At 36.9% G+C, this 144,179-nt stretch overlaps 3 protein-coding genes, 1 non-coding gene and 1 pseudogene across 4 annotated transcripts; 2 read left to right on the plus strand and 3 right to left on the minus strand.

Annotated features, from left to right (window-relative positions):
- Positions 1 to 1,264, plus strand: part of LOC140839174 (uncharacterized) — a 7,602-nt pseudogene extending 6,338 nt beyond the window's left edge.
- Positions 1,265 to 13,147: 11,883 nt separating this feature from the next.
- Positions 13,148 to 13,253, plus strand: LOC140840310 (small nucleolar RNA R71). Its single transcript, XR_012119896.1, has one exon. It is a non-coding gene; the product is annotated as a small nucleolar RNA R71 (small nucleolar RNA).
- Positions 13,254 to 42,326: 29,073 nt separating this feature from the next.
- On the minus strand, positions 42,327 to 44,830 carry LOC140839175 (cytokinin riboside 5'-monophosphate phosphoribohydrolase LOG3-like). The gene is made up of 2 exons (XM_073205807.1): positions 44,679 to 44,830; positions 42,327 to 42,762 (listed from the first exon to the last, which is right to left on the minus strand). The coding sequence occupies exons 1-2, from the start codon at positions 44,828 to 44,830 to the stop codon at positions 42,327 to 42,329; spliced, it is 588 nt and encodes a 195-aa protein (XP_073061908.1).
- Positions 44,831 to 54,298: 9,468 nt separating this feature from the next.
- Positions 54,299 to 54,658, minus strand: LOC140839176 (uncharacterized). Its single transcript, XM_073205808.1, has one exon. The coding sequence runs from the start codon at positions 54,656 to 54,658 to the stop codon at positions 54,299 to 54,301; it is 360 nt and encodes a 119-aa protein (XP_073061909.1).
- Positions 54,659 to 88,889: 34,231 nt separating this feature from the next.
- On the minus strand, positions 88,890 to 92,933 carry LOC140839177 (uncharacterized). Its single transcript, XM_073205809.1, has 3 exons — positions 92,685 to 92,933; positions 90,097 to 90,974; positions 88,890 to 89,379 (listed from the first exon to the last, which is right to left on the minus strand). The coding sequence occupies exons 1-3, from the start codon at positions 92,931 to 92,933 to the stop codon at positions 88,890 to 88,892; spliced, it is 1,617 nt and encodes a 538-aa protein (XP_073061910.1).
- Positions 92,934 to 144,179: the final 51,246 nt, after the last annotated feature.

Consider the following 144,179-nt stretch of genomic DNA (forward strand, 5'->3'; position numbering starts at 1 on the left):
GAGACTAGTAACAGGATCATCTTGTGAAATGACACCAATTAACGATATTTTTACTGATGAACATCTATTTTCAGTTACTACTACACCTTGGTTTGCTAACATAGTAAATTTTCTTGTGACAGGAAAAATGCCACCGCAATGGAGTTCCCAAGATAAAAGAAAATTTTTGAATGAGGTAAAAAACTTTTATTGAGATGATCCGTATATGTTCAAATATTGTCCAGATCAAATTTTTAGGCGTTGCATACCCGACAATGAGGTAAGTAGTGTCATTAAATTTTGTCATTCAGAAGCATGCGGAGGACATTGTTCTTCAAAGAAAACAGCTGCAAAAATCTTGCAGTGTGGATTTTATTGACCCACTTTGTTTAAAGACACCCACGAAATCTGCAAGATCTGTGAAAATTGTCAAAAATTGGGTGCAATTTCAAAAAGAAACATGAAGCCTTTGAATCCTATCATTGAAATTGAAATCTTTGACTGTTGGGGAATTGATTTTATGGGACCTTTTCCACCGTCGTTTGGATACTTGTATATTTTAGTTGCAGTTGATTATGTTTCCAAATGAATAGAGGCAATTCCATGTCGAAGAAATGATCATAAAATCGTCATCAAATTTTTGAAAAAAAATATTTTTAGTAGATTCGGAATTCCTCGAGCTATGATAAGTGATGGGGGAACTCACTTTGTTAATAAACCATTTGCTTCATTAAAGAAAAAATATGGTATTACTCACAAAGTAACTACTCTTTATCATCCTCAAACAAATGAACAAGTTGAATTAGCTAATAGGGAGATAAAACAAATTTTGGAAAAAACTGTTAACTCAAATAGAAAAGATTGGTCTCTGCGACTTAATGATGCACTTTGGGCATATCGAACAGCTTTTAAAACATCATTGAATATGTCTCCCTATAGGTTGGTTTACGGAAAACATTGTCATTTGCCTGTGGAATTGGAACATAAAGCTTATTGGGCGATCAAAACTTTAAATTCAAGCATGGATGATGCCAAAAAATTGCGCAAATTGCAACTTAATGAACTTGATGAACTCAGAAATGACGCGTATGAGAATTCAAGGATTTATAAAGCAAAAATCAAATCATTTCATGATAAAACAATTCTTAGAAAATCTTTTGAGATTGGTAAAAAAGTTTTGCTTTATAATTCTCGACTTCACATATTCCCAGGAAAATTACGATCAAGATGGACAGGCCCATATATTGTAAAGCATGTGTATCCTTATGGAGATGTGGATATTTAAAATCCTAAAAATGGTGATATTTTTAAAGTGAATGGGCCAAGGCTTAAACCATTTTTGGAAAATGAAATCTTTCAAGAAGAGTTTATTTCCCTTTCTGATCCTTAAATTTTTATGTTGCATTTAATTTTGTTTGTTTTTATTTCAGGTTTCTTTAATCTTTTTATTTCCCGGTTAAATGGGGGATAACGGTACTCCGTGACTCTCATAGTCGGTTAAATCAGTTTGCCACAATTGCTGATACAAAAATAAAAAAAATCATTTCTTTTCTTTTGAAAATGGATGAAATTCTCTCAAAAATTTGTAAATAAAGGTCTGAAAGATTGAGATTGCTAATGCAAAAAGAAATTCCAGAAGATATTCGTCTTCTAATAGAAGCTAAGGTCCGTTTAGGAGAAGAAGTTCCACAATCATTGCTCATTCGATATTTGCCTGGATTAGGAAAAAGCACTTATGCGAAAAAACGAAGGGCCAAAAGTTTAGGGGTTTGTCATAAGTGTGCGAGATGGACTTATGACAAACGATGCAGGTATTTGGGATGTGTTTCCAATAACAGAGAAGATAAAATTGGTTTCATTAAGAATGGCTGAGTAAGGAGTCTTTAGATAACATCTTATTGACTCTTGAGACGCATTCTAGTGGACATGTGCATATTGAACTTCTCCGTTTATGGAAACAATTCCAAGATGAGCGTCATAGTCTTGGGAATCCGACTAAAAAAGACCTGTTTGCCAATTAATAAAAAAATTGGATGGGAAGCATATCCTCGACTCATAGAAGGCGTTGAAGCCGTTTCTGGACGTAAAACCAGAGGAAAATTACCAAAAAAAAAATTAAAAACATGGCTGGATCCTCTACACAAACATTGAAAAATATTTGTGTATTTTGTGGGTCGAGTCCTGGAAAAAAATGAAGTGTTTGTAGAAGCAGCGAATAATCTTGGAAAGATATTGGCTGAGGGAAAAATTCACTTGGTATATGGGGGAGGTAATATTGGGTTAATGGGATCTGTTTCAACATCTGCTCATCTTGGAGGTAGTCAGGTTTTGGGTATTATTGCTACAGCTTTAGCTGAAGGAAATATTACAGGGGTTACGATTGGGGAGGAATTAAAAGTTTCTTCTATGTATGAAAGAATCACTCAAATGATTGAAAATTCTGATGCTTTTATCGCACTACCAGGTGGTTTTGGTACATTAGAAGAAATTTTTCACACTGTTTCTTGGGCACAACTTAATATCCATAATAAACCTGTGGGTTTGTTGAATATCAATAATTATTATGACAGTTTGTTGACATTTCTTGATAAAGCTGTGGAACAAAATTTCATTTCAGAAAATTCACGACGGATGCTCACCTATGCTTCGACTGCCGACCAATTAATTGATAATTAGGAAGCTTTTGTTCATAAGCATGATCCGATGATAACAAAGATCAATTGGTCGCAATCAAGCAGTAAGAAAAGAAAGTTGGATCATTGATTCAAAAGTCGTGGATTGGTTTGCGTTTGTTTCAGTTCGTTATCTTCAATAATATTCCAGGTGATATCTCTTTCATTATGTACTCTTTATTAATAGTTATTTTGACATTAGGGACAATGTCATATTCTGATTGGGGGGAGAACTAACTTATAAAAAAAAATTTAAAAAAAAATTAAAAAAAATAATAAATATATATATATATATATATATATATATTATAATAAAATCATGTTTATTGCTTGTATCTTTGTAATTTTTGCAAAAATATCATACATTACATATTTGAAAGGTTCAATTTAGAAAATGTATTAATCTATTTAAGGATGTTTAATTTTCATTTGAAAAAAAAAAGTCAATTTTAATATTCTGATCAATATAAAAATATGATTTATGAAATATTTTTGAGTGATTAACCATTGTGAAAAAATCAGGTATTAAAGTATATGGCCCAAGATATACCTTATAAGAGTGCCTAAAATTTTAAACTCACACATATTTTGTGAGTGAGTGGAGAGGACTGAGAAAACAGCTTTCGAGCCTTTATTGATCATGAGAGAGACTATCTATTGTTTAGATCTTGAGTTCTTATTTTGAAAAAAAAAATGATATTTCCTGAAAAAAAAAGAGGAGAAAAATACAAAAAGAAAGATATTGAAGATCTATGTAATTTTTAAGTTATATGCTACGACCCATATATCTCTCATAAAAAAAATTAAAAAAAAAGAAAGAGAGAAATTTATTGTATAAATTAAATAAATATGTGGTCAAGAAGCATAAACTTAGTCTGATTCCATGATGTTATGAAAAAAAAGAAAAAAATATATCAGGAAAAAAATATATAATAAGAACAACTAGATTTTGAATCAATGGATTTTCTATCTTTTGATTAGTTTGGCTCTTCTGTCTGTCTGCATTCTGTAAACCATTTTTCTGAGAATTTATCTGTATTCCAACTCCATGAGAGAAATCGTTGCCATAAATTGAAACATTTATTAACCTGTGAGGATATGGAGTTGAGACTCTTACTAGGAATTTCTGAAGGCCATGTACATTTAACTACCTGAAATAAGCTTTGAATTGATCATCTCAAATTATTTCATAAATTATTATTATGATGATCTTGATATAACTTTGACAGTTTTCAAATTTAATTTAAACACTTAGATAGTTCTGATTGCATTTCTGATCGAGCAAAACTTGCACAGTAAAATCCCCAATAAAAATATGATTTTGTATGCTCAAAATAAATCGCAAGTGCACGATGTCAAGTAATAGTATAGTGTATATGAATACGAGTATCGTTCCACTGGAGACTGTATTTAACAATTATTATTTTAGTTATTAAAACTTTAGCGACGAAATTTGATTGTTTGTTTATAACTACTAAAATGCAAGAAAATTAAATAAACAATTTCAACGATTAAATGATAAAATATGAATGCTAAACCAATGGATTAAATTTCAAATGATAAAAGAATTTGTTGGGACTTCTGGTTCACCTACCCCTTATTAATTAATTAATTCGTTCGATTGTGTTCTACGCTTCCGACAGGATTTCCTATTCAATTGAACACGCTCTCTCGAGCTATGCCAAACTAATTCACTCAATGAAGTAATTAAATGTCTTTAATCATTTATCAAGAATGAACCGCATTTCGATTGATGAAATCCCCTAGTTTTCGACCCTAAGGACTATGACTATCGGCACGTATCCAATTTCATATGTCTATGCAAATTGTAGATCCGCAGATTATACTACTCGATCCTATCACTAGTTATTCTCTCGAACTCACTCGTGATATAAAATTGTCGTAAGAGTTAGCTACGCTCAAACGACACAATAAAAATCGTAATACAATCAAGAGCAACGCACAACTCAAAATATAAATAAATCAACTAAAAGTTTGGGGTAGGATCCCCTTCAATCCCAACAAATATGAAAGTTAGCTACTAGAATTCATAATTAAAATAAGCAAAACAATGTTTAAACAAAGAAAAATAAACTAGAAATACTAGGCGTGACGAAATCTGCGAAGAACGATGCCCAGAAACCGTCGAATCTTCAATCCAAGTGCAAAAGCTCTCCCCAAAAATCCTTTTTGGCTCTCCAAATCTGTCTGAATCATCTTCAAAAGTCGACCAATCCTTTTTTCCATAGCAACCCCCATCCAAAATAAGGTAAGAAATCGCGTCCAAAATTTTCCAAAAATAGGCGGCGCTCGGGCGGTAGAAAAGTACCGCTCGAGCGCCACACTCTCTGTAAGTTGCTGGACTTGTGCGGCATTCGCGCTCGGGCGGTAGAAATATACCGCTCGAGCGCCACACTCTCTGTCTTGGCCCTTTGTCTTCTCGCGCCCGGGCGGTATAAAAGTACTGCTCGGGCGCCAACTTTCTGTAACGATGGCTTCCGAAGACACCTTCTCGCGCTCGGGCGGTAGAAAATCACCGCCCGAGCGCCAACGTTCTGTCTTGTTTCCTCGACTGGTCTTCTGTGGCGCCCGGGCGGTATATCTACCGCTCGGGCGCCAAGTATTCTGTCCAACTTCTTGGATTCCACATTTTTCTCCGCTTTCCGACCATTTTTCCTGCAGATTCACCACACACGAGTGAGACATGATAAAATGCCAATGATTACTCTAAAATGAACAAAATGTAGATGAAATGCATGCATGCACAATGCAAACACAACTAAAACTAATGCAATAAACACGTAAAAACACCACCTATCAACCCCCTCATACTAACCTTTTGCTTGCCCTCAAGCAAAACAGGTTAAAGCACGAGACCCTAAACAAACACAACAAAAATAAAAGACTCAAACAAGAACTAACCAACATAAGTCAATGTTAATGGTGAGTTAACAACTTTTATGCTCATGCCTCAGTGAAATTTCCACATACACATCATAATCAAGTCAAATCACAAACGAATACTCATTCTCATCTACACATAAATCTTGACACTAATTTGAACGTGTGTGTGTGTCATGATGGGTCTAGTCATTCGTACTTCAAATAGATCAATCATCAAATCATGCGAATCACTCAATTAACACTTCAATACAAGTCTCACTAGCATGCACCCCCGTGTCCATTCATCACTAACCATCATTTGAACTTTATTAAATTCTTAAGTGCAGACAAGGGTGTCGAAAAGAAGGAAAGTAAGCTCAAGTGGCTAAAAGTTGGGAGTACACCGATCATTTTCATTGTGCACTTGTCAAGACTTTTCGTCTGACTTTCCTCGTCTCCTTACATCTCCAACTTTTAGCCTAGGAATAGATTTTCATTCCTTTTATTTCGGATCCCCCCTCACATTACATCTCTTTTTTTTTTTTTTTTTTTTTTTTTTTGCTCAAAGTTCGTTTTGCAAGAAACTTTGTTATTTCAACATGTTGATGCACAATTTTCACACATGTACTCCCTAGGCTAAGAATATATGACTTTGGATTATAGCTGGTTAGGAGTAAGATATTTGAATTTAGTGCATTGAAAAGGAGGTATATGTAAAGTTCAAGGCAAATCAAATTCTCTATTCAAGGTCTCAATCAGTGACTTATTTCCACGGGTTTACATGCCAAATCAACTCATAAATGATGTCTTTCAAGTTAACACACAAGACCATCAATTGTCACCATTCTTCCTACAAAATTCTAGTCCCCACACATATGTGCTCAAAAAGTTCAAAATTTGTACCAAAATTCATGTTTCAACAATCAAGAGTATCATTCATGAAGTGACCCACGCAATATTTTTGTATATTATCAGTTCAACATCATCATTGGCGCATAAATTATGTCTTCTCACCATAAACGACACTAGACAACATAAATGCAACGAATAACTAAGCAACCATAACAATCTACCCCCCCTCATACTAGAGTTGTGCAATGCCCTCATTGCACAAAACGAAACAGACATTAAAAATAAAACAACTCATGAATGGAAATGCAAACATAGAAATGCAAACACAAATATGCAAACACAAATGCAGACTAAATAAACATGAAAGGTAATAAACATGCAAGACGGAAACAATGATAAGAAAGAAAAACAGAAAAGCGGTAACGGGAAAAAAATTGCAAAGTAGGGGAAACAGTAAACTCCCCTGATCAAGGCTCATCCTCGTCATGTTCCGGCGGTTGCACTCCGGCGGCACCCCCGTGCTGGTGATAATCATACTGGAACTGGAATGGGGGAGGAGGTAGCGGAGACGGCGGCACGGTCGATGGGTCAACGCCCCCTTGCACAAGCAGCGATCGCATCATGGAGTCAATGTGAGACAGATGGTCGGTGACATACGAGTTGAACTGCCCTTGATGCGTTTGGAAGGCGAGATTCTCGGCCATCATATCGGTGTGAGTTCGCCGGCGGGGTGGTGGTGGACGGCGGCGTGGAGCGGTGGCGCTAGAGCCACCTAAATTTTCCTCCTCAGTGGGGAAGTCAATCTGTCGCTTCGCATACTTTCGCTTATCGTCTTCGATGGTAATCGGCTTCATGGGTTGAATCCACTCCTCGTCGTCCCGGAATAGAACTCCCGCCCGGGCACACAACTCGGAGATAATTGTCGGGAAGAATAGACCGACGTGACTGTTGCGAGCACACAACATGATTTGAGAGTAGATAAGTGTGCCCACATTCACGTCGTAGCCGTGAGTTAACGCAAAAAGGAGAACCGCTCGTTCCTTTTGGACCTCGCTCTTATGCGAGACCGGCATCATCCGTCGGGCTACAAATAAGTACCACATGGCAGCGTCAACGGTCAAGAATTTCTCGTCGAAACAGCTCGGCGGTCCGCCCACTGGTTTCCACATCGCACCCGCACCCGGATGGCATAGTGCGGTGATAATCAAGTCATAGTTCGGGTCAGCAGCTAAAGCCTCAAAACGAGAGTTGTCGACCTCCGCCGTTTCCAACAGTGCATTGATAGTTGCCGAGTCACACGGGACGTGTACACCTCGAACAAACACCGTCCCATTTCTCCCCTCCACAGCATTCGCGTAAAATTCACGCACCACCGAAACTACCGCCGCCTTAGGATGATTGGAAAAAGTTTCCCATCCGCGCCGTTCCAATTCTATCCGAGGTCCTAGGTGCCTATCGGCAGTTTCTTTTCTAAATCCCCTCTCTACTATCGGATTTCTATTCATCTTGGCATGCTCATACCTGGCCCGAGCTTCTTCACTAACAAAGCGATGCCTATCAAAAGTCGAAGAAGAGGAAGAAGCGGAAGTACCTCTTTGTTTCTTCTTTGGAGCCATAGTAGTGGATGAGAGAGATTTTGGGGAAATCGGAGAAGATGACGCTTGAATTCCGAAGGATGAGCTTGCCCACGATGCTTGAGTCTTGATGGTAGGAGAGATTGCCTGCAAGAAGATGAGAGGAGAGTGAAAGGGGGTTAGGGATTGAGAGGAGTAATTTGGGAAATTTCGTGCAGAATGGGAAGGGGAAAGGGGAATTCGCGCTTATTAAAGCGGTCGCGCTCAAGCGGTAAAAGGTTACCGCTCGAGCGCCAACCGTCTGGAATCCAAAGTGAGTTGCGCGCTCGAGCGGTACAAAAATACCGCCCGAGCGCCAACTTTCTGTCCCGAATCACACATTTTTTTTTTTTTTTGAATAAAAACATGAAATAACACTAAAATCAAATTGAATGCAAGATGAAGGGAAAGAAAAAATAGTTCTCAATTTATAGTCGAGAGCTTGACTGTCGGTCCGTCTCAGTTCGGATGATCTTGGAACCGTGTGATTCCAAGTTGTGGCTCAACTGTGCCACCCATGTAGTGCTTGAGGCGCTGGGCATTGACCGTGAATGTCCCGTCCTTCCCATCTTTCAATTCGACAGCTCCCGATGGATGAACTTTCGAGATCACGAATGGACCGGATCATCGCGACTTCAATTTACCGGGAAACAAGCGCAACCGGGAGTTGTAGAGCAGAACACTTTCACCCTCCTTAAACTCTCTCTCGATGATTCTCTTGTCATGCGCCTTTTTGGTTTTTTCCTTGTAAGACAGTGCAAGATCGTAAGCCAAATTCCGGAACTCCTCCAATTGGTCCAACTGAAGCAAATGCTGTTCACCTGCATCAGTAAAATTAAAGTTTAGCGCTTTTGTGGCCCAGTATGCTCGATGCTCTAACTCAACAGGTAGATGACATGCTTTACCAAACAAAAGCCTATACGGTGTAGTGCCTATAGGTGTTTTGAAAGCAGTCCTATACGCCCAAAGAGCATCATCCAACCTCACCGACCAATCTTTCCTACTGACACCTACTACTTTCTCCAAAATTCGCTTAATCTCACGATTTGACACTTCCACTTGACCACTCGTCTGTGGGTGATAAGGGGTAGAGATTTTATGTGTGACACCATATTTGCTCAAAAGTTTTTCAAAGAGTTTGTTGCAAAAATGAGTGCCACCATCACTAATGATTGCTCATGGTGTTCCAAAGCGGTTAAAAATGTTTTTCTTCAAAAATTTTAGAACCACTTGAGCATCATTAGTGGCGTATGCTTCCGCCTCTACCCACTTAGACACATAATCCACCGCCACCAAAATGTATTTTTTCGTGAAAGAACTGGGAAACGGTCCCATGAAATCTATCCCCCATACATCAAAAACCTCACACTCAATGATATTATTTAAATGCATTTCGTGACGGTTAGAGATGTTACCTGACCGTTGGCATTTATCACAATGTAGCACATAAGAACGAGCATATTTAAAGAGGGTTGGCCAATAAAAGCCACATTCGAGTACCTTAGACGCCGTCCTCGTTGGTCCAAAGTGACCACCTACCTCACGATCATGGCAATGGTTGAGAATCTTATAAAACTCTTCCTCCGCAACACACCGTCTTATCATGGAATCTGCACAAATCTTAAACAAGAACGGTTCCTCCCAAAAATAGTATTTCACTTCAGAAAAGAATTTCTTTCGTTGGTGAAAAGATAGGTTTGGTGGAGGTGTGCCTGTGACAAGATAGTTAGCGAAATTTGCATACCATGGACAATTTCTCACCTCAAATAGTTGCTCATCCGGGAGCCAATCATTGATAGCATGCTCAACAGAATCATTACAAATACATTCTAATCTAGACAAATGATCTGCTACCACATTCTCAACACCCTTCTTGTCCTTGATCTCTAAATCAAACTCTTGCAACAATAATATCCACCGAAGTAAGCGTGGCTTTGCATCTTTTTTAGCAAGTAAATATTTGAGGGCCGAATGATCAGTGAAAACAATTATTTTGGACAAAACAAGGTAAGAATGAAATTTGTCAAGTGCAAACACTACGGCTAGTAATTCCTTCTCAGTTGTTGCGTAATTTAATTGAGCCTCATCTAAGGTCTTACTTGCATAGTAGATTGTATGAAATACCTTGTTTTGTCGCTGGCCAAGCACGGCCCCCACTGCAGTGTCGCTGACGTCGCACATTATCTCGAAAGGTAGATCCCAATCCGGTGCCACCAAGACAGGAGCCGTCACCAAGCGCTCCTTCAGATTCTCATATGCCTGTAAACAGTCAGAAGTGAAATCAAATGGCACATCTTTCATAAGTAAAGAAGAGAGAGGTTTTGCAATTTTTGAAAAATCTTTTATGAAACGCCGATAAAAACCGGCGTGGCCTAGAAAACTTCTAACTCCCTTTATGGACGCCGGAGGTGGTAACTTCTTGATGACTTCCACTTTCGCCTTGTCCACCTCTATCCCGTGCTCTGAAATCTTGTGCCCTAGGACATTGCCCTCTTGTACCATGAAATGACACTTTTCCCAATTGAGCACCAAGTTGGTTTCCTCGCATCTCATCAACACCACCTGCAAGTTCTGCAAATAGTCATCAAAAGACGGTCCGAAAATAGAGAAGTCATCCATAAATATTTCAAGAAAAGTTTCTATCATATCATGGAATATAGCGGTCATGCAACGTTGAAAGGTGGCGGGTGCATTACACAAACCAAAGGGCATTCTTCTAAAAGCAAAAGTGCCATAAGGACAAGTGAAAGTGGTTTTCTCTTGGTCCTCGGGCGCAATCATGATTTGGTTATACCCAGAATACCCATCTAGAAAACAATAAAACTCATGACCCGCTAACCTCTCAAGCATTTGATCAATAAAAGGGAGGGGAAAGTGGTCTTTTCGGGTGGCATCATTCAATTTCCTATAGTCAATGCATACACGCCATCCCGTGACAGTCCTGGTGGGTATTAGTTCATTCTTATCATTTGTAATCACAGTAATACCACCCTTCTTTGGCACACATTGAACAGGACTTACCCATGCACTATCAGATATAGGATAGATAATACCTGCATCGAGAAGCTTAATCGTCTCAGCTTTCACTACCTCTTGCATCTTAGGATTCAATCTTCGCTGAGGTTGCACAAGAGGTGAGTACTTGTCTTCCATCAATATCTTGTGCATGCAGACTGAGGGATTGATCCCTTTGATATCCGCCACCTTCCATGCAAATGCGCCCTTGTGCGCTTTTAGAACCTCCACTAGTTTGGCTTCCATCACATCTGTCAAAGCGGCAGAAATAATGACAGGTAATGTGGTATTCTCACCTAAGTAAACGTACTTGAGGTGTGGAGGCAACGGCTTTAGCTCAAGTGTGGGTGGCTCCTCGATGCTTGACCTTTGAGGGGTCAAATCTCTTCGTTCTCCTAGATCCTCCAGTCGCATCCTCATCGGCTTTCTCCATGGATGGTTGGCATTCAAGTGTGCCACGATTTCAGCTTTCTCTTCATCCAATTCCTCTTTTCCCATTTCAGTGGTGATAGTGGCCTCCACCGGGTCCCTAAAAGTATCCTGCACATAATGAGACACAAGAGAGTCCAAAGCATCAATTCTAAAACAACTATCAGAATGCAGTGTGTGCTTAAGTGCATGAAAAACATCGAAAGTAATCTCATCCTCGCCCACTCTCAGTTTCAACTTCCCATCTTGCACATCAATCAGTGCCTTGCCAGTTGCAAGGAACGGTCTACCCAAAATCAGAGGCATCTCCGCATCCTCCTCCATATCAAGCACCACGAAGTCCGCAGGGAAAATGAATTTGTCCACTTTCACTAGCACATCCTCAATCACTCCGCGGGGGTACTTGACAGACCTGTCAGCCAGTTGTAAAGACATCCTCGTCGGCTTAGGCTCTCCTAATCCGAGTTTCCTGAAAACAGATAAGGGCATCAGATTAATACTTGCACCAAGATCACACAACGCTTTACGAAAAACAACATCACCAATCATGCAAGGGATAGAAAACTCCCTGGGTCTTTTAGTTTCGGTGGGATTTTGTTTTGCACCAAAGCAGAGCAACTCTCAGTCAAGTTCACTATCATGTGATCCTCCAATTTTCGCTTGTTAGCTAAGATATCCTTTAAGAATTTGGCATAACTAGGCATTTGCATTAAAGCATCGGCAAAGGGAATATTGATATGCAATTTTTTAAACACCTCAAGAAATTTACCGAATTGTGCATCTAGTTTTGCCTTTTTCAATGCTGCGGGGAAAGGCGGGGGGATAACAATCTTAGGATGTGCCGTGGGTGCTGGTGTAGAGTTAGATGACTTACCTTTTGACGCCTCAGCATGCTCATCCGATACTTGGCTTTTCTCTTTCTCTCTAGGCTCCAAAATCTTTCCACTCTTCAACTCAATGGCCTTCACTTGCTCTTTTGGATTAGTTTCGGTGTTGCTTGGCAAGGTGCCCGGCTCTCGATTTGCTATCATCTTGGCCAATTGCCCAATCTGAGTTTCGAGCCCCTTAATCGACGCATCTTGATTTTGAAGTCTAGTTTCAGTGGATGAAATAAACTTAGACATCATTTGCTCCAAGTTGGACTTTTCTTCTCTAGGAGGATCGGATCTGTACATTGGTTGTTTGCCATATTGTTGTCCTCCTTGCGGTCTAGTTTGACTGTTTTGACCACCCCATGAGAAGTTAGGATGTTGCCTCCACCCAGGATTGTATGTGTTCGAATAAGGGTCATGCCTTGGGCGGTTTTGGACTCCTACTTGATGCACCGGTGCTCCTTCGGGCACATAGAATGGATTGTCATCTTGACAGTCTTTCACATAGTGCTCACCCCCACATTTCTCACAGAATACCTCTTGCAAACGCATAGCCGTGCCACCCATGTTCAAGCCATCCAGTTTCCTGTTTAACACATCAAGTTGTGCAGTAATAGCAGATAAATCAGTTACCTGGTGAATCCCTGCACTTTTCCGCTGATTGTTCCTGTCAGATTGAGGGTGATAACTGCTAGCAGCCATCTCCTCCAGTAGCTCATACCCTTCCTCAGCAGTTTTTCTCAATAGATTTCCACAAGCAGCAGCATCTATCATAGTACGATTAGGAGTGAGCAAGCCATAATAGAAGGTTTGAACGACTAACCCAAGTGGCAACTCGTGATGTGGGCATCTTCGTAATAGGTCTTTGAAACGCTCCCATGCCTCATATAGTGACTCTTGATCGAACTGAGCAAATGTTGTGATGTCTGCCCGCAGCTTCATGATCTTCGAAGGAGGAAAGTATTTGATGAGAAACGCCTTCGCCATGTCCTCCCATGTAGCTATCGAACCTACAGGTAAACAATTCAACCAAGCTTTAGCTTTATCACGCAAAGAGAAAGGAAATAAACGCAGTCTAACAGCATCATCAGAAACTCCATTAAATTTAAAAGTATCGCAAATCTCAAGAAAATCCACGATGTGTGTGTTTGGATCGTCCACAGCAGTTCCTCCAAATTGGACGGTGTTCTGAATCATCTGGATAATGGCTGGTTTTATTTCGAATTGGTTTGCCCGCACAATCGGCCTCACAATGCTGGGGCGTGCACCATCCAAAGAAGGCTGGGCATACTCTAACATGGGTATGCGGCGTGGCATCTCAATTCGTCTCTCGTTTTGGCGCTCCGCCTCCTGCTCTGGCTCGTGCCTCTCCATCAGTTCCTTAAGTCTTTGCTGTTGTCTTCGCCTGCGGAAAGTCCTTTCAATTTCAGGGTCACACTCAGGCTCCAAGTCAAGTGACTTTGGCATGCACCGGAAGAGATATCTGAATTAAAATATGGAGTGTTAGTTCGGTAAAAATAAAATACACTAAAGAAAATAACTAAAAATATAATTGTAGATTAACAGTCCCCGGCAACGGCGCCAAAAACTTGATCGAGCAAAACTTGCACAGTAAAATCCCCAATAAAAATATGATTTTGTATGCTCAAAATAAATCGCAAGTGCACGATGTCAAGTAATAGTATAGTGTATATGAATACGAGTATCGTTCCACTGGAGACTGTATTTAACAATTATTATTTTAGTTATTAAAACTTTAGCGGCGAAATTTGATTGTTTGTTTATAACTACTAAAATGCAAGAAAATTAAATAAACAAGTTCAACGATTAAATGATAAAATATGAATGCTAAACCAATGGATTAAATTTCAAATGATAAAAGAATTTGTTGGGACTTCTGGTTCACCTACCCCTTATTAATTAATTAATTCGTTCGATTGTGTTCTACGCTTCCGACAGGATTTCCTATTCAATTGAACACGCTCTCTCGAGCTATGCCAAACTAATTCACTCAATGAAGTAATTAAATGTCTTTAATCATTTATCAAGAATGAACCGCATTTCGATTGATGAAATCCCCTAGTTTTCGACCCTAAGGACTATGACTATCGGCACGTATCCAATTTCATATGTCTATGCAAATTGTAGATCCGCAGATTATACTACTCGATCCTATCACTAGTTATTCTCTCGAACTCACTCGTGATATAAAATTGTCGTAAGAGTTAGCTACGCTCAAACGACACAATAAAAATCGTAATACAATCAAGAGCAACGCACAACTCAAAATATAAATTAATCAACTAAAAGTTTGGGGTAGGATCCCCTTCAATCCCAACAAATATGAAAGTTAGCTACTAGAATTCATAATTAAAATAAGCAAAACAATGTTTAAACAAAGAAAAATAAACTAGAAATACTAGGCGTGACGAAATCTGCGAAGAACGATGCCCGGAAACCGTCGAATCTTCAATCCAAGTGCAAAAGCTCTCCCCAAAAATCCTTTTTGGCTCTCCAAATCTGTCTGAATCATCTTCAAAAGTCGACCAATCCTTTTTTCCATAGCAACCCCCATCCAAAATAAGGTAAGAAATCGCGTCCAAAATTTTCTAAAAATAGGCGGCGCTCGGGCGGTAGAAAAGTACCGCTCGAGCGCCACACTCTCTGTAAGTTGCTGGACTTGTGCGGCATTCGCACTCGGACGGTAGAAATATACCGCTCGAGCGCCACACTCTCTGTCTTGGCCCTTTGTCTTCTCGCGCCCGGGCGGTATAAAAGTACCGCTCGGGCGCCAACTTTCTGTAACGATGGCTTCCGAAGACACCTTCTCGCGCTCGGGCGGTAGAAAATCACCGCCCGAGCGCCAACGTTCTGTCTTGTTTCCTCGGCTGGTCTTCTGTGGCGCCCGGGCGGTAAATATCTACCGCTCGGGCGCCAAGTATTCTGTCCAACTTCTTGGATTCCACATTTTTCTCCGCTTTCCGACCATTTTTCCTGCAGATTCACCACACACGAGTGAGACATGATAAAATGCCAATGATTACTCTAAAATGAACAAAATGTAGATGAAATGCATGCATGCACAATGCAAACACAACTAAAACTAATGCAATAAACACGTAAAAACACCACCTATCAATTTCTATTTAAATTAATCAATATGTTTTGTATTGCTATTAACGCTTAAATTGCTAGGGACTAGCAATAAGCTGGTTGGGAGGTGCGATAAACATAAAAATTGTACATTAATTAAATGTTTTATAATATAAATATATAGTTTTTGTTTTATTAAATGTTTAAATATTATATGTTTTATAATAAATTGTATAAAATATAAGTTGTTCTGTAATTACAAGTTCTTACTATTTTTTACAGGTTCGATAAAACAAGAATAAACTTGGAGTTTCAAATGAGATTAAGATGATTATTGGACCTGTAGAAAGTTGATGTTAATATCTACAATATTGATGGCAAGCATGAGATAAAAATCTTCTCACAAGTGGGATCAAATTAAGCTACAAATAAAGTTACCAAAGGAGTGGCAGTTTGTCTGCGGGTGAAAAGCTGTACTGAAAAGCAACTTCGTTCCCATGGCTGCATGTAAGCTCTTTCAAAAGGACGATGTAAACCTCGGGTCCGTATCGGACACAATTGAAACTGGGACCCCATCCAATCGAACTATCTCTTTGATATAGAGCTCCGCATACTGCGTCACGGAGAAAGTCGTCTTCACTGGCAAGAAGTGTGCCGACTTCGTTAGTCGATCCACTATAACCCAAATAGAATTAAATCCCCTGACTGACCTCGGTAAACCAACTACAAAGTCCATGGCGATATTCTCCCACTTCCACTCTGGGATGGGGAGTGGCTTAAGTATTCCTGCTGGCCATTGATGCTCTGCCTTCATCTGCTGACAAGTGAGGCATTCAGACACAAATCTGCGGATGTCTCTCTTCATACCTGGCCACCAATACAAAATCTGCAAGTCTTTGTATATTTTGGTACCTCCTGGGTGAATAAATTACGGAGATACGTGTGCCTCTGTCAGAATATCCTCTCTGATCGAATCAACACTAGGCACCCACATTCTACCTCTGTATTTCACAATACCGTCAGACACTGTGTAGAGTACACTACCCTTGGCTTCATCATTCAGTCTTCATTTCTGTAACTGCTCATCTGAAGACTGACCCGCATGAATACGGTCTAGCAGAGAAGAGTGGACTGTCAGATTAGACAACCTCGGAGCTCTGCCCATAAACCTCTAAACCAAAACTCTGAATCTTAGATTGAAGAGGTCTCTGTACTGACAACTGAGCTACAACTGCCACTTTCATGCTCAAGGCATCTGCGATAACGTTAGCCTTTCCCGGATGGTAGCTAATCTCGCAGTCGTAGTCTTTCACCAACTCTAACCACCGTCTCTGTCTCATGTTCAGTTCCTTCTGCATGAAGAAATACTTGAGACTCTTATGATCAGTGAATATCTGACATTTCTCGCCGTATAAGTAATGTCTCCAAATTTTCAATTCAAAGACAACGACGGCTAATTCTAAGTCATGCGTCGGGTAATTCTTCTCGTGTACTTTCAGCTGCCTGGAAGCATAAGCTATAACCCGACCCTCTTGCATCAACACTGCACCTAACCCGAGCTTAGATGCATTGGTGTATCGCACAAAATCACCTTGCCCTGTCGGCATGGCTAACACTGGTGCTGAAATAAGAGCTTGCTTCAAAGTATCGAAGCTCTTCTGACACTCGCCACTCCACACGAACTTAGCAGTCAGTGAAGTGAGTGGCACTGCTATGGACGAAAACCCCTTAATGAACTTACAGTAGTAACCTGATAAACCCAGAAAACTGCAAAACTCTGATGCATTCTTCGGTTCAACCCAATATCTAATTGCTGTCACCTTGGATGGATCCACCTCAATCCCATTGCTAGATAAAATATGACCAAAAAACGCTACTTTCTCCAACCAAAACTCGCACTTACTGAACTTCGCAAATAATTTGCGACTCTGCAAGGTCTACAAAACTGTCTTCAAATGTTGACTGTGCTCCTCATGGCCCTTCGAGTAAATAAGAATATCGTCAATAAATACTATGACGAACTGATCAAGGTATGGCTGAAATACTTGGTTCATCAAGTCCATGAAAATTGATGGAGCATTTGTCAGTCCGAATGGCATCACTAAGAATTCGTAATTCCCATACCTGGTCCTGAAGGCTGTCTTGTGCGCATCTGCATCTTTCACCTTCAGCTGGTGATACTCTGATCGAAGATCTATCTCAGAGAACACTGTGGCTCCATGCAACTGATCAAACAAGTCTTCGATCCTAGGAAGTGGTTACTTGTTCTTTATCGTTACTTTGTTCAACTCTCGGTACAGTCTCATACTCCCATCCTTCTTCTTTACAAAAAGCAATGGTGCGCCCCACGATGAGAAACTAGGGCGGATGAATTCCTTGTCGAGAAGCTCCTGAATCTGTTGCTTGAGTTCTAACATCTCCGCTAGAGCTAATCGGTACGGTGCCTTAGAGGTTGGCGCTGTGCCTGGCATGAGCTCAATTGAAAACTCCACCTCTCTCTCTGGTGGAAAACCTGTGACGTCATCAGGAAAGAAGTCTGGGAAGTCTCTGACTATTGGCACATCTGATACCAACGGAGTGGGTATGTCAGGTGCGGAAATAACGCTGGTCAAGAAGGCCTGACACCCCTTATAAATAAGTCTCCGAGCCTGCATGCAAAAGATCATGCGAGGGAAACTTCTCCATCTGGCTGGTTCAAACAGGAACTGCTCCATGCCCACCGGTCTAACCAAAACTGATCTCTTCGGAAAATCAATCAAGACTCTGTTCCTCGTCAGCCAGTCCATCCCCAGAATGATATCAAACTCTGGCATTAGTAAGACGATCAAGTCGGCATACACTAGGTGGCCGTGTAATTCTAAATCAATGTCTCTGACCACACTAGTAGCTGATAATTCTTCCCTGATGGGACTGTCACTGAATAATTAACGTCGAGTCCAATGGTTTTAATATCCAAGTGAATAGCGAACGTTTCCGAGATAAATGAATGGGTGGCTCCTGAATGTATCAAGGCCTGGGTAGCTAGTCTCTTAATGAAAATATTTCCAGGGAGATGTTAGCACAACACAACTTATATCCCAAATTACTAACATTTAACCTCAAGCGTAGTAGAAATCAATACTCCAAGTTACTCAAAATATCACTTGCACAATAATAATCCCAAATAAAATTCCACATGCAAGGAAAAATTATACTGAGCTTAGGTAGAAAAGTTTACCTGTCAGTAATGTCAGTTCTGGGTTCGCCTCCTGTGCGTGCATGGCGAACACTCTGCCCAGAGTTGGATGCTTCCACTGTGGGCACTCTTTTAGCATGTGGTCAGCAGCTCCACATTTAAAACACTTGCCTGACCTATATAGAGCACTGCCCCGGATGCTGGCGGTTGAACTTAGGGCATACGGGGAAATTTCCAGGCTTCTGAGGCGCTCCATGCTGCTGAATCGGACCCTTGCCTCTTGGCGGTCCCTGATAAGGCTTATTTCCCGGTGGCCCCTGATACGATTTCTTAAACTGGGACCTCTGATGCTGCTGCTGGTGTTGCGGTGGTGCCTGATAGGGTCTCTTGCCCTGCCTGTCCAACTCAATATCCCTCTGATGCTGCTCTGCCGCCAATGCTCTAGATACGACGACTGCATAAGTAGTAGGACCAGCAACTCGGACATCACAGCGCAAGATCGGCCGCAATCCATCCATGAAATGCCTCAGCTTACTCTGGGCATCATTATCTATCAAGGGTACAAAGTGACACCCCCTCTCAAACTTCCTGACGAATTCTGCCACGCTGTTGTCTCCCTGCCGCAGCGACATGAACTCCCTGGTCAGACGGGAACGTACTTCTTCAGTGAAGTACTATAAGTAGAAAACCTCATTGAAACCATTCCACGGCAACACTTGCGAGTTGACTGCCACTGACGCACTCTCCCACCATAGTCTGCCATCCCCTGTCAGAAGGAACGTGACACACCTGACCCTATCTGCATCAGTCAGTTCCATAAAATCAAAGATTACCTCGATGGACTTAATCCATCCCTCAGCTATCATCGGGTCAGTGGTACCCGAAAAATCCTTTGGGTTCATCCTCCTGAACCTCTCATATACTGCCTCTGGCCTGGGCCTCGCCCCAACGTCCACTGCAGCCTGGTTCCCCGCAAACTGTGCGAAGAAATGAGTCATTCCTGCAAGTATCTGTGTCTGCATATCTGGTGGTGGAGGTGGAGGAGCGTCTCTTCTCTCCTCTCGAGGCTCTCTGTCCTCATCCCTTGCTTCACGGTCGATCACACGTCTAGGAGGCATACTGTTCAAATAATTTAACCAACATGCATGAACAGGATATAGACAACATTAAATGCATGTACTTGAACTTTAAAATATGCATATGCTGAAATCAAAACTTATTGCTTACTACATAACATAAATTTGAAACCTTAAAAATTACAGACTTGAGGTGTGACTTCGTGAGCTTCTTGCGACTGGCAGTAGGTATAACCCTTTACAAGAACACAACTTTGAACCAACTGTAACGTACCGTACTTTTTACTACTTAAAATTTGCGGAAAAATTAAAAATTTTCTTAAATAAACGTGAACATTCAAAATTCGATAAAAGAAATAAACTGTACGTCTCACAAGTTGTTGCAACAAAGGTTTGAAGTTTAAAGTTTGACAAAAGTATTAAATGTTTTCATAAGAATTAAAACATGACGGTCCTCGAGTTTAGCCTCCCGCTCAGTCCAAGCCTGCTCCTTGGTCCCCACCTCCAGCCTCTTCATAAACATCCTCACCTGCATCGATCAAGTCTACTGAGTCTAAAGACTCAACACATATAAATCGGAAGTAAAAAGTACTACATAATAAGATCACACACAACTTTAAAATAAAACATACATACTTAAAACTTGACTTGCATATCAAAACATGAACATACGTGCATACATACTTAGACGTGTCATCAATATAAACTTTTCTTAAACATGCCTGCATACTTGAACATACATAGCTTCATCATTTTGCGTAGAGATATGTTTCAATGCAAGTGACCCATAACATAATCGCCTGATTAGACTGAACCATAGTACTGGGCTGACAGGGACGAATCCACAGCCACATACATGAGATCCCCGTTCATAAGTTAACGGGCTGATTGGTCCCCGTTAATAGTTTAACGCTTTCCAATCTCGATCTAAACCCGTTCATAATTTAACGGGCGGATTGGTCCCCGTTCATAATTTAACGCTTTCCAATCCTAAACTTAATTTGGTCACAAGACATTTAGCATACCTCAAAAACTTAAAATATTTTTTTCTGCACGTCAAACATACTTACTTGGCGTTGAGGGATTCGTTGGATCTCGCTTGGGGCCACTGCTGCACATACTAACATGAATTTCAACACTTAACTTGCATACTTAGACGTAGGTATTCTTGCTCACCACCGAATTAAATAGATAGCTTATGACATTCTAGATCACACGGGACTTGACCTCGTTAAATTGTCATACTAACCCATGACATCGAACCACGAACAATCTCTAAAATGATGTGTGAACATTTCCCAAAAAATAAAAGACATGAACTCACTATAGAACTTGAAAAGAAGAAAGAACAAAATATTTTTGCAGATGGGGCCGCGCTCGGCGGTAAAACCTTATCGCTCGCACGCCAGGGTCCGCTCGAGTGCCGAGCCTTCTGGAGAAAATACTCGGACAGAAAGAGTGGCGCTCGAGCGGTAAAATATTACCGTTCGGGCGCCGAGTCTTCTGGACTCCGCGAAACGAAGATTAAAACTCCTACTAAATTATATGAATCATGAATCAATCTATCGAGACTCATCCTAGGACGCTATAACAGAGATTCAACTCAAACAAAAGTCCCCAAAAACGACGACTCACAACAACTACGCAACATAATCCCTAACATGAATTTTGACACCAAAATACTTCATACGACTTCTAATGCAACCAAGTGCCTATCGACACAAGACTAAGCACAAAAATTTATCCCAAGTCATACTCACAATACCCAAACGTAGTAGCAATCCACCAATGGTTCCCAACGAAGCCTGCAACTCAAAAACTTCAAGAACACATCAATAACACATTTTCAGAAAAAGCAGTTTGAGCAGTCCCACGAAAATCACCATAACTCACTCAATTTTTATCCAAATACTTCGAATTTAATTTCAAATCGAAGGTAACAAAAAGTTATACAATTTTCATGTTGAATGTTTTCCCAAAATCGCGACAAAAAAATCGCAGTTTTTAAAAGAACAGTAAAAACGAGATTTTCACATCAAAAAATGTTCAAAATGCGATCTAAACAATTACCGCTCAAACTTTACACTTCAATCATGTATTTTTACGCATAAAATTAACACGACACTTAATATCATTACATCGATGCAGAAATAACAGATTATACGTGCCTTTAAATCTCTAACGTTACCAAAACGATGATACCGAAGCGGAAAAGAAGCGAGGTTGATCAGGGACGAATGTGGCGCGATTTTTTTTTGAAGAAACTCAACCAAAACTTGCTGGAAATTTAAATAGAGGGGGCTGCTGCTTATGATTGAGGAACCCTAGGTTTTATCTTGCTTTAGAAAAATAATAAAAATCTGAATGTGAGTTAGTGTGTGTGTGTTACGTGCACAAGTGTGTGAAGCAGTGTGTGTGTGCGTGAGCTAAGGGGTAAAACGTGTGTGTGTGTGTGTTTTATTAGGGGAAAAGTTGTTAAATAAATAATTAACAACTTAATTAAAAGTTACTCAACCCCTAACTTTACGAAAGCCCTTAATAAAATACTCAAGAAGCAATTCTTTAAAGGTTAAAATTCTAAACTTCCTTAATTAAGATAACACACACAAAATGCTAATTTTTAAAAGTTTCAAACTCTTAAATCACTAAATAAATAAATAAGGCTTTAAACTACTAACAAATTAATAAATTAGTTAAAATGCCCCAACCTCAACTTAAAATAAAATTCTACATTTTAAATTTCCAAAAATCGTCACCGGTCTTTTCCTCGACCCCGTCTCGAATAATCGTCTGAAACATGAAACTTGAAAAATATTTTAACGTGCATCACAAAAACATTAACATAATGTAATTTAAGTAAATCATGCGCTACTAAGACTCATTTTAAAATTTAATAAATACTTTAATAATTAAATAAATGCATGGGTTATACTTGTACTGAATTTGGGCACTACAGAAAAATAATCAGAAGAGGATTTGTCGTTTTATGATAATATCTGCTGGAAGTAATAAGGTGCTGAAATATTTTCAGCACTTGGAGACAAAACCAGTAGAAACATTGTTTTACCGAAAAGACAAACATCATTTCTGCTTCTGACAAAGTAAGAAAGTAACAGTCTGAAAACGGTACAGTTCCCCCTAAATTAATGCAACTAATAAATGCGACTATATAGAATATGATGGAAGTGACACATGATTCTTGGTATTCGAGTAGTCAGATAGCCGTCTCTTTATCTTTCCACGATTCTGTATAAATCCCTGCAAGTTTACAAACTAAGTCATATAAAAGTTTATCAAATCAAATCAAATCAAATAAAATGGGTAGAACAAGTAATCTCTTGGAGTCTTCTCCAGAGACTGAATCAGCAGAGGAATTCCAGAAGCAATTTCCAGCCTCTCGTAAGCAAATGTTTGAAGATATTATTTTTCAAGATATGAAGACTTGGAAGAAATTCCTTGGTTTGTAATACGAACAATCAGTTAGATTGTTCGTTCTTATTAGGACTAAGCTGTGGAATAATCCCTTTCAAAAACCATGACCATGCAAAGAGAGGGAATCCCAGCAGTCCTTAGATAGGTTCTTACTGAAGTACTTTGCAACGAAGTACTTCAACCTGCTGATTTCAACAAATGTAATAGATAAACATTATGTAATGCTTCTGGTTTTATGAATGAAAAATCTCATTTTGTCATGTCTTGTTTATCTACTGCTTTTATTGATTGCATAAGTAAATAATGGATAAGAAGAACTTAGTCTGTGTAAATCAGTAGAACAATTCGGTTGACTTGAGACTCTTCAACTTCTTCACCATTAAATGCAATATGTCTGTAAATAAGATAACAAAAAATGTTAAACAATAATTCGATAAGTTGGACTCAAGCAATTCGGATGCCTGTAGCAACACTCATATTCTGGTACCACCAGAGACACTTCCACATCTGGAAGCTTTGAAGAAGACCATTGAGGAATATGTCTGGATAAAGGTCATGTCTGTATGGTTCAAGGTGCAGGAGCTGCAGAATGTGTATCAAAATGGTTTTGACTTCTATTACTGCTCAAAGAGCAAGAGCCAGGAAGTACAAATGGGAGTTTGAAGTTGATCAAGTTTCTGAGCTTGATACTGATAGAGTTCTGCTTCAGATGATGCTCTGGAAAGAATGGCATCTGCTTGAGAAGATTTCTAGTGCAGAATCTTTTAAGATTATTAGAAGTCATGAGTTGAATAACTGGATTACTGAGTGGAAGGATTCTGTAGATAATGAACTGTCCAATGTAACCTGGTTTCGATTACATTCAAGATAAAATGACAGTGTTTATCTCAAATTGTCTTTTTACTCCTCTACAAAGAAATCAATGTTAGTCAAATAACAAATAAAAAAATTAAAAAAAATCAAGTTAAATCAATTAAACCAAGTATATTACGGAAATAAGAAAACTTATTCTCAGGCAGATGTTTGTAAAGATGTTTGCTGCCTGTAAATAAGTAGAAACGTATTCCAGACGAATGTCCTTCTTCTGCACATGATCTCTGATAAAATGATGTCTAATATCGATGTGCTTTGTTCTGGAATGAAGTAATGGATTTTGAGTAATTGCAATGGCACTGGTATTGTTACAGAAGATAGGTGATTCAGAAGCATGAAATCCATAATCTTTAAGCTGTTGTTGTATCCACAATATTTGGGAGTAGCAGCTTCCAGCAGCGAGGTATTCTGCTTCTACAGTAGATGTGGCTATGGAAGTCTGCTTTTTACTAAACCAGAAGATCAGCCTATCACCAAGGAATTGAAAAAAACCACTTGTGCTTTTCCTATCTAGCTTGTAACCTGCATAATCAGCATCTGAATATACAATAAGATTAAAAGATGAATAATTGGGATATCATAAACCGACATTTTGAGTTCCCTTTAAGTACTTCAGAATACGTTTAGCAGCAATATAATGTGACTGCTTAGGATTAGATTGAAATCTTACACAAATGCAGAGAGCAAACATAATATCAGGTCTGCTGGCAGTAAGATATAACAAAGAACCAATAAAACCACGATACTGAGTTACCTCTACTGGAATTCCACTATCATCCTTATCAAGTTTAGTAGATGAGCTCATTGGAGTGGAAGCAGCAGAGCATGCTTCCATGCCAAACTTTTTCAGTAGCTCTTTGGTGTACTTAGCTTGATTTATGAAAATTCCAGTATCAAGGCTTGATTTGTAGTCCTAGGAGTAATGTCAATTCTCCATCATGCTCATTTCAAACTGATCCTGCATCAACTTAGCAATCTTTGCACATAATTTGGGGTTAGTTGACCCAAAAATTATGTCATCAACATAAATCTGTACTAACAAAATATGCTTATTCTTAAATAGGGTAAATAGATTCTTATCTACTGTGCCGATTGTAAAATCATGATTGACAAGAAATTGTGAGAGGGTGTCATACCATGCTCTAGGTGCCTGCTTTAAACGTACATGGCTTTGTGTAATTTAAATACATGATGAGGTTAGAAATGATCGATAAAACCTGGAGGTTGTTCAACGTAGACCTCTTCGTGCAGTAGACCATTCAGGAATACGCATTTCACGTCCATCTGATAAAACTTGATATTTTTGAAAGCAGCAAAGGCCAAAAATATTCTGATGGCTTCAAGCTTTACTACTGGTGCAAATGTTTCATCGTAGTCTATTCCTTCTTCTTTTCTAAAACCTTGAGCTACCAGTCTTGCTTTATTTCTGACCACATTGCCTTCTTCATTTAGTTTGTTTCTGAATACCCATCGAGTTCCAATAACAGCTTGATGAGATGGTCTGGGTACAAGAAACCATACTTCATTTCTCTTGAATTGATTCCGCTCTTCTTGCATAGCTTCTATCCAACTGGGATCCAGAAGAGCTTCTTCAATTTTCTTTGGTTCATCATGGGAGATAAAGGCAACATGCATATATTCATTTAACATTTGCCTTCTAGTTCTTAACGGAGCTGCAGGATTACCAATAACCAGTGATGGAGGATGTGATTTCCTCCAAACAAAGGGGTTTAGCAAGATTTCTTCCTGGTTTGATGTATTTGAAATGTGCTCAGCTAGAGCAGTAGCATGTTCTTGAATGATCACTTCTGGTTCTGGTAAATCTTCTGTCTGAACAATTTGTTTTACCAGAGGAATGTCTGGTTCTGAATTTTGAGCATTTTTAACTCTAGGTTCTTTATCATCTTCACTATCCAGTTCCAGATGAATCTTGTCTAACCTGTTAATTAGATCTGATACGTTAGAAATTCCAGAAGCACTGCTATCTTCATCAAAAACAACGTGAATAGGTTCTTCAACATAAAGAGTTCTATTGTTGAAAATTCTAAAAGCTTTGCTTACCGTTGAGTAACCAAGAAATAATCCAGCATCTGATTTTGAATCAAATGCAGATAGATAATTTTTACCATTGTTGTGAACAAAGCATCTGCAACCAAATACATGAAAATAATATACATTAGGCTTACTCCCTTTCCATATTTCATATGGAGTCTGATTATGCCTTTTGTTGATCATGGTTCTATTTTGTGTGTAGCATGCTGTGTTGATTGCTTCTGCCCAGAAGCTGAGAAATGTCTGCATCTGCTAGCATCGTTCTAGCAGCTTCCTTAAGAGTTCTGTTTATCCTCTCAGCAACTCCATTTTGTTGAGGCGTTCTGGCAGCTGAATATTCATGATGAATACCCTGCTCATCTAAGTACAACTCAAGAATCTTGTTAGTAAACTCAGTAACCCGATCACTTCTGATTTTAATGATGGAAATAGATTTTTCATTTTGAATTTTTTTAAAAGCTTGATCTAGAGACTAATGGTTTGATCTTTTCCAGCAAGAAATATTACCCAAGTAAATCTAGAAAAATCATCAACAACAACAAGAGTATATTTCATTCCCCCTAAGCTCATGATAGGGATTGGACCAAATAAGTCTATATGCAATAATTCCAAACATCTTGAAGTTGATTTACTACCTTTGTTCTTGAAGCTGGATCTTACCTGTTTACCAAGTTGACATGCAGAACAAACATGATTCTTAACAAAGTTAATATCGGGCAAGCAATCAACTAAGTTCTGCTTCTTGAGATTATTGATAGATTTGAAATTCAGGTGATTCAATCTCTTGTGCCAGAGCCAATGCTTATCAGTAAGAGAGGCAACTAAACATGTAGGAACAGTAGCATGATCCAAGTTCCATGAAACTTTGTAGGTGTTGCCTTCTCTCTTTCCAGTTAATACAGTAGCCTCCGAAGAATCTTTAACTATGCATGAGTGCTTCTGAAAAGCTACAGAATAACGATGATCACATAGTTGACTAATGCTAATCAAATTGTAGCAGAGATTCTCAACCAGCAGTACATCATTAATAGTTATGTTAACATAGATAATCTTACCTTTACCCACGATTTTACCTGTTGAGTTGTCCCCAAAAGTTATCTTTGGTCCAATACAACTCACTACTTCTGATAGTAGATTTTTCTATCCAGTCATGTGTCATGAGCATCCATTGTCCAGATACCATGTGGAGCTGTTGATTTTGATTTTCTTCTGTTGTTCCTCTTCAGATGTCGAGGTTGGTTCAACATCCGCCATAAGACATTTGATCTCTTCTACATCACTTTCACTAGAATGACTTTCTGACTCAGAACTAGAATCCGCCCATTTAGACTTGCTTTCCTCAGCAATCATTGCTTTGCGGTCTCTTCTGAACTTCTTGTGATTCCTTTTGTATTCTTTTTTCTACTGGTCATATTTCTTGGGCTTTGGGCAATCAGCAATGAAATGCCCAACTTTTCTACAATTAAAACATGCCATATCACCAGATGGTGAATCCTTCTTGAAGTTTTGATTGAGACCCTGATAGGCTCGATGATTCTTTTTCATGAATCTGGAGAATTTCTTTACGAACAAAGACATTGCGTCACTGCTGATCTGCTCAGCAGTCTTTTCAGATGTGCTATCAATGATGACAGCAGGTAAAGCTTGTGGAGCAACTGCAGCAGCAGTAGAAGAAGTAGTAGTAGTAGTAGTAGTGGCAGCAAGAGCTTTGGTAAGTAGATTTGATGATGGCTCTTCTCCACTGCTCACTTCCAGTTCAAACTCACAGGCTTTTAAATCAGCAAACAAGTCATGCAGTTCTAACTTGTTCAAATATTTAGATACTCTCATAGCCATTGTTTTGACGTCCCATTCCCTGGGAAAAGCTCTCATTACTTTGAGTGCTATCTCTCGGTTGCCATGATCTTTACCGAGAGCTGCTAGTTCATTAACCAGGCTTCTGAAACGTTCATCAAACTCATTTAGAGTTTCTGCAGCTTTCATTTTCAGGTTTTCAAACTTCTGCATTTCTACAGACAGTTTATTTTCCTTTGTCTGCTCATTTCCTTCACATATTTGAATGAGCTTTTCCCAGATTTCTTTAGCAGTAGAGCACACCTTGGTTTTGCTAAAGGTGTTCTTATGAAGAGTTTTATATAGGATATCCTTCGCGACGTTGTCAAGATTGGCCTTCTTTTTATCTTCGCCGGTCCATTCGATTATTGGTTTTTCAACCATTTGCGGCGCACCATCAGTAATTGCAATAGCTGTATTTGGCTTTAAGATATTTAATGGACCATTTGTGATGACATACCACATGTCATCATCTTGGGCTGCAAGATGAGCTTTCATACGGATCTTCCAATCGCCGAAGTCTTCTTTTGAGAACATAGGAACCTTGCTGAAATGTGCCATAACTGTTTGTAAATATTTCAGAACAAGAGAAATTTGCTCTGATACCAATTGTTGGGGATCGATGAAGAGTTTAGAGGGGGAGGGGGTGAATAAAATCTTTCCTTTACTGATAGATTTTGCAAAAGGTACTAAAATCCTGTTAGAGGTTGTAGCTATTCTTGTTCATTGTTACGTCCAGCAGATCACAATAATAAGTGCGGAAAGAATCCGATGGAGTAGGGTTAAAACAGTAATAACAGTAGATAATAGAACATTAGTTGTTTCTGGAAGTTCGAAGATAAAATCTTCTACGTCTCCCCTTCTTCTGTTTCCAGAAGATATCACTAAAAGACTTTGGATTTTACAGTACAACACTTGTACACACCCACTTCAGCAGGACTTATCCTTTGCCTACTAAAACTCTTAGTAACTCAACACAATATTATTCAATATAACAAGGTTCTAGAAAAGACTCTTTCCCAGTTTACAAACTCTTCTTCAAAGGAATATTGTAAGGCGTTTTACTAGAAGAGGTGAAAAACAGCAGTACAAAATGATCTCCAAAGATCAGATATAAGAAATTAAACGTGTACTGCTTTTCTGGAAGTTGAGATTGGAAGATAACTATTTTTTCGTGGTTGCTCAATGTAACGTTGGATAGATAAAAGTAATCAACGTTATTCTTCAAATGGATTTGATCCATATATATAGATATCTTGAATCCAACGTCTATAATAAGAATGGCTTCTTTGACTTCTGATGAAATCAGCTTTAATACCTGAAAAGGGTCATGCAGAAAGGCTTCAAAACAATCAGTCTTGTTTCATACCAAAACTAGTAAGACGTAATAAATAACTTTCGTACATCATGAATGATGCAATTAATATTAGTACTTGATATAGTAACGGTAACATTTAAGACTAGTTCCGTTAGAACAGAAGACGATAAGTTACTCCAGTTTAGACTGAGTTTTGCTTCTGGTTTCTAAGTTCTGAAGACTACTGCTTTTATATTGTCTACTGATTTTAACTAATCAGCCTGCTGGTTTTGATTCTTATCGCCACAATTAAGTTGAGTCTAACAGAAATAATCGCAAGTGCATGATGTCAAGCAAATAATATAGTGTACAAGAGTACGAGTATCATTCCACTGGAGATTGTATTTTACAATTTTTATTCTCAGTTATTAAAATCTTTAGCAATGAGGATTTGGATGATTGTTTACTACAGTAATGTTTAAACAAAAGCCCTATGAAATAGTAAAAGAATTAAATGATGAAATAAATAAGCTAATGGTTGATTAAAGTTCAATGAGAAATGAATTTGTTGGGAATCTCAGTTCACCTACCCCTCTTCATTTACTTAATTCGTTCGTCATTGATTTATGCTTCCGAGAGGATTTTCTATCGAATTGTACACACCGCCTCGAGCTATGTCAAACTAATTCTACTCAGTGAAGTAATTAAATTTCTTTAATTATTTATCAAAGGTGAATTGCATATTTTCCTATGAAATCCCCTAGCTTTCGCCCTACCGGACTATGACTATCGACGCATATCCGACTTCATATTTCTATGTACCACGGATTATGCACTCGTTCCTATCACGAGCTATTCTCTCGAACTCACTCGCAATATTAAATTGTTATTAAAGTTAGCTACGCTTCAACAACGCAATGAAAGTAATAGCACAATTTAGAATATATCAAAAGTCGAACTCATGATTAAAATAAGCAAACAATGTTTAAACAGGAAGAAATTAAACTAGAAATACGATTCGTGACGAAAATGCGAAGAACGGTGCCCAGAAATCTTTAAATCTTCACTCCAAGCCTTGCTCCAAGCTTTGTTCTCCCTTGCAAGCTCCTTGGCTCTTGAATAATAATCAAAAAACGTCCCTAGGGTTGCTTATTTGTAGCCGTTCTTGGCAACTTCTCCCGAAAGATAAGAAATAATCCTCAATATTTTTTTTCCAAAATTGAGTACTGCTCAGGCAGTAATATTCTACTGCCCGAGCGCCAATCCTTCTGTAATTCTACTTGTGAAGTGTGGCACTCGCGCTCGAGCGGTAAGATCTTACTGCCCGAGCACCGAGTCTTCTGCTCGAAAATCCATCTTCGCGCCCGAGCGGTAAGATTCTATCGTTCGGGCCCCAGCCTTTCTGCCAAATTCTTGTGGCTTGTACATTTTTGTTTCAATTTCAGTTTTCCGGCTATTTTACCTGCAAATTAATCACGTATGAGTGAGACACGATCATATGCATATGCTAATTCTAAAATGAACAAAATGAATATGAAATGCACGCATATACAATGCGAACACACACAAAATAATACAATAAAACACGTAAAAACAACATCTATCAATCCCCCCATACTGAACTTTCGTTTGCCCTCAAGCAAAATAAGTCATAGACCACAACTAAGACACAAAATAAGACACCAAATAAAAGTACTAAACAAATCAAATTGATGGCATAACAGCAACTGGTGTCTCATGCCTCAACGAGTTTTTGAACCACATCCAATTAGTCAAATCACAGCATTCATTAACACTCTTTTCAAAGCACCACATAACATTTTTATTTGGACAGAAAATGTGTTCGTGTGTGTTTTGTGAGTTTTACTAGCTTGTGCTTCAGATAGTTTTATTCGCAAATCATATGAGTCACTAAATCAGCCATGCAACACAAGTTTCTCTCTCTTGATAGTAAACACAAAATGACAGAATTTCATAGTTATACAACGATATTTTGGGAGTCAATGTCTATAAGTACTCAAGTGGTTCAAAAAGACGGGGAGTACACCGATCATTCTAATTATGCACTTTTCAGAATTTTCATCTGACATTCCTTAATGCCTTACATCTTCATCTTTTTATCCTAGGGATATGATTTCATCACTTTTTGGCTCCCCCACACCTTACATCCCAATATATATATATATATATATATATATATATATATATATATATATATATATATATATATATATATATATATGTGTGTGTGTGTGTGTGTGTGTGTGTGTGTATTTAATAAGTGCATTATTTTCTCATGTTTACTCTCTAGGCTCTGAATATAAGGTATAATAATTTATTTGGCCTAGGGACGAATTTTCAGGTTCTATGCACGATTGGGAAGATGGTTATTCCAGGTTTACTAAGGTTTTCTACTCGAGTTCAAGCTACTGGTCAGTCACTCCTTTCAACAGACATTCATTCAAGTTCTACTCGCATATCATGTTTTTTCCAGTTTCCCCTACAGATTTTAAAATTCGACTATCATTCACACCACTACCAAACCCACTCTATGTGGTTATTAAACACTCGCAGTTCATGCTACAGGGGTATTCATAACGAGTGACAAGACTAAGAAACATATAATCCATTAAGCCCAAAATCATCATCGACTACCAACCTACTTGTTTCTCAATAAATTTACAACGCATGCAACCAGCCCTTTCATACCTAGTGTGTGCAATGAGGGGGAGACTGAAACACTAAACGAAATACAAATGCAGAACACAAAAACAAATGCAATGTAAACAACAGAATGCAACAATGATGATAACAAACTACACAATGCAACATAAAATAAAAACGAAAAGAAGGGGAAACAGTGAACTCCCCTGATCGATGCTCGTCCTCGTCGTGCTCCGACGGTGGTATCCCATGTGCATCCCCCTGTGATAAGAAAAAAAACCAAGCCGCGGAATAACCAACATCTAATTAAAAAAATATAAACTAAATGAAAGAAATAAAAATGAAAAATGAGTAAGAAAGGAAAAAAATTAGTTCTCAATTTATAGTCGAGAGCTAGACTATAGGTTCCTCTCAGCTCTGACTGTTTTGGAATCGAGCGACTACAATTTGTGGCTCCACTGTGCCACCCAAATAATGCTTCAGTCATTGAGCATTGACTGTGAATGACTCATTTTTCCCATCTCGAAAAGTTATTGCTCCCGAGGGGAACACTTTGGTAATCATGTAAGTGCCAGTCCACCTTGACTTGAGCTTGCCAGGAAATAAGCGCAACTTGGAGTTGTACAAGAGCACTGGTTTGTCTTCTTTAAATTCCCTTGGTGTAATGCGATTGTCGGGTGCTAGCTTTGTACGCTCTAAGTACACGTACTTCACGTTTGGAGGCATTAGGTTGAGCTCACGTGTCGGCGGTTCCTCGATGCTTGACCTCTAAGGGATCCAGTCTCTTTGATCCCCCAAATCATCCAATTTCATCCTTACTGGCTTCTTCCATGGATGGTTGCTACTACTTAAATTATAATTCACCCAAGTTTAGGTTGTCTGCAAGTAATATATTTCGAAAGTACAAGATCGATCCACAGAGAGGTTATTTTAAGTTTAAATTTATTAATTTATAGATTACCAAATGCAAGAATGAAGTTTACAAATTATAAATTTTGTCAAGGCTTGAGAATTTATTCTTGGTTTATGTAAAATTATATAACTAAAAGTAAAACAAAGGAAACCACCATATATAATGGTTCCAAGAAAATTAAACACACACATAATATAATATAGTTCCCACTATAGAAAATACTGAATTAATCGATATTTTATATATGGTACCTATGATTATAGTTATAACTATATAAATATATAATGGCATAAATTAAATGTAAATTAAATCATTATATTTCATTTAGAACAACCGGCAGAGCTACGCTATTGCCTAAATGAAATATATTGATTTAATAAGTTAGTTGCGGTAATGTAAAAGTTTGTTGCGGAAAAATAAAAGTTAGTTGCGGGAAAGTAAAAGTTATATGCGAAAAATAAAAGTTAGTTGCGAAAAAAGTAAATGTTAGATTGTTAGATGTTAGTATTAAATCATAATATTTCATTTAGAACAACCGGCAGAGCCACGCTATCGTCTAAATGAAATATTATGATATTATTATATATATATATCTATATATAATATAAAAATAATAATAATTGATGAAATATTTATTGTATCAAAATTTAAACAAAAAATCAAGATAACAACTTCAATGGTATCAAGCATTTGATGTAAATTGATAACAAAAAATAATTCATTTTTATACCTACAACAAAAAAAAGTTAGCTAAATGAAAAGAAATAAAAAAGAATATACAAAATATAAACAATCTTACTTCACCAAGAATGCATCCTCTTCACCTTGATATAATAGATTTAGCTTGCCATGAGCTTACTTTTGATCAACACTAAAAACATCACTCATAGTTGAGAACTTGAAAGAAAATATATTGGAAATTAGAACTTTGATACACACTCACACTATATTTTACAATGAGATAGAATGATCCTCAAGCTAGCACAAGGCCTTTATTTATAGGCCAAATGAGAGAAAGGGTCAAAATTTTTATTAATGCCATGTAGTTGTAATAGTATTCTTTGTCTTCTCCAATTTCAATTCCATGTCCCTTCTTTCAATGCTTTGTTCCACGATTATAGTCACCGAATTTGTAACGTACCGTATTTTCATACTAAAAAAAATTTGCAGAAAAATTAAAAAATTTCTTAAATGTAAACATCCATACGGTCGTCACTCAACATTCATAAAAATAAATCTCAAAATCAACCGTCACAAATAAAATTTGCTAAAAGCAAAGCTGTCTCAAAAGGTCTCACATCCAAATCATAAAATCAGAGTATAAATGTTTTCATGCTTAAAATCTTAAAATAACGTGGGCGGTCCTCGGGTCTAGCCTCCCGCTCAGTCCAAGCCTGCCCCTTGGTCGCCACCTCCTGTCTCCTCAACAACATAGTCACCTGCATCGATCAAGTCTAGTGAGTCTAAAGACTCAACACGTATAAACTGGGATAACGAGTACTACGTAATAAAATAGCATGCAACTTTAAAAATAGGACATACATAACTTGAGGCTTGAACTTGCATAATAAACTTGGACATACGTACGTACATAACTAGACGTGCCATCAATATCAACTTTCATAAACATACTGCATACTTGAACATACGTAACTTCATCATTTTCGTAGGGGATGTTTCAAAGCAAGTGACCCATACATAATAAACGACTGATCAGACAAACCACAGTACTGGGCTGACAGGGACGTATCCACTACCACATACATGAGATCCCCGTTCATAATTTAACGGGCTGGTTGGTCCCCGTTCATAATTTAACGCTTTCCAACCATGATCTAACCCGTTCATAATTTAACGGGGTGGAGAGGTCCTCGGCCACGTTCACCGACTTCCAAACCCATTCATAATTTGGTCACGAGACATTTAGCATACCCCAAAAACTTAAAATATTTTCTTGCACGTCATACATACTTACTTGGCGTTGAGGGATTCGTTGGACTTCGATCGGGGCCGTCGCTGCGACATACTAACATGAAATTGCATACTTAACTTGCATAACTTAGACGTAGGTAATCATGCTTACTTACGAGTTCGTTCAATTACCTAGGACGTTCTAAAATTCCCATGGCCCGACCTTGTAAATCGTTGTACTAAACCATGACATCGAACCTCAAACATGTTATAATATTTTTCCCAAAATATGAAGGACACGGACCCCGTGCCTACCTCCGTGTAGGGGTCCGTGTAGACTCGGGTGAAAGGTTCGGAAAGAAGGGTGGACACGGACCCCGTGTCAGGGTCCGTGTGGGGGTCCGTGTAGACTCTGGAAAAATGCACTCCGGAAGGAACAAAGGCACGGACCCCGTGCCAGGGCCCGTCCGTGGGTCCGTGTACCTGCGGGACAAGTAAAGTTCGGAAATTATAAACAGGTTTCGCTTAACAGTCTAGATTCGATTGCACGGACCACAATTCGACATCCCAAGACTCATCCTAACATGCCATAACATCAAACCATATTCGTACAAAATCCCAAAGCGACGATGTTCACCCTACGACACATACCATTCAAAACGTAGCAATTGCCACCAATTCGTTTCCTACGACTTCTAATGCATTCTAGTGTCTATCGACGCTAAATGACGTATCAATTAACATCCCAACATCATACTAATCATACTTAGATGCAGCAACAATCACCCATCGATCCCCACGAAGCCTGCAACATAAAAACTTTAAGAACACAATTTTCGTAAAAGTCGCAGTTTGAGCAGTCCCACGAAAAACGCCATAACTCACTCAATATGCATCCAAAAATCTCGAAATTTTATATCAAATCGAAGGCATCGAAAAGGTCTACAATTTTCTAGTTGAAGGTTTTCTCAAAATCTTGACCGAAAATTCGCAGTTTCCACCAGAACAGTAAAAACGTGATTTTTAGATCTAAAAAGGGCTCCAAAAGCGATTTAAACATGATTGCTCAAACTTCTACTCAACATACACATGGTTTTACGCATAAATAACAACGCACGCATAATATGACATGATCGATGCATCAAGAACAGAATATACGTGCCTTTTGATATCAAACGTTACCGAAACGGCGTTACCGAAGCGGAGATGGAAGCGAGGTTGATCCGGGACGATCGTGGCACCGTTTTCTTGCAATAAAATCCGCCAAAAACTCGATGGAAAGATAAGGGGAAGGGGTCGGCTGCTTTCTACCTTAGAACCCTAGGTTTTCTTTCTCTTAAAATCTGAAAATGAGATGTGTAGGGCGTGTTGTGTGTTTTAGTGTGTGTAAAAACATGTAAGTGTGTGTGAGTGTGTGTAACGTGTGTGGGGATTTTTAATTAGGAGAAATTGGTGCTCAATTAACTAATTAAAGTACTAATTAAAATTAACACACACTAATCCCATCAAACTCCTTATTTAGAATAATTACCCACTAATTTTAAAAGTTTCAAACTCTTACATTACTAAAGACATAAAAAAGGTTTTAAAATGCTTAAAACTAAATAAATCATCTAAAATGTCCCGTCCTTAATTTAAAATAAAATACCATCTTTTGAAAATGCCCAAAAATCGTTACCGGGTCTTTTCTTCAATCCTGCCTCGAATAAACGCCTGAAACATCAAACTCGAAAAAGCCATTTTAACGTGCATCACCTAAACATGAATAATTTAAAATAATGCATTTAAATAAATTATGCACTACTAAGACTCTCTTTAAAATTAACTACATGCTTCAATAATCAAATAAATACATGGGTTATACGTGTACTGAATTTGGGCACTACAGAATTTGACTCTGGTCAAAACGACAAACATGTGGGGAATTGTCTGTAGATGAATTTGGCCACTTGGTTCACCTCATTTGATTAAATATTGAAATAGTTATGAATTTTTTACTGAAAGTAAATTTGTCCTCCTTTTGATATTTGCACAATTTGATCATCTTAATTAACTTTTTAGGCAATCATATCTTCTGCAAAGTTGTAGTCAATTTCTCAAGGATTCCAAAAATGTTTGAGTCACCTCTATTTGAATTTTCTAGCTTGAGTTATCATTATTTTACCAACACGTAGAAAACCTGAAAATAAAACATATTTAGTAAGACATTTAAATATAAACAAACAATACTAAAATAACATAATTTATAATTTTAATGAAACTTAAAATTTTAAAATACAAGTTTTAACATATAATAAATTATTAATTTTAAGTTTCATCACACTCCCACATTATCTTATTACTAGTCCCTTAATAATAAAATTTATCGAAAAATCACAACCTAGATTCTTTATTCTTTTTATATATTCAAATACAAACATATTCATTTTAAAAACAAAATCATATACCGATTTATATATATATATATATATATATTTTTTTTTTTCGTTTAATAAAATAATACATAATTAGATGTGTTTTTATTATTATTCTTATTTTCACATATATATAAAATAACAATATTATATATATATATATAATTTTTTTAAATTTCTAAACTTTTTATAACAATATAGTCAAAAAGATAACTCACACCACCCACCATAATATGTATAATATCAAGAATATTATTGTAAAAGTCTCAACTTCATATATGCTTTCAGGTCAAAATATTTAATGAATAGATAGTTTTCACTCATGGAGTTGGAATGAATATTAACTCTCATTGAAAAAGGCTAAGTATTAAAGCAGACAATTAAATAAACTAATATTGAAAAAAAAAATAGGAAAATTTACAAAGAATAAAATCCCCTTCTTCTTTTTTTTTTTCTTTTTTTTTCTTCTTCTTTTTTTTTTCTTTCTATTTTTTTTAAATAACATGACTGCAATTTACAATAACATAAAATTTTTTATCCAAACATTCTACCATAAATATATATATATATATATATATATATATATATATATATATATATATATATATAACGGATACATACGACTACCTTTGAAACTTATCTATCACAAACAAATCTTTTTGTTTTTGTTTTTTTTTTCAAGAACACATTTTATTGATGTTTTTAGAATACATTGATAGTACATCAATCAAATCTAGGAAAAATATTACAATGAATAAAGTACTTTGCATTCCGTTATTTATTTACTTTTTTTTTCTTTTTTTAATAAATAGTTATTAATTTATTATTTTTTTTAGGGGAGTTATATTCTTGTAATTAATCATTTTTTAATAATCAATAAAAGTTTATTAATTGTTTTCTCATTTTTCATCACTTACTCACAAAAGATGTGTGAGTATATATTATACTTTTACAAAAAGAATTCTTTCAATTATACATGTTAACAACCATACAAACCATATCTTTTAACTATATTCTCATAAAAATTTTAGAAATTATTATTTGGAAACACACACAATTATAAATATAATATATATAAATATATATATAAATTGGTACATATGAAAAACTAATTTTTCTTGTAGTATGTAATTTGAATATAATTGTAATGCCCGAGAATTAATCACTGTTAATCAATGATTATTGACTTATAATTTAACGTGATTACGAAATGGCCAACTGAGACACGATTTAAGAGAATGTGCGGCTATTTATTTTGAATTTCAGCATGTGTTGCCGAAGCAACACCGCACCCGCGCTCAGGAAGACACCGCACCAGCGGTGCATGTCCAGTAGGGTGGCAATTTTTGAAAAACTGAGACCGCACCCGCGGCAAGACCGCACCCGCGGTCGTGCAATTTTAGAAAATAGATAAGACTGCCGAAGCATGAGCGCACCCGCGGTGCGACGTGTTTTGCGAAGAAATGGGCCACCTCGACGTATGCATGCAAGGATATATATATATATAGTAGGATTCCTTCGAAAATTCAGCCAAAAATCGAGAAAAGGGTCCGAGGAATTGTGTTGAAAATCCTTACGCCTTTTGCGAGAAAACCTTCCATCTGATTTTGAATCCGACTTCGGTATTGAGTTCCTAGCGACGTAGGCTACAACTGGACGTAAGTTTTACTACGTTTTGACATGTTTTGGAATTTTGATGTTGTCAGAATTGAATGGAACTCATATATGTTGTTCTTGACATGTTAGACATCATGGAATCGAAGTCAGATTAAGAAACAGACTGAATATGGAATTGTTATGAATTTCAGAAGGAAATTGACTAGAATTGATATCAGATTTGTACGGTGGTTGATTGTAAATGTTTGGAATTGGTATAGACTGATATAGTATTACCAGTATCGCAAGATTGTACTGTTGTACTGTCAGAATTTGATAAAACAGAGATGTTGTGATTTGATACAGAATATTGATATTGTCATTGCCAGATTGAACAGTGACAGACTTTGAATCAAGACTTTGATTGTACCAGATCGACAGCAAGAAAGGTATAAATAAATGTTGATTCGGGATTGCACAACTCGAGTTAGGTTTGACTGGAGTTTCCCTAAATCACATACTTTATTTTATTGCATTGATATTTGCCGATTATCAGATTGATATGTTAATCTATTGACTTAGAACAAAGTCAGAGTCTGAGTTTAGGGCAGATCAGCCTAGCTAGGGCAGAACCGCCGAGTTTTTCTCAGAACCGATAAGACTCTAGACTTACGGTGTATCGAAGAGCCTTAGATGTAGATCGACGTCTATCTCAGACACTCGATACAACATACCAAAGTCTAAATTAGATTGAGATCCCTAGATTTGAGATAAGATAAGATTAGATCACGAGTCATTGATTCATGTAGTCAGACTAGATACATGTTTTGATGTTTGTTTATGCTTTTATTTATGTTTTATATGATTGCATTTAATACATTGTTTATACTGGGATATTTATATCTCACCGGAGTTATCCGGCTGTTGTCTTGTTTGTATGTGTGCATGACAACAGGTGGGACAGGTACAGGGTCACAGAGGTGAAGACAGATCGAGATTAGAGTGGTGATTCCGGACTTGGACTAGAGATAGGGTTTAAACACTTGATAGTTAGGTGTTGAACCTGAGATGTAAATTATTGTATGATGTTTGAGATTTATACTTTTATACTGATATGTATAGAAGTTTGATTCCATTACCTTCCGCATTTTAAAAAAAAAAATTAGACCTTGTTTACTATAATTGATTAATTAGTCTCAATCATGATTAAGAACTTGATTAGCGTCCGAGTCCCCACAATAATGAAGATTAAATTTAGTGTATTGTGATTTTCCGATAATTATTAACTAATGCGTCTCAGGTGCATTTAATGACACCTTACTCGACATTGAACTAAAAATTATTATTATTATTATTATTATTATTATTATTATTATTATTATTATTATTATTATTACTATATATATCTATATATTTTTTACTTTCATATAATAAAAAAAAACTAAGAGAAAAAAAAGAGGAGATTATTTATACCTTAAAAAAAACATTAAAACATACCGTTGAATCACAAGTTTTGTGGGGACCCGGACGCTAATCAAGTTCTTAATCATGTTTGGGACTATTTAATCAATAATAAAACAAGGTCTAAAATTTTTTTTAAAATACAAAGCGGAAACGTAATGTAATTTACTCAAATTACATATTAAACATGAACATACAAATCTTGCGTTATCTACAAGAATTCAACTAGGTTCAACTACATATCAGTGCTGAATCCTATGTTGCTTCGAAGCCCGGATCTCCACGCTATCTAATCTTCTCTCCTCCTCTTCTTGACCCTGATCCAGCCCCACCTGTTGTCATGCACACATACAAAACAAGACAACAGCCGGATAACTCCGGTGAGATATAAATATCCCAGTATAAACAATGTAAACATGCAGTCATATAAAAGCATATACGAAAGCATATATAAGAAGTATTCATAACATGTCTCAAATCAGAAACATAAATCAATATCAAACATTCAATAATCATGAATGGTATAAATAATGTAAATCAACATGTCATATCAGACTCAACTCAACCGACACGTCGTCTCAGACTCAACTCAACCGACACGTCGTCTCAGACTCGACTCAACTCTATCCTAGGGATCCCGATGTCTGGATATAGGTAATTATATCGAATCTCAGTCGGTAGGAATGAATCAATCCCTAATCGGCATCGATATAATTAATATCTCCAGTATCTGGGCGAATCAGCCGCAGAATTGACGGCTCAGTCAATAACCTGACGAATCATCCAGTAATTTGGCGAATCAGCCAATAATCAGACAACTCAGCCTGTAATTAAGCGAATCAGCTTAAGTTTAGACGAATCAGTCAATCACCAGACGAATCAGCCGGTGACTCGGCGAATCAGCATATGACTCAACGACTCAGTAATCAATAGATACAGTCAGTATCTAAGCAAATCAATCAATGACTAGCAAATCAGCAGTCATTACATGCAGTGTCTATAAATCAATAGACAACAAACATCAATCTCATCAATTACAAGAATCAATGTAATAAACTAAGTATGTGATTTAGGGAAATTCGAGTCAAACCTCACTCGAGTTGTGCAATCCCAACTCAACATTAATTTATACCTTTCTTTCTGATACTCTGACTCGGTCGAAGTCTCGAACCCCAAGCCTGTCAATACTCAATCTGACAAGAACAATATCGAGGAGTATAATATCAATACACCACTCGAATTAAATCTGTCCTGCTCAATACTCAATCTAATTCACTATCGATGGCATAACGTATAATATCAATATACCCAACAATACCATATCAATCAGATATTAATTCTAATATCTCATAATCGATAACAACTCAATTCTGATATCAATTCTCAATCAACTCAACTCTAAAAACCGTAATAATTTCATATGGTATCTGTTCCTCAATCCGGTTTCGATTATACGATGTCTAACATGACAAGAACATCATATATGAATCCTATCAGATTCTGACATTACCATAATTTAAAATCATATCAAAACGTAGCAAAACTTACGTCCAGTTGTAGCCTACGTCGATAGGAACACAGTACCGAAGTCAGATTCAAAATCAGACGGACGGATTTCTCACAAAATGCGTAAGGATTTTTCACTCTTTTCCAGAAACCCTTTCTCGATCCTTTTCCTTCTTTCTGAAGAGTTGCAAAGTGTTATTCGTTTATATACATCCCAATTGCATGGTTCTGAAACGTGTCTTCTTTTCATCATTTTCAGGCGGCGCTCGGGCGGTAAGAAAGTACCGCTCGAGCGCGGCACTTTCTGCCCGGCTACTTGACTTATCATGCATTGGCGCTCAGGCGGTAATATTCTACCGCTCGGGCGCCATGCTTTCTGTCCGAGCACTTTCCTTGTTGAACACTGGCGCTCGGGCGGTAATATTCTACCGCTCGGACGCCACAGGTTCTGCCCGAAAATCACATAACTCATGTGTTTTAACCAATTTGGTCTCGGAGCGGTCCAACTATACTCATATCCATTCATAATCAATAAATCATCTCAGATTACGGTAACCAAATTCTTGGGCATTACAAGTTTAGCATCACATAAATTTCTTTTCTTACTCTTGGATGTTGGCCAATTAAGTTGAGATAGGAATGGATCTAGTTTATGACTAAATTCTTGCAGTAAATCAATAGGTTCACCTTCACTTGTAGCAGAAACTAACATCCTTCACGAAGCTAATGAAATAAATCCCTGTTCCACACCATCATCAAGAAACGATAACAGTTTATCATAATAATTGTTAACATTTAACAAACCAATTGGTTTATTGTGGATATTTAATTGTGCCCAACAAACCGTATGAAATATTTCTTCCAAAGTACCAAAACCTCCTGGCAAAGTAATGAAAGCATCTGAATGTTTAATCATTTGAGTAATTCGTTCGTACATGTTGTCCACTTTCATTTCTTCTCCTATTGTTGGTCCTGTAAGATTGGCCAAGGTAATCGGAATAATGCCTAAGATTTCACTTCCACCAGCATGCGCAGCTTTTGCAACTTTTTCCATGAGGCCAACTTCACCACCACCATATACCAAATGAATCTTTTTTTTAGCAAGTGTTATTCCAAGATTTTCTACTACTTCTTCATAAATTGAATCTTTCCTGCACTAGATCCACAAAATTCACAAATATTTTTGATTTTACTTACCGTGGACGTTGAAATGTTGAGAAATATGTATTCTGTAATTGTTAGATCACATCATATGAATTTATAAGCGTAACATACCAAAAGTCAATATTTGAACAGGAAATTATTATTATTAAAAGAAAATAAAAATGACAAAATTAAAACAAATATATACATCGTAGTTGTGATTCTGGCTCACATCTTCCTCTGGTTTTACGTTCAGTAACGGCTTCAACGCCTTCTATGAGTCGAGGATATGCTTCCCATCCAACTTTTTTATAAATTGACAAACAGGGTCTTTTAACGTCAGATTCCCAATTTTCTTAATTTAGATGCATCATCTAAATTAATATTATATGCTTTAATTGCCCAATAAGCTTTATGTTCAAGTTCAACCGGTAAATGACAATTCTTACCAAAAACTAACCTATATGGTGACATCCCTAATGATATTTTAAATGCAGTTCTATATGCCCATAATGTATCAGTTAATCTTAAAGACCAATCTTTTCGATTTGGATTAACTGTTTTTTCTAAAATTTGTTTTATTTCTCTATTTGCAAGTTCAACTTGACCATTACTTTGAGGAGGATATGGGGTAGAAACTTTATGTGTAATGTCATATTTTCTTAACAAAGAAGAAAATGATTTATTTATAAAATAACTTCCCCCATCACTAATTATTGCCCTAGGTATTACAAATCGGCCAAAAATATTTTCTTTTAAAAATTTATAACAACTTTATGATCATTAGTTCTACATGCAATTTCTTCAATCCATTCATAAAGTTCTACATGCAATTTCTTCAATCCATTTTGAAACATAATCAACAGCGACTAAAATGTACGTATATCCAAAAGATAATGGAAATGGACCCATAAAATCTATCCCCCCAACTATCAAATATTTCAATACTTATGATTGGATTTAAAGGCATCATGTTTCGTTTTGAAATTGATCCCATCTTCTGACAGTTTTCACAAGATTTGCAAAATAAATGCGTATCTTTGAATAAAGATGGCCAATAAAATCCACATTGTAAGATTTTTGTAGCTGTTTTATTGGATGAAAAATGACCTCCACATGCTTCAGAACGACAAAATTTAATAACATTACTTACTTCATTGTCGAGTATGCATCGTCGAAAAATTTGGTCAGGACAATACTTAAATAAGTAAGGATCATCCCAATAAATTTTTTTAACTTCTATCAAGAATTTATTCTTATCCTGTGAATTCCAATGAGAAGACATTTTATTTGTCACAAAAAAATTTACAATGTTAGCAAACCATGGCATAATAGTAGCATAGAACAACTGATCATCTGGAAAATTTTCATTTATTGGTATTTCATTATGAGATGATTCAGTCATTATTCTAGATAAATGATCGGTTACGACATTTTCTTTCCCTTTTTTTCTTTAATTATAATATCAAATTCTTGTAACAATAAAATCCACCGTATTAATCATGGCTTAGCATCTTGTTTATTTGATAAATATTTTATGGCAGAATGATCAGTGTAAACAATAGTAGTATAACCAATTAAATAAGATCGAAACTTATCTAACGCAAATACTACTGAAAGTAATTCTTTTTCAGTAGTTGAATAATTTATTTGAGCACTATTTAAGGTTCTACTGGCATAATAGATTGCATAAGGTTTTCTTTCTTTTCTCTGTCATAACACAGCTCCTATAGCATAATCACTTGCATCACATATTAATTCAAATGGTAAAGACCAATATGGAGGTTGTAAAATAGGTGATGTAAATAAAAGATTAATAATTTTTTTAAAAGCATTTTCACATTTCTGAGTCCATTCAAATTTTGTATCTTTTGTTAAAAGATTTGAATTTGGTTTAGATATTACACTGAAATTTTTTATAAACCTTCTATAAAATCCTGCATGACCCAAAAATGATCGAACTTCTTTAACCGTTTTTGGTGATGTTAAATTAGCAATAACATCAACTTTGGCTTTATCAACTTCAATTCCTTTTTCAGATATCACATGTCCTAAGACAATCCCAGATTTAACCATGTAATGACATTTTTCCAAATTTAAAACAAGATTTTTTTCTTCACATCTTTTTAATATTTCTTCTAGGTTTTTAAGACAATTTTCAAATGAGTTTCCAAAAACAGTTATATCATCTATAAAAACTTCTACAAATTCTTCAATCATATCACTGAAAATACTTAACATGCATCTTTGAAGAGTATCCGGAGCATTACACAAACCAAATAGCATTCTTTTAAATGCAAAAGTTTCGAAAGGACAAGTGAAAGTAGTTTTTTCTTGATCTTCTAATGATATAGGTATTTGATAATACCCCGAATACCCATCAAGAAAATAGTAATAAGGATTTCATGCTACTTTTTCTAGAATTTGATCTAAAAATGGTAGTGGGAAATGATCTTTTCTAGTTGCATCATTTAATTTTCTATAATCAATACAAATACGCCAACTAGATGTAATCCTAGCTTATAATAACTCTCCCTTTTCATTTTTTATAACAGTGATGCCTGACTTTTTAGGGACTACTTGTGTTGGACTTACCCATTTACTATCTGAGATTGAATAGATAACTCCAGCGTCTAATAGTTTTAATACTTCATTCTTAACAACTTCCTTCATATGTGGATTTAACCTTCTTGGTGGTTGTTGATATGTTTTAGCATTTTCTTCCAAGTGAATTTTATGTGTACAAATTAAAGGATTCATACCTTTTATATCTTTCAAAGTCCATCCAATTGCATTTTTTTATTTTTTAAGTAATTTAATTAAATCTTCTTCTTGATTTGGTAAAAGAGTGGAAGAAATTACTACAGGAAATGTTTATTTTCACCAAGAAATACATATTTCAATTCTAATGGTAAAACTTTTAATTCAAGTTTTGTATTATCATCTTCTTTAAAATTATTTTTAGACTCAAAACTTTCTATTGAAAAAACTTCAGATTGTTGATTTAAGTTTTCTTCTTGTATATTTTCTTCCACAATTGTTTCAATTTCGTTATCATATTCATTTTCATTAATACTCGGTTGTTTACATAAGTTGAACACATTAAGTTTTAGAGTCATATTTCCAAAAGACAATTTCATTATTCCATTTCGACAATTAATTAAAGCATTTGAAGTTGCTAGAAATGGTCGTCCCAATATTACTGGAATTTAAGTATGTACTTCTATTGGTTGTGTATCCAAAACAATAAAATTTACAGGATATATAAATTTATCAACTTGAACCAACACATCTTCTATAATACCTCTAGGTATTTTGATTGACCTATCCGCCAGTAAAAGAGTAACAGAAGTGGGTTTTAATTATCCTAAATTAAGTTTTTCATAAATTGAATAAGGAAGTAAATTCACACTTGCTCCCAAATCCAACAAAGCTTTTTTAATTTTAGTTTCTCCAATAATACATGAAATTGTTGGACAACCAAGGATATTTATATTTTAAACTAGAATTATTTTGAAGAATAGAACTTACTTGTTCAGTCAAGAATGCTTTCTTCTTCACATGCAATTTTCTCTTCACAGTACATAAGTCTTTTAAATTTTTTGCATTAATAGCATCTAATAATGGAATATTTATCTTTACTTGTTTAAAAACTTCATAGATATCAGAATCACTTTTTTGTTTTTTATGATTTGTTAATGCATGAGGAAATGGTGGAGGTTTATTTGACTCATTTACTATTTCAGATGATTTATCATTCACCATATTATTCTTAGAATTTAAGGTATCATCATTCTCAAAAGTATCAGGATTATCATCCTTACTCTTTGATTTTAAATGATCCTTGTTTTCATTACTATATGGATCATTAACTATTTTACCACTTCGAAGAATAATAACAGATTTTATTTGATCAATTTTTTCATTTTTAAATTCTTGATTTTGATTTTTAGGATTAGGTTGAGGTTGAGATGAAAATTTTCTTTTTACATGAATATTAAGTGCAGATGCAAATTTTGCAAGAGTTTCTTTCAAATCACTCATAGATTGACTGTTTTGAATATTGATAGACTCTTGCTTTTGGATAAATGCATAAATTACATCTTCAAAGTTTTTTCTTGGAGGTGTAACATAAGGAATATAACCTTGATGATTTTGGTTATTTTGAAAATATTGTTGTGACGGTTGGGCATTATTATCATTCATCCAACTAAAATTAGGATGATTTTTCCATCCAGGATTATATGATGGTGAAAAAGGATCTAGTTTTGGTTTTTTATAATTATTAACATAATTTGATTGTTCATGGAGACATTCTTTAAATGAAGGTAATGTTGGACAATCTTTTGTAGCATGATCATGTGTATCACATATATGACAAACAATTTCTTGAATACTTTTTAATTGACCACTCTTTTTCATTTCTAATGACTCAATTTTTCTTGCTAAAGATGCAAGTTTAGCTTGAATATCTATATCATCTTTAAGATTATAGATACCACCCCCATTTGTTGAATTATTGATTTTAGTTGTTGGTGGTTCTATTATACCTATATTATCCCAATTTTAAGCATTTTTTGCTAATGAATCCAAATATTCCATAGCTTCATTTGGGGTTTTATCTTCAAAAGTTCCATTATACATGAATTCTATCATTTGCTGATCTTTAGGTATTAGACCTTCATAAAAGTTAGAAACTATTCTCCATGTTTCAAAATCATGATGTGGGCATGTATTAAGTAATTTTTTATATTTATCCCAACATTGATAAAATGTTTCTCCTTGTTTTTGAGAAAAAAGTAGAAATTTGTCTTTTAAAAGAGTTTGTTCTATGGGAAGGGAAATTTTTTTAAGAAATTGTTGTTGCATTTCTTCCCATGACCTTATTGAACTTGATCTCAAATTCTGTAGCCATGTTTTAGCTTTATCTTTTAAAGAAAAAGGAAAAAGCTTTAATCGAACTATATATATGCTACAATTTTGATCATTATAAGTGTTACAAACTTCTCAAATTCTCTTAGATGTAAATATGGATTTTCAAAATCTAAGCCATGAAAATTTGGTAAAAGTTGAATAATTTGAAATTTAAAGTTGAAATTATATGCACCAGGAGGAAAAACTAAACAAGATGGGTTACTAGTTCTAATAGGGTTCATATGGTGCCTAAGTGTTTCTAATTGATCATGTTCTTTATTATTATTATTATTATTATTATTATTATTATTATTATTATTATTATTATTATTATTAATATTATCTTGATTATTTGAATTATCATCCATGTTTATATTATTTTCAGATACTCGAATAAGTCTACCACTTTTTTTTCGACTCCAAATACTCATACAAAAAACAACACAATACTTATAAATAAAACATAATTAACAAATATAAACTTAATTTATACATCCCCGCCAAAGGCGCGAAAAACTTGCTACTAATTAAATTATAATTCACCCAAGTGTATGTTGTCTGCAAATAATATATTTCGTAAGTACGAGATCAATCCACAGAGAGTTATTTTAAGTTTAAATTTATTAATTTATAGATTACAAAATGCAAGAATGAAGTTTACAAATTATAAATTTTGTCAAGGCTTGAGGATATATTCTTGGTTTATGTAATATTATTTAACTAAAAGCAAAACAAAAGAAACCACCATAAATAATGGTTCTAAGAAAATTAAACACACACATAATATAATATAGTTCCCACTATAGAAAATACCGAATTAACCGATATTTTATATATAGTATCTATGATTATAGTTATAACTATATAAATATATAATTGCATAAAGTAAATGTTAAATTAAATCATTATATTTCATTTAGAACAACCGGAAGAGCCACACTATTGCCTAAATGAAATATATTGATTTAATAAGTTAGTCGCGGTAAAGTAAAAGTTAGTTGCGGAAAAATAAAAGTTAGTTGCGGAAAAGTAAAAGTTAGTTGCGGGAAAGTAAAAGTTAGATGCGAAAAATAAAAGTTAATTGCGATAAAATAAATGTTAGATTGTTAGATGTTAGTATTAAATCATAATATTTCGTTTAGAACAATCGGCAGAGCCACACTATCGTCTAAATGAAATATTATGATATTATTATATAAAAATATATATATATATATATATGTATCTATATATATATATAATATAACAATAATAATAATTGATGAAATATTTATTGTATCAAAATTTAAATAACAAATCAAGATAACCACTTCAATGGTATCAAGCATTTGATATAAATTGATAACAAAAAATAATTCATTTTTATACCTACAATAAAAATAAGTTAGCTAAATGAAAAGAAATAATAAAGAATATTAAAAATATAAACAATCTTACTTCACCAAGAATGCATCCTCTTCACCTTGACATAATAGATTTAGCTTGCCATGAGCTTACTTTTGATCAACACTAAAAACATCACTCATAGTTCAGAACATGAATGAAAATATATTGGAAATTAGAACTTTGATACACACTCACACTATATTTTACAATGAGATAGAATGATCCTCAAGTTAGCACAAGACCTCTATTTATATGCCAAATGAGAGAAAGTGTTAAAATTTTTATTAATGCCATGTAGTTGTAATAGTATTCTTTGTCTCCTCCAACTTCAATTTCATGTCCCTTCTTTTAATGCTTTGTTCCACGACTTTAATCACTGAATTTGACTCTGGTCAAAACGACAAACATGTGGGGAATTGTCTGTAGATGAATTTGGCCACTTGGTTCACCTCATTTGGTTAAATATTAAAATAGTTATGAATTTTTTACTAAAAGTAAATTTGTTCTCATTTGATATTTGCAAAATTTGATCATCTTAATGAACTTTTTAGGCAATCATGTCTTCTGAAAAGTTGTAGACAATTTCTCAAGGATTCCAAACATATTTGAATCACCTCCATTTGAATTTTCTATCTTGAGTTATCATTATTTTACCAATATGTAAAAAACCTGAAAATAAAACATATTTAGTAAGACATTTAAATATAAACAAACAATACTAAAATAACATAATTTATAATTTCAATGAATCTTAAAATTTTAAAATACAGGTTTTTACATATAATAAATTATTAATTTTAAGTTTCATCAATGGTTAGCATTAAAGTATGCCACTCTTTCATATTTTTCTTCATTCAGTTCATCCTTCTTTACTTCAGTGGTGAGAGTGGCTTCCATTGGATCAGTCATAGCATCCTACACAAAATGACACACACGTGAATCCAAAGATTTAACTATAAAACAATCATTAGTGTGCAGTGTGTGCTTAAGAGCGTTAAAAACATTAAAAGTGATTTCCTCTACTCTCACTCTCAATCTCAATTTCTCTTCTTGCACATCAATCACGGTCTTTCCAGTTTCAAGGAACTGTCTCCCTAAAATCAAAGGAGTCTCCTTATCCTCTTCCATGTCAAGTACTACAAAATATGTAGGAAATATAAACTTTCCCACTTTCACTAATGCATCTTCTATGACCCCTCGTGGATACTTGACATATATGTCTGCTAATTGGATGGACATCTCCGTTGGCTTATGATCTCCCAGTCTAAGTTTCTTGCATACAGACAAAGGCATAAGGTTAATATTTGCACCAATATCATACAAATCTTTATGAAAAATCACACCACCAATCATGCAAGCAATAGAAAACACCCTGGATCATTGAGTTTTGGTGGGATCTTGTTTTGCACCATTGCAGAGCAATTCTCAGTCAAGTCTGCCGTCATATTGTCTTTCAAATTCCTCTTATTTGCTAAGATGTCCTTAAAAATTTAGCATAACTAGGCATTTGCATCAAAGTATTAGCAAAATGAATATTAATGTACAATTTCTTGAAATACTTCTAAGAACTTATCGAATTGCGCATCCAATTTCGCTTTTTTCAATGCTGTAGGGAAAGATTGAGGGATGAAAATTTTAGATTGTACAGTAGGTGCAAGCGTAGAGTTAGAAGCCTTACTTGTGAATGTGTCGGCCGCTCCCTCTCTTGGCTCTAAATTTTTCCCACTCCTTAATTCAATGGCATTTACTTGCTCTTTAGGATTATTTTTAGTGTTGCTTGGCAAGGTGCCCAGATCTATGCTTGAAATTATCTTGGCCAACTGTCATAACTAAGTTTCCAAGCCTTTGAGAGCTGCCTCTTGAGTTTGAAGTCTAGTTTCCGTTGCAAACATAAATTGAGTCATCATCTGCTCTAAATTAGATTTGTCCTCTCGAGGCTCAGATCTATACATTGGTTGCTTCTCATATTGTTGTCCTCCTCGTGGGCAACCCTGATTGTTTAGACAACCCCATGAGAAATTTGGGTGTTGCCTCCATCCAGGATTGTATGTGTTGGAATATGGGTCATTCCTAGGATTGTTCTGAGTCCCCACATGGTTCATTGGTGCCTCATTTTGCACATAATTTGGATTCTTTGTATGGAAATCCTTTGTGAAGTTATCACCTCCAAAACCATCACAAAAGATCTCTTGCAGTCTCATGGCCGCACCTCCAACATTTATATTATCTATTTTCCTTCTTAAAGCCTCTAATTGTGCGGAAACCGTAGAAAAATCACTTATATGGTGAACTCCTACACTCCTTCTCTGATTGTTCCTCTCGGATTGAGCATGATAACTGCTGGCAGCCATCTCTCTCAAAAATTCATATCTTTCTTCGGCGGTTTTTCTTAACAAATTCCCATAGGCAGCAGCATCTATCATAGTACGATTGACAATGAGCAAGCCATAATAAAAATTTTGAACTAGTAATAAATTTTTGTAGCGCTCTCATGCCTCATATAAAAACTCGTGCTCGAATTGGACCAAGGTAGTGATGTCTGCCCGTAACTTCATGGTTTTTGAGGGAGTGAAGTATTTTAAGAGGAATGCCTTGACCATATCTTCCCATGTTTTAATTGAACCTACATGCAAACAATTCAACCAATATTTAGCTTTGTCACACAAAGAGAAAGGAAATAAACGCAATCTAACAGCATCATCAGACACTCCATTAAATTTAAAAGTGTCACAAGTTTATAAGAAGTCGGCGATGTGAGTGTTTGGATCATCTAGCCCATTTTCCCCAAATTGGATAGTGTTCTGGATCATCTGAATTATGGCTGGTTTGATATCAGACTAGTTCGCCATGAGGGTTGGTCGCACTATGCTTGGACGTGCTCCATCAACCGAAGGTTGTGCGTACTCCAACATGGGTATGCGTCTTGGTTCTTCGATTCTTAGATCTTCATGATGCTCTTCCTCACATTTGTTTCTGTTCATCATGTCTCTCAGCCTTTGTTGTTGTCTTCATCTGCTTAGGGTTCTTTCAATCTCGCGACTGAATATCTCTTGTTCAGATTCAAGGGAATTTGGCATGCACCAAAAGAGATATAAGCAAAGAAATTGAATGTGTCAATTCAAATAAAATAAAATAAAGAATGCTAAAGTAAATAACTGAAAATAAAATTGTGGATTAACAGTCCTTGACAACGGTGCCAAAACTTGATAGATCAAAACTTGCACCATAAAATCCTTAGTCAAAATTAATAATGTTCAAGATCGAAATAATCGCAAGTGCACGATGCCAAGTAATAATATGGTGTACAAGAGTACGAGTATTGTTCCATTAGAGACTGTATTTCACAATTTTTATTCTCAGTTATTAAAATCTTTAGCAACGATGATTTGGATGATTGTTTAATACAGTAATGTTTAAACAAAATCAAGAATTAAAGGATGAAATAAATAAGCTATAATGTTTGATTAAAGTTCAATGAGAAATGAATTTGTTGAGAATCTAGGTTCATCTATCTCTCGTCATTTAATTAATTCGTTCGACAGTGATCTACGTTTTCGACAGGGTTTCCTATCCAATTTAACACGTCATCTCAAGCTATACCAAACTAATTCTATTTAGTGAAGTAATTAAATCTCTTTAATTATTTATCAAAGGTGAATTGCATGTCGTTCTATTTAAATTGTAAATCCACGGATTATGCCACTCGTTCCTATCACGAGCTATTCTCCCGAACTCACTCGCAATATAAAATCGTTTAAAGTTAGCTACGCTTCAACAACACAATGAAAATAATAGCACAATTTAGAATAAATCAAAAGTCAATATGTGAATTAATTAAACTCGATTTCGGGGCAGAATCTCATTTAGTCCCAACAAATAGTAAAAATTATCTACTCGAAGTCATGATTAAAATAAGCAAACAATGTTTAAACATGAAGAAATAAAATTAGAAATACGAGTCGTGACGAAAATGCGAAGAACGGTGCCCAGAAATCTTCAAATCTTCACTTTAAGCCTTGCTCCAAGCTTTGTTCTCCGTTCCCAAGCTCCTTGGCCACTGAATAATAATAAAAAAACGTCCCTAGGGTTGCTTTTGTGTAGCCGCACTTGGCAACTTTTTCGGAAGGTATGAAATCATCTTCAACATTTTTTCCAAAATTGAGCACCGCTCGTGCGGTAAGATTCAACCGCCGCTTGAGCGCCAACCCTTCTATAATTCTGCTTGTGAAGTGTGGCACTCACGCTCGAGCGGTAAGATCTTACCGCCCGAGCGCTGAGCCTTCTGCTCGAAAATTCATCTTCACGCCTGAACGGTAAGATTCTACCGCTCGGACGTCAGCCTTTCTGCCAGTTTCTTGTGGCTTGCACATTTTTGTTCCGATTTCAGTTTTTCGGCCATTTTACCTGCAAATTCATTACGTACAAGTGAGACACGATCATATACATATGCTAATTCTAAAATGAACAAAATGTATATGAAATGCACGCATATACAATGCAAACACACACAAATTAATGCAATAAAACACGTAAAAACAACATCTATCAGTATTTCACAAGATACTCACATCTTACACTCCATCCCCAGATAAGGATGAGGATAAAGTTGAAGAAAAAGAGGAAGAACACTTTTGGGGATGGTGACGAAGCCTTATTCATTCAAGATCTTTTTAAAAAAAAAAAAAAAATTTGTTATCATTTTATTCTCATGTTGTATGCTTCCACAGTCTTTAGATTTCGATCTCAGATAGAAAAGACTAACCATTTCAATTATTTTTTAGTACACTAAATTGTATAGCTTTGGGAAATCTTCCAGGTAGACCAATTCCACCAATCACATTACTGCATGCTTATCCTATCTTGCTGAATTAAAGGTACAAACTAGAAACAATAGCAAAAAACGAATTTATGAATCCCAGTACAATATTATTTCATATATTTTTACAATGAAATTCAAACTTTACAATCATCCGAAAAAGACTATACATGAATTTTTTTTGTATGAATTCAACTCAAACTTTGAATATTTCATGATGGAAATACATAGATAAAAATGATGTCTCCACCACCAATTTCGAGCCCAAGACTCTTCAATGGCTGCACAAACCATCTTCTCTTCTTTATTCATGACTCTTGATGTACATATATATTATAATAAATCAAACCAATAATGCCTTTTCCCCAAAATATAGTTCGAAATTTACAAAAAAAATAAATAAATTGATCCCAACTTGTGCATTTTATCTACATCCGTGATTGTGGTGATGCCATGGATTCAAAACTATCATCCCTACAATACCTCAACTCCAACGAGATTTGCCTTTCAATCTGAAGTTGCTTATAGAAGTTCGCAATGAACGCATCAGCCCTTTTGTCGACATCATCGTCCGACGGATAACTCATCATCCTTTGGATCCCTCTCGAGGATATCGAACCTGAATCCGGAATACACGCCCTTAATCCTGGTCTGTCGTTGAAGCTGAACCTTTTATTGCTAATCATAGACGCCAGTTTCCATTTGTTAACGTTGAGATTCAGTACGATCTTGATCTTGTTCACTGCTCTTTTCAGCCTGCCAAGCAATACCCATCGGTCGACTGCCATGTATCGTGCACACTGCTTGAACGAGAGATTTTGTTTGGAAAATTATGAATAAAGAGCTTGGTGCGTGGAGTATTTATATGTGATTATATCGAGAGAACATGTGAGGAAATTTCGATAAAACTAAGCGTGATTTATTAGACAACCGTGTAGAGTGACGGCCAATACATAAATGGGGGCTGAGCTTATAATATATAGATTGGGGAAGACTTTATTTTCAAATATTTGATCAATTAAATATATATTTATATATATTATTAATATTAGTCACTTAAAAGTATAATTCAATGTATGTGGTATATCGAGATTACAGTACAAAAAAAATACTGAATTTGTCGAAATATGAATATGGTAAGCATACAAAAAATACTGAATTTGAAAATTTAGATTTTTTTTTACGTGAAGTCATATGTCCAAGTATATATTATTTTTAATGCTAATTTCGTTAATTCTAATGGTCAAATAGGAAAAAAAAAAAAAAATCAACTAAAAAGATTAAGATTCAAATAAAATAAACTTTTGACCCCGTCGCTATTTATAATCATCGGTTTATTAACTTCACTGCCTTCTTAAATAAGATAAAACAAAATAAAATAATAAAAAGTCAAAAGGGGACAGCGTGTTTAATATTCTTGGTCAATTACTTTGAGCTTTTTTTATTCCTTCTGCGTAATTATCTGTATTATGAGTTGACCATTGCTTTAAACTAATGGACAAAACTCAAAATCAACACGAAAAAATAAATTAATTTTTTTCCGTGAATTTAAAATCAATTAAAATTTAAAAACTTCAGGGATGATAAATGTTTTTCATAAATAATAAGTAGAGTTTCTTATTTAATTTCTAAATTTATAGGCTAAAGTAGGCTTGACATCCCTCAATTAGACCCGACCAACCGACCAACCATAAAGCATTAATTATTTTGCACTTAGATTTCTCTGTCAACGTTGTTATCAGAAATGACCAAGTGATGTCAACGTCCACCTAGTTTATTTATAAATTTCAAATTCGTTTTGATGGACAAGCTCGGTTGTGTCTGGATTGATGAATTTGATTTGTGGAAGTTGATTTGAAGGATGTTTTTCAAATAACACTTACCTCGGGTGGATTTGAAACCCGTGACAATGTTAATTGAAATTGCATAATTTCAATTTCACTTGAATTTTGTTCATTCAAGTCGTCGAGAAATTCGAAATCAATAAATTTGAAATAGGGGTTGTGATGAATTTCAAATATACAAAAATAAATGTCATTTCAAATCCGTTTATTTAATATGTGATTTAAACGACGTTCTCGACGAATTAATTATGGATCATATCAAAAATTGATGAACATGTAATCATCACATTTGATAGAAATTTAACGCAAGATAATAAGAAGGCAATGATTTAACGTGGTTTGACAATATGTCTACTCCAGGGCCAAGCAACGTCCTATTTTTTTATGGCTATCAAAGCGGCATCAATATTCCGCATTGTCCAACCAAGCACAACGTTAAATTTGACTAATGAAATTATAGTAATTTCAATCAAACACTAGTAAATAGCGGTGTTCTAAAAAACCCGCTTAAATTTAAAGTTCGATAAAAACGCCCTGCTTCGAAGAAAAGAAGAAAAAAGCGGTTAAACTGTAGTTTAACCGAATTAAACATAATTACAGTGTTTAATTAAATGAGCTTAAGCACAATTAATCACTTCTATTTATTTTTAATTTTTTTATTTTGAAGGTATGTATTTTTATTTTAATATAATAAATTATGTTTATAATTTAGATATTTATTTTTTAACTTTAATTAGGATTAAGTATGTCTGATAATGATTTGACAAATATTTAGTATTTTTTAATGTGATCTAGTTGCAAAAACGAATAGAGATTGTAAGTTTCATATTTTTATGCTTTTATAAATATGATAATTAATGTATCAGACTTAAATTTATCATATTTATGTATTATTTTATCTATTTATTGGTTTGAGATAATTACAATTACACTAAAGATAAAAAACGTTTTTTCACGCTTAAGTCTGTGTTAATTTCGCTTAAGCTTGAAAAGTTTGGAGCTCGACATCCACACTTCGGGGCGCTTCACGCTTTTTAGATCGTTGGTAAATAGTCGAATAAGGAGATCTTGTTTCAATTCGTTGTTACATTTTATTTTAAAACCATTTCATTATTTCAATTAGAGTACTCAAATTGATGGTTTTATGGGGGTCATATTTACATATGAATGAAATGTATGTTAATCGGACGTATAATTTCAATTAAATAAATAAATAAATTATTGTGTTGGAAATTGGAATTGCTTTAAATAAATAAGTTCTAAACTGTTGCATTTGGGCCCAGATTTAAGCCCAATCGAACTATATTTAAATCAGCCTTTTGAGCCTTAGATGTACCCACTACTTTATTAGGAGATTAAGCCCTAAAACAATTGTGGTAAATAATTTTTTTTTTTTTGTGAACTTTTATTTACTACAGAAAAAAATAATTTTTTTATATCTAAAAGTTATTTCTTATGCTTTTAAAAAATATATTAATTCTATCCTTCAATTTTCTGAGACAATACTGAAAATTTAAAATACAAGTCAGAACACTTTAGATAGTGTGTAGTACACTGTGAGATTGTTTTACAATATCAGTTTTGTTTTGAACAGTAGAGAATATAGAGAAGAAAGAATAATTTGAAATATTTTATTCATCATTTGAGACCTCTATTTATAGAAGAGATTTACAGAGTTTGAATAGTTGATAACATGATAAGAAGATACAAATCTTATTTCAATAATCATTTACAATATCTTATCTATAACACTCTTACTTAGATGATTATCGACTTAACAAACTACTTCTAAGAGATGTGGGAGCTCAAATGCTGTCTCGTTAAAATCATGTAGAGCCCAAAATCAGTATATGTATAACTCATACATTTATTTAAATTTTAAATTATTTATTTAAGTTTAAAACGATTTTAACGGTGCAAAACTTACGATTTGAATTATTTTAAAATATTATATGTTTATTTGATGCACGTTAAAATATTTTCTTGAGTGTCATGTTTTAGGCGAATATTCGGTACGGGATCGGAAAAAGAGGCTAGCGACGATTTAGGCAATTTATGAAAAATGTGGTATTTATTTCAAGTCGAGAAAATTGTTATTTTAAATGATTCATGAATTTTTAATCATTTTAAAGCTTAATATAATTATTAGGTGATTTTAAGATTTGTCACTTGTGCATTTTATTTTAATTAGGGGAATTTTTGTAAAGTTAGTGTGAGAATTACATTTTTATTAGCATGTTAATTATTAATTAAACAATTTTTTTCTCTAATTAAACCCCTAATCCCTCCACACACACACTACACGTTAATAAAACAAACACAACACACACACAAGTGTTGCAAAATATGAGAGTGGCTAGGGTTCTTGAAAGTTATTTCAGTAGCCACCTTTCCCCTTGCAAATTTCTGGTGATTTACTTCCCTTTTAGAGCAAGAATCGTGTAGAAAGCGTTCCATGGTCATCTCTCGCAATCCTCCACGTCGGTATTCGTTATCTTCGAGTGCTTAGACGCAAAGGCATGTATATTCTTCTATTTTTACATCGATCTTGTCATAGTAAGTATTTGGATGCGTATTGTATGCAAAATCCGTGTATGTTGTGCAAAGTTTGAGCGAAAATGTTTTCAAACGATTTTGGATCTCAAAATAGAGTCCGCTGCTTGTCCAAAACTCACGAATTTATTGTCAAATCGAGTACTGTGAATTTTTGATCGACTTTCTGGTAAAACTTTTCAACATATAAAACATAGTACTTTTCGATATCTTCGATTTGACAATAAATTCGTGAGTTTTGGACAAGAAATGAGTGAGTTATGATCATTTTCGTGTGACTGCTCAAACTGTGATGTTTAAACAATTTTTAGATCTCAAAAACCGAATCTGATGTCATTTCGAATCCTGCAAATTTTCAGTCGGTTCTCTGGAAAACGTTTCAACATATAAAACGTAGTACTTTTTGATATATTCGATTTGATAGTAAATTCGTAATTTTTTGATAAGAGATGAGTGAGTTATGATCATTCTCATGTCAATACTCAACTGTGTTGGTTTTCAAAAAATTTCGCACAGGGCGGCGCTTGGGCGCGAGACCGTACCGCTCGAGCGCCAGACCTTCTGGATGGGGCTCGCTTGAGCAGTAAGATATTACCGCCCGAGCGCCAAGCATTTTGGAAAAAAAAATTTAATTTTTGTCTTGGGCATGCATGCATAATGTATTAGTATGTTTTTGAAGTATGCTAAATGTCTTGTAACCAAATATGAACGGGTTTGGAAGCTGGTAAAGCATGACCGAGTTTAGATCAGGACTAGAAAGTGGTAAAACATGACCAAGGACCAATCCACCCGGTAAAGCATGACCGATGATCTCATGTTTGTGGTAGTGGACATCTCTGCCAGCCCAGTACTGTGGTTTAGTCTGATCAGGCGCATTGTGTTATGAGTCACATGCTTTGAAACATATCTCTACTCAAAATGATGATGATTATGTATGCTCACGTATGTATGATGCAAGTACGTTTATGAAAATGTTGATGAAAAGTTTTACGATATGTTGACACATCTATGTTTATGTAAGTACATTCAAGTTTATGTATTTATGTTATACTTTAAAATGCATGTGGTATCGAGAGCTGAATAGTGTCACCATCAATAATAAGTATCTCTTGTCTAGAATCGAAGACTTATTTGATCAATTGCAAGGAGCATCAATTTTCTCGAAGATAGATATTCGTTCGGGATACCATTTGTTGGAAAGTAAAAGAGTCTGATGTTCATAAGAAGGCTTTTAGGACTTGATATGGACACTACGAGTTTATGGTCCTGCCATTTGGGTTGACCAATGTGCCAACGACTTCATGGATCTCATGAATCGCGTATTTCAACCGTATCTGGATCAATTCATTATAGTCTTCATTGATGACATTCTGATTTACTCAAAAAACCGAGAGAAGCATAGTCAGCACTTGAGAACTCTTCAAATACTGCATGATAGAAATTTATTCACTAATTTCAGCAAGTGCGATTTTTGGCTCGAGAGAGTGGCGCTCTTAGGCCACATTGTTTCTAGAGACGGATTCGAGGTTGATCCGAGCGAATTCGAGGCAGTTAAAGAATTGCAAGTATCGAAGAGCGTAGCCGAGATTCATAGTTTCTTGGGTTTAGCTGGATACTACCAAAAGTTCATTCAAGGTTTCTCTACTATCGCGGTACTCTTGACCGCTTTGACGAAGAAGAATGTAAAATTTATTTGGGGATCCAAATGCCAAGAGTTTTGAGGAGTTGAAGCGAGCATTGACTTCAGCGCCAGTTCTGTCGATGCCATCGGGACAAGGAGAGCATGTTCTCTACACGGACACTTCGAAACTTGGTTTGGGCGTAGTCTTGATGCAAACGACCGAGTTATAGCTTATGCGTCTAGACAGTTGAAAGTTCATGAGAAAAATTACCCAACACACGACCTAGAGCTTGCAGCAGTAGTGTTTGCATTAAAGATTTGGAGACATTACTTATATGGGGAGAAGTGCAAGATTTTCACTTACCATAAAAGCTTGAAGTACTTCTTCACCCAAAAAGAGATGAACATGAGGCAACAAAGATGGCTAGAATGGGTAAAGGACTACGACTGCGATATTAGCTATCATCCGGGCAAATCTAATGTAGTTGCGGATGCATTGAGCAGAAAGACAACAACTATTACTCAATTATCACTTCAGAGACCATTGCAATATGAGATTCAGTGATTCGAGCTTGCAATTTATGCTAGGGGTGAGGCCCCCAATCTTGCTACTATGACAATTTAGTCGAATCTGAGAGATTGAATTCGAGAAGGTTAGTCTTTGATGAGCAATTAAAAAAATGGAGACGAAGAGATGAAGCTAAGGGTCGGAAGCTGTATTCTGAGGAGGATAGCATTGTTCGATATCAAGATCGACTATGGGTTCGTAGTGGCTATTCATTATGAGAGGTTATTATGAAGGAAGCTCACAATATCCTGTACTCCATTCATCCTGGAAGTACGAAAATGTACAAGAATCTACAGTAGTTGTATTGGTAGCCGAGCATGAAATGACACATCTTGTATTTTGTGTCCGAGTGTTTGACATGCCAACAAGTTAAGGGTGAGCATCAGCAGCCAGCCGGGAAGCTTAAGCCATTTTCTATTCCCAAATGGAAATGGAAAAATATTATTATGGATTATGTTGTGGGACTGCCGATGACTATCATGGGAAACAATGCCATATGGGTGATAATTGATTGTCATACAAAATAAGCACGTTTTCTACCTATCAAGACGACATTCACCGTGACACAGTACGTAGAGCTGTATATTAGAGAGATAGTCCGACTGTGAGACCCCGAAAATAAAATAGTATTGATGACATTTTTGTAAATAAGTTGAAAAATATCCAATTTATTTTGATGACATTTTCGTAAATAAGTTGAAAAATAATGAATTAATTTTAAGGACAAAATGATAATTAGTGACATATCTTTGTCTTATTAAGTCCAAATGATTTGAGATTTGGATATAACGTAGAAAACTCAAAGTATAGAAGTTTCATGTTTTGAGTTTTGAAAAATTCGATCGTTTGAATGATCCAAAGGGATATACCGATGTTAAAATGTTAAATATTATATATTATATTATATTAATAAATAAAAAAATAATAATAAAGAAAGAAAGATAAAGTTGAAACTAAGAGAGTTTCATTCTTTCCGAAAATATAGCAGAGAGGAGAGAAAAGTGAGGATACAGTTTTCGATTTTCTTTTCGGTCTTACGACTTATCGGTTTATCCAATCGACGAACCGACTTCAGTTATGGGATCGTTGACACGAGGTCTTCGATTTGAGGTATAAATTTTATATTTTTGATGAAGTTTGAAATTCGTCGATTTTTGAAATAAATCCGATATATTATTAAATCATACAGAAACTGAAGATTGTTGAATAGTGTATGATTTTAACGAAGAAGAGATGATTATAGTGATGTTATTTTGAATTATTCCAAATTTATTATAATTAGGGATTTTTAATCGTTGGATTGAGATTGAAAAATTGTTTGTCTGTTATTATTAATTTTGATTATATATATGCGGTAGACTAACCGACAAGAAATCAAGTTTTGAAGTCGGAATTGACTTATGTTCTGATTTCGATTTGATATGAATTTTTAAAGTTTCAAAAGATATTTGAAACTTATATTGCTGATTTTGAATGATTTTATTGATTTAAATGAATATGTTATTGATGTAGATAGATTATTATACTGATATCGTCAAGCTACATCGACTGGAACGAAGAATTGAGGTATGTTGCGATCGGGTAACATACGACATGTATCTGTATTGTATGATATATGTTTGATTGATTGGATTGAGATTACATGTCTATATGCCTTATTTATTGAGTTGATGTGGCATACATTACATGCACGTTGAGCTATGATCCATGGATACCCTGATATGATTGGATTTGATTCTGGGGTTTGTGAACACGAATGATATGTTTGGCATCATGTGACCCTTAAAACATAGTAATTAGTGGCCCCGATGATTGATTGAGATTTGGGATTTGATGGCGCTTTGTCGACACTATCATACGAGTATCTCTGATTGAGGCCGGTGTGCCAGCTCGAGCATTGATTTGATAGCGATTCGATTGATTCTGACATGTGCTCAGTGGATGTGCATTTGGCCTGATACCTCCACGACATACATGCATTGCATATCATATATCATTATTTAGATACTTGTGGTATATATTGTGGTTGTTTCAGATTGAGCTTTGCTCACCCAGAGGGGGTTGTTGTTGTCTTTATATGTGGATAATGACAGGTACTCCAGGATATCAGGAGGCCGGAGATAGGGCTTCTGGAGGGAGTTACAGTTTGAGCTGAGGTTTTATGTTTTGTTCCCAATATATATATGTATCTATATACCGGGGCATGTCCCGAGGATATGAGTTGTTTGTATGTGGTTGGTTTTGATTATGTGTGGGCATGTTTTATGATATGAGATAAAAAACTATTTTTAGTGTTCAAACAAGATGTTTTGGGCTCATTGCAAAGAAAATTTAAAATCGTTTTTCGCTGTAATTAATTAACACTAATCAAATTGCATTGTAATAACGATTAGGAGTTAAGGGCCCACACCGACTGCATGTGATTTCAGTGTCTATCATTTCTGATCGAGATCCGAGGTTCACCTCATCTTTTTGGAAGAGTCTAGATGCAACTATTGGGACAAAGTTCTTATTCAGTTCATCATTCCATCCTCAAACCTATGGTCAGTCTGAAAGTGTGATTCAAATTTTAGAGGATCTACTCCAAGCTTGTGTAATTGATTTCCATGGAAGTTGGGTACCGAAGTTACCCCTAGTGGAGTTCACCTATAACAATAATTACCAATCATCTATAGGAATGGCACCTTACGAGGCACTTTATGTGAGAAAGTGTAGATCGCCTATACATTGAGACGAGATTGGTGAAAGAGGAGAATTTGGTCTAGACTTGATCAAGCACACCGCCGAACTAGTAGTCAAAATCCGAGATAGGATGAAGACTGTGCAAAGTCTACAAAAAAGTTGCACTGACAAGCGTCGAGGAGAGCTAGAGTTTGCAGTAGGCGACCATGTATTTGTGAAAATAACACCTATGAAGGGTGTTATGAGATTAAGCAAGAAAGGCTAGCTCAGCCCGAGCTTCTTAGAACCGTTTTGAGATTTTGGAGAAGATTGGAACATTAGCTTATAGAGTGGCGTTGCCATCGATACTGGTCGGAGTACACAATGTGTTTCACATCTCGATGCTGCGAAAGTAAATGTCGAACCCTTCACATATACTAAATTATGAACCTCTGCAGTTGATCCGAATATGTCATACGAGGAAAGACCTACACAAATTCTGGATAGACAAGAAAGAAGACTCTGAAACACGGTTATACACATGGACAAAGTCAAGTGGCTAAATCACTCAGAGGAAGAGGCTGTAAGGCCCGAGATTATGATTATCGTAATCTGATATGATTGGTGGAAAATTGAGATGTGATTATAGATGGAACGGATCAGTCCGGGAAAGACGGAAGATGACTTGAATTATGTGCGAGGAAGAGCCCTCGCGCATATACGCGACCCCGCCAGGCGCAAATGCGCGAGGCAGGCAGAGGACCTCGTGCGTATGCGTGACCAGGATTCGGGCATATGCGCAAGGGTGGCCGAGAGTTGTGAAGAACCTCGCGCATATGCGCCGAGCAAGGGCGCGCATATGCGCGAGATGCGGTGAAGGATACGCGTCGAGGTAAGTCACGCATATGCGCGAGAGGTGCAGTGCAGAGAATAAGCCACGTTTTGCTGAGACATATATATATATATATATATATATATTGGGATTGATATCTGACTGATATTGTATTGCCAGTACTTCGGGATTGTACAGTTATGCCATTGAAACAGAATTTGATTGAGTTCTGATTATATCCAGTATTGATTTGATTGGTGTATTGATATTATACTCCTCGACCTTTGTCATTACCAGATTGATATGGACAGATCTGAATTCGAGACTTCGACTTCGTCAGACCGAGAAGAGAAAGGTATAAATCAAAGTTGATTCGGGATTGCACAACTCGAGTTTGATTTAACTTGAGTTTTCTCAAAATCACATACTGAACTGTCATTGCCTCGATATGTTGCAATGTTTGAGATTGTTATGCTTATTCTATTGAATTATAGTTAAGCATATGTTATGTGTAGAGTATAGGCGGATATGCCTAGTCTTTGGGCTGATGTGCCTAGTGTTGGGCGGACTTGCCTAGTCTTTGGCGGAGATGCCAAATTGGCAGGATATGCCAAGTCTTTGGCAGGATATACCAAGACACCAGACGTTTGGTCATATTGATGTGGCATAGGAGTAGAGCAACTTCTAACGCGATATTCGATATAGACAGGACCAAAGTCTGTAATAAGAACGTGCCGCCACCATGATTGGGAGAGTAGGTGGGAGATTGTTGCGTTCTTATTCAGATCGGGATCCCTAGATTAGAAAAAAATCGAATCAAAGTTTATGATTCAGAGATTGTCAATCAGAGTTGATTTACAGTTTTATATCGATTCATGTCTTTCAAATTTGATACATGTTATGGATATTTATTTCATGCTTTTATATCTGTTTATATGATTGCATGTATACATGATTTATACTGGGATATATTTCTCACCGGAGTTATCCGGCTGTTGTCTTGTTTTTATGTGTGCATGACAACAGATGGGACATGTTCAGGGTCAAGATGAAGATGAGAGATTATACGTTAGCGTGAAGATCCGGGCTCAGGAGTAGAATAGGATTCAGCACCTGATGTATAGTGATTGAACCCTAGTTTGAAAAGAAGACATGTAGTACAAGACTTGTGCTTTTATATTGACATGTATATTAAATTTATTACGTTATGTTTCCGCTTTAGTATTTTTTTTAAAAAAAAATTTAGATCCTGTTTATTAATTGATCTAATTATTCCCAAAAATGATTAAGAAATGAATTAGCGTCCGGGAGAGGCTACTTGGGAAACCGAGAGGGACATGAGTAGTCGCTACCAGGAGTTATTCGATAAGTTTAATTTCGAGGAATTTGTAAGGTCTAAAATACGGTAACGTAATCCAACTGCATCCAAATCTATGGAAAAGAGAAAATGAGTAATTAGATGGTTTTAATGGCATGGATTTAATATGGTGTGCATGTTTACATGTTTAAAATAGGGCTTTGTTTCGTTAGAATGCATAAAACACATGCTTATTATTTTACAATTGAATCAAATTTTTAAAAAGACCTAAAGTTAGGGATTTATCAATGGGTAATGCTGCACCAATACCCAACCAAAGAGAAGCGACTGAAGAATGGAAACTGATGACCATATGAGGGAAAATATTTTATTAAATAATTATTTTTAATTGTATAATGTGTGGTGTACTTTAAATAGAATTTTCAAAAATGAGTTGTTTTGAGGTGTTTTTATACGCCAAGTTATATTTTAAAGTGGTAATCGATTTTCGAGAAAAATAGGGGTTCTTTGAGAACTCGGTTATTATTTTCACAAACTTTCCTAAATAAAATATTTTAAATATTAACTAATGGGTTTAGTGGGCCTCTTATACTTGGTTAATGGGCCTAAGCTTGCACCTTGTGTTTTAATTAAAATAAAAGCCCTAAAACCCCACTCTCAAACCCCCTCACCCTAAATTATACTAGGACTCTCTCATCACTCAAGTTACACACTCCACACGTAAATTTTGAGAGTTAAGTCACGGTTTTTGAAGGAAATTCAGCATAGGGTCTTCTTTACGTCGACGTCCTCGCATCGCAAATTGTTTTTCATGCGTAATAAATGCAAAGGCATGCCTTAATCCTCTTTTTTCTCATATATCGCACCATATTATATGTTTGATACATTTTTGCATGAAAAATATGATACATTACCTTGTATATTAGTTTTTATGGCTTTTATGCATAAAAGTAGAGTTCTCTTTTTTTTAATACTCTTCCTAATGATGCACAAAGGGGCTGCCATGGTATGGGAACTCAAAGAGATGTTTTTCAACATGTTAAAAAACCCTTAGGAACATGTTTGAAGGCTGGACAAGGAGGGAAGCTAGGTTGAACGAAAATTGTATTTTTTGTGGACTAGGGTTTCGGCTAGGGCACCCTTGAGAGCCACGGCCTTAGCTAGTGTTATGGCTTGAACAAGAGAACTAATGGGGCTGTGTGTTGGTCCTAGGGTGGCTGCACGATGGTTGGTCCGATGGCTAGGGTGATCGCGTTAGCTTGGGGCTGCGCATGGCTTGGGGATTGCAGTTTTGGAGGCTGCATGTGAAAGGGCAGTGGTTCTAGTAGGTTGCTAAGGGCTTGGTCATGGTCCTAGGACATGTAACTAGGGCCTGGACATGGTGGTTAAGGCTGGAGTCAGTCTAGGGACATGAGGGTAGGCTCAAGCTAGATCTTGGTTTGAAGCATGTAGAATTTTTAGAAAGGTCCTAGGCTTGTTCATGGGCCTTAATTGATTTGATTTGGTTTGTATATGGTATAGTTAGGACTTATTATGAAACTTCTACCATTTAAAATACTACTAGATTTTTTTTTTGTAAATAAATCTTGAAAAAATACATTTTTATTTCAAAAATATATATTTATAGGCATGCATGCAATATCTACCATCAATCACATAATTTAAAAATAAAAGGTATTTAACTACTTGTTAAAAGTATTGCAGCTTAAAAGAGCTCAAATGAACAACATGCAAGTCATGTCAAACCTTAATCATATAAATAATAAAAATAAAGAAAATATACAAGGTTCCTCCTAATTCTTAAACGTAATGTGCGAAAAAAGTGGTCCTCGGGTAAGCATGCACACATCTAGCCCCGCCTACTCAGTCTTCGGGGCCTCCAATCTCCTCATCAATATGCTCAACTACATTATTCACACCTAGTGATTCTATAAACTCAGCACACCGGAATCGTTATAACTAGTATATATACATAACATGCAATGATGAAAAGTACTGGAAACAACATACATTTCATTATCTTAAAAAGCATGAACTTAAACATATCGTGTCAAAACATAATGTGTCCAAAACATGACCCAACATATCATCATATACATATTTGTTTTCTTTATTTGAATTCCGTTCATTAGTTGTGACTTTTGTATCATCGTATTAGTCGATGGATACATCTACATATAAACGTAGTACATGACGGCAGGGACATCAACGACAATATTACCCATCCACTGAGCATTGACCATACATGTCATCGTATTATCATAACATAATATTAGTCACAACCAAATCCCTTCCTCCAAAAACATGTTATCGTATTCATCACTTAAAAAAAACCATGAATACACTTAAAGTAGGCAACGTATTTTTCATATTTCCATAAAAAGTCATGTTCGTGATATCATAAACATTTAACATGAAAGTTTGTGTGATCAGAGTGCTGCTAGGACTGTTAACTCGACTCGTGTGCAAAATGACCATTTCACCCTGGAAACCCTAATTGATCGTTTTACACCTGGACCTCAAAATTTCGACTCGAAGCCAACCAAACACCTTAAAACACCTCAAAAAATATTTACATTTTTTTTCTTAGACGTAAACTTGAGCCTGTTTCATAATTTATACAATTCGTTTTAAAACTTGGACCGGAGTCCCGGTTTTAATCTGAATCAACCCGAAAATTAACCAAAACGTTCCAAGCTTAAACCATGCCTCAACCATAACCTACTAGCTCTTAAAAAACCTAGACCAGCCCACTTAAGATCCTCTAACAGCACCTGAAAGTTGATGGATTTTTCTGCACTAAAGCGAGCCGAACCCTAGAGCACTAAAAACCCTCGAATTCTCGACCCTAGACCAAACCAACGGGGACCACACCTAAACCAACTCTTCCTAACCCACATCTGGACCCTTCTTTACTGACCTAGGCACTACCCTCGGCCTCATGCTCGTGCATCTCTCGGTTCCTCAAGAAACACACAACTTAGTCACCGTATCGTCCTAAATCGACTCATAGCTCTTGGAACTCCATTCTACTCGAGACCAGCCATGTATCACCTCCTCTAGGCCTTGATTTGGACCCTCCTGGATATCATCATGGCCTGGTTCAGCCTTCCTTGGCCGAGCCTATCCTTTCCTTTCACCCGACCAACCGCAAACCCTAGCCCCTCAAGAAGACCGATCGGCCATTCCCCAAAACCTGACCAACTCGTGACTCCGGCACTTAGAGACCTTACCCTTCGACGTGTTTAGCCCCCTAGCATCACAAATCGGAAGCCCCAACAAAAAAACCGTGAGTTATATGTCAAAAAATGCATATTTCGTGACAAAACGATGCATAAACGATTCAACATAAAATATTTAAACATTCCTCATGCAAACACACATACGTCGTCGTATATTAGCATGAATGACGAGAAAAAAAGGCATTTATGGCGTTCATTTGCGATTAAACGCTCGAGACCTTTGTGTAGAACATGCACCGGAGAGGCGGGAAGGGATTTCTTTGAAAACTTTGAGAGGATTTTCAAAAGTGAAGCTGATGGAAATTCAGAATAATGCTGCTGAATGGGGGAGGGATGGCTGTGAGTTTGTGAGGGAGTGTAAGTAGTTTTAGGATTTTTAAAATGTAGTGTTTAAGTTGTAGAATTACGCACTAATGGGCCCTTAATAAAAACTAAAGGGTTAAAATAATTTTTTTCCCATTAAGCAAAAAAAAACTTTTGAAAAATATTTCGTTTAGGTACATTTTTGAAAATATTGCTCGAACCTTTAAAAAGTCCCACAATTCGCTAAATTTTGCGTACCGGTTAAAAACATAACCTGACGAGTAAAAATACCCAACCAATGCTTATTTTCAAAAATCACACTTAAATACACCATATATTAAATAAATAAAAATAATTATTTAATAATTTTTTTCATAATTATCCCCGATCATCGTTCCTCGTTCAAGCGCGAAATACAACTTGAAATCCTAATGCATGAAATTTTAAATAAACCATGAACTAAACCACATATCCATGCAATAATCATGAAATAAAATAATTAAACACATATTTTAGTAAAACTCTAGATTGCATGCAGCCAAGTTACGTAGTTCGAATTTTTTTAGACTTTACAATTCTTCCCTCCTTCAAAAGAATTTCATCCTCAAAATTTAAAATGTACCGAATAACTCTGTGTAGCGGATCTTCTTCTCGGTCTCGGTCTCAGTCTCCCAAGTAGCCTCCTACTCGGAATGATTCAGCCACTTGACATTGACCATGTGGATCACCTTGTTCCGGAGCCTCTTCTCCTGTCTGTCAAAAATCTGAATAGGTCTTTCCTCAAAAGACAGGTTCGGCGTCAGCTGCAGTGGCTAATAGTTCAGCACATGCGAAGGGTTTGACATGTAATTTCGTAGCATCGAGACATGGAACACGTTATGAAATCTTGCCAGATTCGGCGATAATGCAACTCTGTATGCTAGTGTACCAAATCTCTCGAGGATCTCAAATGGTCGTATGAATCTAGGATTGAGTTTGCCCTTCTTTCCAAATCTAATCAAACCCTTCATCGGTGCGACCTTCACGAATATGTGGTCACCCACCGCAAACTCTAGTCCCCTACGTCGCTGATCTGCATAAATCTTCTGTCGGCTCTGAGCGGTCTTCATCCTGTCTCGGATATTGAACACTATCCTGTAACGTCACCCGTTTTAAAAGTGAGGAAATACTTTTTTTAAAAGCTCACAAATTACAAAATTACATTTAACATAATCATATTTATTTTCCAATAAAAGTAGAGCAATTTAAAAATAACCAACGTCATCCAAAATCAACGTATACGTAAATGTGTAAAAATAGTAATATCCTCAATGTATATAAAACTGTTTAACTCATTTCAAAACTCATAACTCAATATGCGGAAAAATGTGCGGTCCTCAGGTTATGTCACCGCACCAAGGTTACCTACTCAGAGTTCAACACCTCCTGTCACCTGCTCAAAATTCTCACCTGTATCACACACGCCTAGTGAGTCTAAAGACTCAACACACCTATACCAGTAATAACAAGTACATATACGTAGCACACAACAGTGAAAAATAGCATAATCAACATACATTTCATGTCTGCAATAAAATATTATATGTAAACGTGTCCTGTCAAAACGTGGTCAAAATCACAGCACGTAACTTCATACTAGCATATGCGTGTTAAATTTTTTAATTTGAATTCCGTTCATTAGCTGTGAATTTCGTATCATCATGTTAGTCGATGGATCTATCTACGTGAACTGTGGTACCCGACGACGAGGATCATCAGCGACAACATTACTCGCCCACTGAGTCCGACCTATATGTCATCGTGTTAGTCACAACTAAATCACTTCTTTCAAAAACGTGTCATCATATTCATCACTTAAATAAAAGCATGCATATACATAATTTTTCTTTTAAACAAAACATGCACCGTATTTATCATAATTGCGTAAAAATTGTAAAAGTGATGCATAACATTTAAAATATCATGAATTTGTGCTCAGGACGCTGTCATGACCAAAATCTCACCCCTGGTGCAAAATGACCATTTTGCCCCCTGGAAACCCAAAAATTACCATTTTACCCATGGACTCCTAAAATTGACCCGAAGCTACCAAACTCGCTAAAATATCAAAAACATATTAAAAGCATTCCTAGACGTAAACTCGAGCCAAAAATCAGAACTTAACCGACTCGTTTTAAGACTTGGATCGGAGTTCCGGTTTTAGCCCGAATCGACTCGAAACTTACCAAAATTTTCCCAACTTTTTACCATATCTTTAAAACTCTTAAAAGACCCTAAAAACCTCAAGATCACACTTCTATACTCCTCGGCCACACCTAGAAGGCTACTGGAAAAATTCGGACGAGCCCTACTCGAGGCCCTAGCTCAACTCCTCTCCACCATTTCTCTCCTAGCTCACCACCACACGAACTAGCCCCTGACTCACCTCTCCTAGACCACCCTAGGACTCTCTTGAACCTACTGCACCCATGCCATCAGCCCCATGAATCAGATGTAAAGCACCCGACCGCTACACTCCCCAAAACACAAACCGAACCCAACTCGCTCAAGACTCCCCTTGCGGTTTCTAGGACGAGACCAGAAGCATTCGAGCATTTCCAGGCCATTGTTCAGACCCACCAGAGTCTGTCCAAGATCTAGATTTGCCTTTGCACCACCAGCCCTAGCCTATCCACCTATTTGAACCAAGAAAGCGTGAAAACCCCAACTGCTACACCTCTCGTCCAATCGCTCCAACCCTCCCGAACCTTACACCAGCCCCATGACACCACAAACATGCTCTGAACTTTCCCTTAGCATCAACATAACAGTATCCCCTTGCACAAAATTCAGAGAACGTGAGCAACAATCGTGTTATGCATGAAAACACATGGAAATCCGAAGATCTATCATGTTCATGTTTGGATCAAGAGTTTTCATGCAAGAATACATCTATATCAGTAACATCAACGTGATGATGCACAAATGATGTTACAAGGCATGCCTGATGATGATCGATGACCAAAACAAGAAGATAGAGACCCGGATGAATTTCTCCTTTGCAAGAAATGAAGTGGCTGAAGGTTTTTCTTGAGTTGCTATTGAGAAAACGAGAGAAAAGTTGAGGGAGAGGGGAGGTGTCGGCTAGATGCTTTAGGTTTAGGTTAAAGAGTGATTTAGGTGGTTAATTATATAATAAAAAACTAGTTAATGAGCCCTAATATGTTTAATTAAAAGCTAAGAAAAGTTTTAGGCCCAAAAAGCTTAAAAATAGGCTCATTAAATCAAAACACACTCCCGAACAATATTTCGTGTGGGTAAGTTCTTGAAAATATTAGCCGAACCCTAAAAAAGTCCCCTGATTCGATAAAATTTGCATACCGTTAAAAATAAAATCATGCGGGTAAAAATGCCCAAGCAAATCCCATTTTTGAAAAACACCCGTAAAAAACTTCATATTAATTAATAAAAATTAATCATGTATGTAATAAAATAATTTTCCTGAAAATTCTCCGATCTCCGTTCCTCGTTCGAGCATGAAATACATCTAAAAACCTTAATGCATGAACTTTTAAAATTTCGTGAATTAAATCCTATCATGCATGAATTATACATAAAATACATAAAAATAATTAAAATATAATTAAAAATAAAAATCCTAGATTGCATGCATTCAGGTTACGTGAATTAAATTCCTGGACCTTACACTTCCTCCAGTAAAGTACCTCATATTGTGCCATGCCATTAGATGCCTGATAACTGTTGTTGTACGTGACTCCATGAGAGGTAACTTCGGCTCTCAGCTGTCCAGGAAGTCGATCATGCAAGCTCTGAGTAGGTCGTCCAATATCTGAATCACTCTCTCCGACTGTCCGTCGGTCTGAGGATGGAAGGAAGTACTGAATAGCAGCTTAGCACCCAATGCCTGATGTAGACTCTTCCAGAATACAGATGTGAACCTCGGATCTATGTCTGACACGATGAAAACTGTAATCCCATTAAGTCGGAATATCTCTCTGATATACAAATCTATGTACTGAGTCATGATTAAAGTCTTCATGATCGGTAGAAAGTGTGTTGACTTAGTGAGCCGATCCACTATCACCCAAATAACATTATATCCTCCAGCTATCCTCGGTAGCCCTGTCACAAAATCCATGGTAACGTTCTCCCATTTCCACTCGGGAATATGGAGTAGTCTCAACTTCCCTGCATGTCTTTGATGCTCTACCTTGAGCTACTGACACGTCAAATATTCAGACACGAAACGCAAGATATCTTGCTTCATGCCCAGCCACCAACAAAGAGACTGAAGGTCCTTATACATCTTCTTACTCTCTCGATGAATGGAGTACGGGGTGTTGTGAGCCTCACTCATGATATCTGCTCTCAAGGAATCACTGCTACGAACCCACAATCGATCACGATATCTGAATATGCTGCCCTCAACTGTATACAACCTCAAGCCCTTAGACTCATCCCTCTGTCTCCACTTCTGTAACTAATCGTCAGAAGTCTACCCTGCTCGAATCATTTCTATCAGTCTCGACTGTACTGTTAGGGTAGAAAAACTAGGGGTATCACCCCTGGCATAAACTGCAAGCTCAATCCTCCGAATCTCTGCATGCAGCGGTCTGTGTACCGACAACTGAGTGATCACTGTATTCTTCCTGCTTAGGGCATCTGCAACCACATTAGCCTTACCCGGATGATAGCTAATATCACAGCCATCATCCTTCATTAGTTCCAGCCATCTCCTCTGTCTCATATTCAGCTCTTTCTATTTGAAGAAGTACTTCAGGCTCTTGTGATCAATGAAAATCCTGCACTTCTCCCCATACAAATAGTACCTCCATATTTTCAGGGCGAATAACACTACTGCTAGCTCGAGGTCATGATTCAGATAATTTTTCTCATGGACCTTTAACTTTCTGGATGCGTAGGCTATAACTCTGTCATGATGCATCAGAACTGCGCCCAAACTGAGCTTCGAAGCAACCGTGTGAAGCACAAACTCTCCTTGCCTTGATGGCATATCTATAACTGGAGCTGAAGTCAATTCCTGCTTCATCTTATCAAAACTCTCCTGACACTCTGATCCTCATATGAATTTGGAATTCTTCTTCTTCAAGGCGGTCATATGCACCGCAATAGAAGAGAAGCACTGAATAAACATCATGTAGTACCCAGAGAATCCCAAGTCTGTCACGCTCTTAGGCACTGGTCAATCTCTTACTGCCTCAACCTTACTGGGATCAACCTCTACTCCATCACGAGATATGATGTGGTCCAAGAATTCCACTTTTTCTAGCTAGAACTCGCATTTACTGAACTTGGAATACAGTCGACTGTCCTACAAAACCTGTACCGTCGTCTTCAGATGCTGACTGTGCTCCTCTCTACTCTTTGAATAGATCGGGATATCGTTTAAGAAAACTATGAAGAACTGATCCAAATACGGCTTAAACACGTGATTCAAGAGATCCATGAAGATCGATGGGGCATTCGTCAATCCGAAGGGCATCACCATAAACTCATAGTACCCATAAAGCGTCCTGAAAACCATCATATGCATTTCAGACTCTCTCACCTTCAGCTGGTGCTATCCTAATCGGAGATCTATCTTCGAGAATACTGATGCTCCTTGAAGCTTATCAAATAGATCCTCGATCCTGGACAATGGATTCTTATTCTTGACCGTGACCCTGTTCAGTTCTCTGTAATCAATGCAGAGTCGCATGCTTTCGTCTTTCTTCTTAATAAACAATACCAGTGCGCCCCATGGAGAAAAGCTCGGGCGAATGAATCCCTTCTCCAGCAAGTCCTATATCTGATCCTTCAACTCTTTCATCTCTGCAGGTGCTAGACTGTGGGGACGCGGACGCTAACTCATTTTCTTAAATCATCATTGGGATTAAATGGATAAATTAAATAAGCTAGGTCGAATTTTTTTTTTTAAATCGAACACCTCCTAAACAAGTGTCTAAAATACTACAACAAATTATGCTCCATTTTATTCAATTTCCAAGATCAAGTGCAATATCTACAACAAGATCAACGATAAAAAATTGTTCAAAATAAAGTCATAACAAACTAGTGTTTATCAGCTACATTTCAAGTGTTGAACAACCAGTTTTACATCTAAGCCCAGATCACCACTCTAATCTCGATCTTTCATGCTCTTCTCGGCCCTGATCCTTTCCCACCTGTTGTCAAGCACACATACAAACACAACAATAGCCGGATAAATCCGATGAGAAATATATTTCCCAGTATGAACAACGTATACTTGCATTTCATATATGCATATACAAAAGCATAAAACATCTGTCAACGGCATGTATCATAGTCTAAGAAAACATAAATCGATACAAACTTTAAATCAAACTCTTAATCTTTGACTCGACTCTTATCTAGAGATCCCGGTTCGAACAAGAACGTAACAAGTCTCCCACCTACTATTCCCTTCTAGATGGTGGTACGTTCTTATTCCCAGACTTCGGCACACTATATCGAGTGTCTACAATAGTAGTCGATCTTCTCCTAAGCGCATGGATATAAACCAAACGTCCAGTGACTTGACACTTCTACCAAAGACTCATCCAAGATGTCTATCTCATAATACATGCTTTTCTTTAACTCAATAGACTAAGCATATTAATCTCAAGAATTTCAAACACATCAAAGCAATAACAATTTAGTTTGTGGTTTTGGGAACTCAAGTCATATCTTAATCGAGTTATCTATCCCAGTTTAACATTGATTTATACCTTTCTTTTCTCGGTTTTTGGTTTGACACAACAAATCTCAATCTTGCATTGCTCGTGCTTCTACCGGTTTCGAAGTTGAATTCTCAAGTTCGAAGCCTTCAATACCAAATCTGGAATGACATTTTGGAGAGACACAATATCAACTTAAAAATCAAAGCAAGACATGGTATGATCAATCTAAATCTAATTATGCTTCGACGGCATAACGGCGCAATTTCGAGTTACCCGGCAACTCAAACAACATTAGATGAATATCAACAACTCGTAACCATCAACAAATGAAAACCACAATTCCAAAATATGAACAACCCCATTCAACATAGGTTTGAAAATAATAACAATTGCATACGTTGTCCGTTCTTAGATCCGGTTTCGATTATTTTCTTACCATAGTCTCAAGAACATATAATATCAATCAAATTATGATTCCTCCAACATCAATTTTTGGAACCATGCAGGAAAATAAGAAAACTTACATCACTTCGAAGCTCTTGACGAGAAAAGCACACAATCAAAATTCTAATATCCAAGGAAGCTTGAGGATTTCCATGGAGTTTGTCTCGGTTCATGGCAGAAAATTCTGAATGAAATGAAGGTTGTCTACATGTTAATATGCATGGCAAGACATATGTCCTCTTCTAAGTTCACGTCCAGCACTTCTCGCACATATGCGAGCCCGATGCTCACGCATATGCTCGAGACTCTCTGTCTCGACGCTTGGAAATCTATCTGCTCGCGCATATGATCGCCTCGTCTCCGCGCATGTGCGCAAGGTATCCTGGCCCAACTTTCACCTTCTCGCGAATATGTGCGCCTCATCTCGCGCATATGCGCGAGGTCTTATACCTCTACATTCATCTTCTCGCGCTTATGCGGGCCTCGTCTCCGCGCATTTCCGCGAGGTCTTCTGGCCTCCACACTCCCATGCTTTCCCACGCCTTACTCGGAGATTGGCCTTCATGATCGCATCAATTCTTCAATTAAATAATCTCGTATTACAATGATATAATCTCGGGCCTTATACTTCTCCCCCTCTGAGACATGATTTCGTACTTCAAATCACTGACAATCAAATCACAAAAGATAAGAAATATAACAGAAGCTAAATAAGAAACTCACATTAGTGAAACAACTCTAGAAATTCTGTCTCTTATCTGATTTAGTCTCCCACGTAGCTTCTTCAATGCCATGACGACTCTACTGAACTTTCACAAGCGGAATAGTCTTCGTTCTGAGCTGCTTTTCTTTACGATCGAGAATCTGAAGTGGCTTTTCGAAATAACTCAGAGTTTCATCGAGTTCGGCCTCATTAGGCTGAAGAACATGAGAAGCACCAGGAAGATATTTCCGTAGCATAGACACATGAAAGACGTCATGTATTCCAGATAGAGATGGAGGAAGAGCGAGTCGATAGGCACGATCACCTATCTTCTGAAGAATCTCATACGGACTGATATAAAGTGGAGACAACTTCCCTCGCTTGCCAAATCTGACAACGCCTCTGAAAGGAGAAATCTTCAGAAATACTCTGTCTCCTTGCTCAAAATCTAAAGGTCGACGTCGAATATTTGCATATTTGGCCTGTCTATCCTGAGCTGTCTTCATTCTCTGCTGAATCAGCTTTACTTTTTCAATCATATCTCGAATCATGTCAGGCCCAATTTCAGGTACCTCGGAGATATCATCCCAGTAGAGAGGAGATCTGCATTTCTTGTCGTATAAAGCTTCAAACGGAGCCATCTCTATACTCGTTTGATAGCAGTTGTTGTATGAAAATTCACAGAGTGATAAGGAATCTTGCCAACTAGTGCCAAAGTCTAGCATTACAGCTGTAAGCATATCCTCTAATCTCTGGATTGTCCTTTCCGATTGTCCATCTGTCTGAGGATGATATGCTGTACTCAGGTGTAATTTCGTACCTAGAGCTTGTTGCAAACTCTGCCAAAAGTGTGAAGTAAATCGAGGGTCATGATCTGATACGATGGACTTTGGTACTCCATCCAATCTAACTACTTCTCTGACATAAATTTCTGCCATCTGATCGTGTCTGTATGTCATTCGATAAGGAATAAAACACACGGATTTTGTTATTCTGTCAATAACAACCCGAATCGCATCACAACCTCGGGAAGATCGTGGTAGATTCATAACAAAATCCATGGAAATGTGATCTCATTTCCATTCTGAAATAGATAAGCTATGTAGTAGACCTCCTGATTTCATTCTTTCTGCTTTCATCTATTGGCAATTCAAGCATTTGGACACAAAATCTGCGATATCTGATTTCACCTGTTTCCACCAAAACTGTTTCTTCAAATCATTGTACATTTTTCTTCCATCAGGATGAACACTAAAATGACTACAGTGTGCTTCTGTCAAAATCTGTTGTCTCAAATCTGAAACATCTGGCACAATAAGACGATAATTCACATATAACACATTATCACAAACCTGATATTCTGATTGATGCCCTGATCTGACAATTGCAATCAAATTCTGAATATTCTGATCATCTTTCTGTGTTTCTTTGAATCTTAAAATAAGCTCTGGTTCAACTTGAATAGTACAAAGTCTCAGAGGTTTACAATTTGTCTCAAATACAAATCCAGAAATATGGCAATCTTCAATCAAATCCGAGACACCAATCGTCGATAGGGATAAAGAACATAATTTTCGACTCAGTGCATCAGCTGCTGCATTTGATTTCCCTGGGTAATATTTGATTCCACAATCAAAATCTTTCAGCAAATCAAGCCATCTACGTTGCCTTATATTTAGTTCTGACTGTGAAAATAGATATTTTAAACTCTTGTGATCATAATAAATTTCAAATTTCTCACCATATAGATAGTGTTGTCAAATCTTCAATGCAAATACGATGGCAGCCAATTCAAGATCATGAATTGGGTAGCGAGTCTCATGTGGTTTTAATTGTCTTGAGGCATAAGCAATAAAATGTCCTCGCTGCATCAGAACACAACCTATTCCCCTGTGAGAAGCATCACAATAAACAACAAAATCACCAGTGCCTGACGGAATAGTCAACACCGGAGCGCTGGTTAATCTCTTTTTCAACTCTAGAAAGCTAGATTCACATGCCTCTGACCAAACAAAAGGGGCATTTTTCTGGGTTAGCTGAGTAATCGTTTTAGCAATACTAGAATTTTTTTTGATAAATCGACGATAATAGCGCGCTAAACCCATGAAACTGCGTATCTCTGGCACTAATGTCGGTCTAGGCCAATCGATGAAAGCCTCAACTTTTCTAGGATCAACAGAAATACCATCTCCAGATATAATGTGCCCTAGAAATACAAGTTGTTTCAGCCAAAACTCACATTTCGATAGCTTTGCATACAGTTTCTCAGCTCTCAAATATTTCAATACAATTCTCAAATGCTCAGCATGATCAATCATATTTTTCGAATAAATCAGAATATCATCAATAAAGATAATCACAAAATCATCAAGATATTTATGAAATATACGGTTCATTAAACCCATAAATACAGTTGAAGCATTCGTTAAACCAAACGGCATGACTATAAACTCGTAGTGGCTATACCTGGTTCTGAAAGCTGTCTTCGATATATCAGAATCTTTGACTCTCAACTGATGATATCCAGATCTCAAATCAATCTTGGATTAAACTGAAGAACCCTGCAACTGATCAAATAGGTCATCAATAGGAGGTAAAGGGTATTTATTCTTTATAGTAGCTTTGTTCAATTGCCGATAATCAATGCAGAGTCTCATTGAGCCGTCTTTCTTTCTGACGAAGAGTACTGGAGCGCCCCAAGGAGAAACACTCGGTCTGATGTAACCCTTGGCTAGTAAATCCTCTAGCCGATCTTTCAATTCTTTCAGTTCTACTGGTGCCATTCTATATGGAGCTTTAGAAATAGGTGTTGTACCTGGTATCGGCTCAATGCTTAAGTCTATTTCTCGGACTGGAGGCAAAACCAGAATCTCATCTGAAAAGACATCAGAAAACTCACATACCATTGGCAAATTTGCCAATGAAGGGCTCGACTTCAGTACATCTACTGAATACACAAGGAATCCATCTACTCCCTTATGCAATAATCGAGTCATAGACAAAGCAGATACTAAAGGAATTCGAGCTCTGGAACCCATACCGTAAAATTTCCATTCATTAGCCATCTCAGGTCTGAATCTTACAATTTTTGGAAACAATCTACGGTAGCTCTGTAATTGGTCAGCATATCAATACCAATAATGCAATCAAAATCAGACAAACCAAGTACAATACAATCTAACTCTATCCCATTACCATCATACTGCAGCATACAATGTCTAACAGAATTCACTGTTATAAGACATCTCCCCAAAGGTGAAAGAGACAGATACTACATCAGATAAAGACTCAACAGGCAAGGCATGCATCAATGCAAATCACTCAGAGATAAAAGTATGGGATGCACCCGTATCTATCAATACATAAGCAGGATAACCACAAAGAGAACAGTTACCTGCAACCACATCATCAGGTGCTTCCTGGGCCTGTTCCTCGGTCAATGCAAACACTTTAGCCTGCTGTCTCGGAGGCTGGCTAACAGTCTAGCTTCCTCCTGTCCTCGGATGTGACTGGGTAGATGGTGACTGGAAAGAGTGAACAGAAGATGATCGTCTATCAGCCTGAGCCACTGATCCAGATGATCCTGCTCCCCGGGATCGTTGAGAACCTCTGTGTGGACAGAGTTTGGCAAAGTGTCCTGGTTGTCGACATATGTTACAACTACAAAACACTCCTTGGCATTGCTCTGTTGGATGTCTTCCTCCACATGTTCTGGAATAGACCCCTGTATAATTGGAACTCTGGCCAGAACCGATCTGTCGTGAGCCACTGGAGCTAGATGAACTACTTCCAGACTTCTTAAACTGTTTCCCTCGGGCTTTCAGATTATCCTTCTTCCCACTGCTGCTACCGCCACTATCAAATCTGGGAGGTGGTTGGTGGAATTGAGCTGAAGGTGGTTGTTGTTTCTGTGTTAGAGTGACAAACGAAGTTCCTCTTTGCTTGATCAAACCCGCTTCAGCTCCTTTTGCTCTGTTCGAGGCATCAAAAAAATTATTTGGTCGCCCTGTATTTACCAGTGTAAAAATTTCAGGATTCAGCCCATTGATAAACTCATCAGCGAATTCTTCATCATTATCAGCAACATGAGGAGCAAAACGCAGCAAGGTAGAAAATTTGGCCACGTATTCTTCAATATTCAGATGACCCTGTTTCAGGTTGACAAACTCTGCACCATTTTCCTTTCTGTACGATACTTGGAAAAATCGTTGATAAAATTCGGCTTTAAAGATCTTCCAAGTAATCACCGTACCTCGATACTCCAAAGCTTTCTTGGTTGTGAGCCACCAACTTTTCCCAACCTCATGTAACTGGTGCCCAATCAGTCTAACTCTACGCTCATCTGTATAGTTAAGTGAATCAAACAAAATCTCAATATCCTCAAGCCAGCTCTCGCAATCGATAGAAGTCTCAATGCCTTTCAAAGTTGGCGGTTTAAATGACTGAAATCTCTTTAACACTGTTTCCATGGGTGTTGCTGTAACATCCATCGGATTATTTGAAGTACTAACCTGTTCCGGGGCTCTTCAAGGAGACATATCTGATTATCAAAATGGTGAGTAATCAAATCTAGCAATTCTGTCCCAGTCCTCTTCTGATCATCATACTTCTGATCAAGAATCGGTTCTGATTCATTCTCCAATAATACACATTTCCACTCAAATCAGATAATCAGGTAAACATGTACTTTCTAAAACAGTAAAACATTATGTCAGACTAGCATATAACGTTTGTAAATCAACATTACAATAAATCGCATGCTAGTATCACAAAAACAAGAAAGAAAACTCCATGTACCCCGATCACTCTCTTCTATTTCAGTCTAAGGAACATACAGATCTGATACCACATGTTTTTGGGACCCGGACGCTAACTCTTTTCTTAACACATCATTGGGATTAAATGGATCAATTAAATAAGCTAGGTCTAATTTTTTTTAATCGAACACCTCATAAACAAGTGTCTAAAATACTACAACAACTTATGCTCCATTTTATTCAATTTACAAGATCAAGTGCAATATCTACAATATGATCAACGATAAAAAATTGTTCAAAATAAAGTCATCACAAACTAGTGTTTATCAGCTACATTTCAAGCGTTGAACAACCAGTTTTATATCTAAGCCCGGATCACCACTCTAATCTCGATCTTTCATGCTCTTCTCGACCCTGATCATGTCCCACCTGTTGTCATGCACACATACAAACACAACAGCAGCCGGATAAATCCGATGAGAAATATATTTCCCAGTATGAACAATGTATACTTGCATTTCATATATGCATATACAAAAGCATAAAACATCTGTCAATGGCATGTATCATAGTCTAAGAAAACATAAATCGATACAAAACTTTAAATCAAACTCTTAATCTTTGACTCGACTCTTATCTAGGGATCCCGGTTTGAACAAGAACGTAACAAGTCTCCCACCTACTCTTCCCTTCTAGATGGTGGTACGTTCTTATTCTCGGACTTTGGCACACTATATCGAGTGTCTACAATAGGAGTCGATCTTCTCCTAAGCGCATCGATATAAACCAAACGTCCAGTGACTTGGCACTTCTACCAAAGACTCATCCAAGATGTCTATCTCATAATACATGCTTTTCTATAACTCAATAGACTAAGCATATTAATCTCAAGAATTTCAAATACATCAAAGCAATAACAATTTAGTATGTGATTTTGGGAACTCGAGTCATGTCTTACTCGAGTTATCTATCACGGTTTAACATTGATTTATACCTTTCTTTTCTCGGTTTTTGGTTTGACGCAACAAATCTCAATCTTACTTTTGCTCGTGCTTCTACCGGTTTCGAATTTGAATTCTCGAGTTCGAAGCCTTCAATACCAAATCTGGAATGACATTTTCTAGAGGCACAATATCAACTTACAAATCAAATCAAGACATGGTATGATCAATCTCAATCTAATTACGTTTCGACGGCATAACGACGCAATTTCGAGATACCCGGCAACTCAACCAACATTAGATGGATATCAACAACTCATAAACATCAACAAATGCATACCACAATTCAAAAATCTGCTCAACCCCATTCAACATAGGCTGGAAAAATAATAACAATTGCATATGTTGTCCTTCTTCGATCCGGTGCTTACTATAATCTAAAGAACATATAATATCAATCAAATTATGATTCCTCCAACACCAAATTTTTGAAAAATGCAGGAAAATAAGAAAACTTACATCCTTTCAAAGCTCTTGACGAGAGAAGCACGGAACTTTGCTCGGATCGAAAATCGGATGGTCAGATCTTGCACAATCAAAATTCTAATATCCAAGGAAGCTTGAGGATTTCCATGGAGTTTGTCTCGGTTCCTGGCTGAAAATTCTGAATGAAATGAAGGTTGTCTACATGTTAATATGCATGGCAAGACACATGTCCTCTTCTAAGTTCACGTCCAGCACTTCTCGCGCAAATGCGCGCCCGGTGCTTGCGCATATGCGCGAAGCTCTTTGTCTCGGCGCTTGGTAATCTATCTGCTTGCTCATATGCGCGCCTCGTCTCTGCGCATGTGCACGAGGTCTTCTGGCCCAACTTTCACCTGCTCGCGCATATGCGCGCCTCATCTCGCGCATTTGTGCGAGGTCTTCTGCCACTACGTTCATCTTCTCGCGCATATGCGCGTCTCGTCTCCGCGCATGTGCGCGAGGTCTTCTGGCCTCCACACTCCCATGCTTTCCCATGCCTTACTCAGAGCTTAGCCTTCATGATCGCATCAATTCGTCAATTAAATAATCTCATATTACAATGATATAATCTTGGGCGTTGCATAGACCATAGGCTGCCTTAGAAATCGGCATTGTACCTGGCATCAGCTCGATAGATAAATCAACCTCCTTGTGTGGTGGAATGCTTGAAACATCATCTGAAAAAATGCTTGGGAAATCCCTGACCACCTCGACGTCTTCTAGCCTCTAACTGACTGGATAGGTAATTGTCACAATACTCGCCAAAAATTCCTGACAGCCTCTCATCATGAGCTTCCTCACATAGGTGCAAGAAATTATGTGTGGAATCTGTTGGTGTCTGGATGCCTCAAAAATAAATGGCTTACCGCTGGGCAGTTGGACAGCTACTGACCTCTGTTGCGTGTTTTCTTAATTGCTTGCAAGTGCACAACGTCAAGTTATAGTAAAATGTAATTTTGAGTACAAGTGTCGATCCCACGAGGAATGTATTTTTAAATTTATATTAATGCTTGTAATTAAAATAGTCTTGATTTTATTTAGAAAAATCAATTGACGAAGTTGTTTATACCAATAACTAGATTTAAAACTAAATTGAATTATAGTACCAAATAATAGTGAACAACAATAGAATAAAAGATCTAGAGGTCCGATTTCACGCAACTATCCACCATGTGTATTTTGTGTAGCTATATTATATTTGCCCTTCTTATTCATTAGCTAAGAATTCTAAAAATCATCTACTCCCTCTCCCGAGTGCTAAGTAGATACTAATTATCTAACAAAAGATTGTAACGTCCCCATCAACAATCTAAAATTAAATAACACAATAATCACTCAAATCTTTTAATGGCTTCAATAGCACTATATGTCCTCCCGAACTATAAAAATACTATTGATGTATTTTTCCCTTTCTTGTTTATAAATTCCCTTTTCCAAGTGATAATTTATAAACATAATCATCATTCAAGATATGGCCAGTAAATTGAAAGCATTAAAATTAGAAACATACAAATGAACAATAAGGAAATCTCATATAGCATAAATCATAAATCATCACACATGGTTTCTAGTTTTGTTCCATCATCCCTCTAGAATTAAGATTTAGTTCATAATAAGGAAAATAAAACAACAACACATAAATATTAAACAAAACATATCAAAATAAAAGAAAGAAAGAACTTAGAACAAGAGTTTTGGAGTGTATGAAGATTTTGTCCCAAGATGCACAAGAAATTGTTGAAGATGATGATCTTGATCTTTAATCTTGTTCTTTATAGCCTCCACCCTTTTTCTAGTTTTTCTCCATACCTAGATGATGAAAAAGAGACACCTTTTATAGTCTAGACAAGATCTATCACGTAGCACACCATTCTCCCCTCCATTTCCTCAAAGTCTTCAAAGTTTCACAATTTCCGGAGGAATGTTTGTGCATGACCGCAGGTGCGGTGATAGTAAGACCGCGGGTGCGGTGTTTGTTCGCCAAGAAATCATTTGCTGCGGAAGTCACAGCGCGGGTGCGGCGCTTGCTGTGGCGCGGGTGCGGTAACTCTCGTGTCTAGTTTTCCTTTGTACCTCTAATTCATCACTATATCACTTCAAACTCTCATTTCTAAGCTTCCAAACTACAATAACAAAAACAACAACATATCAAATAAAACCTGCTCAAAAATCACAAAACTCCAAGTTAAAAACAAGTAATAAAAGTACAATAAATTGCACTTATCAAACTCCCCCAAACTTAAGATTTTGCTAGTCCCGAGCAAAATAAAACAACAAAAATAAACAATCAAACAAACAACAAACAAGTCATGAAATATTTTAAAGAACTTGTCCTCAACATAATTTCAAAATCCATCATGCATTTACAATTCAAGTCAATCTAACCACTTGTTTATCCGGATAAAATCATGTGATTGGTTTGTTCTCTAACTTCAAATCTCTTCAACCATGTTTCAAATCATTATCAACTGATTTCAAATTTTTACAAACACATATCACAAGGTCTTTTTCGGTAAAAAATTGGGTTCAAAACAATATTCATTCAAGAAATGGATACCCAATGATTATTTGATGCAATGAGGTGTGTGAAAAATTGACCAAAATTCTTACTCAATGACGGTGTTTATCGATTGTCCATAGGCTAGATCCTCCCAATCACTCTCCACTAGTATATTGGACAAATATGACTAGGTTAATAGGATTTTTAATGGTTATAATGTTAGGCTTGGTTCATGGCTACAAATAAAGTCTAAGAGTTCAAATAAGGGAGTAAATTGAATTTCTTCTCTTTTGCACACTCCACTATTTCTTTCAATCTCCAATTTTTATCTTTTTCTTTTCTTTATTCATCTCATCTCTTTTTCTCCCTTTTTCTCCAATTTTCAACAATGTATCATTAGTCATTTTTCTTTTGTAGGAGAAAATCAATTTCTTTCAAATTCTTACTCCCTTGAGAAGGTAGGAATTAATTGTATAAGATATTCAAAAGGTTGGTAATTGTGGGATTCTTGAAAAAAATATTTGAATGGGGGTCTTTAACACATATTTAAGTGTGCCATTCAAATTCATATAAGTTCAAAGAGGTGACAAATGATAAATTAATTTATTTGGTAGCTTGAAAGGCTCAATCGATCCAAAAATCACCTAAATCATTCCTAAATCATAATTTGTCCGTATTTCGCCTCGAGTGATGTTTGGATAGTTCTAGACAAAATCTCAATTCACCATCAAAGAGTAGAATTCTAATTATCGTGAAAATGATTCAACCAAATACATATATATTCAAAAAGAAATGTGCTTGGCTTCCAAGGAATTTAAAAACACAACTCTTTTCTCATATAGGCTCAAAAGGGCTTCAAATGAATGTTTATGAATAATATACATGGCCCAAATAAATTCAAAGATTGCCTAAATCATTTATATGTTTGCAAAAATTTTATTTCAATGTCAAATAAAAATCACAAAGTTTTATAGAAATTTTAAGTCTCAAATTCACCAAATCTCATGATTATTCTCTAAATTTTCAAAGTGGTCAATTAACATGAATTTGATGCATGACATTGCTTTTCCAAAAAATATTTTTATCATTGGCCAATTCATTAAACATTTCATGACTAAAATACTACAAACACACTTAATAAACCAAAAAAAAAAAAATTAAACACACAAAAATACACTAAGTAAATAAACACACAAAAGCAAATAAACAAATAAACACTCTAAATAAACAAAACACACAAAGATAGAATAAAATAACTCTCCCCCAAACTTAATCATGTGCATCGTCCTCGATGTAAATAGGTATGAAAAATAAGGAAATGCACATACACTGGGCAACGACCGTCAGTGGTCATTGCCATCATCCTCTTCATCGTCATCAGGGTTGGGTTGTTGTTGGAACTCTGGCGGGTGGTAGACAGGTGGCCACTGTGGAGGAGGTGGAAATGGATGTCCCGAAGTGGCAGCAGAGGGAAACTGATGAGCCAAGGCTGATGTGAAATCCATCATGTAATCCATGAATGTATCGGTCCGATACCGAAAAGCATCCATCTCTTGGCGTGATACCCTTATATCCTCCTCCAACTGATTAAGCCTATTTCTCCTATGCCTTTGCTGTGGCTGTGGCTCTTGAGCTTGGGCTTGATCACGCCTCTCTGCAGCTCTCCGATTGAATTCTCTTTCAGCTCTACGTGCTGCAGCTTGGTTATTTCTGAATCCCATAAATGCCTGTTCTATCACAATGGGATTTTTCGGCTTCAGAATTTCCTCATTTGGTGCCCAAGTAACCCTCACATGTTGGCATAAAACAGTGATGAGAGAGGGGTGGAGAAGTCCACTCGGAGATTTGCCACATGCATAATCGTAAATTGAGTTCTGAAGCAATCGACCTAGATCGATTGTCTTTCCTGTCATAATGCAGAATATGAGGATGGCCCTCTCCTTAATCACAGTAGTGGTGTGTTCTGTAGGCTTTATTCTTGCAGTAATGAATGAATACCAATATTTTGCCATTTCCCTGAGGTCAGACTTTGCAAGGCTTAAGTGCACATTGTCTCTCATTCGCCATTCGGCTCCCTGTGTACAAATAGTTTGAAGAATATTTTCATAATCAACATTCCCATTTTTGTATTCTTCGTACTCATCGTGCATTATTTCCGGAAAGCCATATACAGTGTTGATTGTTCGAGCATCAAAAGCTACCTCTTTACCTCTCACAAACACCACTAACCGATCATGTCTCACCTTCAAGTTTGCATAGAACTCTCTCACCAATGATATGACAGCATCCTGTGGCTGTCTTCCAAACTCCTCCCACTGTCGATCCTTAAGCATTTGTTCAATTTGTGTATCAGGGTGACTAAAATCAAAACCCCTCTCCTTGATAATGCTTCGAATCAAAATTTTCCCATATTGTTCCTCCGCTTTTTCATTAAAAAATCTACTCGCATCATAGTTCACTGCTGTTGATGAAGAAGCACCCTTTGATGACTTTTTTTTCAGGGGCATTTTGTCAAACACCTTGCAACACAACCTCAATGCAACCCAACTTTTCAAATACAAGATTATTTCAATCTCCCAAACTACAACTTCACAAATTTCACACCTCAACAATGTATACAATAATCAATCAATCAATAATCCCAACATCAACAATATTCTTCACAAGATGAATAATTTCTTCCTTCCCAATAATTTTCGAATTTAGACACAAATTTGCTAGAATTTGCTCACCTTTGTTTTGTTGAAATGTTTCTTGAAGAACAAAAACAAATTTCCACTCAAATCTTGAAGAAATTCGAAACCCCTTTTCAAACCCTAGGTTTGATTTGTGAATTTGATGGAAAGAAATGATATTTTATGGAATGGTTTAAGATATTTTGGTTGAGAGTAGTAAATTTGAGGAAGGAATCACAAAAAAAAATGAGTGTGAAAAGAGTTGGTTGAGAGAAGATTTCGAAAATGGAAGAGGTGTTCTTGAGAAGGAATTTTCGGAAATGGAGAAGCATGCCCGATTTTGTTCTTAAAATGGCACACCGCGGGTGCGGTAATGGAAGCACCGCGGGTGCGGTACCTGTTCGAATTTTCAGCGCGGGGGCAGTCTTAAACTACCGCGGGTGCGCTATGTTCTCGGCATTTGCATGAATTTATTCCATTGACACAGCGCGGGGGCGGTGATTTAAGAAGCGCGGGGGCGCTCTCTGTTCGAATTTTCTGTATTTTGAATGCACCTCAAGCATAGGTGCAGTGCTTATGAGACTGTAAGGGCACTCCTGTTTTGTCAAAATATTTTCTTCTCAAATTTTCAATCCTGAAAAGAAAACAATTGGGATTCATTAAATTCGGGGAGATATAAACATACACTATATTAAAAATACACAACTAAAAATAACATGATTAAAATAAAATAAAAACTGAAATCACAATGCAAACAAGAATCAAAGAATTGGGTTGCCTCCCAATAAGCGCTTGTTTTAACGTCATCAGCCTGACTACCATGAGTCGATATCAAGTTGACCCGCCCAAAAGAATGTTGTCGAGGTGCCTTACTTCATTCCCATAGTATGGCTTAACTCTTTGCCCGTTCACCTTGAAAGTTCGTCCATCATTGCACTTCAACTCGATGGCCCCATGAGAATACACTGTCTCCACCAAGAATGGGCCTGACCAACGCGATTTCAACTTACCAGGAAACAACTTAAGACGGGAATTGAACAAGAGTACTTGTTGTCCTGGTTTTAGTTCCTTTCGTACAATGAGCTTATCATGCCACTTTTTGGTCTGTTCTTTATAAATCTTGGCATTTTCGTAGGCTTCATTGCGGAACTCCTCCATTTCGTTTAACTGTAATTTTCTTTCATCACCAGCGGCTTTCAAGTCAAAATTGAACTTCTTAACTGCCCAGAATGCTCGATGCTCCAATTCCAGCGGCAAGTGACAGGCTTTACCAAAAACCAACCTATATGGAGACATTCCTATAGGTGTCTTGAATGCTGTCCTATAAGCCCACAGTGCATCATCCAACTTTATAGCCCAATCCTTCCGGTTTGTATTGACAGTCTTTTCTAAGATTTGTTTGATTTCCCGGTTGGATATTTCAGCTTGTCCGTTTGACTGAGGATGATATGCCAATGCCACTTTGTGCTTCACATTGTATTTAGCCATTAGTGAATTGAAAATTTTATTGCAAAAGTGCGTACCTTCATCACTTATGATAGCTCTTGGTGTTCCAAACCTTGTGAAAATGTTCTTGTGCACAAATTTAACTACAACACGAGCATCGTTAGTACTGGTGGCGATTGCTTCCACCCATTTCGAAACATAATCTACAGCTAATAATATGTAAGATTGACCAAAAGAAGGGGGAAAAGGTCCCATGAAATCTATGCCCCAGACATCAAAAAGTTCTACTTCCAAAATATTTGTCAATGGTAATTCGTGACGCCTAGAAATGTTCCCTAACCTTTGGCACCTATCACATGATTTCACTAAGGTATAGCTATCTTTGAACAAAGTAGGCCAGTAAAAACCTGATTGCAATACCTTAGCTGCTGTTCTTGTTACCCCAAAATGTCCACCATACGGTGATGAATGACATTGTTCTAAAATTTTTTGTGCATCTTCTCCATCAACACATCTCCTAATCACTTGGTCAGCACATCTCTTATACACACAAGGATCATCCCAAAAGAAAAATTTGATATCATGGAAGAACTTCTTTTTCTGGTGATGATTCAGATCTGGAGGAAGGGTTCCACAAGACAAATAATTAGCAATATCAGCAAACCAAGGAAGTACAGAGTTTACCTCAAAGAGCTGCTCATCTGGAAAAGTTTCTTGTATAGCTCCCTCTTCTTCCTTCTCCTCTCGCTCAAGTCTTGACAGGTGGTCAGCCACTTGATTTTCACATCCCTTTCTATCCCTTACCTCGAAATCAAACTCTTGGAGCAACAAGATCCACCTTATCAAACGTGGCTTTGCATCCTTCTTGGCAAATAAGTATCGGATAGCTGCATGATCAGTGAAAACTATTACCTTTGTACCTACCAAGTAGGGTCTAAACTTGTCAAAGGCGAATACTACTGCGAGCATCTCCTTTTCGGTGGTTGTGTAGTTTTGCTGTGCAGCATCCATGGTACGACTTGCATAGTAGATTGATCTGAAGAATTTATCACGTTTCTGTCCCAACACCACACCCACTGCATAATCACTGGCATCGCACATCAGCTCAAAGGGTTGCTCCCAATCCGGCACTATCATGATTGGTGCAGTTACCAATGCTTTCTTGATCTTCTCAAATGCCTGCAGACAATCATCATCAAAAATAAAGGTGGATTCTTTTTCAAGCAAATTACACAGAGGTTTAGTAATCTTAGAAAAATCTTTGATAAATCTACGATAAAACCCGGCATGCCCTAAGAAGCTCCTTATTCCCTTAATGTTCTTTGGCGGAGGGAGTTTTTCAATTGCAACCACCTTGGCTCTGTCAACCTCTAATCCCTTAGAAGATACTTTATGTCCAAGAACAATGCCCTCTTGGACCATAAAGTGACACTTCTCCCAGTTAAGAACTAGGTTCTTTTCTTGGCATCTCTGCAAAACAAGGGATAGGTTATGTAAACAGTGATCAAAAGAAGAGCCAAATACCGAGAAGTCATCCATGAAGACTTCCATGATGTCCTCCACCATGTCTGCAAAAATGGCCATCATACACCTCTGAAAAGTAGCAGGTGCATTACATAGTCCAAAAGGCATCCTTCTAAAGGCAAACGTGCCATAGGGGCATGTGAATGTTGTCTTTTCCTGATCTTCTGGTGCTATGGCAATTTGATTATAACCTGAATATCCATCTAAGAAACAGTAGTGACAATAACCTGCAAGTCTATCAAGCATCTGATCAATAAAAGGCAATGGAAAATGATCTTTTCGTGTGGCATTGTTCAACTTTCTATAATCAATACATACTCGCCAACCAGTTACAGTACGAGTAGATATTAACTCATCATTTTCATTTTTTAACACTGTCATCCCACCCTTTTTTGGTACAACTTGAACAGGAGATACCCAGCTACTGTCAGAAATAGCATAAATTACACCAGCATTTAACAATTTCAGTACCTCATTCTTTACAACCTCTTTCATTGCTGGGTTCAACCTCCTTTGGTGATCCACATAAGGAGTATACATCTCCTCCATCAAAATTTTATGCATGCATATAGTGGGGCTAATTCCCCTAATATCAGAAATCGACCATCCAAAAGCAGTTTTATACTTTCGCAGCACTCTCAATAATTTATCTTTTTCATCACATGAAAGGTAGGAAGAGATAATTACCGGATACGTCGACTTCTCACCTAAAAATGCATAACACAGGTGGCTTGGAAGTTCCTTCAATTCAGGGGATACTTTTGTTACCTCTATATTTGCATCTTCAAGTAATTCTACATTATGCACATTAATCTTTTCTATAGGCAATGTATCGAGAGCAAGTAATTCCTCTTGCACATCCCAATCATCTTCATCCAGTATTGACGCCGATTCCAACAAGCATCTCTCCAAGGAATCTTTTGTCAATCTTCCTGCACCAACATGAGATACACATGAGTCAATTACATCAATGCTATTACAAGTACTTACCTCATTTGGTTCTTTAATTGTGTTGTAGATGTTGAACATGACTTCTTCTCCACCTACTCTCAATGTAAGCTCACCCTTGTGCACATCAATCAAAGCTTTTCCAGTGGCCAAAAATGGCCTTCCAAAGATAAGTGGGGTATCCTTGTCTTCTTCCATATCTAGAATGACAAAATCAGCAGGAAATATAAATTTGTCTACCTTTACCAGAACATCCTCTACTATACCCCGTGGATATGTAAGTGATCTATCCGCCAGCTGCAAGGTAATAGTGCTAGGCTTCACCTCGCCAAGCTCTAAAGTCCTGTAAATAGAAAAAGGCATTAAATTAATACTGGCACCTAAATCACACAAAGCTTTATTTATTCTAGAACCACCAATAACACAAGGGATAGTAAAACTCCCTGGATCTTTGAGTTTCTGTGGTAGTTTCCTTTGAAGTATGGCGCTACACTCTTCTGTCAATTTCACTGTCTCAAACTCATGCAACTTTCTCTTCTTTGACATCACATCTTTTATGAATTTTGCATAGTTTGGCATTTGCTCTAAAGCATCAGCAAATGGAATGTTGATATGAATCTTCTTGAAAATCTCCAAAAATTTGGCAAATTGATCATCCAATTTCTTCTTCTTGAACCTCAGCGGATATGGAAGAGTCGGCTTAAATACCGGAGGTTGTTCAACTTCAACTTCAGCTTTGGAACCCTCAGTTTCGACTTCTTCAACAGTTACCTCCTTCTCATCCTTATCATTGGAATTTTTACCATCAAGTTCTTTTCCACTCCTCAAAGTTACTGCCTTGCACTGCTCTTTTTGGTTCACCTCTGTGTTACTGGGAAATTGCCCCTTGTTCTGATCTTTTAGAGCGTTGGCCAACTGTCCGATTTGCGTTTCCAAAGATTTCATTGTGGCACCCATGTTTCCCATGTGAGTCTCCATATTGTCAAGACGAGATTCAGTTCTCGCCATCCTTTTTCCAGACTCAGCAACAAATGTACCTACCAAATCTTCAAATGAAGGCTTTCCCTCCCCCTTTTATGTATTGAACCCCGGTGGAGGATTCAACACATTCTTATTATTAGCATATGAAAAATTTTCATGATTTCTCAATCCAGGATGATAAGTGTTAGAGGGAGGGTTACCTCGATATCCTCCGTAGCCACCAAAATTCCTATTGTTGATATAATGAGCCTCATCAGGAATTTGTGGTTCTTCAGTAACAACCGATGCATTTTCAACCTCTGATGTACCAGTCTTATTCATTGCTGCAATTTGATTTGTCAAAGCTGAAACTTGAGCAGTAAGTGAGGTAATAGGATCTATGGCATAAATTCCAGCTTGCTTCTTTACTCCTGATCTTTCTGACGGCCACTGATAACTGTTAATGGTCATCTGTTCAAGTAAATCATATGCTTGATCAGGTGATTTTGCAAATATCGTGCCACCAGCTGCTGCATCCACAGTACCTCTGGTTTGTCCATTCAAACCATTGTAAAATAATTCAATTTGTACCCAATCTTCAAAACCATGGTTTGGACATCTTCTCAACAACTCCTTATACCGCTCCCATGCCTCATATAGTTGCTCAAAATCAGTCTGCCTAAAAGTACTTATCTCGATTTTCAACTGTGCAGACTTTGCAGGTGGGAAATATTTTGCAAGAAACTTGGTTGCTAACTCCTGCCATGTAGTGATACTCCCCAAAGGAAGCGATTGGAGCCATCCTCTTGCTTGGTCCCTAAGAGAAAAAGGAAACAAACGCATTCGAATTATATCATCAGAAACACCATTTATTTTTACCGTATCAGTAATTTCAAGGAATGTTCTGAGATGTAGATGAGGATCTGCAGTAGCGGCTCCATTAAACTGATTCTGTTGAACCATGTTTATCAATGCAGGCTTGAGCTCAAAGTTGTTTGCATTAATTGTTCCTCGTGCTATACCAGAATAATGAGCATTCAATATTGGCCTAAAATGATCTCTGATGGGTATTGCAGGGGGTGGATTTTCATTGTCTCTGTTTTCAGCCATTGCTCGAATCTCTTCTCTTCTTGCCTTTCTTAATCGTCTTGCGGTTCTTTCGATTTCAGGATCAAAGATAAGCAAGTCAAGATTTTGCGATCTTCGCATGCACTGTTAATCAAAAACAATAACAAATCAGTGTTTAATGTAGTATAATAAAAATAGTTCTAAATTAAAATTTAGACTAATTGGTAACAATATTAATATAAATTCAAATTTTACACTCCCCGGCAACGGCGCCAAAAACTTGTTGCGTGTTTTCTTAATTGCTTGCAAGTGCACAACGTCAAGTTATAGTAAAATGTAATTTTGAGTACAAGTGTCGATCCCACGAGGAATGTATTTTTAAATTTATATTAATGCTTGTAATTAAAATAGTCTTGATTTTATTTAGAAAAATCAATTGACGAAGTTGTTTATACCAATAACTAGATTTAAAACTAAATTGAATTATAGTACCAAATAATAGTGAACAACAATAGAATAAAAGATCTAGAGGTCCGATTTCACGCAACTATCCACCATGTGTATTTTGTGTAGCTATATTATATTTGCCCTTCTTATTCATTAGCTAAGAATTCTAAAAATCATCTACTCCCTCTCCCGAGTGCTAAGTAGATACTAATTATCTAACAAAAGATTGTAACGTCCCCATCAACAATCTAAAATTAAATAACACAATAATCACTCAAATCTTTTAATGGCTTCAATAGCACTATATGTCCTCCCGAACTATAAAAATACTATTGATGTATTTTTCCCTTTCTTGTTTATAAATTCCCTTTTCCAAGTGATAATTTATAAACATAATCATCATTCAAGATATGGCCAGTAAATTGAAAGCATTAAAATTAGAAACATACAAATGAACAATAAGGAAATCTCATATAGCATAAATCATAAATCATCACACATGGTTTCTAGTTTTGTTCCATCATCCCTCTAGAATTAAGATTTAGTTCATAATAAGGAAAATAAAACAACAACACATAAATATTAAACAAAACATATCAAAATAAAAGAAAGAAAGAACTTAGAACAAGAGTTTTGGAGTGTATGAAGATTTTGTCCCAAGATGCACAAGAAATTGTTGAAGATGATGATCTTGATCTTTAATCTTGTTCTTTATAGCCTCCACCCTTTTTCTAGTTTTTCTCCATACCTAGATGATGAAAAAGAGACACCTTTTATAGTCTAGACAAGATCTATCACGTAGCACACCATTCTCCCCTCCATTTCCTCAAAGTCTTCAAAGTTTCACAATTTCCGGAGGAATGTTTGTGCATGACCGCAGGTGCGGTGATAGTAAGACCGCGGGTGCGGTGTTTGTTCGCCAAGAAATCATTTGCTGCGGAAGTCACAGCGCGGGTGCGGCGCTTGCTGTGGCGCGGGTGCGGTAACTCTCGTGTCTAGTTTTCCTTTGTACCTCTAATTCATCACTATATCACTTCAAACTCTCATTTCTAAGCTTCCAAACTACAATAACAAAAACAACAACATATCAAATAAAACCTGCTCAAAAATCACAAAACTCCAAGTTAAAAACAAGTAATAAAAGTACAATAAATTGCACTTATCAACCTCCGTCGAAAATCTATAGCGGTTCCATTCGAAGAAAGCCAGTCCATACCCAAAATAATATTGAACTCCGGCAACGGTAGCACAATCAAATATTCCTGCACCATATTTTCTGTAACCGAAGCTCCAATCTCTTCACTATCTGTGAGGTGAACATCTGATCTTCGGACGGAATCGGAACTATGAATCCCAAATCCATGTCCTCTAGTATGATTCCCGGTCGCTTGACAAATGACACAGATATAAATGAATGTGTAGCTCCGGAATCTAGCAATACATACATTGCTACACCTTAAGTATATATCCTTCCTGCAACCAAACATACCATCAAATCTGATCATGTTGAAACTTCAGAGATTTTCTATCAGTAATTAACCCACAATCCTTAAACAAATCACTGATTTAATTCTAGCGTCCCAACAAGATTTCAAATTTTACCCCCAACAATTTCGAAAATTGCTAATTGACCCTAAAGTTTGACTTGTATAAAATTTGCCCCATCAAAATTTCGAAATTGCATCTCAGTCCTCATGAAATTTTGAATTTAGTCAATTTAAGCCTTAAAATTCTCGAAATGTATTACCTTGGCCCCAAAATTTTCGAAATAAGCAAATTCGTCCATCTACTTTTGAATTTTGTGGTTTGATCCCTGTAATTTCGATTTTTGCAATTCGGCCCTTAGTACTCTTTATCATTTCAATTCAATCCTTAAGTCCAACTATTTAGATCATGCAACCTAATTTATTCTAGGTTCTAAATCTCAAAAATAATTCCCGCAACCAACATAATAATTCATGCAATTGAGGTGGTAAATAAAAATCTTAAACGTAAAGGTTACCGATGATAAGTGTAGAGTCTGGCACAGCCTTCTCCTCCTCTGCATGCATCACATAGGCACTGCCAGTCGTGAGACTCTTGTTCCAAGGACAGTCAGGTGCTCTATGGCCCTCTTCTTTACATATATAGCACTAGAAGGTCCCCCACATACACCAGCCATAGTGTAATTTGTTGCATTGCTTGCACGGCTGTCTTTCCTCCGGCTTAGGAGCCTCTGATGTCTGTGGTGTCCCCTGCTGTCCGGGCTTCTTGAACTGACACTGGGGCCTCTGTTGCCCTTGATGCTCGGTAGCCTTGTGAACTGCTTCTTCTGTGGCTGCGAGCTCTGCTGGGCCTGATGCCTCTTCCGCTGCATCTCCATATCAATGTCCCTCTGTGCCTGATACGCCTGAAAAGCACAAGCGGTAGCCTCATCATAGCTCGTCGGTCTCATCAGCATAACATCTCGATGCAAGGTGGGTCTGAGGACATCCATGAAATGCCTCAGCATCTGAGCAGCATCCCTCGCAATAAGGGGAACAAAGTGACAGCCTCTGTCGAATTTCTTGATAAACTCTACCACAGATGAGTCCCCATGTCGAAGACTCATGAACACTGTCGGAGACTCATGAACTCCCTCGTCTGGTGTCCCCTGACATCCGCTGGAAAATATTTGTTGTAGAAGATATCCTTAAACTGACTCCAAGTAAGGGTATCCAAGTCAACACCGTGAGCAGTTCCCTCCCACCATAGGTGAAACGTCTGATATTTGCTTCCTTAAAACATGCTAGAATATTTTTTAAAACCCTTACTAGCATCGGCCAAACACTTGCATAAAATAATTGAAGTATTTTTTACGCCATTTTTAAATAACCCAACCAACTGACATTTAAAAATCTAAAAGAAATAGTTTAAAGCATAAAATTGTCATACATTTTACCAACCTAAAAACATTATTTGAAAATTATAGCCCATACTAAAATCTCTCAAAAACCACTCATAAACATAAATATAAGTCATAAAATATCATTAACATAATCTTAAAATCATAATTCATAACTAGTTCGGAAAACTAGCTTCGGTCCTCGGGTTATGTGCACCATCAGTCCAGTCAGATCAGCCATCAAGACCTCCATTAACATTTTTATCATAATCATCTGCATCAATCACACCTAGTGAGTCTAAAGACTCAACAGACCATAATCTTGATAACAAGTAATACATATACAGATCACATAGAATAGTGAAAATACTTTTACTTAAAATATCGTTTTCGTGAAGATTCATAACTTTAAACATGAACATTTTCGTAAACATTTTCATGATACATAAACTTTGAACAAGACACTTTTCATAATGATGCATCGAATTTAAGCACAAACTTTTCCATAAAATTTTCATAAATATTTTCGTAAACATTTTCGTAAACATATTCATATCATCATAAGCATATTCATATGAACATGCATAACTTAAACATCAACATTTTCCTTTTTATCATTTCATATCATATATCCTTTCATCATTTATCATAAACATTTCTCTTTTTCATCATAAGCATATATTTTTCCTTTTATTGAATTTGGATCGTTAATTGTGACTTTCTTTTTCCTCATAAAATCGATGGATCCATCTACATATAACCACAGTACTGGGTGGCGAGGACATCAACGACACTTTCACCCGTCAACTGAGCCTTGGCCTATCCTCATCGAATGAAAATATGATCGTCAGGCTCCCTCTGGGGCCTTCTTCTATAGACGGGCTTCCACTGGAGCCTTCTCCCACGAATAGGCCACCTCTAGGGCCTTCTCCCGTAAATGGGCTACCTCTGGGGCCTTTTCTCTCACGACATCCCCATTCATATCCTCCTATCCTCAATAGTTACAATTACTTCACCTCCTCCAATGTTTCACATTTTCATCACTTTAAAGAAAATAATGCATTTTAATGTCATTTTCCTTTTAAAAACAAGCATGCAACATATCTTTTAACGTTATCGTTTTATCATAAAAATCCATAATCGTTTAAGATAAACATGTTAACATATTAAATCATAACATTTAAAATAACATTTTGACATATTAAATCATGTACATTTAAAAAAGACATTTTGACATATTAAATCATAACAATTCTATAAACATTTAAAATGAACATTTTAACATATAAAAATCCATAAACATTTTAAAATAAATATTTTGGCATATTAAATCATAAAAAATTCATAAACATTTGAAATAATCATATTAGCATATAAAATAGCATTCAGGACACTTTCATGACGTTTACTAATTTTTAGGTGTAAAATTATCGTTTTAACCCTAGACTTAAAATTTCACGAATTTGACTTTTTCTTAATTCCATTGACTCTAACATTTCCCAAATAATTATTTAAGCTTACATGAATTTTCTCATATTTTTATTCAGGATAAATTGAGGACTTTTAAATTAATCTTTAAAAATAACATATTAATGCGTTTTAATCCCGAATTAAACCAAACCTTAATATAAAATTTCTAAATTAAAAACTTATACTTTTAATAATTATTTGAGCTTAAATATAATTTTCCATAATTTTATTAAGCTTAATCTAGGCTCTTCTATTAATTCTATAATTAACTTTTCGTGCGGTGATTAAATCTCGGATAAATCCAAAACTCTTTATTTTGATCCCAAATTTTTAAAATAATATTTTTATTATTTATTCTACCCTTTTGAGCCATGAACCACACCCGTGGACCCAAGGTTCCAATTTTAGTTATGTAATTTTCGTTTTTGACCCTTAACTGATCAACCCGAGCCATATCCTATTTTAGTCGAGCAACGCCCAAGCCACCTCCATCCAAACCCATGCAAACCCATCTACAAACCCTACTGACCAGCCTCAAGCCCAAGAACCAGCCCCTGTCCTGCGTTAAAGCCCCTGCACCGTAGACCCAATTGCAAGCGTGTGTGCGTGTGTATCCTAGTTGCTCTAGGAATCCTAACCCAACTAGGACCCTTCTAGCCGAGTCACTACCGAGCCAACCTGACTCTAACCTTCCCTGGACCATGCCCAGACCTAGCCCAGGCCCCTGGACATGAGCAGCAAGCCACCTGTTGCAACAACCAGTAGCCGCGCCACTCTTGCTTCTCACTTCTCATGTTTCCTTTCGAGCCAGCAGCCATCCAAGCCGCACCTGCCCCTGCCCAGCCCCTTGTGAACCCTCTTAGGACCCTAAGGACCTAGCCTAGCCTAGCCCATCCATAAGCCCCCTGTCCCAGCCTCTCTCCCATCTGCGCTCTGCTGGACACTAGCGTGCTGCACTCCTCCTTCTCGGGTTGGAATCCTAGCATGCTAGGACTCCTTCCCAGCACTGGTGTTCGAGTCCTAGCCTGGCTAGGACTCTCCCCACGACTCCTACCAGACCCTAGCTAGCCCTGGCCCCAGGCCGAGACCAAGCCAGCACACCATCCCATGAAATCGAGCCCTACATACCCCATGACAAATGTTGCTTCCCAGCTTCGTTTAAACAGATTTTGCAGCCTATTCATGTTAGAGTAGGTGCCCGTCGAGCCAAGTGTTGGCCGAGTGTTCATAATGAAACTCTATGTATAAGCAATCTTTATTTTAATAATGTTTGAGATTATTATTATGGCACATCTTTATCTGTATACCCATGCTAGTTGCATAGTTAAAGCCCTTGAATATACAAATAGTAGAAAGAATATGAGATGCTCATATGATGAGTATCATGAAACTCATATTTGTAATACTGTATATTCTAAACGGTTCCTAGTCGATTCAGCCGCCACTAAGAAGGATATAGGCCGCTAGAGTTCGAGACTAGTATCTGCGATGTGAGTACCATGTTTCATTGGTAGGGGACATTGTGATGTCCGAACATGCAGATAGGTGCTCCTTGTAGAGTGCACTGAACAACCCTCCATAAAAGGACTTTCCAAGTGGTTCTCACTTATCGAGTGGAAATGTCCTAGTTTATGGTTGTACAGAATTAGTCCTTATGACCCGGGACAACATTGAGACTCTATGTGCTAGAATTACACTTTGACTTGTTTACCGACTCTTATGGGGTCATCAGGTGGCAAGGTTGGGTGTTCTGTCGAAACACATAGGAGTCGATGCATTGTAGTCGGGGATTCACCGCTTACCTTCGGGTATGGATATCCTATGTGTTATCATGTGTATGTAGATCGAAATCTCTGGCCAGAGTATGGTGGTAATTATGAAAGGGTTTCATAGATTACACCATCGATGCAACTACGACATGACACATAGTATCGATTCATTGACAACTCTCGATAAACCAATGGTTGTCGAATCGATCGGGATATATGAGTTGAAGGGACCGTACTGTACGCTAACCATAATTGAATGGTTCTTGCAGGCACTATCATGTGATACCCAGGGAATCACGTAAGCGATGCTGCTAGGCGTTTAACGTGATTGGTTGGGTACTATCAGACTTGAGTTCTGACGTTCTTATTATCAAGGTGTTGATAAATAAGAATGGAGCAATTGGGGTATGCTCATATAAGGACATGTTTAGTCCGAATCACATAGAGATGTGAACCCACGGCTAGTTGTATCAATGAACCATTGAGGGCCACACAAGTACTAGCTTTCTAGATCCCGTTGAGAAGTAAAAATAGTTCAATGTGTTGAACGGCTTATAAAGGAGTTTATAAGCGTGAGGAAAATTAGAAGTATGACTTCTATAAAGGAGAAATTAGTTCAATGTGTTGAACGACTTATAAATGAGTTTATAAGTGTAAAGAAAAATAGAAGTATGACTTCTATGAGAGAAATGTAAATTTTAATTTAAGGAAGTGTTCCTAAATTAAAATTGGCCAAGTGAATAATGTAATTGAAAATTGTGATTTTCATAAACATTATTATGGACTAAATTAAATTAATTCAAGTGTTGAATTAATTAAACACTAGTGGGCCTAGTAGAGTCCAAATAATTAAATTAATTCAAGTGTTGAATTAATTAAATTATATTGAGTCTTGAAGAGCTCAATTAAAATAATTATTTAACTAGTGGGACTTGGGTAAATTCAAGTAATGTTTAATTAGTCTCAAATATGTTTGAGATAATTAAAATTTAGTCCAAGGTTTTAATTTGATTAAAAACCATATAATATGCATGCATGGGAGGTGAAAGGTTGGGAGACTACTTTTTGTGCTTTCAAGGCATGGCATGCAACTTTTTGGAACAACTTTTCCCACAACCAAAAAAATGTCTCTCCTTCTCTCCTAGCATGAATAGTGGCCGAGTTACTATTCACATTTTTCTCCAAGTTTTTCTCTCAATTTTCTTCTTCAATTGTTAAGGAAAGAAATCACTTCTCTTTGAATAATCTTCTTATTTTTCTAGTGCAAAATAAGAAGGGTTCTAGCTAGTTAGTGGTGGGCTTGATTGGAAGAAAGAAGTCCAAAAGAAAGGTGAAGCTTGTAGATTGTCTACCTTCAAGAGCTAAGGTGTTTACACCTTAGTTGGAGCCACAATCAATCTTTAAGATTGATAGGTAATTTTCTCAACACCCTATGCTTGAAAGTTGAGATTTTTGTATATGCTACACTAGTACACATGGTGGCCGAAAATTTCCTTGCAAGAAAATGTGATTTTCGAAAATTTTGTAGCTTCCGTTGTGTTTTTCGGTCACCTTATTCGATCCCTTTCAAGTGGTATCATGAGCTAAGGGTACTAGTTTTTGGATAGCATATACAAGATATTATATTGAGGGCGATTTCTAACCGATTGAGATGAAAATTTGCAACGATTCAAGGCCGGATTGGGGCGATTTTTGGGCAGCATGTTGCTGCCCATTTCGGGCAGCTTGGGCTGCCCGAGGGGCTGCCCGAAACGGGCAGCAAGGGCAGCCCTAAGGGCTGCCCGAACCGGCCCCCTATTTTATTAAAAAAAAAAAAATTTTTTTGTTGGCCGGAATCCGGCGACGGAGCTCCGGCGACGGCGATGACGACTAGGGTTTTCAAAAGGTGTTTTGGAATATCAAAGTGTCATGGGCCTTGAGTTGTTGGGCCATTGGATGGCCAACACATTTGTGATTTTAAATGGGCCAAAATGTTTTTGGTGAAAAATGAGTTTTTGGGCCCTTAAGTTTAAAATTACAAAAGTTGCAAATTTTTCTCATGAAATAAATAATTTAAGTTGGACTTTAATTATTTATAGTAAATGGTGATTTACAAGAAATTCGGTTATAAATAAATTAATTTGAAAGTAGACAAATGTGTTTGTATACTTTGTTAATTTACTTTATAATCGTGGCGGTTAGTGATTGGATCAAGATATATAATATTGGATCAATTAATTATTGTGATAATTAATTGATGGTGTATGATATGTGATATTATGCATGAAGGATGATCAAAAGCCCAAGCCCAATTTGCTAGGTGTATGCTAGGATATTTTGTGTTGAATGATTGTAATAATTATCAATTTAAAGTGGGCTTGGTTTATGGCCCGTTCCCACCCCCCATGAGATGTATCCCTATGTGCCATGGATGTTTAATTGTAAATATTAGTATAGTGGATGATCAAGATTGGAAGATGGTGGCCATGATGATTATGAAGATCGAAGACATGTAAATATTGGAAGCTTATGTAAATGTTGCATTTGCATCCCATGCATTTCCCTAGGATTGGACCTAGGCCCGTGTTTAGCTCACACGGGCCATTAGTATTGGGGCGATTGATCATCCTTGTTTGTTTACTGTTTATAATATATGCATGATATGTTATAAATAATGAGTATGTGCGTTATTATTATGATAATAACAAAGTTGCATGAATCCGGCAAACATACGATCAAACATGGCGAGCTTTTAAAATAAAATTAATGATGAGACCTTTCAAAATTAAAAACCCTCATTTTGAATAAGATTCAAAATTAATATCAAGCCCGAAAAGGGGAATTATAAATTTGTTTATAATTTCCTTGTCTTCCATCGACAATGGGTGCATGATGAACGCTACCCGTACTCGGGACTCGGCTCATATGATTGGGGGGGCCCTGGGTGCCGGAAAGCTGTGACATCCATTGACATGGTGATGTGAACTACGTGGAACTCCCATGATTTCGGCTCATATTATTGAGGGAACTCATGGCGACCGTCCATTAAGGTTCAATATCGATGGGTTAGGCTTGACACGTAAAGATGAACGACGTCATATTATTGGGTCCTAATCAAACGTGAGACAAAAGTTTACGTTAAGGGTTGCATTGTGATGCAATTGGAAACTACCTTTTAGGAATTGTGATTGGCTGATATTATTCGGGATCATAATTCGCTAATTGGACCTTACGTACCTACTGAGGAAAGGAGTTTCCCGCTTTCACTAGAGGGTAGTGAAAGATGTCAAAACAGTGGGAGCCAATATTTATGAAGTAAAAGTCCAAACTTCATATCTTACTAAATATTTTAAAATATTCATCAACATTTATCTGTTTTTACTTTTTAGTACAAATTGACAATGTCATCGCTTCGCAATCCAATATCCGTAATACTCGACAAAAACATATTAACTGGACCTAATTACCTCACTTGGCTAAGAAACCTAAAAATCGTCTTGAATTAGGAAAGGGTAGCATATACACTGACTGAGTCGCCCCCTGTTGAGGCTCCGACTCACTGCAATCCTGAGGAATTGCAGGCTTACAAGGAATGGTGTTACCATGACTTGATAGCCAGGTGTTATATGCTGACTTCTATGAATGATGAGCTGCAGAGGCGTTTTGAGGGTGCAAAGAGTGCTGCTGACATTCATTTGCACCTCAAGGAGCTCTTTGGAGAGCAAACACGTCCTCTTAGGCATGCTACCGTCAAGGAGCTGATCACTTTACGCATGCAAGATGGGGCCTCGGTCCATGAGCATGGCCTAAAGGTGATCGGGCTCGTGGACAAGCTCGTTGGCATGGATCTGATCTTGCCTTCGGAGTTGACCACCGACGTGTTGCTCTTATCGCTGCCTAGCTCATTTGATCCTTTTGTGGTGAACTTCAACATGAACAAGATTGAACCGACCCTTGAGGAGTTGGAGAATATGCTTGTTACGTTTGAATCCACCATCAAGAAAGAGAAGTTGGTTCTTTATGTGGGTTCTTCATCTGGTACGAAGATTGATCCACATGGGAATGGAAAGAAGCGTTCTTTCCAACGTCCCAAGAAGAACGTGCCCTTGTTGAGGCAATCTCCGAATCCCGTTGTGGCAGCCACACCAGTTAAGGCTGACAAGACTGCTGATGAATGTCATCACTGCAAGAAGCCTGGACATTGGAGGCGAAATTGCAAGGAATATCTGGCCCAGAAGTGTTCTGGAAACGGTATGTTCTAAATTTAAGTAAACGTTTCAATTAACTCTACTTCTTGGGTATTAGATACCGGATGTGACTCACATCTCTATAATGAGTTATAGGTGATGGGAAGAAGTAGAATGCTTAAGGAAGGTGTGACCTTCTAGAAGATGGGCAATGAAGCAAGAGTTGCTGCCAAGGCTATTGAAGATGTTTACTTATTATTGAACAATAGTTTAAGTTAATTTTATGAGATGTTTTGTTTGTACCTAATTTTGTAAAAACATTGTTTCCATTTCTATGGTGATAAAAATGGATATTCTTGTTTATTTTGCAAAGGTGTTTGCAACATTTGCATGAATGAATGTTTGATTGGTACTGGTAAACTTGAAAACAATCTCTATAACTTAAAATTAAAAGATATTCCACTAAATGTCCATTCAAAGGCATACACCATATGAGATATGGATGGGTAAGCCTCCTAAGTATTCTTATCTTAGAATATGGGGTGCCCTGCTTATGAAGCAGGTAGTGGGAGATAAATTGGATAGTCGATCCATTTTATGCTAATTTGTGGGATATCCAATGAATTCGATTGGATACTACTTCTATCATCCCCAAGAAACAAAAGTGTTTGTTTCTAGGAATGCGACCCTTTTGAAAGGGAATTTCTATTGGATAGAAATAGGGAGATGATAGAACTCGAAGAGGTTCGAGAGACACCCACAATTGAAGAACCCACACCCGAAGAGCCAAGAGAGGAGATACAAGCTCCTAGAAGATACGAGAAAGTCTCGAGACCACCTATGAGGTATGTTCAGCTTCTTGAAGAGGGCCATGATGAGCCTAACCATGGATGTGATCCAAGGACCTTCAAGGAAGCGTTATCTGATGCCGATTCATCCAAATGGCTTGAAGCGATGGAATCTGAGATGAATTCCATGCATCCGAACCAAGTGTGGGATCTTATAGATCCACCTGAGGGAAAGGTTCCCATAGGGACTTGGGACGGATGGGAAGGTATTGACCTTCAAGGTGCGATTGGTGGAAAAAGGATATACTCAAAGACAAGGAGTTGACTTTGAGGAAACCTTTTTCCCCAGTCGCAATGTTCAAGTCCATAAGGATTTTGCTAGCCATAGCTGCATGGTATGACTATGAGATATGGCAGATGGATGTCAAGACAGACTTTCTTAATGGGGATTTTAAGAAAGTTATTTACATGTCTTAACCTGAAGGGTTAACATCTATCGGAAGTGAGCATATGGTATGCAAACTTCAGATATCTATTTATGATCTAAAGCAGGCATCTAGGAGTTGGAACCTCAGATTCGACAGTACAATCAAATAGTTTGATTTACTAAGAGTCCTGAGGAACCCTATGTGTATAAGAAGGTCAGTGGGAGTGTTGTGACATTCCTGGTGTTATATGTTGATGACATTCAACTCATTGGGAATGATGTAGGAATGTTGCAATCAACTAAGATATGGTTAGCGAGTAAGTTCTCGATGCAGGACTTGGGTGAAGCATCTTTTGTATTGGGAATACAGATCTATAGAGATAGATCGAGAAGATTGCTTGGTCTCACCCAGTCCACATACATTGATACCATCGTGAAGCCGTTCTCGATGGATGAGTCCAAGGGAGGACATCTACCAATGTGTCATGGCGTGTCCCTATCCAAGTCTGTCTCACAAGACTGATGCAGAGATAGTGGCGATGACACGCATTCCGTATGCTTCAGCAATTGGTAGCATCATGTATGGGATGATATCTACACGTCTTGACGTGGCTTTCGCACTAAGTGTAGTGAGTAGATATCAATCGAACCCTGGTCTTCCACACTGGAAAGCTGTGAAAGACATCCTCAAGTAGTTGAGAAGGACCAATAAATTGTTCTTGGTCTATGGGGTGGAGAACTAAAATTGGAAGACTATACCGACTCTAGCTTCCAAAGCGATATCGATGACTCGAAGTCAACCTCTGGTTTTGTATTCATGCTCTATGGTGCTGCTGTCTCTTGGAAGAGTTCCAAGCGAGACAATACTACGGATTCCAGCACAGAGGCCGAATACATTGCTGCATCAGATGCAGCAAGGGAGGTTGTTTGGATAAGGAATTTCGTCCTAGAGTTGGGCGTCATTCCTAATGGAGTTGCTCCTGTCCCGGTGTTGTGTGACAACACGGGAGCTATAGCTCAAGCAAAGGAGCCTAGGTCTCATCAGAAATCCAAACTAGTATTGAGAAAGTACCACATCCTCGGAGAGATTGTGGAAAGAGGAGAAGTGTCTTTTGACAAAGTCGGCTCCGCCGATAATGTTGTTGATCCACTAGCTACGCCTTTACCTGGACCATTATTCGACAAGCATCGCGAATTAATGGGTTTAAAGCATATGGGTAGTTGGCTCTAGTGCAAGTGGGAGATTGTTAGAGTAGGTGCCCGTCGAGCCAAGTGTTGGCCGAGTGTTCACAATGAAACTCTATGTATAAGCAATCTTTATTTTAATAATGTTTGAGATTATTATTATGGCACATATTTATCTGTATACCCATGCTAGTTGCATAGTTAAAGCCCTTGAATATACAAATAGTAGAAAGAATATGAGATGCTCATATGATGAGTATCATGAAACTCATATTTGTAATACTGTATATTCTAAACGGTTCCTAGTCGATTCAGCCGCCACTAAGAAGGATATAGGCCGCTAGAGTTCGAGACTAGTATCTGCGATGTGAGTACCATGTTTCATTGGTAGGGGACATTGTGATGTCCGAACATGCAGATAGGTGCTCCTTGTAGAGTGCACTGAACAACCCTCCATAAAAGGACTTTCCAAGTGGTTCTCACTTATCGAGTGGAAATGTCCTAGTTTATGGTTGTACAGAATTAGTCCTTATGACCCGGGACAACATTGAGACTCTATGTGCTAGAATTACACTTTGACTTGTTTACCGACTCTTATGGGGTCATCAGGTGGCAAGGTTGGGTGTTCTGTCGAAACACATAGGAGTCGATGCATTGTAGTCGGGGATTCACCGCTTACCTTCGGGTATGGATATCCTATGTGTTATCATGTGTATGTAGATCGAAATCTCTGGCCAGAGTATGGTGGTAATTATGAAAGGGTTTCATAGATTACACCATCGATGCAACTACGACATGACACATAGTATCGATTCATTGACAACTCTCGATAAACCAATGGTTGTCGAATCGATCGGGATATATGAGTTGAAGGGACCGTACTGTACGCTAACCATAATTGAATGGTTCTTGCAGGCACTATCATGTGATACCTAGGGAATCACGTAAGCGATGCTGCTAGGCGTTTAACGTGATTGGTTGGGTACTATCAGACTTGAGTTCTGACGTTCTTATTATCAAGGTGTTGATAAATAAGAATGGAGCAATTGGGGTATGCTCATATAAGGACATGTTTAGTCCGAATCACATAGAGATGTGAACCCACGGCTAGTTGTATCAATGAACCATTGAGGGCCACACAAGTACTAGCTTTCTAGATCCCGTTGAGAAGTAAAAATAGTTCAATGTGTTGAACGGCTTATAAAGGAGTTTATAAGCGTGAGGAAAATTAGAAGTATGACTTCTATAAAGGAGAAATTAGTTCAATGTGTTGAACGACTTATAAATGAGTTTATAAGTGTAAAGAAAAATAGAAGTATGACTTCTATGAGAGAAATGTAAATTTTAATTTAAGGAAGTGTTCCTAAATTAAAATTGGCCAAGTGAATAATGTAATTGAAAATTGTGATTTTCATAAACATTATTATGGACTAAATTAAATTAATTCAAGTGTTGAATTAATTAAACACTAGTGGGCCTAGTAGAGTCCAAATAATTAAATTAATTCAAGTGTTGAATTAATTAAATTATATTGAGTCTTGAAGAGCTCAATTAAAATAATTATTTAACTAGTGGGACTTGGGTAATTTCAAGTAATGTTTAATTAGTCTCAAATATGTTTGAGATAATTAAAATTTAGTCCAAGGTTTTAATTTGACTAAAAACCATATAATATGCATGCATGGGAGGTGAAAGGTTGGGAGACTACTTTTTGTGTTTTCAAGGCATGTCATGCAACTTTTTGGAACAACTTTTCCCACAACCAAAAAAATGTCTCTCCTTCTCTCCTAGCATGAATAGTGGCCGAGTTACTATTCACATTTTTCTCCAAGTTTTTCTCTCAATTTTCTTCTTCAATTGTTGAGGAAAGAAATCACTTCTCTTTGAATAATCTTCTTATTTTTCTAGTGCAAAATAAGAAGGGTTCTAGCTAGTTAGTGGTGGGCTTGATTGGAAGAAAGGAGTCCAAAAGAAAGGTGAAGCTTGTAGATTGTCTACCTTCAAGAGCTAAGGTGTTTACACCTTAGTTGGAGCCACAATCAATCTTTGAGATTGATAGGTAATTTTCTCAACACCCTATGCTTGAAAGTTGAGATTTTTGTATATGCTACACTAGTACACATGGTGGCCGAAAATTTCCTTGCAAGAAAATGTGATTTTCGAAAATTTTGTAGCTTCCGTTGTGTTTTTCGGTCACCTTATTCGATCCCTTTCAATTCAGGTGTTCTAGGACCCTTTAGAAACGTGTAAAAACATGCTTAATCATATCCTAATTCATTGCAGCCCCTTAAACCACATAAAAACATGATTTTGAATCAACAGATAAGAGTTAAACACATGCATATGTATAGTTGCGAAAATCATAATGTGAGTGCCTTGTTTTCTTTCAAAATATGTTCAAATAAATATAATGGTGTGATAGATGTTTGAAGGAAAGAAATATGGCGTGCCTTTGCGTTTTATAGACACGAATATTCGATGGCAATGCGAAGAACTTTGATGTAGGAGAACCTGGGATGAATTCTCTTCAAATCTCACAAGTTTCCCTTGTTTTTTCAAAAGTTTCTCGTAAATATTCTGGTGTGTGCCATGTAGTTGAGTTTGGAGAGAATTTGAGAGAGTGGGGCGTGATTTTATGTGAGGGAAGGGTTTTGTATATTATATATTACTTAAAATTTTAATCAAACTCTAATTGCTAGCTTAGGTCCATTAGGTAGGTTAATTAGGCCCATTAGCGCTTAATTAAATTTTTTAAAAATACTTTTGTTTAAATAAATTTGTGAATTTATTAGTCGTTTTGTCAAAATGTTCGTATTTTTATTGAAAATCCAACATCGATAAAAATTACGTCCCGACGTATAAAATCACCTCAAAACTCCTTATTTTAAAAAATAATAAAAACATCAATCATATTTTAAATAATTAAAAACAATTACTTAATAAAAAATATTTTCTATTTTCCAGCCCTCGATCGCCGTTCCTCAATCGCAAATCGAATAACCTTTAAAAGTACATTTTATTGCTACTATGCAGAAAAGTACATTTTAAACATGTCAAAATGCATAACATAATTAATCCATGCAATTAAAACATTTAATTGAATATAAAGTAATTTAATAATTTGCATTCATGTTGTTTGCGTGAACATTCAAGTTTTCGAGAAGTTACAATAGGGATGCATAATTCCTCAGCATGTAAGCTCCGCTACAAAAAGGTTAGTAGTACCTCCGAACTCTTTCGAGCTGAGCCGTCTAAAATGATCATAGATGTCCGTCTGGGGTCTGGGAGCCGGCTGTGTCTGCTCCATCAATCTAGCAATACCCTCAAGGACTCGGGTAGCTGCATCTCCTGGCAGTGGTGGTGGTGGAAGGCCTCTATCGCCTCCCGAGGTAACATCCTATCTGTCGGTGCTGGGGGAGCCTCGGGGAGGCATATTATCTGAATATAGCCCAATTTCTAAACGTAACACATCATGCAATTTAATTTAGTTTTTAAAACATTTAATCCTTAAATCATGTGAACACATAAACATATACTGTAAATCACTAAAAACCATCAATCATTTAAACATGCAGGTGATATAATTAAGCCATTCAAAACATTTAAAAAATGCAAACTTATAGACTTGAGGCTTGAAGACTGAGCTGCAGAAGATGGCGGTGGCACAACCCTATACATGACCCTTACTCTGACACCAATTGAAATGTCTACCACTTAAAATACTACTAGAACTGTTTTTTTTTTTAAAAAACAAATTCTCAAAAATATACATTTTTATTTCAAAAATATATATTTATAAGCATTAATGCAATGTCTACCATCAATCACATTGTTGCGTATTTTCTGATCGCAAGCGTACGGTTGTCAAGATTTAATATATGTGAGTAAAGTATTGTTCCCACGAGGAATGTGTATGTAAAAATATATCAATGCTTGTAATTAGAATATTCCCGACTTCATTTACAAAAATCAATAAAGGTTTAATTTGTTTAAAACAACTTAATTTCAAATACGTAATTAATCCAATCACTGAATGAAAAAATATCAATGAGAGAAAATATCTAGAGGAATGGTTTCACTAAGTTTCCACGATAATTATTCCCATTTGAATTTATAATCATGAATTCCAATTATTTAATGGTCAAGAACACTTAGTTATTTTATTCCCCTTTTTCATAGTGACGAATAAATTGTACCATTCAAACTTCGATCCAAACATTCCTAATAAGAATCTGAGTTTAATTTATAAATGTAAACGATGTTCCTACATAGGCCTCGCTAAAGTTATACGCCTTCCGAATGATATAAACACTCAACGATGCATCTCTAATGATCTATAATCCTAGTCCATCTCCCGAGTTGTAGAATTAATCAGACAACACACAATTTATGGCCAGTAAATTGCAGTCGAATAAAAAAAAGAAACATAATTAAACCAAATGGACTTCGATCATATAAACAACCACGTCAAATCATCGTGTCCACAAAACTACATCATCCTCTAGAATAGAAAATTAGTTCATAACGAAACCTAAATTAAAACAACGCATGTTTGAAAGTTTAGACATCTCAACATGTTGGAACTTTCAAGTTCACAATCTTGATTTTGATGTTAACAAAACTTGTTATTGTGTTTCTAACATATTTGCTCAAGTGTGAAGTTGCATACACAAGAAGCAAGCTGAAACCGAATTCTGCACAAACTGAATTTCTGGAGAGCTTTGGTGTTTTAATGATATCTCCCAAATGGATGATTCAAATGACATTCCGCCAATTAGAATGATCAGAAAACTCAATTTCAAACAAGTCGTATTTCACGTCGGTTGGGCACAATCGGATGTTATCATGGTCTAACGGATCGCTGAATTACCGAACTGATTGCACGAAAACAGCAATCAGTTGGGTTTGAGCAGCTGCGGTATTTTGGTCATATCTCTCAACTCAGTTATTGAAATGAAGCGATTCAGTATGCGTTGGAAAGATAAGAGGATGATCTACAAATTAACTTGGGAAGTCAAAGTCTGAATCTAAGCTTAAGATGATGATAAATGACGATGAAGTTACTGGTTCTGCACAAACTGAAATCAGCTAGGCTGATTTCAACACACCAGCTGAAACTGAAATGAACAAGTTGAACTGGACAAGACCAGCTGAAGACCAGTTGAACTAGATCAGTTGAACTGAACCAACTTGTTACGCCTTAAACGCATACAAATCTCGAGGATGAGATTAATGTTTTTAATGCTGTAACATATCCCAAAATTTTTGTTTTGATGATACCAAAACTTGGATTAAAAATGTACTAATGTTTTATATTGAGGCATGCAGGAAATTAAGAACAGGTTACGTTCGGAAGATCCGACATTCGGTTCGGACGGTCCGAAATTGTGCAATTCAGAAGCAAAATAGAAGCTGTTCGGAAGCTGCGAGGAGAGCGTTCGGACGTTCCGAAGACGTGATCGGACGTTCCGAACACAAGCAATCAAATCACTTCAATGCGGAGACAAATTGATATGACTGATTGATCGAGTAAGATTTCGGACGCTACGAAGGACATGATCGGACGCTACGAAGTGTTGAAGATTTCAAATCTCTGGAAACGCGGGAATGTTCGGACGGTACGAACTTGAGTTCGGACCTTCCGAAGCTGTTCACACACTGTCTGAAAGAACTGTTCGGAAGATACGAAGTTTGATCGGTCCCTCCGAAGCATATGTTCGGACCCTACGAAGTCAAGAACGGACGATCCGAAGTCATCCCAAAATTACGGAAATTGATTTCAATCACATCGGACGTTCCGAAGCATAAACAGAAGATCCGAACCTTGGCGTCCAAGACTAGTATAAATAGGCCTTTGAGGATGCATTTTCAATCAATCCCACTCCACTCTCTTGTCTCTTACAAAGCTTTCTACTATCTCTTGTGTGCGTTGATTAAAAGAGTTGTAATATCAAAAGAGTTGTAGAAAAAGAGTGAAAGTAATACTCTCGAGTGGGTTGTAAAGTTCGTGGCTATCCTTGGAGCCCTCAAGGCCAAGTAGACGCATCGAGGCGTGGTTGTAAAAGCTAGCTTGGAGCTCCTAAAGCCAAGTCGATATAGTGATACCTCGATCCTCATCGAGAAGGGGAGACGTAGACGATTCTTCGTCGAACTTCCATAAACATCTCTATCCCTCTTTACTTTACGCATTTACTTTACTACGCATTTATTTTACGCACTTACTTTACGCATTCATTTTATTTGTGATTGTCCCTCAAGTCTTCCGCTTGCAATTTTTGCAAACTCGTTTTAAAAACGCTAAAGGGCCTAAAAGAACCTATTCACCCCCCCTTTAGGTTCTTCAAGTGGTATCAGAGCAAGGTTTTTCAAAATCTTTTAAAATGGCCAATCTAGCAAGCGAGTATGCCCAAGGACAATCCACAAATCGTCCCCCTCTTTTCAATGGTACTAATTACGGATATTGGAAAAATAGAATATCTCTATACATCCAATCCGTCGATTACGACCTTTGGAAAATAACGGTGAAAGGTCCCTATATCCCCATGAAAACGGTGGATAATAAGGAAATTCCTAAGGGAATGGATGACTTCACCAAGGACGATATGAAACTTATCTCTCAAAATGCTAAAGCTATGAATATTCTTCATTGTTCTCTAGATATGAATGAATACAACCGAATCTCGGCTTGTACCTCCGCCAAAGAGATTTGGGACAAATTGGAGATTTGCCACGAGGGAACCAATCAAGTCAAAGAAACGAAGATAGACCTTCTCCAACTCAAGTACGAGACCTTTGAGATGGAACCCAAGGAGGATATCGACACCATGTTCCGGCGACTCACCCAAATCATCAATGAGCTTGCCCAACTTGGTGAGAACTACCCAACTAAACAAGTGTGGAGGAGAGCCCTTCGAGCATTACCGGCGGAATGGGATGCAAAGCGCACGGCTATCATTGAATCCAACAAGGGAGATGCGGCATCCTACGACCTTGATCAACTTCATGGGACCCTAAAGACCCATGAACTTGAAGTATCTACCCGGAAGGAGACAAAGAAAGATGACGACAAAGTAAAGGCGAAAGGGATCGCCTTGACAAGTCAACTTGAAGATAGCGACGATGAAGAAATGGCACTCCTCACTAGAAAGTTCAAAAGATTCATGCGGAGTTCCAACTTCAACAAGAAAGACAAAAAGTTTGAGAAGGAAGTGACCTGCTACAACTGTCAACAAAAGGGTCACTATGCAAACGAGTGTCCCTCCAAGAAGAAGGCCGGCAAAGACAAGAAAAAGGCCCTTCTAGCCACGTGGAGCGACAGCGACAACGAAGAGGAGTCTACCCTATGCTTCATGGCGAAGGAAGATCATCTGACCGACTCGGATGACGACGAGGTACCCTCTTACGATGAATTACTCTCCGCTTACACTAGTATGTACAATAAGGCTAAGTCACTTAGAAATGAGAATAAGCAACTTAAAACTGAACTAGAAGCTAGGATGCATGACAACACTAAGCTCAAGACAAACCTAAGAGACTTAGAGAAAGCCTTCAACAAGTTCAATGTGAGTAGCGGTAAACTAGAAAACCTCTTGAGCATGCAAAGGTGTAACTTCGACAAAGGAGGTCTAGGATATGAAAAGAAATCAGTCAACTTCGCTAGTCTTATCGCAAAGGCAAAACCAAGAACACCACCAACATGTACTTACTGTTGTAAGATAGGCCACATAAGACCTAAATGCAAGAAACTTAGACACCAACACAACAAGAATAGTTATTGGAAATGGATCCCCAAATCCCCAACTACTACTAACCCCAAAGGACCCAAAGAAACGGGTACCAACTATCAAACTGTATCTCAACCTTGTAGGGACAAAGGGGAGACAAGTCATCGAGCACTTGGTATCTTGACAGTGGATGCTCTCGACACATGACGGGAGAAAAGAAGCTGCTACAATCCATTCGACCAAAAGAAAAGGGATCGGTGACCTTCGGAGACAACAGCAAAGGGATCATAGAAGGCATCGGCTCAATAGGTATATCTAACTATACTATTATTGATGATGTACTTCTTGTGAAAGGGCTTAAACATAACCTCCTAAGCATTAGTCAATTGTGCGATAGGGGTTATGAAGTCAAATTCACACCACACGATTGCACTGTATCACTCACAACTGACAAAACCATTAGTTTCAAAGGTTATAGAAGTGAAAATGTTTACAAGGTCGATTTAAAGATTTCATCTTTTTCAAAAATAAAAAGCCTTGTAACATTAAATGTTGATGACAACATTCTTTGGCATAGACGACTTGGTCATGTTGGGATGAGCACCATAGAAAAACTTTTAAAACTTGACCTAGTTTCCGGAATGCCAAAGCTGAATTTAAAATTAGATTCTTTTTGTGATGCTTGTCAACTTGGTAAACACACAAAGGAATCTTTCAAAAATAAAAATTTTGTATCCACTTCTATGCCCCTTGAATTACTTCACCTAGATTTATGTGGTCCCTCGAGGACAATTAGTCTAGGAGGAAAATCTTATGCTTTTGTCATTGTTGATGATTTTTCACGTTTTACTTGGACATTGTTTTTAGCCCACAAAAATGATGCCTTTGATCATTTCAAAATTTTTGTCAAAAAGGTTGAAAATGAGAAAAATCTTTTGATCAAACAAATCCGTAGTGACCACGGAACGGAATTTCAAAATGAAAATTTTTCAATTTTTTGTCAAAGCAAAGGCATTGGTCACAACTTTTCTTGTCCTAGAACTCCTCAACAAAACGGTGTCGTTGAGAGGAAGAATAGGACCCTAGTAGAGATTGCAAGGACCATGCTATGTGAGCATTCTCTACCAAAATATTTTTGGGCTGAAGCAATGAGTTCTGCTTGTTACATCATCAATCGCGTATCAATAAGGCCAATTCTCAAGAAAACTCCATACGAACTATGGAGAGGGAGAAAGCCTAACATTTCTTACTTCCGCGCTTTTGGATCAAAATGCTTCATCCACAACAATGGTAAGGACAACCTGGGTAAGTTCGATGCTAAATCGGACAAAGGTATCTTTCTTGGTTACTCTACTTCTAGCAAAGCATATAGAGTCTTTAATAAACGTACTTTACTAGTTGAAGAATCTATTCATGTCATATTTGATGAAACTAACCCTTGCTTGCCTAGAACTGTTGTTTCTGATGATGATGATATAGATATCCTTGGCGAAAAGTTGGAGTCCACAAGCCTAGATGATGTTCCTAAAGATCAAGAGGACGCACCTCTTCCGAAGGAGTGGACTACACACAAGGATCATCCCATGGACCTCATCATTGGTAGCCCATCGAAGGGAGTATCTACTCGCTCTTCTAATATGTGCAATTATCTTGCTTTTCTTTCTCACATAGAGCCTAAGAACATAGAAGAAGCTTTACTTGATGATTCTTGGATTATTGCTATGCAAGATGAACTAAATGAATTTAGAAGGAATAAAGTTTGGAATCTTGTACCTAGACCCACTGATAGACCTGTCATAGGAACTAAATGGGTATTTAGGAACAAGTTAGATGAGCATGGTACAATCACTAGAAATAAAGCTAGGCTAGTAGCTAAAGGATATAGCCAAGAAGAGGGAATTGATTATGATGAGACTTATGCCCCTGTTGCTAGACTAGAATCCATTCGCATGCTACTTGCTTTTGCTTGCTCTAGAGACTTTAAATTGTTTCAAATGGATGTTAAAAGTGCTTTTCTTAATGGTGATTTGAAAGAAGAAGTGTATGTTGAGCAACCTATTGGTTTTGAAGATGTGCACTTATCTGATTATGTGTATAAACTTGATAAGGCTTTGTATGGTTTGAAACAAGCTCCTAGAGCTTGGTATGAGAAATTATCTACCTTTTTGCTGTCTAATGGTTTTTGTAGAGGTAAAGTTGATATTACCTTATTTACCTTGACTAAAAATAATGATTTGCTGATAGTACAAATATATGTAGATGATATTATTTTTGGTGCTACTAATGAACACTTGTGTAGAGATTTTTCGAAGCTTATGCAGGATCACTTTGAGATGAGCATGATGGGCGAGCTCAACTACTTCCTTGGTCTCCAAATCAAGCAATGCAAGGATGGTTTCTTTGTCAACCAAGGGAAGTACATCAAGGATATGCTAAAAAAGTTTGGGATGGAGTCTTCCAAAGCCTCATCCACACCTATGAGCACGACAGTCAGACTCGACAAAGATGAGGGAGGTAAACCTGTTGACCAAAAGTTATTTTGTAGCATGATTGGCTCCCTACTCTATGCGACTGCTAGTAGACCTGACATTATGTTTAGTGTTTGCTTGTGTGCACGATTTCAATCATGTCCAAAGGAATCACACTTATTCGCCTTAAAACGCATTTTCAAATATCTTTCAAATACTCCAAATCTCGGATTATGGTATTCTAAGAACTCATTTTTCGATTTAAAAGCTTACTGTGATGCCGACTTTGGAGGATATAAGGTGGATAGAAAGAGCACTAGTGGAACTTGTTTCTTTTTGGGAAATTGCTTGGTGTCATGGTTTTCTAAAAAGCAAAACTGTGTTGCACTTTCAACGACCGAGGCCGAGTATATGGCTGCCGGTAGTTGTTGTGCACAAATTCTTTGGATGAAGTATCAATTACTCGACTATGGTGTTACTTTTTCAAAAATTCCAATCTTTTGTGATAATACAAGCACCATATGTCTAACAAAGAATCCAGTTCAACATTCTCGTACTAAACATATTGACATTCGACATCATTTCATTCGTGATCACATTGAGCAAAATGATGTTGAACTTCACTATGTTGACACTAAGAATCAAATTGCTGATATTTTTACAAAACCACTAGATGAATCTACTTTTACTCGTTTGCGTGGTGAACTTGGCATGATTGAGTTGTAAACACTAGTCTAATACTCTCGTACATATTTGTTAAATTGAGGGGGAGTATTATTAATGTGAGCATTATAATGTCGGATAATACAAATTAATTGTATTTATCCATAATTATGGCTCAACATTCATTTATGTGCTAAATATTTTAAATTTTAGGTATTCCTCATCTTGGCCACTTCGGAATCACCGTTCTTTTTCGGATGCTTCGTTTCACTTCGGATCCACCGAACGTGTTCGGATCGTCCGAACCTGACCATAGGTTCCAGAACCTCCGATTCCCTCTTCGGACCATCCGAACAAACATCGGATCGTCCGAACTCCTTCCGATGTCATTTAATGTTCGCGCCTTCCCATGCCTGATTGTCAGACTTTGGACCCTCCGTTTACGCTTCGTAGCCTCCGTTCTAGGATCGGATCGTCCGAGTATTAATCGGATCGTCCGAACCTCCTGCCAGCTAACCGTTCCGTTCACATTCCGGACCTTCCGAACTCATGTTCGGACCGTCCGAACATGGCCTATAAATAGGCGTTCGGATCCTCTGATTTATTTGCCAATTCACATCTTCTTTCTTTCCCCACACAAAACACTCACTACTCACTATGCCTCCGCGCCGTAACGTAGTTGGCCGAAATGTTCGCCCTCGTCACGGTGCTTTTCACCATGATCTTACCCAACCACCCAACCCTCGTCCTACCCCACCTGAATTCGAAACCCGTAACATTCTGCCTGGTCGTACCCTTCACACCGATTACCTTCGTGCAAATTTCTTTACGTTGATTACTCTTATTGAGTCTCAACGTTGGGGAAACTTTTTCCTACCTTCCGTACCCGATCTTATCTACCCTTCTCTCATACATCAGTTCTATGCGAACTTTTCCTTAGTTCTTGGTGGTGATGACACTCGTGTTGTTACCATTGTTCAGGGTCGGTTCATTTCTTTTTCTACCGCCGACCTCTCCACTTGGTTCGATCTTCCTCGAGACGGACCGAGTGAGTTCTTTTCTCAGTCTTGGACTGAGAATGACCCTACTTTTGATCGAGTCACTGCCTTGACCACCATCTTCGGTCGTCCGCCTACTCCTGCCGATGACCGTCCTCATGCGAAGGACCTTTCTCCTCAGCTTCAGCTTGTTCTGAAGCTCATCACTTCTTCTATTGTTCCTCGCAGTGGAGACCTCTCCACTTGCAAATATCTCGATCTGTACATTCTCTATTATTTAGTCTCCCAGCGTCCTTTTAACCTTCCCCGTTTTCTTATGTACGCCATGGAGTACGCGGCTTCTTCTACTCGCGTCTCTTTTCCATTTGGCCGGTTCATTAACCGGATTCTAGCCCATCTGGGCATTGACTTTACAGATGAAGAATCCTTATCTATTTCTCCTCGCGAGACTATCGACCATGATACTGTTGTTAAGAAGGGACTCTCTTGGAATCCCGTCTTATCCTCTTGGGTCATCGACAAGGATCGCATCTTTGCGTCCTATCGTCCGACCGAACACTTTCATGTTCCCTTCGGTCTCCTTCCTCCTCACGTTCAGACGAGAGGATTTCCCGCTGGTCCCCCTACTACGGGTACCACTCCTACCCCTTCGTTTGATATTCCCTCTACATCCCATCAGCGTGTTCCCGACCCTATTAGCACTCCTTTGATGACCATGGATGACCTTCCTCATGGCTTCACTCCGCCTGCTCCCTCTGGACCCTACGATCAGATTTTCGAGTATCTCGAGCGATTGGAGACTCGTTTCGACACTCGTTTTTCTCTTTTAGAGTCTACCTTAGAGCGCCATCATACCGAGACTTCTTCGCGTCTGGATTCCATCGAGGCTGAGATGAGGAGACATAGAGAGTCGCGGGATGCGGATTCTTAGATTATGTTTTTTTTTTTTTTTTTTTTTGTTTATTTTATCTTTATGCATCATTGTATAAAAGACTTGCATTTATTAGTGGATATTTTACCTGTTTATTTGTCTCTCTTTATGCTTATGTCTTTTTGCTTATCACAAAAAGGGGGAGAATTTATTTGGTTAAAATTGCTGTTAATTGGTTATTAAATAAATTCGCCTTAATTCAACCTCTTAGACTTGTTATTTGATTAAGGGGGAGTTATTTAATAATAATTTAAATTATGTTGATTATTGTTATCTCAATTTTTAACCAAGTTTTGTGATCATCAAAAAAGGGGAGATTGTTACGCCTTAAACGCATACAAATCTCGAGGATGAGATTAATGTTTTTAATGCTGTAACATATCCCAAAATTTTTGTTTTGATGATACCAAAACTTGGATTAAAAATGTACTAATGTTTTATATTGAGGCATGCAGGAAATTAAGAACAGGTTACGTTCGGAAGATCCGACATTCGGTTCGGACGGTCCGAAATTGTGCAATTCAGAAGCAAAATAGAAGCTGTTCGGAAGCTGCGAGGAGAGCGTTCGGACGTTCCGAAGACGTGATCGGACGTTCCGAACACAAGCAATCAAATCACTTCAATGCGGAGACAAATTGATATGACTGATTGATCGAGTAAGATTTCGGACGCTACGAAGGACATGATCGGACGCTACGAAGTGTTGAAGATTTCAAATCTCTGGAAACGCGGGAATGTTCGGACGGTACGAACTTGAGTTCGGACCTTCCGAAGCTGTTCACACACTGTCTGAAAGAACTGTTCGGAAGATACGAAGTTTGATCGGTCCCTCCGAAGCATATGTTCGGACCCTACGAAGTCAAGAACGGACGATCCGAAGTCATCCCAAAATTACGGAAATTGATTTCAATCACATCGGACGTTCCGAAGCATAAACAGAAGATCCGAACCTTGGCGTCCAAGACTAGTATAAATAGGCCTTTGAGGATGCATTTTCAATCAATCCCACTCCACTCTCTTGTCTCTTACAAAGCTTTCTACTATCTCTTGTGTGCGTTGATTAAAAGAGTTGTAATATCAAAAGAGTTGTAGAAAAAGAGTGAAAGTAATACTCTCGAGTGGGTTGTAAAGTTCGTGGCTATCCTTGGAGCCCTCAAGGCCAAGTAGACGCATCGAGGCGTGGTTGTAAAAGCTAGCTTGGAGCTCCTAAAGCCAAGTCGATATAGTGATACCTCGATCCTCATCGAGAAGGGGAGACGTAGACGATTCTTCGTCGAACTTCCATAAACATCTCTATCCCTCTTTACTTTACGCATTTACTTTACTACGCATTTATTTTACGCACTTACTTTACGCATTCATTTTATTTGTGATTGTCCCTCAAGTCTTCCGCTTGCAATTTTTGCAAACTCGTTTTAAAAACGCTAAAGGGCCTAAAAGAACCTATTCACCCCCCCTTTAGGTTCTTCACAACTGAACTGAAACAGACCAGCTGAAGACCAGTTGAACCAGATCAACTGAACCAGTTGAACTAAGACCAACTGAACCAGTTGAACTGAACTGAACCAAACCAGCAGCTGACCAACTGAACTAAACTGAACTGACCAGTTGAACTGAACGACCAGTTGAGTTTACCAGAGTTGATCATTTGACCAGAGTTGACCAGTCGGAAAAATGCCCAGCAAGATGAATTTGACCGTTGCAATTCCAGAAACAGTACAGAAACTTTTCAAACGGTCATATTCTTGTGTCTAACGTATATATAATTGTTGGAGCTTATAAATACAACATATTGAAGAAAAAAAAAGAGCTTTTTGAAGATGATTCAAAGCATGGGCAGTTAGCATGAATAGATCAGTTAGTTGAGAGCACAAGCCCTTGTGTGAGGATACATTTGAGATGTACACTGTAAATGATAAATTCCTCACACACAATCACTCACACATATACAAGAGAGTTGAACTTCAAAGTTTAGTTGAGTGAGTCTTGCACAAAGACAATAAACTTGTGTATGTAGTCTTTGCATATGAGACAATAAACAATAAGCCGATTGTGCTAGGAGTTCAGTTTAGGCAGTGGGTAAGTCCTAGCTGAATGGGTTTGTACAAGTTGTTATATAAATCAAAGTCTTCTAGTGAATCCTTCCTAAGGGGAAGAAGAGGTGACGTAGGAGCATTTGAAGTCTCCGAATATCCATAAACAAATTCGTGTCTATTTGTTTATTGCATTTACTTATCATTTTCATTGTTTTAAGGATGCAATGTTGAAGCATTTTATGTGTTCTTCAAATACCAAAATATTGCATACCAAGTGTTTGATAAATTTCTTCAACTGAAATATTTTTACTCATTCAACTTGCATATAATTTAAAAGGTTTACAAATAATTGTCCTTACTTGGTAGAGCGATCGAACCGTGGTTCTTGAGTTGATGTGCGGTTTAAAAGATTTGAGTTGCACCATTACCACTAGCTATAGCTTTTGGTAAAGCGGCAAGCCCTCGGTCCTACAATTGGTATCAGAGCCAAGGTCACGGGTTCGATTCCCATTGAGTGGAAGGAGTGCAATTATTGGGATGGAGATTGTTGGGTGCAATAATTGTCCTTGCTTGGTAGAGCGAACGAACCGTGGTGCTTGAACTGATGTGCGGTTTAAAAGATTTGAGTTGCACCATTACTACTAGCTATAGCTTTTGGTAAAGAGGCAAGTGCTCGGTCCTACACAACACTAGAAAGTAAAGATGAAGGAGTCAGATAATAAATCAGAAGTGGCGTCTCTGTCCCCAGATTCATCGTTCTTCGTCTTCATGATCGATCTTTCCGCTCCAGATCGTCGTCTCCATGTTTTCTCTTGTTCTCCAGTGTGTTTTCTTCCAAAAATCGGCTCTCTTTATTCCGGATCCTCGTCCCCTTTTTATTTCCACCATCGGGCCTTGTACGCAAGCCCATAGTTATGTTCTCGCTGCCTCTAGCGCCACGACGCTTGATACGTAGCGCCTAGGCGCCCATCACTCGGCAGGTTGGCGCCGCGGCGCTGATGGTCAGCGTCTAGGCACTTGTATTTCGTGTCTAGCGTCGCTTTGCTTTCTGACTGGCGCCGCGGCGCTTCTTTTTCGCACAAAGGGACGTGATGCGACTTTGATTGTTGCACTCTCAAGAGTAGGCTGTCCACAAATAGTATAATTCGGTGAGTCCGATGTCGTACTTATAGGGAAGCTAAGGTAATTACAAGTGCACTACAATTTCTTTTTGTTTTTTTTCTTTTAATTGTTTGAATCTTTAATTAGTAATTTTTTATTGTTCAAATTTTAATTTAAGTAGTTGAGATTAAAGGATCCACTCTTGGTATTTTAATAAAGTTAACATTAATGAATATTATTGAAATCCACTTAATAAAATGGCTCCAATATATTAAATAATCATATTTATATTATGTTATATATTATTATCTTATAATTATATAATATATATCAAAACTTATAAATGTTGTCAAGTATTTATTGTGCTATATACATATTTGTAAACACTAAATCAAGGTTCTCACTTTAAATGGTTGTTAAGACCAAACTAACATTTAATAGTACCAAGAAATTAATATTATGATATATTCATATATAATAAATCGAGGCATCTACTTTAAATGGTTGGTAATACCAAACTAACATTTAAATTGTTTCAAGAATTTAGTGTAACATATATAAAAAATAAATCAAAACTCTCAGTTATAAGTAGTGTATAATAATGCTTAAAGAAATAAATATAACATAAAAAATAAATAATGATTAAATAATCTTTTACTATTTATTAAAGTTAAGCATATTAGAGTAACTAATTGGAGTCTTGGTCTGTTTTTTAATTTACCTAAATTACCCTCACTCTACTCTCCACGTTTTCTCAAGATCCAATCAGATAATTTCTCCCCTCACAAGTGCCAAACGAGAGAAACGGTTGCCACTTTGAAGCTTCAACGGTTGAACGATATCAGGAGGCGGTGGCTTTCAATTGTTCATTTGACAACAAGCACAGAAACCCATCTCCTCCCAAAGGACGGGGTGCTTTGCACTCGGAAGGTGGCTGCCCCTCTGATATTCTCTTCCTTGCCGACGGGGCTGCGTTCCTTTTGTCGACACCCTATTTAAACTAATTATAAGCCAGTGAATGTTCGTTTACTAAAGTTGATTTTAATTTTCTTTTGAGATAGAGATAGAAATGTTGACTATAAAGAGGGTGCCAACTGTAGTTTCAAACTATCAAGAGAATGCTCCATTGGAGGACTACAAAAGCGTGACGCTGGGCTGCGACCGCAATTGCCTCGGAAGCTGCTGGTTGCCTGGTATTTTCTTTGATTAAATATCACTGTATTTATTACATTATTTGATGATAATTTCTAGATTTTTTGTTGAGCTAAATTAATTGTATTGGGAGTTTAGCGAAAGAAAATCACGGGCGTATATTACTCAAGTTGTATGATGATTTGCTGATGTGCTTCGCTGAAGGTTGCTAGGGTCATTGGTAAAAAAAAAAGTCAAATGTTTTATTAGGACAATATCTAGCCTCTATTTATTTCTTTCTTATGAGGAAGTAGCAAACAATGAGGAAACCTCTTGATAAGTCTGAGTTATACTTAGATTGCTTATTTAATTTTTTTTTCTTTTTTTCCTTTACCAGTTTAAAAGTTACCCATACACAAGTTCAAGAATTCTGATCATTCCTTAATTGCCGAAGAATTTTGTGATGGAGGAATTTCTCATATGTCATTTTTAAACAATTTTTTGTTAGGGCAGTGGGAGGATCACATGAGTAGAAGACTTTTTAGGTACGACGTAACATCCTGTGAGACAAAGGTCATTCCAGGGAAGTATGGTTTTATTGCACAGCTGAACGAGGCGCCCATCTCAAGAAACCTCCGTCATAATTTCGTATTGACAAGGTCATCCATCCCTTCGATGATAGCAAATTTAACTTCACTAAAGTGGGGCAAGAGGAAGTGCTCTTTAGGTTTGAGCCAGGTAACTGAAAAAAATCTTACTACTGTGTCAGTGTGTAAAGACTCGTATTTCGTATTCGTATTTTTTTTTTTTGCAGAATTATAAAAAATTTTCTAAATAAATATATAGCTTGCCTCATTTATGAAATAAACATGTAAATAAAATTTAATTTTAAAATAACAGCGGAAGTAAATATTGTTTTCAAATTAAATTTAACTTTAAAATAACAGCGGAAGTAAATAATGTTTTCAAACAACAATTTAAAAATAATCCAACGTATTAAAACTGAGTTTGAATAATAAAAGATGCATAAACTAAAACATGAGGTCCTCGAGTTTACTACTGCTGCCCCAAGATAACTCACTGGTCTCCGCCCGCAGTCTCGACCTCATAAATACCTACAACAATCAAGTCTAGTGAGTCTAAAGACTTAACATGTATATATCGTGAATAACAAGTAAATATATCATAAAATCGCATGCAACGTAAAAATATGGTATCCTAAAATGCATGGTGAATATCATATCATGAATAGTTATAACTACGTGCATATCTGAAAATCATACGTAAAAGCTTTGCTCAATAGATCTCTGTCATATCATATCATAATTTTCTGGTAGAGATAATGTTTCTAAGCAAGTGGCCCATAACATAACATGAGCGCCTGATCAGACTAAACCACAGTATACTGGGCGGTAGAGATCACCACAGCCCTTGGACTGGATATCCGTACCCATACATAATTGAAAACCGGTCTTAAGTCACTGGATGGAGAGGTCCTCGGTTGCGCCTACCGACTTCCAAACCCATAAACGTAAGGTGGCCACAAGACATATCGCATATATCTCAAAAATAAACATTTAATATTTTTATGCACGTAATATAATTGTAAACTTATTTTTACTAGATGAGTTGGATCGCTCCCAGGCTTCCTGCAAGATAATTCTATTATGTGACACATGCAAATATTCTTATCTTGACCAAAACGTAAAAATAGAACAAAAAGCAAGACGATTATGACCAACAACTTAATTTTTCAATCATGACTTCGTACCAACCCGAACCAACATTAAACCGACGTTTAACCATGATTAAAAATAGCCCTAACATACTGAAAAATTTTCGTGATGATAGCTGTACACGAAAATTGGTGAATGGAATCCAAAAACATAAAACACTCTTTCAAGAGTCATTTTGGCACATTGCACCGTAAATTCTCGTACGACCTCTGAACTCAACCAAATCACAAACGGCCAAAAACATGACTTTTCTAACTCATTAAGGTACTGTCCAGTCCAAGGCCATGGGCTAAAAGCCAAACAAGAACTCAAACAAGCACCAAAATTAAACCGCAAGTTGCTGTCAAATTACAGCAGTAGCAGCTTATGTGTTTGTGGTGTAAACTCTGAAATTTAATGACCAATGGCTTGAACTACCGCCCAAAGACTCTTACCAACATCCTAAGGCATGTCTTGGACCATGGATAAGCGCTAAAAGCCAACCACAAACCAAGCTAACACATAGGACACTGAAACATACTAGCCGAGACCCCAAATTCTGTGCAATGGGATGTATTGCATTGTTTGTCATCTTAGATCGTTCCAGTGGCTACGTGATCAACCCTGGCTCGATCTAGACCTGATGAAGTGTTGTATGAACCATGGCTATGGGCTAATATCCAACCATCATCCATACAAAAACTAGAAACCCGAAACTCACTCACACAGAAACATGAAGAACCGAAATGCACTTGAGTTGTTGTTGTAAAATTCTGATGGATCCGTGAACCAAGCTTGTAAAGGGCACCTTGGTCACGTCCTAGACATGCTAAGGAAGGATTCTCACAATAGCTACACTCCTTAAAATATCCATGATCCGAATACTCCCTTAACCCATTCCAGGAACCAAAACCGTGACTCATTTTGCTGCTAAAGAAAAAGTTGCTGTCATTTATTTGTTTGTGTGTGTATGGAATTAAACCCTTGAACCAAAAACACCCTAACACATTCTAAATTATGCCTAGAATCAACCTTTGAAGCCTGGAACCGAAGCAACTCCTGAAACCAACCAAAAATACAGCAGCCGTGAAGCAACATCAAAAAGCCGAGAAGCATGTTCCAGTTTTTTGTAAAATATTGCTGTAAATTTCGTGATGTCTCATGATTCTTGATTATATACTGATTTAAAATATCTACTATGACTTGATTTAAGAGCAAAGAAGTAATATATACATGCCTGGAATTTGTTTTGAAGAAAACAAATCAATACGACGAATACGAGCGGCGGAGTCGGAGTTGGATTCCTTTCTTGTTTCAGCTGCTGTAACTCGAATACCTTAGCTGCTAGTTCTGATATATTCGAAGGTCGAGAGTGTGGGTTTGCTAGACAATGAAGAGGAGTGCTATAAGAGGTGTTAAATGGATATTGAAGTGCATTTAGTTGAGAGTTACAAGTGAAGAATTTGAATGGGTTTTGAGTTGTTTCCATTTCTTTTTGCTGCCGTTGGTTTGTTTCTTATTTTCCTACTGCATGTACACGATTTTTAGTCTAATAGGTTGAGTAAAAATGAGGTATGTTATTGCATTTAAATTTACTACCCAGAGAATTAAAATGAGAAATTAATACTCCATGAATTGTAATTAGAAATGGTTTGAATGGAGAGTTACCAAACCTTTGAAATATTTTAAATGTTGGATCCAAAATTATTACTAATTTGCATGGTATTTTATTGTTTAATTCTTGTATTTTAATTGATGAAGGTTTTAATCATCCATTATATATATTTTAGTACATTAACAATTTTATTTAGGATAGAATCTTGCATGGCATGCTTGACCTATTAATTAAGTATTAAAATACTATGTTTAATTTCTTGAATATATTATACCTAGATTAATTTATCCCCCACTATCTTACATATTTTAATTTAAACTTTAATTAAATATTGTATCTAAGAGAACTTATTTAATTATTTAGCTCCAATTAATTTATTAAATCCCAAAGACATTCTTTTTCTTTAAATTAAATCATTCCTTGACTTAAATTAAATTTAAGAATATTTTCTTATTATTAATCTAATCTCAAATCTTAAAACTCCGGTCCGACCTCGCGTATTTATCCTGAAAAGATAAAACTAAACATCAACTTTTAAAATAAAAAAATCATGATGTAACAATTATAAAATGAATTAAACACTTCATATATTTATAAAAATTCATTTTTAATTTAAATAGTAGAAATTATGCATGGCTTATAAGAAATCTGATTTTCGGGTTTTACAACTCTACCCCTCTTAAGGAAATTTCGTCCCCGAAATTAAAACTTACTGAATAACTCGGGATAACGACTCTTCATCTCTGGCTCAGATTCCCACGTAGCTTCCTCCTCCGAATGATTGAGCCATTTGACTTTCACTAGCTTGACCATTTTGTTCCGAAGCTTTTTCTCCTGTCCGTCTAAAATTTGCACCGGTCTTTCTTCATAAGACAAGTTCGGAGTGAGCTGCAACGGTTCAAAGTTCAAGACGTGCAATGGATTCGCCATATACTTCCTCAACATGGAGACGTGAAACACGTTGAGTACTCCGGCCAAATTCCGCGGAAGAGCAACACGATAAGCTAATGTCCCAACTCTGTCGAGGATCTAAAATGGTCAAATGAATCTCGGACTGAGCTTTCCTTTCTTCCCGAACCGCATGGCACCTTTCATCGGTGCTATCTTCACGAAAACATGGTCAACAACAGCGAACTCTAAATCTCTCCTTCTCTGATCCACATACCTCTTCTGTCTACTCTGAGCAGTTCTCATCCTATCACGGATCTTGACTACTACATCAACAGCCTGCTGCTCAATCTCCGGACCCAATTCTGCTCTCTCCCCTACTTCATCCCAATGAATAGGCGATCTACACTTACGACCATACAGTGCTTCATATGGAGATATACCTATAGACGACTGAAAACTGTTGTTATAAGTAAACTCCACCAACGGTAGCTTTGATTCCTAACTCCCGAAGAAATCAAGAACACAAGCACGGAGAAGATCCTCCAAAATTTGGATAACTCTCTCTGACTGACCATCTGTCTGTGGGTGGAAAGCTGTGCTAAACAACAACTTCGTCCCCATAGTTGAATGTAGACTCTTCCAAAATGAGGAAGTGAATCTAGGATCTCGGTCAGACACTATAGAAATGGGAATACCATGAAGTCTGACGATCTCCCGGATATACAGCTCGGCATGCTGGATCATGGAGAAAGTCGTCTTAATAGGCAAGAAATGAGCTGATTTTGTAAGACGATCTACAATCACCCATATAGAATTCGACCCTTTGACTGACTTCGGCAGACCGACAACGAAGTCCATGATGACATTCTCCCACTTCCATTCGGGAATAGGAAGAGGTTTGAGCAAACCTGCTGGTCTCTGATGTTCCGCTTTCACTAACTGACACTCGGATACAAAACGTCTGATATCCCTCTTCATTCCGGGACACAAATATAATAACTGCAGATCTTTGTACATCTTCGTACTCCTTGGATGAATAGAGTACGACGACATATGGGCCTCAGATAAGATATCGTCTCGAATAAAATCATCGCTAAGAACCCACATTCTGTCTCGATATCTCACAATACCGTCTCTAACTGTGTACAAGATACTGCCCTTGGCTTCATCACTCTGCTTCCACTTAGCCAACTGCTCGTTTGCTAACTGTCCACTGTGAATACGGTTTAGAAGAGAAGACTGAATCGTCAAAGTAGATAGACGAGGAACTCTACCTCGAGGATATTTCTCTAGATCAAACCTCTGCATCTCAAACTGAAGAGGTCTCGAAACCACCAAATGAGCCATCCCTGCGATTTTCCTGCTCAACGCATCCGCAACTACATTAGCTTTGCCAGGATGATAGCTAATGTCACAGTCATAGTCCTTCACTAGCTCCAACCAACGCCTCTGCCGCATATTCAACTCTTTCTGTGTAAATAAGTATTTGAGACTTTTGTGGTCGGTAAAGATCTGGCACTTCTCTCCGTACAAATAATGCCTCCAAATCTTCAATGCAAATACTACGGCTGCCAACTCTAGATCATGTGTAGGATAATTCTTCTCGTGAACCTTCAACTGACGAGAAGCATAAGCTATCACCTTCCCATGCTGCATCAATACTGCGCCTAAACCGAGTTTTGAAGCATCGGTGTACAAAACAAAGTCTCCGGGTCCTGAAGGCATGACCAACACTGGTGCTGAAATAAGAGCTTGCTTGAATGTATCGAAGCTCTTCTGACATTCCTCGCTCCACACATACTTAACATTCTTTTCGTCAATGATGTGAGTAGAACTGCGATGGAGGAGAATCCCCGAATAAACTTCCGATAGTATCCTGCTAGCCCAAGGAAACTACGGATCTCTGATGCATTTTGCGGCACAACCCAATCTTGACTGCTGCAATTTTCGCCGCGTCCACATCAATACCGTTGCTAGAAATGACGTGGCCTAAGAACGTCACTTTCTCTAACCAGAACTCGCACTTGCTGAACTTCACGAATAGCTTGTGTTTTTGTAAGGTCTGAAATACTGTGGTCAGATGTCTACTGTGATCCTCTTGATTCTTTGAGTAGATGAGAATATCATCTATGAATACTATCACGAACTGATCAAGATATGGCTGAAATACGCGATTCATGAGATACATGAAGATCGCTGGCGCATTCGTCAACCCGAACGGCATCACAAGGAACCTGAAGTGTCCATAACGAGTCCTGAAAGCAGTCTTGAGAACATCGGCGTCTTTCACTTTCAACTGATGATAACCAGAACGCAGATCAATCTCAGAGAATACTGAAACTCCCTGCAACTGATCAAATAAATCTTCAATCCTCGGGAGTGGGTATTTGTTCTTCACTGTAACTCTGTTAAACTCCCGGTAATCAATGCAGAGCCTCATCAAACCATCATTTTTCTTCACAAACAAGACCGGTGCGCCCCATGGTGAAAGGCTTGGACGAATGAACTTCTTGTCAAGAAGTTCCTGAATCTGTTTCTTAAGTTCTGTCATCTCTGTCGGTGCTAATCGGTATGGTGCTTTCGATATCGGTGTGGTACCTGGCATGATCTCAATAGAAAATTCCACCTCTCGCACAGGTGGTAAACCATAGACGTCATCAGGAAAAACGTCTAGAAATTCCCGGAAAATAGGAACATCGGATGCTGCCTGTTTGGGCGTCTCGGGAACAGATACAAGAGTAGCTAAAAATGCTCGGCACCCTTGATGCATGAGTTTCCTAGCCTGGACATAAGGTATTATACGCGGTAAATGAAAATACATGTCTGGTTTGAATAAGAATTGTTTCATCCCAGGAGGTCGGACTAGAACAGATCTCCGCTGAAAATCAATCAAAACTCTGTTCCTCAATAGTCAGTCCATCCCCAGAATGATATCAAATTCTGGCATCGGCAGAACGATAAGATCCACATAAACGAGATTACAATGAAGTTCAAGATCTATATCTCGGATCACATTAGTAGCTGTCATCTCCTCTCCAGAAGGCAATGCTACTGAATACGTTATGTCTAGCCCAATTGTCTTGATCTGGAGAGAATTTGCAAAGGTTTCTGAAATGAATGAATGAGTAGCCCCTGAATCTATCAAGGCTTTCGTAGCTGAACCGACTATAAATATTCTCCCTGAAAGATTGGAATATCATGCTAAACACAATAGTTTTACAAGAACTATGCTTATAGACATGCAAAGGTCAAAGTTCTTCTAACCTAAATTACCATAGCTAACACTGATTAGAATATGCAATCCTATCATAAATTCTAAGTTCAAAATTTTAACCCAAAACATTAAACTTCAAATACAATTTAAGGATTTAGGATACCTGTCATGAGCATCGTCTCCGGTTTAGTCTCCGCAGCATGGAGAGCAAAAACTCTGCCTTGGGTAGGCAGATTCTTCTGAGGGCAATTCTTCAATATGTGGTCAGTACTACCACATTTGTAACACTTTCCCGATCCATACATACAAGTCCCAACATGACAACATGAGCACTTGGCACAGACTGGATACTCAACTGTCCTCGGGACTGCTCGTCCCTGCTGTTGCTGCTGCTGCCCTTTGATCCTTTGTGGACCGTGGAAAGTTCTCTTACTCGGATGCTACTGTTGAGGACGACGGTGTGGTGCCTGAAATGGTCGTTTACCCTGGCGATCACGCTCAATATCATTCTGGTCTTGCTCTGCCGCTACAGCTCTGGAAACAGCAACATCATAGGTAGTAGGGCCAGCCACCCTAACATCACAGCGTAAGATCGGCTGCAGACCATTCAGAAAATGCCGCCATTTGGCTCCAGCATTATTAGCAATTAAGGGTACAAAATGACATCTCCTCTCGAACTTACGGATGAACTCCGTAACAGTCAATTCTCCCTGCCTCAGGGTCATGAACTTCGTGGTCAACCTGGAGCGCACCTCTTCTGTAAAATATTTAGAGTAAAATACCTCTGAGAAACGCGTCCAGCTCAAAGTAGCCAAATACAAAGCTACAGATGCTCCTTCCCACCACAGGCGAGCGTCTCCTCCAAACAGATAAGTCGCACAACGAACCCTATCTCCATCTTCGAGCCCCATGAACTCGAAAATAACCTCAAGGTACTTAATCCAGCCCTCGGCAGCCATAGGATCTGACGTCCCTAAGAATTCCTTCGGTATCATCTTCATGAACCGCTCATAGATAGCCTCCGGCCCCGTCTGTCTGGCTCCCACTGCATTGTTCTCCGCAAACTGTGCGAAGAACTGAGTCATCCCAGCTAGCATCTGGGCATTCATGTCTTGTGGAGGGGGTGGTGGTAAATCTCTCTCCTCGTTCTCATGACGATACTCATCACCTCCCGTGCGATCAATAATGCGTCTAGGAGGCATTCTATTCCATAATTATAACACATATGTAACCAACATGCATAATTCCGCTATTTCTTTAAATTTAAATAAATAATGCATAATCGTAATCTTGACATAAAATCTTTCATGCAATCATGATGTAAAAATATTTCAGGCTTTAAAATAAATGCGTAATCGTAAAACTTACAGACCAAAGACGTGACTTCATGAGCTTCTCAAGAGCAGTAGTAATACAACCCTTTACAAGATCATATGCTCTGATACCAACTGTAAAGGCTCGTATTTCGTATTCATATTTTTTTTTTTGCGGAATTATTAAAAATTTGCTAAATAAATATATAGCTTGCCTCATTTATAAAATAAGCGTGTAAATAATTTTAACTTTAAATAACAATGGAACTAAATATTGTTTTCAAACAACAACTTAAAAATATATCCAACGTATTAAAACTGAATTTGAACATAAAAAAAATGTACAAACTAAAACATGAGGTCCTCGGGTTTACTACTGCTGCCCCACAATAGCTCACTGATCTCCGCCTGCAGTCTCGACCTCATCAATACCTACAACAATCAAGTCTAGTGAGTCTAAAGACTCAACATGTATATATCGTGAATAACAAGTAAGTATATCATAAAATCGCATGCAACGTAAAAATATTGTATTGTAAAGCGCATGGTGAAATCGTATCATGAATAGTTGTAACTATGTGCATATCTGAAAATCATACGTAAAAGCTTTGCTCAATAGAGCTCTGTCATATCATATCATAATTTTCTGGTAGAGATAATGTTTCTAAGCAAGTGGCCCATAACATAATGTGAGCGCCTGATCAGACTAAACCACAGTATACTGGGCAGTAGAGATCACCACAGCCCTTAGACTGGATATCCGTACCCATACATAATCGTAAACTGGTCGTAAGTCACCGGGTGGAGAGGTCCTCGGTTGCGCCTACCGACTTCCAAACCCATAAACGTAAGGTGGCCACAAGACATATCGCATATATCTCAATAATAAACATTTTATATTTTTATGCACGTAATATAATTATTACCTTTTTTTTACTGGATGAGTTGGATTGCTCCCAGGCTTGCTGCAACCTAATTCTATTATGTAACACATGCAAATATTCTTATCTTGACCAAAAATTAACAATAGAACCAAAAACAAGACGATTATGACCAACAACTTAATTTTTCAATCATGGCTTCGTACCAACCCAAACCAACATTAAACCGACGTTTAACCATCATTAAAAATACCCCTAACATACTGAAAAATGTTCATGATGATAGCTGTACACGAAAATTGGTGAATGGAATCCAAAATCATAAAACACTCTTTCGAGAGTCATTTTGGAACATTGCACCGTAAATTATCGTACGACCTCTAAATTCAACCAAATCACAAACGGCCAAAAACATGACTTTCCTAACTCATTAAGGTACTGTCCAGTCCAATATCATGGGCTAAAAGCCAAACAAGAACTCAAACAAGCAACAAAACCAAACCGCAAGTTTCTGTCAAATTACAGCAGTAGCAGCTTGTGTGTTTGTGGTATAAACTCTGAAATTTAATGACCAATGGCTTGAACCACCGCCCAAGGACTCTTACCAACATCCTAAGGCATGGCTTGGACCATGGCTAAGGGCTAAAAGCCAACCACAAACCAAGCTAACACATAGGACACTGAAACATACTAGCCGAGACCCCAAATTCTGTGCAATGGGATGTATTGCATTGTTTTGTCATCTTAGATCGTTCCAGTGGCTACGTGATCAAACCTGGCTCGATCTAGACCTGATGAAGTGTTGTATGAACCATGGCTATGGGCTAATATGCAAACATCATCCATACAAACACTAGAAACCCGAAACTCACTCACACAGAAACATGAAGAACCGAAATGCACTTGAGTTGTTGTGAAATTCTGATGGATTCGTGAACCAAGCTTGAAAGGGCACCTTGGTCACGTCCTAGACATGCTAAGGGAGGATTCTCACAATGGCTACAGACCTTAAAATAGCCATGATCCGAATACTCCCTTAACCCATTCTAGGAACCAAAACCGTGACTCATTTTGCTGCTAAAGAAAACGTTGTTGTCATTTCTTTGTTTGTGTGTGTATGGACTTAAACCATTGAACCAAAAACACCCTAACACATTCTAAATTATGCCTATAATCAACCTTGGGAGCCTGGAACCGAAGCAACTCCTGAAACCAACCAAAAATACAGCAGCCGTGAAGCAACATCAAAAAGCCGAGAAGCATGTTCCAGTTTTTTGTACAAACTTGCTGTAAATTTCGTGATGTCTCATGCTTCTTGATTATATACTGATTTAAAATATCTACTATGACTTGATTGAAAAGCAAAGAAGTAATATATACATGCCTGGAATTAGTTTTGAAGAAAACAAATCAATACGACGAATACGAGCGGCGGAGTCGGAGTTGGATTCCTTTCTTGTTTCAGCTGCTGTAACTCTATTACCTTAGCTGCTAGTTCTGATATATTTCGAAGGTGGAGAGTGTGGGTTTGCTACACAATGAAGAGGAGTGCTATAGGAGGTGTTAAATAGATATTGAAGTGCATTTAGTTGAGAGTTACAAGTGAAGAATTTGAATGGGTTTTGAGTTGTTTCCATTCCTTTTTGCTGCCGTTGGTTTGTTTCTTATTTTCCTACTGCATGTACACGATTTTTAGTCTAATAGGTTGAGTAGAAATGAGGTATGTTATTGCATTTAAATTTACTACCCATTAGAGAATTAAAATGAGAAATGAATACTCCATGAATTGTAATTAGGAATGGTTTGAATGGAAAGTTACCAAACATTTGAAATATTTAAATGTTGGATCCAAAATTATTACTAATTTGCATGGTATTTTATTGTTTAATTCTTGTATTTTAATTGATGAAGGTTTTAATCATCCATTATATATATTTTAGTACATTAACAATTTTATTTAGGATAGACTCTTGCATGGCATGCTTGACCTATTAATTAAGTATTAAAATACTATGTTTAACTTCTTGAATATATTATACCTAGATTAATTTATCCCCCACTATCTTACATATTTTAATTTAAACTTTAATTAAATATTGTATCTAAGAGAACTTATTTAATTACTTAGCTCCAATTAATTTATTAAATCCCAAAGACATTCTTTTTCTTTAAATTAAATCATTCCTTGACTTAAATTAAATTTAAGAATATTTTCTTATTATTAATCTAATCTCAAATCTCAAAACTCCGGTCCGACATCGCGTATTTATCCTGAAAAGATAAAACTAAACATCTACTTTTAAAATAAAAAAATCATGATGTAACAATTATAAAATGAATTAAACACTTCATATATTTATAAAAATTCATTTTTAATTTAAATAGTAGCAATTATGCATGACTTATACAAAATCTGATTTTCGGGTTCTACACAGTGCCTCCGCATCCACCCAGGAAAGTTCACCCACAGTGGTTACGATAAATGTGAGTTGCTTTACCACATGACTGAAATTGGTAAACATCGATGCCACATTTTTTGATTTAAATAATTTGATAAACTTTTATTTTATGTACACCAGATAGCTTATTTGTCCTCTTTAAATTTATTTATTTTGATTACTGCTGTAACGACGTATTATTTTTTGTCTTTTATTCGTTTTTCTGTACGTGTGTTGGTGTGATACGACGAAATAAATTTATTTTGATCGATTTAAGTGGTCTTATATTTTTTAAACTTGAAATTATTGAAGATATATGGGTAAATGTTGGATTTATGTTTCAAAACTAAGTTTATTTGTTCATATGGCTTGAATTTATGCTGAAACATGTAGTCATACTATGTAGCATATGGCTCCACTATCTCATGATGAATTGTTGGACTTTGATATGGCTTGCACTTCCAATTGGAATCACTCGATTTTCATCAAGCATGAGAATGTTATCAACTTCCTACCAATATGTATCGAAGAGGAATCCAATTGGAATCACTTGATTTTGATCAAGCATGAGAATGTTATCAACTTCCTACCACTATGTGTCGAATAGGAAAATGCTTCCTACCAAGTTGTGTCGAAGAATGAAAATTTGGTGAGTTTTGGTCAAGTTATGGGAAAAAATCTTATCGCAATGTAAACTGAAATTTTATGAGTTGTTATAAACTAAGAAATTAGGCAAAAGTTTGATATTGTTAAGGTATTTGAATTCATTCAAGATATTATTGGTGTATTACTCCATTTTGTATTCGAATCATACTGCCCAGGTACGTGTTCTTTATAGTTGTTTGAATTATATTTCCATTCCTTTGATGTATCATTGCCCACAACTCTTGGTTTACTGGTCTCCAGATATTGTGCTTCAGTTTTCTTTTATTTTATTTTATTTTCTTGATAAAAAAGTAAGTGATTTACACCTTGGAGTTAGGCATATGTAAAATGCAGATTTCTGTTATTTTTTGTCAACTATTCTTGGTGCAGTTTCTGGTTCTAGACCTCGAGCAGATGTTGTTTATTGCATAGATGCACTTGCAAGGTGTCTTGGAAAAACACATAGATGAGCAGTGTGCTTCTTGGCCCCATTCTTATTTTTTAATATTTTCTAATATGTACTAGAGTCACTAAATCATTATCTTAATGCTTCTTAAATATTGTTTTATTATAATCTTTATAGACAATTAAAACTGTATCTTGGTGTATGACTCCATTTTGTGGATCTCTCGATACCATTTTCTTTAGGTCATCACTACAGCTCAACAAATTGATTTATTTATTCACATCAGGTTTGCATATTGCCGAGCAATCTCATTACTATATTCTCCTTTATGTGCTAATGATTTTACTTTTATCTTTCTTTGTCAATCCATATTAAATCACACAGTAACACATAAATTGTTTTGGATTTTTATATGAAATTTTTGTCCATTCATCGGTGAAGTTGGAAAAGTTCAAATTCAGATTTTATTATGATTTATTTCGTTATAAAATAGTATCATAAAATCCTCTTTATTTAATTTGATCTCTATGAAATAGAGACCATATATAATGTCATATGATAATTTTTTAAAATGATAAATAAAAAAAATACTATTACATATTTTATATCTTTTACTGTTTTTTAAAGTTGGACATGTTATAGTAACTAAATTGTGTCTTGGTGATCCACTTCAATCACTCCACAATCTTTTTAAAAAGGTTTGATTTTTATCCCTTTCTCTTTTTAGTAATGTTTTTACCTCTTATGAGTGTTTTATAATTTTTTAACTTATCGTTCCAATTCTAAAATATCGAAAATATGATGCACATTGTGAATGTTAATTAGTTTCGGTTTCCCCTCATGAATGTTTTCAAATTTTAAATTGTAGATCAAGGTTTTAAATTTTGTCCAACTCTTTATTCTCTCAAGTTATTTTCATCTTCCCTCAATTTTTTTCACCTTGCAATACATATATGCAGAGTATATTTCTTTGTCACATTTTTGAACATTTTCCAATCCAACATTTATTAAATTTTTCGGAACAAATATAGTATATTCCTTTGTCCCATTTTTAAACATTTTCCAATCCAGCATTTATTAAATTTTTCGGAACAAATGTTGGATTCATAATAAATCGCAGTAACATGAAAATCATTTGACTATTTTTTTACTTTTTTTACGTTGAAATTTATCATTAGTTCACATGAGATGATATTGCGGCTTCAAAAGAATAATATTTTTTATGATCAAAACATATATCAGGTAAGCTAACAAATCGAGTTCGACAGATTTATTAAGCTTCGGAATCTATTGTCTTTCATGATTCACGTACAAAATGTTTCGGTGTCATGCTGTTGTAATATCATGAATGTTTAATATATTATCTTAATATATTCATGACACCCGCAACGCGTGTGCCTCGGTTGCTCGTATAAAATATAGATTCTTACCTTTTAATAACCTTATTATCATGCCAAGAGTTTCACATTTTCATCTCAACTTTGGGAAGTTAGCTACTCATTATTCAAATAGTAAAACTTTAAATATGAAATTAACATGCTAATTATATTTAAATGAAGAAATAAAGGAAAAACAAAGAGAGAAATATTATGAACTCAAAGGTTTGTTCATAAAATGAGGGATATCTCAATACATTACAATGCATCCCTATTTATAGCCAAATTTGGGGAGACAACCACAAATAAAATATTATTTTTTACACATAAGTCTTCAGTGATGTTCCAAAAAATTATGTCATCATACACATCACTTTTGGAAATCTTCTCATCCGAATTTTCTTTTCCACATAAAACAAAATATGTAGATAATTGAGTTGTTTGAATTGTGGTATTTGTTTTTAAATATTTGGCCAAGTAATTTGAGAGATATGGTAAAAATGCTAGGGCATGGTAAAATTGCCACTCTTTTGGTAACTTTATTTGTTGCATAATTTGATCCCAATTGTGAGAGGATTTTTATCCCATGATTGTCACCAATATTGTAGATATTATCATCAACTTTCTACAGGTTCAGAAAATCATTTTAATCTCATTTGCAATGTTAAGATTATTCTTGTTTTATAGAACATATAAAAATATTAGAAACTTATAATTACATAACAACTTATTTTTTATACAATTTATTATAAAACATATAATATTTAAATATTTAATAAAAAAAACTATAAATTTATATTATAAAACATTTAATTAATGTACAATTTTTATGTTTATCACACCCCCAACCAGCTTATTGCTGGTCCCTAGCAATTTAAGCGTTAATAGCAATACAAAACATATTGATTAATTTAAATAGAAATTTAATCGAAACTATCCAAGTGTTTAAATTAAAGTTGAAAACTGTCAAAGTTATGTCAAGATCATCATAATTATAATTTTTGAAATAATCTGAGATGATCAATTCAAAGCTTATTTTAAGGTAATTAAATGTACATGGCCTTCATAAATTCTTAGTAAGAGTTTCAACTCCATATCCTCACAGGTTAATAAATGTTTCAATTCATGGGAACAATTTCTCCCATGGAGTTGGAATACATATAAATGCTCAGGAAAATAGTTTACAGAATGCAAACAGACAAACGAGCCAAATTAATTAAAAGATAGAAAATCCATTGATTCAAAATCCAGTCATTCTTATTATATATATATTGATCTTTTTTTTCAATAACATCATGGAATCAGACTAAGTTTATGCTTCTTGACCACATGTTTATTTAATTTGTACAATATATTTCTCTCTTCTATTTTTTTCTTTTTTATGAGAGATAAATGAGTTGTAGCATATAACTTTAAAATTACATAGATATTCAACATATTTCTTTTTTTTCTATTTTTTTTCTTCAGGTAATATCATATTTTTTTCAAAATAAGAACACAAGATCTAAACAATAGATAGCCCCTCTCATGATCAATAAAGTCTCACTCTTATCATGTATATCTTGGGCCATATACTTTAATAACTGATTTTATCACAATGGTTAATCACTCAAAAAGATTTCATAAATCATATTTTTATAGTGATCAGAATATTAAAATTGATTTTTTTTCCCAAATAAATACTTAAACATCCTTAAATAGATTAATACATTTTCTAATTTAAACCTTTCAAATATGTAATGTATGATATTTTTGTAAAAAAATTAGTAAGATACAAACAATAAACATGATTTATTTTAAAATAATATATTTTTTGAATTATAAAAGATTTTTTTTAATAAGTTTGTTTTTCCCCAATCAGAATATGGCATTGTCCCTAGTGTCAAAATAACTATTAATAAAGAGTGCATAATGAAAGAGATATCACCAAGAATTTTTATTGAAGATAACAAACTGAAACAAACAAAAACCAATCCACGACTTTTGAATCAATGATACAACTTTCTTTTCTTACTGCTAGATTGCGACCAATTGATCTTTATTATCATCGGATAAGGCTTATGAACAAAAGCTTCCAAATCATCAATTAATTGGTCAGCAGTTGAACCAGAGATGAGTATCCGTTGTGAATTTTCTGAAATGAAATTCTGTTCCATAGCTTTATCAAAAAATGTCAACGAACTGTCATAATAATTATTGATATTCAACAAGCCCACATTTTTATTATGGATATTAAGTTGTGCCCAAGAAACAGTGTGAAAAACTTCTTCTAATGTACCAAAACCACCTGGTACTGCGATAAAAGCATCAGAATTTTCAATCATTTTGGTGATTCTTTCATACATAGAATAAACTTTTAATTCCTCCTCAATCGTAACAACTGTAATATTTCTTTCAGCTAAGACTATAGGAATAATATCCAAAACCTGAATACCTCCAAGATGAGAAGATGTTGAAACAGATCACATTAACTCAATATTACATCCCCCATATACCAAGTGAAATTTTCTCCCAGCCAATATCTTTCTAAGATTATTCGCTGCTTCTACAAACACTTCATTTTTTTTTTTCCAAGCCTCGACTCACAAAATACACAAATATTTTTCAATGTTTGTGCAGAGGATCCAGCCATGTTTTTAGTTTCTTTTTGGTCTGCTAAAATAGAGAGAAAGATGAGAGATTTTATAGGGGTAATATGTTATCATAAAAAACTATGGGTCAGAGCTGTAAGTAGAATAAACAGTAAAAATAATAATGACACACATGTATATAAACAGTAGTGTGATTTTGGCTCACAATTTTCCTCTGAATTTAAGTCCGGAAACGGCTTCAACGCCTTCTATGAGTCGAGGATATGCTTCCCATCCAATTTTCTTATAAATTTGCAAACAGAGTCTTTTTTAGTCGGATTTCCAAGACTATTACGATGTGCTCATCTTTGAATTGTTTCCATAACTGAGAAGTTCAATATGCACGTGTCCACTAGAATGCGTCTCAAGAGTCAATAAGATGTTATCTAAAGACTCCATACTCAGCCAATTCCTAATGAAACCAATTTTATCTTCTTTGTTATTGGAAACACATGTCAAAGATTTGCATCGTTTGTCACAAGTCCATCTTGCACACTTATGACAAACCCCTAATCTTTTGGCCATTCGTTTTTTCGCATTAGTGTTTTTTCTTAATCCAGACATATACCGAATGAGCAATGAATGCAGAACTCCTCCTCCTAATCGGATCTTAGCTTCTCTAACAAGACGAATATATTCTGGAATTTCTTTTTGCATAGCAATCTCAATATTTCACATCTACCTGCATAAATTTTTCTTTGAACATTTTTAGAAATAGAGGGAAAATATTTACAAATTTTTGACAAAATTTCATCCATTTAAAAAGAAAAGAAATGATTTTTTTTAAAATTTTTGTATCAGTAATTGTGGGAAACTGATTTAACCGACTATGAGAGTCATGGAGTACTGTTATCCGCTAATTAACCGGGAAAATAAAAAGTTTAAGGAAACCTCAAATAAAAACAAAAAAAAATTAAATACAACACTAAAAAAATCAATGATCAGAAAGGGAAACAAATTCTTCTTGAAAGATTTCATTTTCTAAAAATGGTTTAAGCCTTTGTCCATTTACCTTAAAAACATCACCATTTTTAGGATTTTCAATGTCCACAGCTCCATAAGGATACCTATGCGTTACAATATATGGGCATGTCCATCTTGATCGTAATTTTCCTGGGAATATGTGAAGTCGAGAATTATAAAGAAAAGTTTTTTAGCAATCTCAAAAGATTTTCTAAGAATTGTTTTATCATTAAATGATTTTATTTTTACTTTATAAATCCTTGAATTCTCATACGCATCATTTCTGAGTTAATCAGGTTTATTAAGTTGCAATTTGCGCAATTTATTGGTATCATCCAGGCTTGAATTAAAAATTTGATCGCCCAATAAGCTTTATGTTGGAAACTAAATTCTGGAGTTTGACAAAACACAAATCAAACGATCAAATCAACTAAATACATGAAAGCAAATTCGGCAGCTGGACATTCAACTGAAATCAATCAGTTAAGAACAGATCAGTTAAAACATTCAGCCGAAATCATTAAAGCTTCTCAACTGAAGATACCTCGGGAAAGATCATTCAACAGACAAAAAGACATATCAGACAGCAACTGAATATGGAAAACCGCACTGCATAGAACAACGTACTTCGGCTATTGAGATTAATATGCCATCGTACAATAAATGATGAAGCGGCAATCGAGAACATTGTCCAAGAAATGATAAGGTGCAATCAACGGATACGAGAATTCAAAATTACCGTTGAAAGATAAGTCTATAAATATGACTAAAGAGCAGTTGACAAGTCACGCGATTGACCAATCTCAAACTTGCCATTACTCCGTAAAAATCTCAGCTCACACTTATCAGATCTACTCGTAGCAATCAAGGCTACACATTGAGCAAACTAGCACTCTGAAATATTGACAATTCGATAAGTGCTAAGTTCAGTTACTTACAGAGATCATTGTATTATACTAAGAGTTTCAGTTCAGGCAATAGATAAGTCCTAACTGAAGTGGGTCTGTACAAGCGTTGTACTCGATCAAAGTCTTTTAGTGAATATCCTATCCTTGTGATAGAAGGGGTGACGTAGGAGTTATTCAATTCTCCGAACATCTAGAAACATATTGTGTTATCTTTACTTCAGCTCTTTATTTCCAGTTAGATATTCTATCTTTCAATCAGTTTATTTTCCGCAACTGCTTATTCAGTTTAACTGATTGATATTGACCGACGGGATACATAGTTCAGTTTGTAACAAAACTGAACTACCTTTTTCGAAAAACATTTAAAATTACTAGAAGTGTTTATTCAACCCCCCCTTCTAAACACTCCTTAGTCAATAACCGATCCTAACAAGTGGTATCAGAGCAAGGCATATCCTGTCAAAGATTATCTATCCTCAATCTAATCACTATGTCTTCATTCAATAAGATTCCAATGTTCTCCAGGGAAGATTTTGATGATTGGAAAATCAGAATGCAGGCTCATCTAGCTGCACAAGACGATGACATGTGGTACGTCATAACTGACGGACCCATGAAAATTTTGAAAGCAAACACAACTGTTGCTATCACTGAAGGGGCACCTCACCGAATTGAAAAGCCTTGAGATGAGTGGACTACAGAGGACAAGAGAAAGGCAAATCTAGACAACGTTGCAAAAGATATATTGTATAAGACACTGGACAAAGTAACGTTCAGTAAGATCAAAATGTGCAAAACCGCCAAAGAAATTTGGGAGAAGTTAATTCAACTTTGCGAAGGAAATGATCAAACAAAAGAAAACAAACTTTCAGTTGCTATGCAGAAATTCGACAACATCAGAATGAAGATGGGAGAAACAATGGATGAGTATGATGAAAGAACAAGCTGTATCATCAACGAACTAAATGCACTTGGAAAAGTGTATACAAATAAAGAAGTAGTATTGAAAGTTA

The sequence above is a fragment of the Primulina eburnea genome, chromosome 8 (genome assembly GCF_022965805.1).
Source record: "Primulina eburnea isolate SZY01 chromosome 8, ASM2296580v1, whole genome shotgun sequence".
Classification (NCBI taxonomy): domain Eukaryota; kingdom Viridiplantae; phylum Streptophyta; class Magnoliopsida; order Lamiales; family Gesneriaceae; genus Primulina; species Primulina eburnea.

What these genes read in the sequence shown, in the direction of transcription:
- LOC140839175 (XM_073205807.1), bottom strand. Translation starts at nt 44,830, where the DNA reads ATGGTTAAATCTGGGATTGTCTTAGGACATGTGATATCTGAAAAAGGA. An exon ending in CATGCAGGATTTTATAGAAG is followed by an intron (nt 42,763 to 44,678) that starts GTTTATAAAAAA and finishes GATCTAGTGCAG; the next exon opens with GAAAGATTCAATTTATGAAG.
- LOC140839176 (XM_073205808.1), bottom strand. Translation starts at nt 54,658, where the DNA reads ATGGCAGTCGACCGATGGGTATTGCTTGGCAGGCTGAAAAGAGCAGTG.
- LOC140839177 (XM_073205809.1), bottom strand. Translation starts at nt 92,933, where the DNA reads ATGGGTGCCACAATGAAATCTTTGGAAACGCAAATCGGACAGTTGGCC. An exon ending in TTGAAGTTGAACAACCTCCG is followed by an intron (nt 90,975 to 92,684) that starts GTATTTAAGCCG and finishes CTTGTTTTGCAG; the next exon opens with AGATGCCAAGAAAAGAACCT. An exon ending in AATCATCACCAGAAAAAGAA is followed by an intron (nt 89,380 to 90,096) that starts GTTCTTCCATGA and finishes GTGGGCTTATAG; the next exon opens with GACAGCATTCAAGACACCTA.